At 34.0% G+C, this 144,179-nt stretch overlaps 2 protein-coding genes across 2 annotated transcripts; both read left to right on the top strand.

Annotated features, from left to right (window-relative positions):
- Positions 1 to 7,804: 7,804 nt before the first annotated feature.
- LOC133329491 (protein Wnt-4) lies at positions 7,805 to 72,135 on the top strand. Its single transcript, XM_061537964.1, has 4 exons — positions 7,805 to 8,478; positions 69,825 to 70,329; positions 70,394 to 70,624; positions 71,872 to 72,135. Exons 1-4 carry the CDS (start codon positions 7,805 to 7,807, stop codon positions 72,109 to 72,111), a joined length of 1,650 nt encoding a protein of 549 aa, XP_061393948.1. The 3' UTR covers positions 72,112 to 72,135.
- Positions 72,136 to 82,373: 10,238 nt separating this feature from the next.
- LOC133329492 (uncharacterized protein PF3D7_1120600-like) lies at positions 82,374 to 90,147 on the top strand. Its single transcript, XM_061537965.1, has 7 exons — positions 82,374 to 82,465; positions 82,545 to 84,028; positions 84,101 to 86,736; positions 86,848 to 87,751; positions 87,810 to 87,890; positions 88,015 to 88,248; positions 90,143 to 90,147. Exons 1-7 carry the CDS (start codon positions 82,374 to 82,376, stop codon positions 90,145 to 90,147), a joined length of 5,436 nt encoding a protein of 1,811 aa, XP_061393949.1.
- The last annotated feature ends 54,032 nt before the right edge of the window (positions 90,148 to 144,179 follow it).

The raw sequence follows: 144,179 nt of genomic DNA on the forward strand, positions 1-144,179 counted from the left end.
AATATCTCTTACATATTCTAATTGAGAAGCTGTAGAAGTTCCTCTGTCCCGTATAAATTGTGAGTAAATTGAACACTTAAAACACATTTTCTGCAAAATCGTTTAGTTATGCCTGGCTTGCAGAAAATGAGCTCAATGCGCATGACGTCTAGTAGACTCGGACCAACTGTGCAACTTGAAAACTACTGTTTCGAGGTAGTGAATGATTGTGTATACCTCGGTACCGTCATAAGTAAAACTTATAACATCAGCTTTGAAACCCGGAGATATATAGTGTTGGCCAACAGTTGCTACTATAGTCTGAGTAAATAATTTGTAAACAAGGTCCACTCTCGACAGACCAGAGATGCTGATACTACCCATGCTGTTGTATGGATCTATATGCGTTGACTGTGAATATCGCTATCGAAGGGACCATGAGCGGTACCATCTATTTTCGGACATCGACATAGTTAGACGTATCGAGCTGCAGAGACTATGTTGGCTTGGCATGTTTTGAGAATGGATGAGGATGCCCCAGCTCAAAGCCATATAAAAGCCTTTGAGAAGTTCACGGATTAGATGGAAAAATCAAGTGGAAGGCAACATCTCAGAAGACCGACGCCCCTGGAAATCGTTTTTAAGCTCTTTTGGAACAAACGTTCTGTCACAAGCCAGTTAAGTAAGTAAATTTAATTTGAATCTACTGAATCGACTGAATAACTGATTTGATCGACATTAAATCCGGAATCCCTTTGATAAAACCACACCTTAAATAAAGCGAATAATAAAGCCTGTGTGTATTTGAAGATCTCCGCAAATCTAGACTGATGCTATATACCTGTCGGCAACACCGACTGAAACTTTTTTTAATTGTTTTCTAGTAAAAACTTAAACAAGGATAAAAATTGGTATATTTGTCGAAGCCATTCTTTGGGCAGTAAATATTTTTTGATTCAAATATTTAAAATGTTGATATATATTTTGCATCCTATATCTCTATTTTGGTGGATCGGCATTTTGTTACACTTCTATAACAAATGCTGCATTTAAAATATTAAACATATAATTCCTAAGACCACATCGAATTTTTATAGCCCTTCTGCTCTACTGTGAAATGGTGTAAATTGTGCAATGAGAACGCTTTCCGCTTCGTAGAGGTAATGCATTTATTTGGGATAATTTCAAATAGTGTGTCAATATAAGCAAAGACAACAATAACTGTGACGACAAATGTCGTTTTAGGTTTATGGCCCGGGTATAAAACGATATAAAATCAACAATAAACAACTACAGCAAAGAGTTAAGAAAAAAGACTAAGAAAACTCATAAAAGAACACACAGACATACTCCATAGGGTCGGTGAAGAATTTTATCCAAATAGATAGGTGTTTGCGCTTTCATACATTCGTTGAGCTATAGTAATATACGCGCACACACTCTCATTCACATTTCATTCATACATCTAGTCCAACAGTCAACTAAGCAGTCAGTCAACCAGCCATCCAACCATCCATCTAGTCATTCCCTCAGCCAGTCACTCAGTCATCTATCTATGATTATAACTTTATGTAAACAAATCAAAAAAGACCAACAACAATCAAAGGTTTTAGTGTGGAAATTTCCTTAAGATTTTCGTCTTTTTTCTATTTTTCCAAAAACATAAAAATCCAGTAAACGAAGGAAAATCTTTGGCTATGGGATTTGTAAAGAACACACAAAAATACACACACACGGTCGCTCACTCACTCAGACATACCGTATTACGCATGCGCAACTCTTTTGTTTATAACAGTGAGAAAAACAAAAATCGAAGATTTAACTTTGTTGGTTATTTGAGTACCCGTCTAATGATCATCAACGTCATTAAAAGCGGATTATGGGCAATGAGACACAATCATCAATGGTATCGAGGGAATGCCGCCTTCGTCGATCGGCTTTCATATTTCGTTGTGACAACATTAGAACCTTTTCGTTTTATGGTCTCCAAAAAACGATGCAACATCCAATACCACTACCATCCGCAACTACGAGGAGTACTACTGACGGATGACGATGTCGGCTGCTGCTGATGCTGCCTGCATCCAATTTCCAATTATCACTCATCAAAAGTATCACAAATGCTCACGCACACACACAGCACTGTCACTCAACCCGGTCCGCGTCAGGCGTTGTGTAACATGATGCTCAGTGTAATGATTGAACGATTTAGCCGCCGTGAGTGGTGCAGCCGGGAATCGTTTACATGGTCGTTATCCGCATTGACGTGACGTCATGTTACACAAAAACAATCAATGCCTTTTCGTCACATTGTCAATCAGAGCATCGTCATTAAAATTTGTTTTATCGCTTATTTTAGTGCGATTGAGGCCAAACTTTCTCTTTTCATTGGCCTAACAATAACAATGGAACGTCAAACAAGAATCCTGTCACTCTCTCAGTTATCTCCTGCAGCCATAACATTTCAATAGTAGTATTTGGAGTTTGCGTGTTTTGAATGTCTATTCAATTTCGGAGAATTCATTGAATGCTCTACTGAATAATTGTTGCAATCGATTTGAATCCTCTAGCGAAAACACAATTTAGAAGAATCCATAAATAATAGATATGAGAAATTATTTAGATTCAAAAATACAATGGGAAAATAAAATGAGCTTAAAAATATAATGCTTTATACAAAAGGAATTTACAAAATTTTCAAATATTGAATCTTCATGTGGGATGTACCAGTAGGAGAGGACCGATGGGTCGCTTCTTCGAAAGTAATCAATTTTTGGTTAAAATATTACTATTTGCAATTAACTATTTAAAATTTTAACTCTTTGGGGAGAGGTGCCAAAGAGTTAAAATTTACAAATTTTCAAAATTTGTAAATTTTAACTCTTTGAGAGAGATTTACAAATTTTCAAAATTTTGTGCCCTTGAAGAGAATTACTAGATGCAGTAGATGGAAAAGTCCCATCTTCCACCAGCGTACAGTTATATTTAAAATATTATGTTATGCAAAGTTTTGTTCAAATCGTATAGTTGGTTCGCTTGATATCGTAGAATAAATGTTAAAAAAATATTGAATTTTGTGTGGGAGGTACCAAAAACACGGGGTCTAAAATTAATATTTCTATGAGGGACACTAGCCAAAAGTCTGAGGGTATAAATATCAAGAAATTAAAAATTGCTGCTATTAATTTAAGTCCTCTGTAAATCGGTAGATTTTGTTGAGTGAAAAATACTTTTGGTTAGTATATAGGAACCCACAAGTGCAAATTTTTTTATATTGAGTTCATTAACATAATATATTTATGTTATTGTTTGCATCTATTGCAGGGTAGTTTTAAGTTGATTTCATGCCTTCAATCAAATCATACTGGGTTAATTTTGGTATAACATATCCACCTTCAATAACTAGTCCTTGTGCTCATTTTTGTCCTTACTTTTTTGAACCATAAACTAAATACAACAGCACATTTTTTTCTGACTTATATATATTCCACAAAAATTCCCTCATATTCGCCCTGCTCCATACCTTATTTAATCCATCCGACCCATAACAATTGAATTTGCTTTCATCAGCAAAAATAATATCTTTCCAAAATGCAAAGTCCGGACTATATGGCGGATGCATTTAAACTTCCCAACCCAGCTCCGAAGTTTCTGGCGGTTCACTGTAGATGCGTGTGGCCTTACATTGTCCTGGTGGAAAACGACACCTCTCCTGTTGGCCAATTCTGACCGTTTATGGGCAATTGTAAATGGTTTAAAACAGTTTTATGGTCGATTTTTAGCTCCAATGCTATGTTACCACTGCTAACATGCTGGTCAACTTCGATCATTTCCCCGATTTTATCGACATTTTCGACGACAGTCATGCCTGTGCGAGGTGCATCTTTAACATCAACAAGTGAAAAAAGCGTTAAGTTCGGCCGGGCCGAACTTTGGATACCTTCCACCATAGGTATACTGACAGATACTTGAAATTTAAATATAGGGAAAATACCATAAAGTGAACCTATACCGATAATTCTACTAACGGATTTATGTACACCAAATAAAAAAAAATGTATGTACACCAAATAAAAATTCCTGCAATCTTTAATCGGGATTTTTCCTAAAATCTTAAAACCCCAAAGCGTAGACAGATACTAATAACGCACGGAAGAGTTTAAAATTCTCAAACTCCTGCAATTTAGATTGCAAACACAATCTAAATTGCATACACACCAAAAAGTGCACCGATATTGACGACGCATGGTAGGATGGAACATCCCCAAAATATTGCGATGTAGAGGTTACAGTTATATAAGGCCATCACCACAGGTTTTATATAGTTCATTCTCGATCATCACGTTCTAATTTTTTATCTCGATATCCTCCGCAGGTTTTAATATAAAAAATGTGGTTATATGGGGACTAACCCTAAAAGGGGGGCGAATATTAATAATTTTTGGGAGGGGGGCTTGTTACCGTATACGACTACAAAAAACCAAATTACAAAGAATTTGATTGAAACCCCCGTTTAAGAACCACAAAATACAGAAAATTGGGGGTACCCTTATATGGAGGCTACCCAATAAGAACTCGAAGTTCTGAATTACAACCAATTCGATCGAAAAATACGATCAGAATCCAAAAATTTGGGAATACCGTTATATGGGGACTACCAGATAAATGGACCTATATTTATAATTTTTAGTGGAGTAATTTAGTACCCAAAAAGAACCCAATGTACAAATTTTCAGCGAATTCAGTTATAAAACGCGCCCAAGAACCCCAAAATACCGAAAATTGTGGTTCCCCTATATGGGGCCTATCCGACAAAATGTATCTATATTTATAATTTTTACTAGGGAGATTTGCTACCCAATAAGAACTCAAAGTACCAAATTTCATCGAATACGGTCGAAAAATCCGATCAAAACCCAAAAAATACCGCAAAATTGGGGGTACCCTTATATGGGGGCTATCCGAAAAAATGAACCCATATTTATAAGACGACTATATGCAAAATTTTGGCGGTCTATCTCAATTCATTTAGACGCTAGAGTGAGTACAACAGACATACGGACATGCTTAAATCGTCATAGAATTTTACGCTAATCAAGAGCATATGTATATACGGACGGAAATGATTATTTCGATGCGTTACAAATGGAAAAACAAAACGAATATACCCTCCATACTATGGTGGAGGGTATACAAATTCCTGAATGGAATCTACGAAACCAAAACTGCACATAATTGGCTGTTAGAATTATTATTACATAACCTTCTAAAGCATTTACTATATTTGAATAACAAACTTTATTAAATTAAGTAGAGGCTAAATTAAGTAGAGGCTTGAAATGGTAATATACGATTTTTTTTAATTTTATCGCATTTATTATCGCCTTTACTTAATTTGTATTTATGAATATTATTCTTCCACCTTTTCAGAAACATTCGCCCAATGTGTCAAAGTAAACTCACGCAATTGTTGCACCTTAGCAAAACAGGGTTAAACGTCAACAAGCAGTAATAGAGAGAAACAACAAAAACACACACACACGCACGAACATACACCAAAGAAGGCGAAGAGCAAACAACAAACAGTATTTTCCCCATGCAACAAATACGGTGGCACCACACAGCCAGTCAGTCAGTCATTTCCGCAACCATCATCCATTGGCTTACTATGCCAATATCGTCGGGGGTTGTGTTTTGTGTGACTGTGTGTATGGCAGACATGTTGCAAGTATGAAAACAACAAACACGATAATGATGTTCCGGCCATGGCAAAGTAACAACGACGACGTCGGCTACAACGACAATGGTGATGATGATGGGAAACGCCGAAGTTGCTGCTGGTGTATTACTAAAACGATGGTTAGGCCAATACGAAAAATTCAGTCGAGTACGAACGAGCAAACGCGATGAACGTCTTTTCAGTGCAGTGAGAGAGAACGGTTTTGAATTTTGAATTTACCAAAAAAACAACACAAAATAGCAGAAAAAATACAACAATAAACTGTGCGTAACATAAAAAAGTTTTGAATTTGAAAATTGTGAAAACTTGAATTAAATTTTGAAAAGAAAATCTAAAGTGCCAAGAATTTTCCAAAAAAAAAAAAACGAAAACATAAAATTCCCACAGAAAATACAGTTTTTATCGAATTTCGTGTTTGTTGTTCTAAATTTTATCAAACTATTATCAATTACAACAAAATTACGCTAAATGCATTTCGTGTGTGGTGCGGGTCCCCCTTTATAAAAGGGTTTAGAATTTGAAGTTATCCAACTGTCTATTTGATTGATTGCGGAGGTGAAGTGGTGGTCGGTTGATTTTTTAAAACGGAAAAAACAAAGACAATTTGCCGGCCCAAAAATGCATGGTGGTGGTCTGGTTCCAAGTGACTTCCGATAAGCGGGAATAACAATAATAGTATTTGACAAAAAATCACCTGGCGGTATATGGCGACCATCATTGAAATATAAACAGAAAATAGTTCTGTGAGTGTATATTTTTTGCTGGAACCGATCCGTTTTTTGTGTCTGTGTGTGTTTTTTCGCCAAAGATCCAAACTATATAAACAATCCGTCGTGGTTATCATCTTGTGGTGCTGGACTACACCGTTTATAGACAAGAAACGTGTTTTAGGGCAAGCCTTTTGAGGCTGTCTGTTTGTGGTCTATCGTATTCACTCGTGTGTCGTTGTGTGCGTGCATGTTTGGGTTATTTTAATCGCTGTGCGGTGTATGGTGTTTAAACGTTTTCGTGAAGTTAATGCGCGCATTTTGTCGGCCTTTTGATCTTTCAAAGGCTTTTTTCCACCGATCAAAAGTAACATACAGCAACAACAACAAGAGAAACACCACCAACAACAACAGCCATCAAGAGAAGACAACAATCGTTCGAAGTGAACACAGAGCCAGGGAAGACAAGTTTTCTTCCATATGAACGAACGTATTGAAGAGGAAGAAACAGCAGTGAATGACTATGATGCCAATGAAGAGGGAATGATGGTGATGCTGATGATCTTACCTGTATGTGTGTGAATGTATGAAAGTGATCATATTTGTCCGCATGCCGTCGCTGGCCAACAACATTGTGTGAACAAGTGCTCACTCACACACATAGACACGGACACTCACACATGTGCATATACAAATGTTTTCATGGATGTCGGTAAAAATCTAAAAAAACGGATCCTCTAGATCTCTTTCATTCTTTTTACATAGCCGGCATTGAGCCAAAGTGATGTCCAGTTGTCCAGAAACAACAACAGCAACAACAAAACAGTTGTATACAAGAACAATAACCACCAACCACTGAACTTTTTTTTGTGAAAGAAACAAGAAAAATCTGTAGTAAAAATAAGAACAGGCTTCCGAGGAATAAGGCCATTAAAGCAATTAAAACAAACAGCAACAACAACAAAAATAACAATAAACCCAGATATGTGTCCAACTATTTAACAACAATAAAAAAACGGTAGCAAACCACAAAGTATTAAAGAAAGAAACCCACCAAAATTCTCTCAACAAAAAAACACCAAAAGAAATCTCAATACAAATCCGTTCGTTCGTTTTCAATAAATAAAAAAAAATATAAATTAATAAAATAACATACACAACTTAGTAATTTTTAATAATAAACAAATAACTAGTGCTAATAATTTATTTAAAAAAAGAAACAACAAAAACAAAACATATTTGCTTCCCAGTACTTAGAAAAACAAAAACCACAAATAAACACACCTAAAATTAGACTTTAGCAATTAATCAAAGCCAAAAAGTAGTCTACAATTTTCATTTAATTTATACTAAATATAAAATCGCAAAAAACCCCAAAATGCATCTTTTGTGCTTCATAACCATGGCCATGCTGGCCCTATGGCATTTACAACTCTCAACATGTGATGACATTACGCTAACCCAACAATCGACACAAACACAATCTGGAGGCTTACAACAATCGCAACAGAATCCAAATGGACCCGGTGTGATGAGTTCAAATACCCTAACGTCCGGACAAAATATAGGCTTAGTTAATAGTAATCATCAGCAACAACAGCAGCAGCAACAACACCATCAGCAACAGCAAACGCATACAAATCTTAATCAGCTGGCCGGTAACAGCTCTCTTCTCAATTCCCTTATGAATGCCAATGGAAACGTAAATGGTCTACAAGGCCTATCACCATCGTTAAGTGGCGTTCTAAGTTCCATGGGTAGTGGCGGTATTATTGGCCACTCCGGTGGTAGCTCTATGAGTTCTCATGGTCTTGGTGGTGGCATGGGTATGGGTGGTGGTGGCGGCGGAGGAGGTAGCAGCGGTGGTCATCATGGCCATGCCCTAGCCGGTTTGGCAAATTTAGGTATTATTGTGCCAGGGCATCGTCCGGGAATTACTACCAGCGATTCAGGAGGACGTTATGGTCCGCCCTATATGGGTGCAGGCAACATGGATGGAAATAGTATGCAACAAGGCGGAAGCAGCAGTAGTCTTGGCGGTTCACAATACTAGTAAGTACAATAAACAAATACGTTTTTTTATTTATTTTGAATGCGAACTGTTAGAAATAAGGAAAGTAATATGAAATAGGTATAAGTAAATCGATTTTCGACTAATCGACTTTTTGAATGGAAAAGTCTAAAATTCGAAGTTGACAAAAATCGAAAAGGCTAAAAGTCGACTTCTGCGCTCGACTACATATCCCTAATATGAAAATGTGAGATAATATGGAAATGTTACATAATAGGTTGGGGAAAAGAAATCCATTATTTTTTTCGGCTCATGTCTGTAGTGATAGATTTCTTGTAAAGTATCGATCAAAAAATTTCAGATTTATGTTCGTTGTAAGGGTGACATTTCGCAGTAAAAGAATTTTTTGCTTTTTTTTTTGTTTGGTGTATTCAGTTGTGATTTACAGGGTGTTAAAAATGGAAGTGAGCAAAGAGAAAATTCGGTACATTTTAAAGATTTTCTTTGACAAAGGCGAAAATGCAAGCCAAGTGGCTAAAATTGTGAATTTTGTTTATGGTTCCGATACTGTAACAGTTTAGATTTCGTAGATTCCTTTTAGGAATTTATGATGTTAAAGTTGCACCTTGCACCTTGCACAGGTAGGCCGGTCGTCGAAAATGTCGATAAAATCAGAGAAATCATCGATGTTGACCGGCATGTTAGCAGTCGTAACATCGCCCAGGAGCTAAAAATCGACCATAAAACTGTTTTAAACCATTTACAATTGACCAAAATTGGCCAATAGAAGAGTTGTCGTGTTCCACCGGGACAACGATTGGCCACACACATATTTAGTGACTCGCCAGAAACTTCAGGGCTTGGTCGGGAACCGATTATCATCTTTTTCTTCCATTGCAAAATTTCTTCAATGATAAATAATTGGTATCTACGGAGGATTGTGAAAATCGACGAATAGAGTTTTTGCAAGTTTTGAAGTTACCTTTAAAATGGCAACAAATCATACAATAAAACGGTGTATATTTGGCCCAAATCGGGCATTCCGAAGTATGTTAAATAAAGTCCTATATTTTGTATATATAATGGATTTTTTTCCCCCCAACCTATTATAACAACAGGGAGCTATTTGCATCGAAGAGTTTCATTCATAAATGAATTTCTTTGGATTTGATTAGTTTTCGAAATTGTTTTGTTTCAGGCTCATTGACGTGACAATTTTATAAACGTCTTTGAAGGCACTCGTGGCAACCGCTATCTTTGTTCCAAATTTCCATTTTTGACCACGACTGAATTCACGGGTTAATTCTATTTTATTTTTGTTATGTGGAAATTGGTTTTCAAATTCAAATAAATCTGCATAAAATCCACTCTCATGGCGTTGTGTTTTTTTCTAAAAACAATTCCCACAATTTTTAAATTTGAATCAATATTTATTTGTCGATCAGTTACATATTAAAAAAAATAAAACTTCATTATTTCCAGATTTTTTCCTTCCATTCACATTCAATATTTTAGTATACCCAGCGCATTTTAATATCAAATATTATTCACCCAAATTGAATAATGTCACTACTGCAAAATATATCCCCCGAGAATTCCATTTCCATTTTCTAATTATAATCTATTTGAATAGACACCATAGAATGTCAAGATATTTATGACTTGCAGGTCATAATAATAAAAAACATAAACAAACCCAAGTCAAAACAAAAAAAAATGTCATTCGATTTTTTTATGTTTATCCTGAAAATATTTGTAATTTGTTGGACAAAAAAACATTAATTTTTCTATTATGCATTGTAATGAATATTATATTTTCGTTACACCATAAAAATTATCCTTCCAACGCCCCCACAAACAGCTCAAAATGCGTTCTTGTTGATGGTGGCAGATGATGATGATGACGATAGCATGGCACAAGCCCCGGAACAAAAGCCTTACCAGAAATAATTTATATCCATTGGGGAATTTGGTTTTATGCGTTTTGAGTTCCAATTTTATTTATTTTGCTTTTTTTTTCTTTTTTGTTCTGCTCTTCGTCTATGTTACTGTTGAAGTTGCATTTTTATTACGGCGATTACTCACAAAAAAATGTTTAAACCGCAGCATTTCTTTCCACTTGTAAAGTCAACACCAAACAATACCCCCAAAAATACAACAACAATGGACATTAAACATCTCAAACTCTTGTGTTCTCTTTCTGTTACACTGGGCGAACAAATCATCAGCATCATCTTGCATCTATCGTTAATCACTCTCATCCCCGCACACACGCCTATTCAGGAAGGAAATAAGGGCAGGCAGGCAGCCCGGTTGGAAAACTCTTCAAATAATCAGAGATGGATGATTTGAATCTTTAAAAAATTTAGATGTTTTAGTTTTTAGACTTCATATTCTTGATAGAGGACCAGCTGGAAAATATAGATTAGCGGTGGTCATCATGGTCATGCCCTAGCCGGTTTGGCAAAATTAGGCATTATGATTTGCATTTTTAAAAAAATTAGATTTTTTAGTTTTTAGACTTCATATTCTTGATAGAAGATCAGCTGGAAAATATAAAATTAGTGGATTTTTCTAAATATACCATAGTTATTGCAGATCTTCTTGTATAGAGAACCTCGTGCGAGTCTTCTATGAATATAAGAACTTCTGAAGATTTTATATTTATAGTACCCTTCCTGTCGGTCTTCTATGGATTGATTAAATCCTGCAGTACTCTTATATGATTTCTATAGATATAAGATCTTCAGCGGCCCCTCTATTACTAGAAGACCTTCTGTAGGTCCGCTCTTGACAGAAGTTCTCTATGATAATTTTATAATTTGGGTATAAAAGAACTGCTGAGCCTGCTGTGGACAGAAAATCGCTAGAAGAATTTTATGATTTAAGGGCTTTTACACGGTCTGCAAGAACTACTGAAAGTATTCTATGGAGACAAAACCGACTTCAGGTCTTCTATAGACAGACAACCTCATTTCTATATGTCTTACATGGATAGAAGACACACTGTATGTCTTCTACAGATAGAAGAAGATCTCCTGTAGGTTTTTTATATATAGAAGACCTCCTGTAGGACATCTATAGATAGATGACCTTCTGTAAGTCTTCTAAACATAGAAGGCCTTTTGCAGATTTCCTATAGATAAAACACCTTCTGCAGGTCTTCTATTGATGTAAGCCCTTCAGCAGGTTTCCTATTGATTGAAGACGTTCTGGAGGTCTCCTATAGATTTAATAAGTATACCTTCTATAAATAGAAGACCTTCTGCAGGTTTTCTATAGATAGAAGACTTTCTGCAGTTATTCTATAGATAGAAGGCCTATCGGTATTCTCTGCGAGGAAAACCACCAGTACCCCTTCTATAAATTGATTTTGGTAGTTCTTCTGCGGGCATAAAACCTCCTGTAGAATTTCTATTCTACATCGCTTCTCTTGGGTCTTCACTGTACAAAATAGCACTTGTACGAATTTTATGCGTAGAAGGTGTGACGACCTATAGTTAAGACAATCTAGGCGAAATTTAGTAGCTTATCTACAGATCTTCTATAGATAGAAACTAGGTCTTTTATAAAAAGTTCGTTTGTGGGTATTCTTTTTAGAAGAACTTCTGCAGATCTCCTATTGATAGGAGACCTTCTGCAAGTCTTCTGGTGGCAGAAGACCTTCTGCAGGTTTCATATTGATAAAAGACTTTCTGCAGGTCTTCTATTAATTGAAGGACTTCTGCAAGTCCTCTATAGATAGAAGACGTTCTGCAGGTATCCTATTGATAGAAGACCTTCTACAGGTTTATGTATAGACGGAAGAAATAGAAGACTTTTAAACATTCTGTGGGTCTTATATATATAGGTGGGTCTTCTTAGGCCTTAATATCTTGTCCTGGTCATCTTACTGCAGATAGAAATATTAATTTATCTCTTTTTTTAAAAATACTAAATTCCCATCCCTGAGTAGCACGCCATAAGATGTAATCAAACATCAGCAGCAGCAACAACAACAAGTGCGATTTTGTTGTATTATTATCATGCGGTTGCGAGCCATATTGAGGGCGGAGTAGTTGTTGCTTGTGGTAATTTGCTTGTCATTGGTTGTGGTTGTTGCTGTTATTATTCATATTTTTGTTGTTGTCGAGTTTTTTTATTTAATATGAAAAGTGCACATAATTTACATATTACAATGGTAACAAACAAACAGCAACAACAACCACCAAAACTCCAAAGATGAGAGATGATGGTAAAGTCCAACATAGCGGCGCATAGTTATTTTTTCCGCATTCATTGTCCTCTTTACGACTTACGCACAGGTATCCCATTAGCCATTCATCCATCCATTGTGGTTGGATGCATAACTAAATGAATGAAAAAGCTAGTAGAGCAGCATTTTGTTTAAGGGTGGCGGCTGCTGGACGAAGTTAACGAGAATTCCAGTCATCCAGGCCTCTAAGGACATATGAATGAAATAAGGCACAGTGTTGTTGATGATTACAATCAAACACCATAACGCAGATTTTTTGTGTACACTTTACAACATTGTGTACTCCTTACAACATTCATTATACTGGGCCAAAGAATGAAATCAGTTTTTGATTTTTTATTACCGGCAGTTTGTCAATTGAGCGTATCCCTCGCCCCTTCTTCAATTACTGCAATATGCCATAATTATTAACAAATGCTTTGGGTTTAATAATTCATACACATTTTTTTGTTTGTTACTGATTTTTGTTATTTTTTATTGTTTTCTGAATCGTGTGTCATCGCTCTAGTATCTCAAATCTGTCGACAACGACGACAACGAGTCTCAGGGAAAAAATAGGATTAAATTTAACCAATGCCAAAAAGGTCTTGTCGTAAAATTTTTTTCTGCAAACTAAATTATTCCATCACATTGGAGTTGCCTTTGTTTGCTTCCAAAGCTCTGTGATATACTGTTATCTGAGTTGTGAATCAGCATCATTGTCATCGTTCAGGTCATGTGTGCAATAATGCTTCGTTCCAGCCAACATCAGCAGCTCCGCATCAATTGAATCATATGCACAAAATCATCTTAATTTTATAAAGTGAATTTTTGTTGATTTTTCAAAGGAAAGCATTTAATGCTTTACAGACTGGCATGATATTACAGTATCGTTTGAAATTATTAGGGAAGTGAGAGGTAAGGGGAAAGAAGTTATAAACTATACGGATGAATTCTAGTTAGGTCATACATTTAATTTTTAGATTGGCGAAGGAAATGAACAAAGTTGTTTGTGACAGAGAATGGAGGTCTATGAAATACTCTATAAACCGAACATATTAAAAATTGATATTAATTAAGGTTGGGGAAAAAGAAATACATTATTTTTTCGGTAGATGGCTGTACTGATAGATTTCTCGTAAAGTATCGATCAAACAATTTCAGATTCAAATTTATGCTCGTTGAAAGGGTGACATTTCGCAGTAAAAAATATTTTTTTGTTTTATGCATTCAGCTGTGAGTTACAGGGTGTTAAAAATGGAAGTGAACAAAGAGAAAATTCGGTACATTTTACAGATTTTCTTTGACAAAAGCGAAAATGCAAGCCAAGCGGCTAAAATTGTGAATGGTGTTTATGGTTCCGAAACTGTAACAGCCAATTTTGTGCAATTTTGTTTTCGTAGATTCCGTTCAGGAATTGAACAGGTAGGCCGGTCGTCGAAAAGTCGATAAAACCACAGAAATTATCGAAGTTGACAAGCATGTTAGCAGCAGAAGCTAAAAATCGACCATAAAACTGTTTCAAGTCATTTACACAAAGTTGGATTCGAAAAGAACTTCGGTGTTTGGGTGCCACACTAATTAACAGAAAAAAATAGGATGGGTCGAATTTCCATCTGCGAAGCCTTGGCCAAACGGAATGAGATAGACACATTTCTTAAACGGATGGTGACTGGAGATGAGAAATGGATCACATACGATAACCCTGTGCAAAAACGATCAGGGCTAACAGCCAGGAAGGTTCTGCTATGCATTTGGTGGGTTTGGAAGGGGATTATTTGTTATGAGTTTCTTCCATGTGACCAAACGGTAAATTCTGATCACTACTGTCAAAAACTTGACCGTTTGAATATAGCACTTGACAAGAAACGGATAGGTGACAAAGTGTAAACCACACACAAAGCTAGGCCACATACATGTACAGTTTTAATGCATCCGCCGAACTTGGCGCCAATCGATTATCATCTTTTTTCTTGCATTGTAAAATTTTTTTAATGATAAAAAGTTGTTACCTAGGGAGGATTGTGAAAATCGACTACTAGAGTTTTTTTTTTTTTTTTTTTGAAAATAGAGAGCAGGACTTCTATAGTTACCATTAAAATGGCAACAAATCATACAGCAAAACGGTCATATTTGGCCCAAATTGGAAATTCTGAAGCATGTTAAATAAAGTCCTATATTTCTTATAAAAATATTGAATTTCTTTTTCCCCAACCTAATATAATATGTCTTAACGACAGCTATATAGTAAATATGTGGATTGAAAATATTCTCCCGATCTTTGCTAAATATATAGAGCTGGTCTATTTTAGGCTTCTATATGATTAACATCTGTGATTCCTACACAAAATTAAGGCCTTCTTTAAATTTTATGTAAAACACAATTTTTCTTATTTTTTGATTTTATGATTCCATTTTGACATTTTTATACACCTTTGTAATATCCTGAACACAAACTGTTAAATCTCTTCAAGTATCAGGTCAAAATGCATTAACGAAAATTAGTAACATTCTTTTGTATATAGAAGTGTGTGTGAGTGTATGTTTGAGTATGGACAAAGATTAAAGAATTTTTGGCCAGATTCTTTTCATGTTTTGGCTTACAACTTTCCAAAGTATTTATAAATGCTATAGAAATGCAAACTGATAACAAAAAAGAAAAAACACACGGCAGCAATACAAGAAGCCCCGTTTTACTGAAAACTCAAATTTGAAGCAGAAGTTGCAAAAGAATGCCATAACCATAACATTCAATGGTTATTATTTGCAAAACACTTTCGCACACACACACACGCTGTCATACAAACGCACAGTTGCAATGGCTAAATGGACGGACAGCCAAACATCCATTGACTTCACCGAAACCAACAAAACGAAGGAAAAATCGCACACAAAAGACATTGACTTGATTTAAATTGACACGCCTCAGACACATAAACTACAGGCAGTGACTGTTCCGTTGCCTTAGCTGTAGCTGCTGCACCATGATGACGACGACAACAACAACGACCACGAGGACACACAATACAATGATACTGAACGACATTCAATACCAAAAATTCATATTCTTCTAAACATAAGACAGCAGCTACAAAAGAAAGAAACAATGAATAGCTAAACTGAACGGAACCTAACCGAACGGATCAGAACAGCAGAGTTCCTTTCAAATGAAATGCTTTGGCAACAATATTTGCCATTTGAAGAGGTAAACGAAGATGAAAAGATTCCATTGCACTGATAAGCCATCAGACTGGCTGACTGATAATTTTACAATTTACGGAAATTGGCTAAGAACAAACGGCCGGCTCTATATCTAATGCACAGTTTTGTTGTGTAAAAGGAAGAGGTGGTAGAGACAGGGAGCGGGGAGTGCATAGCATTTTGTTAATTAGTGTAAATTTCACGCTACACACCCTAGGTGATGGCTGATGTAGGGTTTCGAATGCAATGGGTGGGCGTAGACATTGATGAGTAGTTGTATTGTTTGGCAAATAACTTAACGGTAATTTATAATTGATTTTTAATTTGATACAGTCTGCAAAAGAGAGAATAACATGTATTTTTTTGTTTCTCAGGTGTCCACAATATAACTAATGAAGTTGTCCATAGCAATCATAGTAGTTATGCTTCTTTTTTCATCAGCCATTTTCTGCCAAATCCCATTTCCATTTTTCAAGCACAATTGTTTTTTCCTCAATGTATTTTAATTTGAAAATTGCCTATAGATCAATATCTATAATTGGAAAACTGAAAAAGCCTAGGCTTCTCTGGGAGCGAACACACACACACACATGTATATAAATTTTATGTGGAATTCACAAAATATTGCCAATAGCCTCAGCCACAAGGCAGTCCATTGTGATCTCCAAGCGTCAAAGACAATATCAATTATTATTGATGCAGTTTATGCTGATTTGAACAGTCTCATGTTTTCGTTTTGTTGTTGTTTGATATAATATCGGTTTAAATTTCCTAAGAAACTTCCTCTCGCAATGAAATACCCCACACACGCCGTGGCTGGCTGGCCATTCATTGCCACCACAATGTAAATGATTTGGAATGAAAGGAACTGGATTTTTGAGTTTTTGGTTTTGAATTTTGTTTATTGTCTTTGCCTTCTCAACAGTTTTGTTTTGCCATGGTGGTTTTTTGATTATTATTTTTTTTCATTTTGGAATATCTAATTTTTGTTGCTGGTGGTGCTGCTGATTTTGTAGACATATTTTTTGATTACAACAGATAACAGTGTTTGGAAATTGGAAAATCGAGGAAGTAATTTTAATAAGTTAGAAAAAACAGACAAATTACAAATTTTGTACCCTTCATAAAATTGTCTTTAAGTTTGCAACACCTCGAAATATTCATCAAAGACTCCATGAATTATAATAATTGGCATTCTCGTTTTTTGGAAAATAAACACAAATTTTCACAGAAATTGTTCAATACAGCCTCATGTTTTTTCATAAGGGCCTGTTCTACATTTTCCAACCAAAGCGAAAAATAATTTTCTATTTCGGGTATACAAAGGGAAAATCGATACCAAATATATTTTAAAACAAATAAAAAGTTCGGCCCATGCGGATGCATTATAACTTCTCGACCAAGATCCCAAAGTTTCTGGCGAGTCCCTGTAGATGTGTGTAGTCTAGCGTTGACCTGGTGGAACTCGACACCTCTTCTGTTGGCCAATTCCTTCCATTTCTGTTCAATTACTATCTTCAAACGGTCCAGTTGTTGACAGAAGAAATCAGAATTTAAATAATCTCCTTCCAGTTCCACCAAATGCATAGCATAACCTTAGTGCAAGTTCGGCCACCTGTTGAGTTGCTTCACCGCTCTTTGATAACAATCGTTTTCGCACAGGGTTTCTCATCTCCTGTCACCATCCGTTTAAGAAATGGGACTATCTCATTCCGTTTGGCCAAGGCTTCGCAGATGGAAATTAGATCCATCCTATTTTTCTGTTAATTGGTGTGGCTTCCAAGCTTCTATTTGAATTTTTAGCTCCTGGGCGATGTTACGACTGCTAACATGCCGGTGTACTTCGATCATTTCTCCGATTATATCGACAGTCCGCATTTATTTTCCCCAACCTAATATATATACTTTGTGGGGTCTACGTTGAATATTTCAAGGTGTTGCAAACGGAATGATTTAATATACACTCCACCTTATGGTGGAGGGTGTAAAAATCGATATAAAAAATACTCGTTCTCTTGTGAACGACATTCGCAAATGCCTTGCTTCCAAAGCACTGTTCTCCACCACTAAACATCAAAATAAACAGACAGTCGGTGTATAGTTTTCTTCGTAAGAAAATCCGAAAGAAAGATCAATCGATTTTGTGCCAGTCCATGGAATATATATGAAATAATAAACGGGGCAGTTTCATTTTCAGAATGATGAAGAAATTCTCATTGTTTTTTTTTTTTTTTTTTTTTTGGTAATAGAAGAAGTAAATAACAGAGCGCTATTACACGGAAAGAAAAACATATGCGATTTTGAACTACTTTTCCGGAAATAGTTCGTATTTTGGTATACAAAAAAAAAACATTTTTGTGATAGAAAGTTCAAAATTCTAACGGGACCGACTATATCATACCTTTTGGGTACATACAAAACATGCTCATATGCTTTGGAGGACCATAGAAATGGAATCGGACGAAATTAAATGTGTGAACTACATACATAGATATTTGGACTAATTTAAAACAACCCATCAATCGAGCAGACTTGGATTCTATGTTGTACCATTTGTATGAAATCAAGCAAAATTATGTATGGAGCTGATGTAGAACAGTGCGCTGTCCAAAATGTATCTCGATCGGAGAAACGCTTATTATTTGGTACATCATTCACATAAAATCGGACAGGGGCCATATATTGCATAATCAAATTGAAAAGTAGCTGCAAATTGTCCTTGAAAGCCTTTCGAGTCCGCTGGACTGTTTGTGTAGACATTATGTTCCACCTGGACCCAAAAAAGAAGTAGCAGGATTTTAAATCGATTACAAAAGATGTGACATTTCCTGCAAACACAAACAATCGCACTGTGATTCTTTCCCAAAATTACTAATCGGAAAAGTCACGACGTTGTTGCCTACCGACCGGGTTGGCCCAAGTATTTATACTTAATACGGAGTAATGATTCAGAGTAATGCTTTCCTGAAGATTCGTGAGATCAAATTTTAATAATATTTGTAAAATAAAAATTTTGATTTTTTCACAATTTCTGATTACCATATTTTGTTGCCTAGCGCAGAATAAATTCATTCCCAAATGCCCAATTTAGACCCGAATAATGAAATACCAAAATATTTCCAACAATTTTAAAGAGAAAATAAAATTTCTCATCTATGAATATTGAAAGAAAAACTTATTAGACAACATTATAATATTTGCAAAATAAAAAAATGCTTCCTTTGCCACTATTTGTTTTTAATATTTGCCAAGAATTTCCCTGCAGTGCTATTTTCCCTATTAAATTCTTAGAAAATTTGAAAAAAAAAAATAAAACTTCCTTCTGTGTACTGAAGCGACGCCGTATGTCCAGCAGGCAATTTGCTAACTGAAGGCAAATAAAAGCAACTCTCCGGTTAGGTTTTTCTATTTGTTTGCTTTCATATCTCTGCATTTAATGGTTATAGCTTAACAATTTAGCTTTTTTCGGCAAAGTACCATTGAACAACCAGAGTCATCGGAGAAAAACTTTGCTTTATCGTTAAATTTTATAATTTTCAACTTTTTATGTTTGTCTATTGTCTTAATATTTATAGCTAAAGTTTTTGTATTGAAGTTGTTTAATAAAAAAAAAATACTCTCCGAGGAGGTCTTGCCTGGTAACCACCAGTAACCAGTAAGAAAAAGAAAAAAATCCGATGGCAAAATTAATGTCAGTATTGCTATTCCTGAAGATGACTACGATGATGCCCAATGATGATGATGCTGCTGCTGATGATGAATCCCGTTGATGAGTGTTTATACTTCTTTGCTACTTTGAGTAGATTTGTTTCTACACTTCATCCTCTTTGGCTGCACGTTAATAGAAATAGTCATTATGTTTCTTCTGAGGAAATCTTTTTTCTTCTTCTTGCTATTTTTTTTAAATAAATAATTTTCGAATTATGAAATTCAAGTTTACTTTGTTTTGATGAAACAAAAACAAAAGTTCGGGGGAAAAATATTGCGGCTATGTCGGCTTTTTGCTTTTTATTTTTTCGGGCCCCGAGTAATGTTTATTTGTTTTTCTATTTTTTCCATAACTTCAAAGTTTTGTTGTTTTTCTTCAAATAGTGAGGAGAATGTAAATGATCCGGATAATTACAAAATTATAAATGAAAAGATGCAAATAATATTTTGTAGTCACGTTTCTTTCAATATTTAGTGAAGATTTGTTGGGACCATATATATGTTGAAGTAGGTCGTGGATATACATTGCAGAGTTATGAAAGTATTTCAAAGTATTTCCCAAAAAATAATCTAATTAGGGTATAGTATTTCAAATTTTTCTGTTATATTTTCACTTATATCAATAATTGCAAAGGAATTGACAAATCTTTTGTCTGCAATTTTGAAATATTTATTCTACAAAAGAGATTTTGAATCTTTTTTTTTTTTTGCTAAATTTGCTAAGGAAATTAGAAATCATTTGTCAGAACTTAAAACATAATACAGTCCATTATAACAAGCTCTCGAAAATGATATTTTACTCAGATCTATTTTTTCTATAATTTTTTTCTGAAACATTTTTTGTTTTTAAATCGCACACATTTCCTTTGGATCTATTATCGCAAACATCTTCTCAATTTCCCCCGCGAAAAATATTTAGGCTTAAATGAAGAAAATTGAATTTAAATAAGGCTAATATGCTTAGTGACGACCTGGACGGCGGGGATATGCTGACGCTGATGGCTCGGCGATTAGTTGTAACATAATAATTTGACTTGTGTGTCTGTCAAACGGTTTGATGATTATATTGTTTGGTTGGTATGTTCGGTATGTTTCAATTGTTGTTGTTGCTATTCTTGTTGTTGTTGTGGTAGTTGCTAACCCTTCCTTTTCTTTTATTTTCTAATTAAAACTAATATTGTTAGCTTTGGGTATTTAAAATTGAAATCGAAACCAACCCCTTTGAACAGTGTTGCCATTTTTAGATATTTGTGAGCAGATGTGGTATTTCGAAATTAGATAGGGAATTTGTAAAAAAACAAATGTTGTCTCCTTCTGTAGAATATATTTTGAGGAGGGTTAATTTTAAATTCTAATATTTAGCTATAATAAAACGGAGATCAATATTAATATTTTTGGTAGTGAGATTTGACAGTCAATGAGAATACAAAAATACCAATTTACAGACAAGTTCTGTTGAAAAAACGAGGCTATAATAGGCGTGGATTCTTTAACGAATATTTTTTCAAAGGCTATAATAGGCGTGGATTTGTAAAGCATATTCTTCAAAGGATATATTAGGCGTGGATCTTTTTTTAAGAAGAGTGGATTTTTTAAATAAGATTGGATTATTTTAAGAATATTGTTTTCAAGGGATACCATAGGCGCCGGTCTTTTAAAGAAGAATGGATTTTTTAAGAACATTTTTTCAAGGATTACCATAGGCTCGACCTTTTTAAGAATAGTGGATTTTTTTATGAAAATTATTTTCAAGGGCTGCCATAGGCGTCAATCTTTTGAAGAAGAGTGAATATTTTAATAATATTTTTTCAAGGTCCATTGAAGCGTGGGTTTTTTAAAAAATATTCTTTCAAATCTTATCAGAAGCTTGATTTTTTAAACAATAATTTTTAAGGCATATCAGAAGCATGGATTTTGCTAAGAATATTATTTCCGAGGCCTATCAGAAGTGTGGATTTTTTAAAGAATATTTCATTCAAGGTATATTAAAGCGAGCAAAATCCTCGAAATACCGAAAAAAGTGTAACAAATCCCCAAAATACCGAATACTGGGAGGTACCATTATATTATGGATGCACTGAAAGTTTTGGTATGGAGTTGTGTGCTTTACCATGAGAACCAAAATACCAGATTACAGCTAATTTGGTTAAAAAACGTGTTCAAAATCCTCAAAGTACCGAATACTGCGAGGTACCGTTATATGGTGGCTACCATGAACCTTGGGTCATTATTAATAATGTTTGGTACGGAGATGTGCTATATCATGAGAACCCAAAATGCCAAACAACAGCGAATTCGGTTGGAAAACCCTGAAATTTGAGAAATAGAAAAATAGACAATTTTGCAATGCAAGAAAAATATGATAATCGCTTGGTGCCAAGTCCGGACTGTATGGCGGATGTATTAAAACTTCCCAACCAAGCACCCGAAGTTTCTGGCGAGTCACTGTTGATGGGCGCTAGGCGTTGTCCTGGTGGAACACGACACCTCTCCTGTTGGCCAATTCTGGTCAATTGTAAATGGTTTAAAACAGTTTTATGGTCGATTTTTAGCTCCTGGGCGATGTTACGACGACTGGTCAACTTCGACGATTTCTTCGATTTTACGACATTTTCGACAACGTGGTGCGTCTTCGACATAATTGGCTGTTATAGTATTGGAACCACAAACACCATTCGCAATTTCAGCCGCTTGACTTGCATTTTCAGATTTGTCAAAGAAAAACTAAAATGTTCCGAATTTTCTCTTTGTTCACTTCAATTTTTAACACCCTGTAACTTACAACTGAATGCAACAAACAAAAAAAAAACAGCAAAAATTATTTTTACTGCGAAATGTCACCCTTCCAAAGAGCATAAATCTGAAATTGTTTGATCGATACTTTACAGGAAGAAGACCACTTATAAGAATACCAACCTGCCTTCTGATCTTCTACATAAGGATCAGATGTATCCAGGCCTTCTATAATAAGACTTCTAAACTTCTAGACGAACACAAAGATAAGAAGACCAGTTTTCTCTATACGCAGACCTAATTTTGTTTCTACATTTTCCTTTTTAAAGGAAATTTTCTAAGAATTTCTTTGTGAATTCTGCAGGTTTCTAACAAAAATAGATATCTTTAAAAAGTAGGTATTTTTAAACAATACAGTGTATAGTCATAGTCATTGAAGGGTATGACAGTATATAGCTCGTAACTGCTGCCATAGATATTTACCACATCGGATGTGTAGGATGATACTTAAAATTCTGTACTTCTCAAGAGAGAATCTAGATGGGTCGATTGGATTGTAATGAATTACTTCCCACAGAAGACATATTTGACTATCTCCTCAAAACTACTTTCTTCTTTTAAATTACCTTTCAGAACGTTTTTATGTTAATTTACTACCTTCTAAATATTTTCTGCCCATAGAAAATAAAATGCATTAACTATTATTATTCTGGCAACACTATTCTGTACAAGAAAAGTTCACTCACATTGTAGACAAACATGTATATCTATGTTTGTGTGCGTATGACAAAACATTTGTTTGCGTATAACTCCCCTTAAGGAACATTTGCAAGGGCCACACCATGCTACGTGTATGCTACCAGTACAGGCCAGGCAATTATTAAATTTTCATTACATCCCTTAATCAGCTTTTGAATGAAATCAGTTCCTGTATTGTCCTTTGTCTTTTGCTATTGCTGTGTTTTGTTTATTTGTTGTTGTTGTTGCTGCTGTTGTTTCTTATACAAATACAATGTGTTCAGGACTTGAGGGTACTTGGCAATGTCGATGGCGATGTTGGCGATGATGATGTTGAAAAGGAGAACGTTAATGATATTGGTTGTTAAATTGTAATCGAACCCAACGATTTTCGTTTTTAAGGAAAAAGAGACAGAAGGCAACAAATAAAAATATTGATTTACAACAGCAGACGGATACAGGGGATGTCTGTCCGTCCATTTGTTCGTCCCTAGGACAAAGTTACGGATTTGAAAAAAGGGATTTCTTATAATAAAAACGGAAAGAATGCAAAATAGCTGTAAGAAATTTGGTAGGTAAATACTTGTACATAAAAAGAGGAAAATAACAAATAACAATACAAAGTATAACAGAAGATCATTATACAAAAAATTGATAAGACAGTCGAGAGAAAAATATAAACCACATAAATTATGTGACACATCAATATTACATTTGAAATACATTTTTTTTCAATTGATAGGAAAATAGAAATATCTTGCTACAAGAATTTTTTATTGATTTCACAACTATATGAGAATTTTCCCACCAATCGATATGCACGTGAATCAATATCATTCATCCATCCCTACCTACCTACTACGGTTATGGTCATTTGAAAAAAAGGTAAAAAAATATAGTTTTTAACACCTTTTCTTACGGAACCCCAAAAATACATAGCAACATGCACTCACACACATACGTACGAATGAAGGGCATATAAATGCATTAAGAACATTATCAAAAAGTAATTTTCCAAAAGCCTATCACAATCACAAACAAATGCATCGTTGTAATCTCTTCGAAACATCTCTTCTCTGGACTCTGGGCTGAGAGACAGAAAACCAAAAAAACTGAATCATAAAATCAAATCACCAAAAAAAAGAACGTTGAACGTTAAAAATAAACAAAATACCAACAACAAGGAAAAATAATGTTGTCCAAAACAAATATCTGAAGTCACAGCAATTAAAGGTGTAAACTGCTATATAAACGTAACGTACCTCTAAATATTCCCAAAAAAAGTCCAGTTGCAGTAATGCGGTGCATTGTTATTTTTCTATTTTCGGCTAGGTTGGGGAACCTGAAAATAACAAACAGAAAAAAGAGAATATTAAACATCAATGGTTAAAGCAGTAGAACAGTGGGAGAAATTTGTATAGGAACGGGAATTTTATTAACAATATCATACAGAACTTTGGACTTCTATAAGTAGTCATTCTGGCCTCGAGTAAATAGCCCCTATTCTTTATAAAAACATATTCTTGTTAGTTATAAGAGACCGTCTAGTCTTCTATTGAGATCCTTCATCATCTATAAGGCAGGGTATTCAGGTCATCTATAAGAGGATCTTCTGGTCTTTTTTAAGGGGGCCTTCTGCTAATCTTCGAGAAGATCTTATATAAATCGAGAAGATATATATAAATAAGATTATCTTCTGGCCTTCCATAAAAACATCTCGTCTTCCATAAAAACATTTTATTTTTCTAGAAGTAGATTCTGGTTAAATATTAGGTTGGGGAAAAAGATCGATCATTTCTGTTTCCCCAACCTAATATTTCATATTTGGTATTGTATTCGAATATATTAAGTTTTCTTTAAATAACGTTTAGTTTTTCTATAATATGATGTTCGAATTCCCCTACATTCCCCTATTCGAAAAGTGCATTAGTGTTCTTCTTTGTGGACTCTACCTGTTTCAAAGCAATTAAAAATCGAAAAAAATAACATGCATCTCTTGGAGAAAAATCTATTCAAGCATGACAGCGGATATCCATAAGCAATGAAGGGAATAGCAGTAGATAGCTCATTATTGCTTGCATAGACAATTACCGCATCGAATGGTGATCGGATAAAGAAACAAAAAAACACACAAAAAATGCAACGAACGGTGGAACACACACCCACCCATTAAGACAATGGTGTGAGGAGCAGTAAGCGGGTATTAAATTGTTTATACAAATCTTCTCAGCACTTCTAATATTTGTTGTTGTTGTTGCTGCATCGATGTCTTTGATCTTGACGAAAGTACATATAAAAAAACAAAAACAACAACACTGCCGGTATTTAAATCCGATAATGATGCATCAGCAGCAACAACCTCACAGTTCACAACATCATCATGGAGAGACCAACAACAACACCAAATTATCGTCGTCATCATCATCATGATCAATGAATGTCCGACCGACAGACAATCATTTTTTTCCGCATGATTTAAAGACTGTTAGATTGAAGTTCTTCTTCTTTTCACCTCCCTTAAGCACCTTGTCTCACATGGTGTTAATGTATATGTTTTCCCAATACACTTGCCCTTTTTGCCTCCGATGTCTCTGTTCGAGTATTAGAAAAGCATAAAATCGTCTAAAAAATGCTTTCAATCATAAACACCCATCATAAAATAGTAAAATAAATAGGATTTTCTTTTTTTTCTTCACTTTTGGGGCGGGAGGTTTTCATTTCATATCTTGAACATCTATTTTCTTCTAAAAAAAGGAAGAAAGAACGAAAAGGCAGAACAAAGAGAAAAAAAGTGCTGTCATGATGCAAACACAATTTCCTTCGTTTAAATATTGAATGTCTGGATGTTGACTGTCGGCTATGCATGTTGCTGCTGCATCTCTGATGCAGGTGCATTCCGACAAACCAGCACAGAAATATGGCTCTTTCGCCAGAAGTAAAAAAGCAAAGCAAAAAAAATTGTTCTTAGCATTAGACCGAACATCATCAATGAAATGAAAATTCGAACAGGAAACAGCGGAACAATTTGCGGCTCTTTTTATTTGAGCTGCAATGGATATATGTGTGAGTGTTTGCAAATGAATAACGCCAACAACCAAACATTTGTGGAGGAGAAGCTAAACCAAAAAGGAATTTTTGTTCTTGAAATCGTAGAATAGATCAGAAAGTCCTCCTATAGGAGACTGAAAGGTCTTCTTATAGAAGTCTGGAAGGTAGTTTTGTAGAAGACTGGAGTATCATAAAAATTCTGGTATATAGAAGACCGGAATTTTTTTTTATTGAAGTCTGAAAGGTATACTTATAGAAGGGTAGACGTTTTTCTATAGAAGGCTGAAGGACTTTTTACTAGCCTCCTAAATGGAGACTAAAAGGTCATTCTTAAAAGGAGACCAAACAGGCCTCAAAAGACTAGTTGGACTTGTTATAAGAGACTGGGAGGTCTTCATATAAGGGACCTGAAGTGCTTCATATAGAAGACCAGTACCTGAAGTGCCACGAGTTCTTCTTAAATGTAAGACCATGAAATCATCATAGATATAAGGTCATGAGATCTTGAAGTTTAGGAGACCATGAGATATATATATGGTTGGGGAAGAAGAAATTCATTACGCTGGTCGTCGAAAATGTCGATGAAATCGGAGAAATGATTGAAGTTGACCGGTATGTTAGCAGTCGCAAGCTCGATGTTTAGGTGCCGCACCAATTAACAGAAAAAATAGGATGGATCGAATTTCCATCTGTGAAGCCTTGGCCAAACGGAATGAAATAGACCCATTTCATAAACGGATGATGACTGGAGATTTGTAATGGATCACATACGATAACCCTGTGCGAAAACGATCGTGGTCAAAGAGCGGTGAAGCACCTCAAAGGGTGGCGAAACCAGGACCAACGGCCAGGAAGGTTCTGATATGCATTTGGTGGGACTGGAAGGGGATTATTTATTATGACCAAATGCTAAAATCTGATCTCTACACTCAACAACTGCACCGTTTGAAGATAGCAATTGACCAGAAATGGCCAGAATTGGCCAACAGGAGAGGTGTCGTGTTCCACCAGGACAACGTTAAGCCACACACATCTACAGTAACTCGCCAGAAACTTCAGGAGCTTGGTTGGGAAGTTTTAATGCATCCGCCAAACAGTCTGGACGATTATCATATTTTTCTTTCATAGTAATATTTTCTTTAATGATAAAAAAACATACAACAAAACGGTGCTTATTTGGCTCAAATCGGACATTCCGAAGCATGTTATATAAAGTCCTACAGTTCATATAAAATAATGTATTTCTTTTTTCCCCAACCTAATATTAATGAACAGAAGATTTTATTATATGAATATATTACATGAAATACACGTGATGTGTTCGTTACACTCTAGTGTGTCTCAAATATCTCAAATTTTAACAGTATTTTTAGATGTGCTTTTCGGTTGGGCCTTCTAAGAAATGATCGATTTCAATTGACTGCTCCGTAATGATTTTTTAAGGAAACCTAATATCTACTCATGACAGAACAAAGTACCGCCACATTTAATTGCCGACATCAATAGTATGACAATGCTAAATTTGGAAATTTTGGAAGACATCGACGACCTTTAACAATTTGTTCCCCCAGTTGAATATCAATGATTTTCTCAAACATCTAACAACTTCCTCCTTTGATATTCCCTATTATGAAAATATGAAGAACATTATATTCTAGCATTCTATGTATAAAAACAACAACAAAAGCAAAATGCATCAAATCCGCATCAATACATTTTCAATTGAACGTAACCATTGTCGTTATACTCCGTTCATTTCCCCAAATAAATGGGAAGAATACATATGGCGCTATCTTAAGTCTATCGTCATTGTCAACAACAAAGCGTGAAATATATCAAGCGCATATGTACATACACCATGTCATTTATACATAAACAGTATATGTGATTGTGAAGAAACTGTGAAGATCAATGTTGCCAATTTACAGAAAAAAATAATTCATTTAAAAACCGACCAAAAAATTGAGGACCGAAAAGATCAATTTTACAGAGCAGTTTGAAACCAGTAAGCGGAGTTGTATAGTCGGACGGGTCCGACCATACGATACCCTACACAACTACCACGGAATTCTAACTGTCTGCGGATTTTTTTTCCGAGACTGAGCAATATTTCGTGATAGTTGCACTCTCTTGCCCGATTAGTCAAAAATTAAGTATTTGATTTATTTCATTCCCTAAATATTAACCGATATTTCATTGGGCAGAACCCATCCTGCATGCAAAATTTCGTGAAGATTGGTCCATAAATGTGGCCTGTATCGTGTTTAGAAATTGTAATGGACAGACGGACGGACACACAAGTCTAGATCGACTCAGCTAGTCGAGATATGATTCCTAAATATTAACCGATATTTCATTGACCAGAACCCATCCTGCATTCAAAATTTCGTGAAGATTGGTCCATGACTGTGACCTGTATCATGTTTACAAATTGTAATGGACAGACGGACGGACTCACATGTCTAGATATACTTAGTTAATCGAGATATGACGATGGGTATACTTAAAGGGTCTAGGGAATAGTTTTAGTGGGTGTAAACCTAATTAGCTTGGGCTGGGCTTTGTCAACCGACCAAATTTAAAATATATGCCGTTTACATTTCTGGTCAAAATCGACCAAAATATTGCTGCACACACAACCACAATCTCTCTATGGATATCGTTGGTTGTCGGTCCGCCTCATTTACATATTTATCGTGTAAATCGTTTGTCGTACATTTTCATTTGCAAATTAAATCTTGTGTGTAGAACATTTAACAAACATTTACCGAGCAATGCCATGTCTGTCCACAACCATATGAACAGCGTCTATATATACATATGTCCGTCTCGATGTTCATATATCTGTCAATATGTAGATATGTACGTGCAACATTTATACGCGAAGACAGTTTTATACGTGAAGGCAGCTTTCATTCGCACATGACTGACTCCACTCAACAAATGGCACCAAACAATGCCGCCACAAATTCCTCACTGTCGTGTGTTCTTGTAGTAGAAACTAACTGACTGGCTGACGGACTTTGGGGTGACTGAGAAGAAATCTTTTGAGAAAGAAATCACAAATTCAATCGAAATGGAAATGAAATTGTTGTTTGTCGTTGTTGTTGTGTTTTTGCTAACATTGTTGTTGTGGCTGTTGGTGTTATTGTGATGTCACTTGACATTTATTTTGGGCGACATTCAGGGTCATTTTAACAATTTGTATTGATCTGTCCGCACACCACCATCACCGCCGTCATCATCATCATCTTCCAAACCTGTAGCACATACTGTTTTGTTGTTGTTATTGTCAACAACAACAACATGTCGTTCGTTGTTCTTTTGCAAAGAACATACACCAGCTATCCATACTACAGCCCACATTGACTCTGGAAATTCTGCCTGGACGTCATACATGTGACCGACCGCTCATAACAGCAGAAACAACAACAACAAGAACTGAAATAAAAGTCAGTCATTCAGTCTGTGAATAAATTGACATGTTTATGTTATAAAATGATTAAAAGTAAAAATTACTCTTAATACAGTGTCGCACTACAAGTTTTGAAGGAGGGGGCAATATGATAATTGATGAACATATATTTTTTATTTGTGTTGTTCAGATTGAAAGGAGGGCATATTAATTTCATGATACTTGTAAGAAAAATAAATTGTGAGTAATGAAGATCGCTTCATGAGAATATAGATATCAAAAAGAATACATCTTCCATTGTCCTGAAAAACTTAGTATGGATAAAATTGTCTAAAGGTTTGCTAGATTAATGGGAGATAATCTTAGGTGAGGATAAAGATAATGATACTGATTGCATTTTTACAGATACGAGGGGCTATACCTATATATAGGATGAATAAAAATAGTCAATATTTACACCATTTTTTTAATTTTTGTACTTTAAATATGCAAGATCACACCTCTCTCTGTCTAGGATAGGATATTATACTCCCAATACCGTGAAATGCCACATTACTCTTATCCACTGTGTTGTGACAAATCATAAAACCAATTTTTTTCTTAAATTTTAATTTTTAATCAAGTAAGAAAACTGTTGTTTGCCTTTAACAGTTCCCGATCTTATAAATATTACATCAAAACACACATGTAGATCTCCAGATGTGTGTGTATGGTGCTCCTCTCCGACTAAATATATTCACATGTAAATTCATTATTAAGATTTATTACCGTTTAACACATTTTTAAGGGCGACATTTCTCTTTGCGTTTTGTTGTCGACAATTACGTTAAGTGTCATTTTAGACTTTTTAGTCACACCTTGTGCGCGAGAGTGTGTGTGTTATGTTTTCTTTGATTGTTTTGTTGTTGTTCTTGTCGTTACTTAGTAGGTATTACTTTTTCTTGTATTTTTGCGTCCATTACAATCGCACTTTGCAATGCTGCACCGCCAGTGAAGAGTTCTAGATTTGTATGCACGTGTTAGCCTGAGTTTGTTTTGAGACCGATTGGAAATATAGAGTTGCCATATTTGAATACTTTTTCGTCCAAAGATAATGTGGATTTCTTTCAATATGCATCGTTTTGTTGCCATTTTAAAGGTTACTTCATAATGCCTCTCTTATAGAAGTCCTGCTCTCTATTTGCAAAAAAACTATAGTTGTCGAATTTCTCAATCCACCCAAGATACAAATTTTTTATCATTAAAAAAAATTTGCAATGCAAGAAACAAATTATAATTGCTTGGTGCCAAGTCCGGACTGTATGGCGGATGCATTAAAAATTCCCAACTAAGCTCCCGAAGTTTCTGGTGAGTCACTGTATATGTATGTGGCCTAGCGTTGTCCTGGTGGAACACGACACCTCTCCAGTTGGCCAATTTTCGCCGTTTCTGATCAATTGCTGTCTTCAAACGGTGCAATTGCTGACATTAGAGACCAGAATTTAGCGTTTGGCCATATGGAAGTAAATCATAATAAATTATCCCCTTTCAGTCCCAACAAATGCATAGCAGAACCTTCCTGGCCGTTAGACCTGGTTTGGCCACTATTTGAGGTGCTTCACCGCTCGTGGTCAAAATCGTTTTCTCACGGATTATCGCATGTGATCCATTTCTCATCTCCAGCCATCATCTGGTTATGAAATGGGTCTATCTCATTCCGTTTGGCCAAGGCTTCGCAGATGGAAATTCGACCCATCCTATTTTTTCTGTTTAACCCAAACGTCGAGCTTCTTTTTGAATCCAGCTTTGTGTAAATGGTTTTAAACAGTTTTATGGTCGATTTTTAGCTCCAGGGCGATGTTACGACTCTTAACATGCCGATCAACTTCGATCTTTTCTCCGATTTTATCCACATTTTCGACGCCCGGCCTAATGAGTTTATTTTTCCCCAAACTAATATCACCTATGGATTTGGTGTCCTTGGTTACCGTATTTAAATTTTTTTCTCTGAATGGGACAATTCATTTGCTGTAAATTCTATGAATTTCTCTCAGTTGGATTTTCTAGGGTTTTATTATCCCTATTTTTAAAATTTTGGAAGAATATTACCCAGCGATCTAAATAGAACACGTTTCATGTACACCATCTCAATGACATACTCCTAAATTAAAGTATCGTGTTATTCCGATTTTTTTTTTCACGTAGGTGAAGATTTTTGCCACAAAAGACAGTTTTTAAAAATTCGAACAATTTTAATATTTCGTAATATGTCACATTGATCTTTTGGTCCAAATCTCTTCCAAAAAAAATGGTATAAAACCCTTGCATTCCAAACACCAAAACCCAAACAAATATTTACCGTTTATGCTGCTCATACTAAAAGCCAAGTGCAAGGAGAAAAAAACACCAACAGTCACAATAACAAAAGTCAAAACAGCGGCATTTTACTGAGTACACCTTTCATCTTAACTCAAGATCAATTAAACCTAAACACACACTCACATTACTGCTGAATGTGTGTGTTTGTATGTGTGTGTGTGAATTTAAATTTTAAAGGGACATTCTCTATTACCTAGCTTGCTATCTAGCTGTTGCTTGACAATTGTTCAACTTATCTTGGCAATTTGTAAGCGTTGGAAAAAAGTAAACAAAAAACAACAAAGCGTTTACGGGCACGCATTAGGCAGCAGTTTGAACGCACACTTTCTCGAAGTCACTTCATTTTCATCATCATTGACTGTGCGTCATCATCTTGACTGACTGGCTGACTAACTAACTGTCCCATTATGCACACAGCATACATAAGACACAGTCAGTCATCGAGCCAGCCAGCCAACCAGGCATTCAGTCGCTTGTCCCACTTGGATCCTTTGGTATTTGGCATACTACGATGGGACCCTTGCCTTGCCGGCATTTAGCCATGTTTCTACTCTCTCCCTCGTCTTCCTATTTGTAGTAACATCAACAAATCTCCAGTAAATGAGTTACAATGCAAAAAAAGTGTGCTGCAAGTAAGATGATTTTTTGTTTTTGTTGTTTGCCGTTTGCTGAAGAAGAAGTACACGCGTCTTTTTGTTGTTGCTGGTGTTGCGCCTGTTGCCTTTTTACTTCATTATCATGCCCCTTGTGATACTTCAAAGACCGCCTTGTAGGCTTACACATCCGTCCATCCATGCAAGCATTTGTCTGTCTGTCAACATCAAAGTTGTTGGAGCTGTTGCTGGTTGTTCACTTCGTGTTATGTTTTTGTGTTTTTTTTTCTGCCGTCGTCTTCTTCTTACTTTGGCTCACTTCTTTTTTGCAAAGCCGCCTTCTTCAGCCACGGTTCGTCTGTTCATTAATAATTGCCGCCTTTTTTCTTGGTCTCGTTGGTCTTGTTGTTTTTGTATTTCATGTTTAGCGTGTGTCCATATGTGGGTAAAAATTTTCTCATAATCGTCATCATCATCTTTGGTTTGCCATTAAGAAAAATATGTTTGTGCCGCATATGTGTGTGAGGATGTAAGCAACAGTTCTTTTTTTCTTTACTGTGGCGTGTGGCCAAAGTTTGTTTCCTTATAATTGTTTTCATTTTGTCTCGCGATAGGCAGGTTGGTTGATTCTAAAAACAAAAACAAATCCATTGGATACAACCTGAAGAAAGCAAACAAGCAAGTATGTGCTGTTGTTGTATTTTGTTGTGATGCAAATTCTGCTGTTGATGCAACACACACATGGTCGTTCAAACCAGCCAGTCTGCTAGCCAACCAACCAACCGTATGCAAAACAGATGTTTGATGTTGTCTCTCCGAAAAGGCCAATTCAAGCGTAACCATGATGCAATTTTCGCTATTAACTTGTCAAAAAATTTCTGAAAATGTAAAAAGGGTTTCTCGATACTTAAAAAAAATAAATTGAACACAAATATTTAATAGGTAAGACTTTACAAATAATCATGCATGGGATTTTATAAAAATACAGGCTCATATCTCTATACATTATAACCGTTTATGAACCATGAATTTATAAAAAAAAATATGGCGAAATATGGCGCTCTAAAGGCCGGGAAGAGAACCTGCCAAAAAAATAAGCATGACAGTTTAGATGAAGATCGATCAATATTTAGTTGGACTCAGAGTCTTTTGTGTGAAAAATTACAATTATATTAACTCCTGAAGTACTTAGGCGCGAGAAATGGATAGAATATCCAAGACGGGTGGTTAACCTTTAAATTGATACGAATTATATGATTGTATGTACTAGGATGTAGGGGTTACACTACGACAATTACTAGTGTCTATGTATTTTGATTTGGTTAGTATTACCACTAGAAAATGTCGCTTGGATCGCATGAGGTTCGGGTGGTGATCAGATGATATTTAGGAGATAGAATATTGTGAGCCGAACACCACAAATTTTACAGGGCGAAAGAATCTGGTCAACTATTTATTTAGGGTTAAGTGAACCAAGACTTTTGTGTGTAAAATATCCAAATTGAATCGTACTCTTCTAAACGACTAATCGCGAAGTATCGTCCAGGTACGGAATATAGATCTGCAGAAAATTACAGTTTGGTGGTAGTTGTGTAGGGTATCATACGGTCGGTTCCTTCAACTATACTGCTCCCCTCACATGATTTTTATACGAATACTACCGAGTTTTAGAGTTTCTATGAAAAACAAAGCCATCTAGGTATCACAGAAATGCTCCTGAGATTCCATAACAAAATATCTTTAGGTCTTCTATATCGAGAAAATATACCAATGCTGTATTTTATAAAAATTAACTTCTGATATTCAGAACCTCTGTGAAAGAAGTCAATATTGTAAAAATATCTTCGTCTGGTCTACTGTGGAAATATCATTTTGAAGCCTAATTTTGATAGGTTCTCTAAAATTCTGCAGAAGAAACAAATGTGGTATCTAAGATTACAGAATTACCTTCCGTTGAAAAAAATATTTCCTAATTTTGTGTATGAGAAGACTTACAGTTCTTATACAGAAGATCAAGTCGTGTTATATTATATTACGAGACATCCTGGAATAATGGTTCTTTCCTTGCATTCTACGATATTCTAAAAAATTCTTATCTTAGCTTTGGTTCCTTTTTAAAATAAGGTAATTTTCTCCTATACTAAACTACCTCTGAAATTGTCCTATGAATTATTGAATTGAATTAGTCTTCTGTAGACTATAAACGCAAAATTTTGTATCGGAAAATTCCTATGTGTTATACAAAAAATCCGGGTTTCCACATATTAAATAAATTTTAAAAACGTGATCAACTTATTTCTGTACATTAAATTTCTAACAAACAATTTCTCTCTTCTAATTTGATTGCATATACAAAAAAACATATGTTTAGCCTAAAAGTATGCAGAACACTTTGAGGCTCATCTGACCTTTAGTCATTCTTGTTTATTTGTTTTTTTTCTCAACATTTTCTAAATCTCGTTAACAGCTTTCTGTTAAAAACGATATTCAATTTACAACAACATTTTAGTGCAACACTAAAACGGAAATAGCCAATAAAGTGAAAATATGTGAAAGGTTAATTGGTTTCCAAAAATAACAACAACGAGAAAAAACCATGACCAATCAATAACACATTCACTACTACAACACCAAGAAGAAGATGACGAAAAGCAAAATTCAATATAGTGAAATTTTGTGTCCCTATTTTTCTTTTCCAATTATAAACTGATGATGATTTCCTTTGATATTACACTTGCCTAAGGCACAATCATGACACTCACACCATTCACTAACACAAAAAAACAACGACAACAACAATTAACCCTTTGCGGACGGAGACGCTCGACGGGCGAGCGTCGCTGTGGTCAGGTCTTAGCGTCATAAAGAAAATTTTCACGTCGCATATTTGCGTTTTAAAATAAGGCTTTTTCAAATAAATTATTCAAAAAATCGTAAAAATTATAAATATACAAATTTACTAACAAATAACTTTTTTTATGAAAATCTAACAAAACCATAAACAAACAAATGTAGTCGTGTTTACATATTATACGTTTTATATTGTTCCTTTGTGTGGTATTCAAAACAATCAACTGTAGGTACATTAAATTTCTAACAAACAATTTCTCTCTTCTAATTTGATTGTACATAGGAGAACATATGTTTAGCCTAAAAGTATGCAGAACACTTTGAAGCTCATCTGACCTTAAATCACTCTTGCTTAATTGTTTTTTTTTTCTCAACATTTTCTAAATCTCGTTAACAACTTTCTGTTAAAAACGATATTCAATTTACAACAACTTTTTAGTGCAACACTAAAACGGAAATAGCCAATAAAGTGAAAATATGTGAAAGGTTAATTGGTTTCCAAAAATAACAACAACGAGAAAAAACCATGACCAATCAATAACACATTCACTACTACAACACCAAGATGAAGAACATGATGAAAAGCAAAATTGATAATAGTAAATTTGTGTGTCCCTGTTTTCTTTTCCAATTATAAACTGATGATGATTTCCTTTGATATTACACTTGCCCCAGGCACTGTCATGACACTCACACCATTCACTAACAAAAAAAAAAAAAAACAACGACAACGACAACAACAATTAAGCAACACTTGCCGTTATTTTGTTGTTTGGTCCATGTGCTAATGTCAAACATTTATGATTTGTTGGCACTAATAACAGTGCCGCTCTCATAAAAAACCCCGAACGAATTAAAGGGCTAAAAACTTGTAGGGTAATAAATTTTAATCTGTAGCGCCTATACCCCTTTTCGGCATGTCATCAACGAGGGACGGAGAGGGAATGAATGTGTGTGTCTGTGCGTCCCTCTGTCGTCACCAATTTGTCGCAGTCAGTCGTCGTTTATGACAAATTCATTTCTAATTATTATATTTTCCTGAAAAGTAAATTGTTTTCCACAGGTGCCTGACATAGTGTCGTCGCCGTCGCCTCTAGGCGTAGTCGTTGTGTGTGTGTGATATGTAGCCAAAGATATTTTTTTATTATTTTGTAAAATATTTCCGTAAAACTACAATATGATTTTTTGCAGAAGTGTTCCAATTGGATTTTGTTTATATTTATACATAAAATTATGCACCATCCATAATGAAAAGTAAATCACATGATGATTATTGGAATGAGCAATGCATACTTTTAGGCAACTTATGAAAATAACGTGTGATTACATTTGTTATTTATTACATTTTAATAAAGAAAAAATAAAGAATTTAATAAAATTGTATCTTTTTAAATCAAAATGAGTGATTTAAATCCATTTTAGATTCTGATACAAACATTAACTGAAACCACTTTCAAAGTAATCGATAATGTTAGAAAATGTTCTTCTTCCATCAAGAAAAAAAATGGCATATTTCATAAATAATATATTTACTTTTCCTTTTTTATTATTATGACCAACTAACAATTCTCTTTTTGTTTTTTTTTTTTCTTTTTAGGTAAGTTTCATTAACTAAAGAATACATTGAATTATATGTATAACGTATATCGGTAAGCGTGTTATTTAAAACAATGAAAATTCAGTTTGTTTTCTTAAGATTTATTATAATCGAAGGAGAATTATCGGAACCCTGTATAAGGAGTTTTTTTTTAAATAAAGGTTAATTACTTTTAAATTCAGAAAATAATTTCGACAACTTCCTCAGCAACAAGCTGTAACAATTAACTGTCTGACATGGAAATTGCGCCCAACGTCGGGTATTCTCTAAGATAGCTATCATAATAATGTCAAAATGGTGTACCCGGCGTACAAAAAAATATATACAGCACGTATTGTTTCATAACATATAAATGTTATTGGGCGCCAAGCCAGAGATTTAAAGTTATTTTCGTGCTATGGGAAAAAGGGGTATTGTACAATTATAATAAAAAGTATTTGTAGAACAAGTTAAGTTGTGTGGAAATGGCGCCCAACGTCGGTTATTCATTAACATGGCTATCATCATCTAATCATAATGGTGTCCTACGCAGGGTATCGTTTACAAAAAATATAAATTGCACGTATTGTATCATAACATATAAATATCGTTGGTTGGCGCGCAACGATAGAGATTTAAAATTATTTTCGCGCTATGGAAAAGAGGTATTATACAATTACAAGAAGTAAAAACGAGGTTAAGTTCTGGCCGAAAGGATTGTTTATATCCTTTACCATGAGGGTGACAATCAAAATATATAAAATTATTGGGGGCTCCTAGGACAAAACGCATGCTATGATATGACCTTGAACATCCCTTAGGCCAATATTAATAATTTTTGGATATATGTTATTCAATGAGAACCTAAAATTCCAAATTACAGCCAATTCGGTTGGAAAACGTGTACAAAATCGCTAAAATACCGAATATTGGGGGCTACACCAAAACATGGACCGATATATCCCGTTTGCAATACCAAAAATCTTTGGAGTACTAGCAATGTCTTGGTAAAATTTCAGAGCTATTTCTCAAATATTGCGATTGATTTATTGATTTCAACAGACATACGGACATGTGTAAATCAACATAGAATTTTATTCCGATCAGGTATTGGGTATTGGGTCTTCGGTGAATATTTCGAGGTGTTACAAACTGATGACAAATTTAATATACACTCCACCTTTTTGTGATGGGTATAATAAAAAGTATTTATTATACAAATTAAGTTTCGTCGACTAAGTCAATATGAAATCATAATTTATGATGGAACAGAGCCACAACCCAAGTAGGTGTAATCGTTCGCCATTTCAAGTCAGGAATATGAACATGCATGTTATGGTAAAAATTGTATTTTGCAATTACTTTAAACAAATATGTTTAGGACAAATTAAATTGATTAAGACCGCCATACAGTCCGGACTTGACACCAAGCGATTATCATAGTTTTTTACATTGCAAAATTTCTTTAATGATAAAAAATTGGTATCTAGGGAGAATTGTGAAAATCGACTAATAGAGTTTTTTGCAAATAGAGAGCAGAATTTCTATTAGAGAGGCATTATATAGTCACCTTTAAAATGGCAACAATTATACAACAAATCGGTGCATATTTGGACCAAATCGGACATTCCGAAGCATGTTAAATAAAGTGATATCGTTTATATGAAAATAATTGACATAGAAAAAATCTTTTGGGCTTCTAGAAGTTAGTTCTTTAAAACAATCTAATAACCATAGTCAACCATGTATAGTCGCCAGAAAGGATATGCGTATTAATGTGTATTGTAATTTCGAAAAGCGTGTAAGATCAGACTGGCGCCCAACGTAAACAAATTACACAGATTACTCATATCATTGAACAAATATTGTGTTTTTCTTAGTTTGAATTATTATTCCAGTAAGAATCAGATTTTTAAAATAATTTCCTTTCAATTAATGCAAAAGCTGAAACAAATTTGAACGGAACACTTCAGATATTAACATGCTCTAGTGTTGTTGTCATGTCATCATATTTGTTTACACATGTAAACTGTGAAAGTGAACTAGGCTATTTTTTTTTTTATTTTATTACATACTATATACAGATATAGGAGGCACGACAGAACGTGAGGTCACCACCAGAGCCTGTATAGTTAGAGTTATTCATGCCAGAGTTTTTTTGGAGGAATGTTGTTGACTATTCTCGGCTGATTGAAAGCAACATGTGTTGCAATAGTGACGCGGAGGTCTATGTTGTCAAATAAAAATGCAAAAATTTTTGGATGAGTATGGAGTCAGACACAGGATATTTTATAAATAAATGTTATCTGGGGTAAGATTAAAGCCACTTTAAAGTATATGTTTTTCACTTGAATGGAATCTATGACAACGGATTGCTGGCTTTCTTCTAAGAGAAAATGATGCTTGCATTGGCCACGTGGCGCCCAAACAGTGACATTTGCAGAGCTAATTAAAGACAATTTATACAATATGTATCAGAACACTTTATGATTTTGCGGAAAATACATAAGCAAAATAAAAGACAATTTATAAGAAAACTTCATATATTTGGGGAAAATACCAAAACAATATCTCCATATCACGAAATTTGTCGGTATGACTTTTGCTTCTGTTGTTGACGATACTTTTAAAATGCTCAGCCATTTTCGCTAGTATATTCCAATAATTTCATTTTATTTAAATTTCTTGTTTTAATGATGATTACAATGTTGTTGTTATTATTCTTTTAACTCGCGCCACATTAATGCGCCTGGACATAAAAAATGACTTCAAATATTTCTTCTTGTTTTTGGTTTCTTTTGGTTAAATTCTTCTATTTGCTTAATCGTATAAATATCTCATTTTAACCAACAAAATACAGCAACAACACCTTAATAACACAAACAAGCAATCGAATTTTCTTCCACGACTGCAGTTCTTCTTTTCAGATGATCTTTTTTACCTTCGCTACTGAATTTTTGTTGTTTTTGTTTTGCTAACAAAAAAACCTCAACAAACATTAAAAAATCCATCCATCTGCACCTAGTTTTTTTGCTGGAGTTCGTCTTTAATGTTATTGTTTTTATTGTGATGTTACGATTGCCACCAACAATCAACAACAGCAGCATCACCATCATCAACAGCACCAACACCTAATACACAGATGCTGCTTTTTTTGGTGGTCTTTGGAAGGGAACCTTCTATAAATAGCTCAAACATAACAAGAAAAAATGTATTCCATCGTCATCGCTGAAAGGTGTGTAACAACAAATTCCTTCTAACCTTTAACAGAAGGGAAATAATCACACACAGAAACACACATCACATAAAGTAGCTGCATCATTAGTTGAAGTTCTATAGCACAGTGGGGAATAATTAATGACATTTTAAAGCATCCGATTAACAGAATATTAATTATGTTTCAAGTTGTGATGCATTTTTAATATTGTTAAATATTATGGCATGGAGTTAAATCTAAATGGCCGCAACAAATGTAGTGGACTTATTTTAGCTCTTTGAAGTGGCGCCCAACGGTGGAACAAGTAGCTAGAAATTAACTACGCTTTGAAGGAAAACAGTCACAATAAACGTATATTTTTTGTAGGCATGAGTATGATAATATTTTGTAGCTTCTGAATGGCGCCCAACGTGATTATTCCACAATGCATGCTATTTGCAAAAAATTCTAGTAATGGATTTTCACAATCCTCCATAGATATCAATTGTTTAGCATTAAAGAAATTTTGCAATACAAGAAAAAGGATATAATCACTTGGTGTCAAGTCCGAACTGTGTGGCGGATGCATTAAAACTTCCCAACCAAGCTCCCGAAGTTTCTGGCGAGTCACTGTAGATGTGTGTGGCCTAGCGTTGTCCTGGTGGCCAAATCTGGCCGTATCTGGTCAATTGTAAATGTTTTAAAACAGTTTTATAGTCGTTTTTTTAGCTCCTGGACGATGTTACGACTGCTAACATGATGGTCAACTTCGACCACATATTTGAATGTTACAGTATCGGAACCTTAAGGGAACCTCCCCCATTCTCGATTTTTTATTTTTAAGATTTTAAATGGGCTGGTAAATGAATACCAATGCTTGTTAAGGTTTGTAACTTATATATATTTGAAGATTTAAACAGGAAGAAAAATAATTTACCATAATTTGTTGTTGTTTTTTGGGTTCAAAGAAAAGTATATTTTATGGCGGGCATGATAACTCCTCACTGGAACATCGGAATCCGAAAATTCCAACTGTGTTAGAAAGAGGACATGTCTGGCTCTCGTATGAACTAGGATTATTGACTTCGCACAACAATTAACAAAATGGCGGAACTTTGAAAAATTTTTTATGGAAAATGCCTATTTTTTACCTCAAATTTATTAAGAAATAAGGAAGATCTCCACCGATTGGCTTTATCCTAGTTCATACGAGAGCTACACACTCCCAGAGAAACGTGTCAAAATTTGAAACCGATTGGATTATTAGTTTTTGAGTTATCGTGCCCGCCATTCGTTTTGAGAAAAACGCGTTTAAAGTTTGAGAAGCCCTTTAGCCGTCACTTGATGCTGACACAATAAATCGGCTATATCTTCAAGAGTTCTTGAGATTTTCACTTGAAATTTTGTAGCAACATTCTAGAATTAGAGTAGATTCGAATTAAATCAAAAAAATGTTTGACACCGAGAATGGGAGAGGGTCCCCTTAAACACCATTCACAATTTTAGTAGCTTGCCTCGCATTTTCGCCTTTATCAAAGAAAAACTATAAAATGTATAGATTTCTTTTTTCCCAACCTAATATAACCTTAAATTAAAAAGGGAAGTGAGAAAAAGTTGACTGAAATCATGTTGCAAATGTAGTATGTTTTAATATCAAAATGGCGTTGGGAGCCATATCAAAATATTGAACTATGAAAATTCGGCTAAAACGTTCAAAATGCCCAGATCGATATTTCAATATCAGACATCATCACCTTTTATGAGGTTCCGACGAATATTTCAAGGTATTGTAAATGGAATGGCAAATTCTTCAGCTTCTGCTGTTGTAAAGATTCATCAGCTCCAAAAATTCAATGATTTTACACACTGTGCTACCGCCTAAGAAAATCACATATTTCTCTGAATCGCTTACAATTGAAATACTTTATCATTTACCACAAGACGCACAATAAACACACGGTGTAATTGCATTCGGAAATGACTTGATTAGAACATCATCAGAATTCAAAAAAATAAAACCTTGTATTTCCAATTAAATTAAATGAAATTTGTTTCGATCTTATTATCGAATCAGCCATCGTTGCATCGTTGCTCATCAACATCATTAGTAAACAGCAGCAGCCTCTACTTAGCTGCTGCCAGCCATTCGATGATTGGAAAGTTGTTGATTGAATGTGTGGGCATTTTATTGATTTGTTTAGAAAACAACGATAAATTTCAATTACAATTGGATTGGATTCTTGCAAAAGACATTAGCAGCATCGTCATCAATATCAGCAGAAGGAGGTGGCCAATACACACACATACCCGTTTCTATTGCTATAGCAATGACCTCTGCCGTTAATGCCCTTTGTCCAGAAGCCTTTTTGTTATTCTCTGGGTGGAATTCAACATCTGACACTCTCTTTGTGTGCTACACATTTCTGGGAATATGGCGCCTATTTGGCCTAATTATTGGGCGGTATTATCTTAATTAACACTCAACACTTTTACACATGGAAACAACATCCAAAAACATACACGCACACACGCTCACATACCTCTCTACAGCATTCTGATTTCATTCTATAAAGTTCATATCTTTTTTTCCCTACAAAATAACACAGCAAATATTCTCAATAAAAAACAAAACAACAACCATGGCAAATGAAGTGTGGGAATTCTTTAGTGAGATTGTATTTCTTGGTGTTTTATCTGTCCGAACATCATGTTTATTGAGTAAACAGCCCCCTCTTCTTTGTGGAAACAATGAAAAAAAACGAAACGAAATGAAAACAAACGCTGCGTGATCTTCCGCGTCTCAACTCGTCTCCACATGTGGGGTGTTACTTGTAGTTATCTCCTCAGTTTCTTCTGACAATTGTTTTCTCGTCTTCCATTCAAGTGTTAACAAAGTGTTCAGATAATAAATATGATTATGACCCACCCATGTTGAAGCTGGCTGCTTGGCTGACTGTCTTCTATTGCCGCATAACATCTTATTTCCATGGAAATGTTTGGTCATTGTTGTAATTCCCATAAAATGCGGCTTATATTAAAGGCAATTCACAATTTTTGACAATTGTCAAGGAAATCCCCCTGTTTGTTGAGTGTGTTTTCATCTGGTTCTTCTTTAAAAAAAAAAAAATAATATTACAATTTTTGTGATAACCTATATTTGACGTTGATGTTGGCCTTAATTGAAATGTGAATTTCCACTTGCCCTAGCAAATAAGAAACTCCCTACCGGGCTATTCTTTGTAATATTTCTACTTCATCATGCTGCTAAATATGAACTTAAGGGAAGCAATTTTAATAAATGAGGACAAATGTAATCAAGGATTTGTTTAAAAATTGTACAACTGGTTATTAGCATTCAAAAACGTTGGCACATGTTGCGTATTATTAATATTAAAGCTGATATTAATGATACGGATGAAATCACAGGCACATTTGACCCAGTATTATTTTCTTTAACAAAAATTAACGATTATCATTTTAAGGCTTACTCAAGAAAATTGAATTTCCATGAGCCATTACTACTACAACAAATTATTTTGTATATAAAATGTGATATATCGATTTGTACAGCTACCATTACATCATTTTCTATATATTCCATGTTTTAGCTGCATTTTCCAACCGAAGTAGCTTAAATTTGAATAAAAATCCATGTTTTGAAATAACCCTCATATACAGTACCCACACAATTTAAGGTATATGAAAGGTTTTAGCCGCATTTACCATCCGAATGTTCCAATCTCACAGTATTAACGAGAAATTAATTTGAAAAAAATCAAGCCTATTTTGGTTCCATGAAAAATTAATTTGAAAAAAAATCAAGCCTATTTTGGTTCCATGAAAAATTATTTTAAAAACCACGCCTATTTTGGTTCCATGAAAAATTAATTTCAAAAAAATCAAGCCTATTTTGGTTCCATGAAAAATTAATTTCAAAAAAATCAAGCCTATTTTGGTTCCATGAAAAATTATTTTAAAAAACCACGCCTATTTTGGTTCCATGAAAAATTAATTTCAAAAAATTCAAGACTATTTTGGTTCCATGAAAAATTATTTTAAAAACCACGCCTATTTTGGTTTTATGAAAAATTATTTTGAAAAACCACGCCTATTTTGGTTCCATGAAAAATTAACTTAAAAAAACACGCCTATTTTGGTTCCATAAAAATTTATTTAAAAAACCACGCCTACTTTGGGTCCTATCATATTTTTTAAAGTCCGATCTTCCATTGAGCCCTTTAAAAATTTAAATTTAAACAAAAATATTTCAATGATTTTAATATTTGGAAATATTTCAATGAAATGCGATCTTCCGTTAAACTTGAAAGTTTTGGTTCCTTAAAAATATATTAATTTGTGGTTCTTAAAAAATATTTTTTAAAAAGTCAACGCCTTTTTTGGGTCCTTGAAAAATATTTTTTTTTAGAAATCTACGCCTCTTTTGGGCCCTTAAACACATTTGTGGGAAATGCGCGTCTCTTTTGGGTCCTTAAAAATATTTTTAAAAAATCCCGGTCTCTTTTGGGTCATTAAAAATAGTTTGGTGAGCCATTAAAATATTTTTTTTTAATCCACGTCTTTAATGGATCCTTCAGAAAATATTTTTTTAATTCATGCCTTTGATAGGTCTTTGAAAAAATATTTAAAAAAACCACCCCATTAATGGGTTCTTCAATTGCCGCTAAAACCCCTTAAAACCTCCTTAAACAAGAAATTTTCGCCAGCCTATTTCTGTTGTTCCTTCATAATATAAATCAAATTTTAGACCGAAATAATAAAAATAAAAATATTTAGTTTGGCGCCATATGTTGTAATCAAATACGTTGACGTCTGGCGTGTGCCAAAACACGTACAGTCACACACACACACACATTTAAAATCCAACATTTGAAATATTCTTGACAAAAAGTGCCTTATTTTGATTAACAACTTCATTGGGGCAGCCAGCGTTTGGAAAATAAAATATTTAGAAAAAGGTGTAACATTTCTTTGATCAATCTTAGGAAAATAGGAATGGATAGAAATAATATGCAAAGGTTGCCAAATTCAAATTAGTTTTTTTTAACGATCAAATAATATTGTGGACCATATATTTAGGCCTTTTCATGAGAAACATACCATAGTCTATTCACAAAACATTTTTTGGTCGAAATATCCCAAAAAAAATATCTTTGCTCTACACAACTCCAATAAATTAAACGAAAATACACACACACGCACCGAAGGGTAAAGGCATTTTTCCTTTGGTGGAAAAAAATAGCCGAGCAAATACATTTTTGTTCACCAAAGTCTGGGGCTAATAATAGCCAGACATGGCTGTTGTGGTGGCTGTAACTGATTAAGTTACTAGACCAAATGTTGTGAGTGAGGATACGAGATTGCTGCCAAACAAAAACACAAAATCAAAAATGAAGAAAAAAAACTTTCAATAAAAGGCCAAAATAAGCTAAAGCAATTTGTAAAATATTTTGATGTTGTGTTGTTTTGTTCGGTTTTCGTATTTTGTGTGAAATACCTTGCCCTTACAATTCCCTCTTGATTATGATGTGTGAATGACAATGTTTCCCTCATGATGATGATGATGGTGATGTGAACCAGGTAAATATTTCGATTTCTTTCCCTTGATTATTGATCCCATCATTTCAACTTCCTTTGCGATGATGTGTAAATGTGTTAAAGATGTCCAATTATGTGCCAATGATAAAAAGGCCATCCACAACATCCGTGATGGAAATTCTTTTGGAGCATTTTTACGAATTTTTCTTCTATGCTCGAATATGTTTAAATTTAACTCATGTGAGATAATAATTTATCACTTTGGTATTTTTTGAAATGAAAGGAATGCAACAATGATTTACCACGAATGGAACATTTAAATTATGTGTCTGTGTGTTTACCCTTGGATTATAGGTGATTGGGGAATAGATTTTTCGTTGTTGTTAGCGTCTGGATAGAATTTATTTAATTTTTAAACACAGCGATCCCAATGGAGATGGAGATTTTCCTTTATTCCCATTAAGAAGATTAAATGTTTTTATGGTGGCAATTTTTATGTTAAGACATTTTGAACTTAATATGAATCTATACATACGTACATATGTGTGACAAAATTGTTTGGTGAGCTAATTTTTATTAGTTTTTTCTCTATCTATGTATGTAATATTGTGTTAATTGAAATTTTATTATTATTAGTTAATAGAAGTTGACTGCGGGTTGTCTGGAATCAAAATCAATATTGTAATAGTCAATAAAGAAGGTCGGTCTTTCACCAAGTCGTAAAAAACTACTTAAATATTGTGCACCAATTTTAAGGTTATTGTTATTAAATTATTCGACTCTAATATTCTGGGAGTCCAGTAAACATTAGATAATTGGAAGAGAATGTGTATAGGGAGTAGTACAGTATATTGATAAGAAATGAGTCTTATAGGGTGGTCCTTGTATTATTTATAGGTGAATTACTTCAGGTATTCTTTCGCAATGAACGCCATAAGGATATTGATAAATATACAGAAAAATATAACCGCTTATTGTTCATATATATTTTATTCTGATTATAATTCCAAACGAATTAGATATAATATGCCATGTCATGATCCTAATGGGTAAAACATCTCCTCACAGAAGATAATCTTTATAAAATTGTTCAATTTCCTAAGGATTGAGTTTTCCCCATTATGGATGATATAAAAATCCTGCTAAATGAAGGCCTTCGATTATTATGACCCATTGAGCAATGATATATGGGGTTACTAGCTTGCGCTCGAGGTTTAACTGACAGAACTTATAAGTTATTAGGGAATGATACAGAACGTCGATCTAAAATACAGAGGTTTTGGACAATATTTGGAAAGAATTCTACGCTGATAGAAAGTAAAAAATATTTTTCGAAGTCGAAACCTAATAAATAATAATATATATTTGAAAAAATCGGTGGGGACGTTTATGTGGGGACTATGTCTATCTAAATTATCTGCCAGTGGGTTGTTAATGCTCTGAGAAGTTATTTACCATACTACAGCCACTCAGGCTGGAAAGCTGCGCTAAAAACTTCAACATGCCGAAATTAAGCGATACAAAACACGAGGTTAAAAAATACATCTATATTGAACATTTCTTGGGCATATTTTTTGTTGTAATAGGAATACGTATTGCCGAATAACAGTCACTTCGCTCAATGGGCCAGGTATGTTTAAATTGTTCAGAAAAGTCTTAAATCTCATTGGATCCTTGAAAAATCAAGTTAAACAAATCCACGTCTTTTTTGGGTCCTTGAAAAATTATGTTAAACAACTTGAAAAATTAAGTTAAACAAATCCACGACTTTTTGGATCCTTGAAAAATTAATTTAAGCAATCCACGCCTTTTTAGGCCCTTGAAAAATATATATTTTTTTTAAATCCACGCCTTTTTGGGCCCTTGAAAAATTAATTTAAGCAATCTACGCCTTTTTTGGGTTGTTGAAAAATTAAGTTAAACAATTCCACGCCTTTTTAGGGTCCCTAAAAAATGTATTTAAAAAAACCACGACTTCATCCACTTCACACCTTTGATAGGCCCTCGAAAAATATTTTTTTATTTATTTTTAAAATCTAAATTCTGATCTCTACTGTCAACAACTGGAACGTTTGAAGATAGCAATTGACCAGAAACGGTCAGAATTAGCCAAGAGGAAAGGTGTCGTGTTCCACCAGGACAATGCTAGGCCACACACATCTACAATGACTCGCCAGAAACTTCGGGAGCTTGGTTGGGAAATTTTAAAGCATCCACCACACAGTCCGCACCAAGCGATTATCATGTTTTTCTTGCATTGCAAAATTTCTTTAATGATAAAAAATTGGTACCTAGGGATGATTGTGAAATCGCCTACTAGAGTTTTTTGCAAATAGAGAGCAGGACTTCTATAGAAAGAGAGGGACTATTAAGTTACCTTTAAAATGACAACAAATCATACAACAAAACGGTGCATATTTGACCTAAATCGGACATTCCGGAGCATGTTTAATAAAGTCCTATAGTTCATATAAAAATAACAGATTTGTTTTTCCTCAACCTAATATAACCACTAGGGACAATTAACTGATTACTAAATTCCCTACATGACCCAATGTATTAAAATCACGGTATTCTTAGGTAAAGTTTTACATACACATTACATCGTAAACGTCTTTGTATTTTATTTCCTTACATGTTAATATTATAAATCTTTCGATGTTGGCGGTGCTAATCCTGATGATGAAGTTGATGCAACATGCCATAAAACAAAATTGTTTAAACTGTTGCCCTTATGATCTGAATAATGTCTTATGTTGTGAATTATGACCATTTATCAGAGCTATAGTTGTTCCTGTTGTTGTTGGCGCTGTTGTTCAACAAAACTAAGCCAAATATATTACAATGTTGTTGGTGTCTGTACAACTTTTGGCTATAAAAATGTTATAGTTGAATTCTCACATCAATCTTAAAGGCCACAGATAAGAAGCAAAAAACGGATTTCTTTGGCCAACAAAATAATCAAGCTACCAAAACTCTTGGGATGAATGCAACCCTTTGCTGTGAAACAAAAACGAAAAAAATGGAACATATGTCTATGTCATTCTATTCTGGTTGAATAGTTAAGGGAATTCTTTATTTGTTTTGTTTCATTTTTTTGGTTGTGCGTTCTTTTTTGCAGTTCTTATTCTTCCTCCCAAAAAACAAACATTTGGAGGATAATAAAAATAGCTATTTTTACGGTTAACTATGAATTTGAGTAACTTATCTTCATCAGCATTGCTGTCCCAGCATTCAATGCAAGCTTATTGTGGTTGTTGTCATCACAGGCATTTACAGCTACAGTCAGCCTGGGAGTCAGTCAGTCGTCCGTCATGCCTGATGGGTGGTGATGAAAGCATCTTATGCGTTTTACGTGACCATGTATTAATACATCATTCTTGCCGCTGTTTCACTGCTCCCCAGAGTAGTAGATGGAAGAGTAGAACAAAAACAACAACAATAATAACAGCAATAATAAAACAGAAACCTTTCTTTCATTGCTGTATCGCCCTTTACTTCTTCCCTTTCTTGGTGATGTTGTTGTTGATTTTTGTTGCGAAAATTTCGTCATGGTCATAAAAACTGCATTTAAAGTGCGTTCGTTCCACATTTTTTAGATGTGAAATTCATCAAGAAATAACAGCAGCAGCAACAACAAAAATATATCAGGGTTGCATTTATCACACATATATATTTCGTCCATATATAATGGGGGGTTGTAGGTTGTTAAGGAGGGGGATATACTGAAGTAACTCTAAACCGAAACGAGTATTTATAGGCGATAATAAAAACTCTGAATTTCATTCCCCATACTCTCTCTTATAAGAAAAATAACTGGGAAAACGTTTTGAGATGTGTACTTTGTATTTTCCAGAGAGAGCGTAAAATGGGAAAACCCCCCTTGTATGCTAGAGTCGTAAAACCGAAGAAAATTAACAATTTTAATGATGATTGCGTTTGAGCTTAATTTTATGATTACGGTTTTTGTCCTTTTGTTGGCCTTTTACAAACACTGGCGCTTTTTCCACTTTTTATTCTGTAGCTTTAACATTTATAGCTTGTAATGTGATTGGATGCTGTACGATAATAATGTTAACTGTCTTAAATGTGAGCAAAAGTTTTCGTCACATATTTCTTAAATCGTAAATAGGTTCGCTTGTTTATTAGGGAATAATAAGGAATTCACTTCTTCGACTTTCTTAACGCTTTTAAGACACTCATGATTAGAGTGTTAGGGATGCATTGATTCTTCATCAGATGCCTACTTCTCTGAACCCTGTTTTTTTTCAAATACCAATTATTAAACCGGACTTAAACAGTTATATTAGAATGCTTCCCTGCTCTCTATTTGTAAAAAACTCTAGTAGTCGATTTTCACAATGCTAGATATCAATTTTCTATCGTTAAAGAAATTTTGCAATGCAAGAAAAAGATGATAATCGCTTGGTGCCAAGTCCGGACCCAACCAAGCTTCCGAAGTTTCTGGAGAGTCACTGCAGATGTGTGTGGCCTAGCATTGTCCTGGTGGAACACGACACATCTCCTGTTGGCCAATCCTGGTCACCTGTCCAGTTGTTGACAGTAGATATTATAATTTAGCATTTGTCCATTATGCAATTCATGACAAGTAATCCCCTTCCAGTCCCACCAAATGCATAACAGAACCTTCCTGGCGTTAGTCCTGGTTTGGCCACCGTTTGAGGTGCTTCACCACTCTTTGACCATGTCACCATCCGTTTAAGTAATGGGTATATTTCATTCCGTTTGGCCAAGGCTTCGCAGATGGAAATTCGATCCGTCCTATTTTTTTCTGTTAATTGCTGCGGCAATTAAACATCGACTAATTGGTCGATTTTTAGCTCCTGGGCGGTGTTACGACGCTTTTTCCCCAACCTAATATTTTCGTCGTATTTAATATAATTGCTGCACCATAGTCTCTATACATCTTTCGATTTGCACGAAATTCAGCATAGCGTAAAGAATTGAGTCTAGGATGGTATGTTATATTTTTCGTAAAAATTGGTGCAGTGTTAGATATAGCTCTCATATGTAGTTTCGTCCGATTTTATGTAAATGGTGTACCAAAGCCCCTATATTTCTTTCGATTTGCACGAAATTTTGCGTAGCGTATTGAATTGAGTCTAGAATGATGTGTAGATTTACATATATGATGTGTTCAGATTTACATATACCTCACATATATATTTTTGTCCGATTTTAAGTAAATGGTCCACTAAAGACCCATAGCTAGGACGATTGACACAACAATTTGCAAATCGTACTGAAGTTAATTTAAATCAATCTCTGGTATATTGCGTTTTTTTTTTAATTGATGTAGATAAAGACTTAGCTTCTATATATATTTTTTGCCGACTTTATTGTGCACCAAATATTCAACGGTTCTATTTGATTGAGATTAAATTTTGAACAGTGCAGCAAACCGAATAGCTTAAATCGATTTACATAATTAAGTTCGTTCAATTTCATGTCATTCCTCCGAAAAGGCGACGTCAGTAAGAATACATATGTAGAATATACCCAAGGTGGTGAAGGGCATCATATAGTTGGTCCAGTCCGAATTTACTAACTTCCTAATGATGGGTTTATTAATGCTTTAAACACATTTGCTAGTACAATTTGTGTATCCAATGCATATCACGGGAATATAACAATGGCGCCCAATTTTGAGTATGTCTGTTAAACATGTTTACCAAATCGGCGTCAATTTGATACTTCGCATTCTGCTTGCAGAAAATTTAGATATGTAGGAGCAACTTCCGACGACTTTGATACCAATTTTCAGTATCTAAAATACTTACATGCAGAATATGTTCAATGTGTATTTTGAACTCATTTTAGATATTCGGGCTAAGAATTTTTAAAGAATTTCGAATATAGATCAATGGCTATTATATTTACTTCAGCACGTTTTAATTTCAATCGTAGCCATCGATTCTTAAGTAATATTTTGAAACTGATTTATATCTATGTTTGAATGCATTTGTAGTATTCCTTCCGATTGTAGCGCTCAACCAAAATTAAGTTGTACTTGTTACCTTATATTTCGCCGTATTGACTTTCTACTCTATATTAAATTCAGTTTTAATTTCATTCAAAATTTTTTGCAAAAAAATCAATTAGCAAACGAATACCATTTCATTACACCCCAACGTACATAATGTCCAATAAATGCTGATGTATGATTTGACACATTAAAGCATAAAATATGCTGCATGGCAAATGTGGCTTATGAATAATGAGTAACACGACATAATCACACAGATACACACGCACACACACACAATCGTACATTCAGTGACACCCAAAACAATTCACTTTATACCACCACGCACTGCGATGAGGAGCATTACTACAACGACAAATATAAACAAACAGTCACACCCCCGCACCGTATTCACTTGCTGCCCCTAAAGAGTGGTGGAACACAGACTGAGAATTGTCATAAACAACAGCACCAACAAAAAAAACAAACAAGCAAATAAGTTTGTTTATGTGCAAAAAGGGAATTTAGGAATGGGGAGAGGATGGGGGAACAGGCAAAGAAGGCCACAAAAAAAGCTGTTGAATTATAAGCTGCTGCAATATTTGTAAAGCGCATTTCGCATAACAACGTTGGCAAATGTTGTAATGAATATTGTTGTCGTTTGGGGTTATGAGCGATATGATGACGATGACGACCGGGACGACGACGACGATGATGATTCTCGCTTGAAATTATGGCTGTTGTCGTTGTAATGTGAGCATCAAAGATTATGGTCATCAATTTTGGTATCATGAGGTCGGATTTTGATAACAAAAAATCCGAAATGAGAAAAAATATATGGCATCAAAAATAAATATGAAAAGCAAGACACACAGCCACATACATACGCATAATGCTGATTGTAGGCTATAAAATGTAAGCAAAATAATATGACAAACACGAGCACCAAAAATTACATTGGGTCATAAAAGGATATCGCTCATGGAACACGAGCAGGAGGAGGACAATAATAATGTGTATGCACATAAAACGAAGGTTAAAGCCCCCCAAAAAATAGTCAAGCCTTAATGCTGGAAAATTCGAAACGTCTTCCCTCTCCAAAAAATTAAGGTATTTTTAAGCTTATTTTCATCTTCCACCATCTGATGGCAGAGAGATAGACCACACAGGACTTGTGTTATTCATCCATTTCGTTCACTTACAATCAACAGTCAGTTTGACCAGATTTGGTCGTCGGTTGTGCTTGGCCGCCAGCCTGCCACCCAAGTAAGCTATCACAACTTGTTTGTTTTTTCGCTGTTGATAGTCCAGACATTTTGGGTCTGCATGTTCCACAGAATTATCGTCATCATCTGCTGCTCATTGCCGTAATCTACACGGAGTCACCGCAACGCATCACATCTGTTGGTTTTCAGTGTGTACGATTTTCTTTAAGGCAATGATCATCTTCGCTGTCGTCTTCCACACGAATCTTAGACAAATTAAGAAACATATTTCAGCTTGAAACGATTTTCTTTTTTTTCATTTTTTTTGCAATGAACATCCATGGAAAATAGTTGCATTGGCGGTAGCACTGAACAGCAGCATCATTTAAGCCATAAAACAAATGCATTTTATTATTCAGTGTGCTGAGTAAGAATAATCATTACCATCATCATTATTACATCTGAAATTAACCTGGCGATTGTTCGTTCATCTGATATGAAGATATATAAATTGCGAAGATGATGATCGGTGAGTGATTGCTGGCACAGTGACATAATGTCGGAAAAATTAAGACAATTTGTAAATATCCCAAATTAGTTGAAATTTCAATGTTGAGAGAAAATGACGTGAACGAAAATATGTAAATTTTTTTACTTTAAAAAAAATACTATATGGACCGGTTTCTTCAGCAAAACTGGTCGACGTTTCTCTTAAAAAAGTCGGAGGACAATTGTGAGTGGTACATCACAATTCCTTTTGTCTGATGTCTTCAGATAAATTTGAACACGAAGAAAAGAAGTTTATTGATTATGGTTACCATGTCAATACGTGCTCTGCTGGAATCAGGACAAACAGGGGTTTTAATGGCAACTACACTGAGTCAAAAGTATTCACTTTATTTTTATACCCTACACAACTATGTTGTCAGGGTATTATATCTTTATATTTAGGTGATGTATAATGACGAGCTAAGTCAACACAACTGTCCATTATAATTTTTATGCGAAATTTTGCATGGCTCATGGACTAAGTAAACCCCTATAGTTTTCAGTAATGATCCGTTGATATTTAGGTAATGAAATGGGCCAAAAACTTCATTTTTGTATGTTTTCCTGGTCACAATTATGACCCAAACACCACGAAATATTACACCACGAAGATAATCTGGCTGAAGCATGACTGTTTTTATGACGATCGGCTCAAACGGATCCAGACTTCTGTATAACAATTTTATATTGTTTAGTATTACTAAAATTCTACTAGAGGAGAGAAATGCCGCGCTGATCGTTTTGATATTATACATGAAGTTCCGGTTATGGCCAAGAACGACGCCTATAATTTCCGTTGATGTTGATATGATATTTAGGGGTACAATGAACGAAAACTTAGTTTTTATCAGATTTTCTAGTCGCTCTGGAGGCCATATTTTACAAGGTGATGGGGATCTGTCCAAATATATAGAACGGCTGTTTAGAAGATGATGGGTCAATATTCCGAGTGTCAAATAAATCAAAACCTAAAGTTACCAAATTCTTATGTTATGGCGTATAATATTAGGTTGGGGAAAAATAAATCCATTATGAAAATGTCGATAAAATCGGAGTAATTATTGAAGTTGACCGGCATGTTAGCAGTCGTAACATCGCCCAGGAGCTAAAAATCTGGATTCAAAAAGAAGCTCGATATTTGTGTGCCACACCAATTAACAGGAAAAAGGGGGTAATGAAGCCTTGGCCAAACGGAATGTGATAGACCCATTTTTTAAACCCTGTGCGAAAACGATTGTGGTCAAAAATCGGTGAAGCACCTCAAACAGTGGCCAAACCAGGACTAACGGCCAGGAAGGTTCTGATATGCATTTGGTGGGACTGGAAGTGGATTATTTATTAGGAATTGCTTCCAAATGGCCAAATGCAAAATGCTTATCTCTACTGTCATCAACTAGACCGTTTGAAGATAGCAATTGACCAGAAGCGGCCAGAATTGGCCAACAGCAGAGGTTCTTCCAGGAAAACGCTAAGCCACATACATCTACAGTGACTCGTCAGAAACTTCGGGAGCTTGGTTGGGAAGTGTTAACACATCCCCTATACAGTCCGGACCTGACACCAAGCGATTATCATCTTTGTCTTGCATTGCAAAATTTCTTTAATGATATAAAATTTGTATCTAGGGAGGGTTGTGAAATTCGACTACTAGAGTTTTTTGCTAATAGAGAGCAGGGCTTCTAGGAGAGAGGCATTATGAAGTTACCTTTAAAATGGCAACAAATCATACAACAAAACGGTGCATATTCATATAAAAATAATGGATTTATTTTTCCCCAAACCTCGTGGGACCTCCGCAGTAGTTTATGATTTATTTGGGTGGCGTTTTCATCCCCCCAACTATGGCAAAAATAATAATAAAAATATATTCATACCCTCCCGACCACAGCAATGTTTATAAAACTAGCAGGAAGTAAAAAAAAACATCAACAGATCCATATACATACATATCAATAAAATAAATTACCTTCATACATCACAAGGAATCGTTGAACCTAAACTACGGCTATAAAGTCTCAAGTGGGTGTTGAATGATCTTCAAATGAAGAATCACATCATTAATTTTCAATAAAAAAAGGACGTTTGTGTACATAGAGAGACAGAGAGCGAAAGAGCAAAACAATGAACGACAGGCATAATTTGATGGAATGTCGGGCGACGCATATCATTAAAATGAAAATTAAAAAAGAAAACATCTAAATAAAAAAATCTCCTATTTTCCTCCCACCAGCGCATAACCATTCAATTATATGGGAAATGAACTTCAATTTAGAACAAAATAAAATTACCACTGTAAACTCATTGAAGATTTTGTATTTCTGTTGTAGTTTTCTTTTTTCTGCCTTTCTTTTTACAACTCAAAATCATTATACTTGAGGATGAAATGTTTATCATAAAGGTGGGCCAGCTGAATGAATGACTGACTGACGGAATGAATGTTTGAATTGATACTGGCTGGCTGGCTGGCTGAATGCTGACTAAACATTTTACGCAAACATTCCAGCATTTTAGTTTCAATTTTTATTTCCTCCACTGCATCTGGTTGGAGGAGGTTGTTTTGAGGATGTATATATGGTATAGGAGCCGGGGGTAAGGGGAGTGATTGAGAAGTAAACTGAAGTAAGCAACATTCGTGTGTCATAAAACGTAAGCAAATGCAATAAAAATACTTTTACGACATTCTTACGACCAACATGGAAATGTTGCTGTTACCGATGCTACTTTGCTTGCCACCGATAGTGAGAAGGAAGCTGCCAGGCAGCTGCTGCTGCTGTCGGCGACTCTAAAATGAATGTGTGCTATTTAATACTGCAGATTTCGTATATCGGAGCATAACCATTACACACATATAAACGGTACATGCTACCATTTAGTCTTACAAAATTACCAAAAAAAAGAATAAATAAAAAAACGGGGTAAAGGCTAAATATGAGATTAATAAAAAAATAGGAAAATGTTTTTGTTAAAAAATCAGAAAAAAATATTACTTCACAGTAAAAGTGGCATTGAATATGGATTAATTGTAAAAAAAATATTTAAACGTAGGTAGAGTGTTAGACGTGGACCCAGATCCGACAAGATTTATGTTGAAATGATTTTTATTCCGATTAAATATCCCTTTTTTTATATGCAATGCATTTTAATTTCCAATTTCAAAATCTCTCAAATCCACCAAGTTTCTCCTAAACGTCTTTGGAATTTTTCCAATTACCCACCACATCAATTCGTATTAAATTGTTCCTTGTTTTTATGTCATGCATATAAAAATGTTATAGTTCCTGTTTTAAAGTTTTCATTTTACCATTTCAAACTGATATGCAGTAGTCATAACAGTTCTGACAGAGTCTGGAAATGCAACATGTCTCTGCATCTGTCTAAGAAAAAAATTCAATATTCTTTGGCTAATCTGAATGAAATCAAGACATCATCAAAATGATTATTTGTTGATTGGTTGATGGGTGGCATCATCAATGATTGCAGCTTAAAAAACAAAAAACAGTTGTAAATATGCATTTTATGATGGTGGCGTTAACATGCCATGCCACCTGTTTCTTTTTGTTGACAGTTTGCCATTGAATACAAATCATGGGTGGCCTTCGGAATTGATATGCAATTTTCTGTTTGGAGAGGAATACACTGAGACAAAATTAAAATGTAGGAAGAAAATTGGTAGAATATAGTTGAAAGTTAGTTGCATTCAGTTTTGAGTTACAGGATGTTAAAAATGGAAGTGATCAAAGAGAAAATTCGGTACATTTTATAGCTTTTCTTTGGTAAAGGCGAAAATGAAACCCAAGCGGCTAAAATAGGCCGGTCGTCGAAAATAACGATAAAATCGGAGAAATTAAATAAGTTGCCCGGCTTGTTAGCAATCGTAACATCTCCCAGGAGCTAAAAATCGTGCATAAAACTTTTTTACTTTACAATTGACCAGAAACGGTCAGAATTGGCCAACAGGAGAGGTGTCGTGTTCCACCAGGACAACGTTAGGCCACACACATCTGCAGTGACTCGCCATAAAAAATTACTGTTTTTGTTTGATGCATTCAGTTTTGAGTTACAGGATGTTAAAAATGGAAGTGAACAAAGAGAAAATTCGGTACATTTTACAGTTTTTCTTTGGTAAAGGCGAAAATGAAACCCAAGCGGCTAAAATAGGCCGGTCGTCGAAAATAACGATAAAAGGGAAATTACCATAGTTGCCCGGCTTTTTTAACATCTGCTAAAAATTGCAAAATTTTTTTAATTGGTCAGAATTGGCCAACAGGAGAGGTGTCGTGTTCCACCAGGACAATTAGGCCACACATGTTAGTTCATATAATAATAATGGATTTCTTTTTCCTCAAATATATTTAAGTCACATAAATATTGGCATTTTATTACGTAAAAAAATATCGTTACAAAAGTATTTTCTCCTTTTAGTTCCGACCACCATGTTGTGGGCCCTCTAAATACCTTAAATCGGACTGGACCTTTATATGGAGACGATGTCATTGTAAATTGTCGACTAGTACCTAGGATATGCTCTGAAAAATATAATTACAGACACTCTATTAGAAACTTCAGCATATTAAAAATAATTAAGCGTAACTCTTATATAAAGGCTAAGAAAGAGTATGGGCCTATATTGAAAATTTTCTGCGAAGAAGTTTTTAATTCACAAAAAACACGGAATACCAAATTACAGTTACAATTAGTTGGGACACGCAGCAAACCAAATCAAAATATAGAAAAAAAGGGACAGGATTTTTATATTGAAGCTATGTCACATCGACCTTCAAGAAGCCGAAATTACAAAGTACAGCAACTTTGATTGGAACAGGAGAGTAACACATTAAAAATGTGGAAAATAGGGATGAGCTTTTATTAAAACATGGACCTAGATTGCCACAGTCGGTTGGAAAATATTGGTTAAAACTGAAACCACCGAAAATGGAGCGTACCATTTTATGAAGCCTCAGGAATGGTCCGGATTTGTTTCAATATTTTCATCATACCCCGTTATTTGATGAAGATGTAATGTTTTAACTTTTATTCGAATGTCCCTAAATAATATTGAGCAAACATTTTATGTGGTTTTCAATATCCCATATGTAGCTTCGATATTTAAGTCGTAAATGTATGTCTTTTTCGTCACTGTTCCTTTGTTGCTAAAAAATCACAAAAACGCTCTTAAAACATAAAAATTTGGATGATATCTACAATGGACAACTTTAAAACTATGTTTTTTCCATACCCCCCAAAAATATGAATTTTTGACTTCCTCAAAGTATTACCAAAAAAATCCAGAACTACACATTTTCCTTTTGATAATTATACAACTTCCTAACTTTTTTCTCAGTGTAAATTGTGAAATTTAATATCCACCGTTCTTGCCTGGTGGTATTATGAGTGTTTACTTTGGAATTAAATTGTTTGTAATGATCTTAAGATAGCCATCAATATTTGCTAATTTAGAAACCATTTCCATCCATAGACAAGAAATTTCAAGTGGCACTCAAGATATGGGAATTACTTCCTTGCAAGACAATCCTCAATTTTCATTTGGCAGACTGGCTTAGAATTGTTTATTTAATAAATGAGTTGTTAAATTGGCAATTATATGCATACATACTTACACACATATATAAATAACGGTGGTAATATGACAGATAAAGATCTTTAATACAACAAAAAAGACTTCGACTTCGAAGTCTAGACCCAGAAGAATCAAGTTAAGCACAAAACTCTTGAACTGAAACTGGAAGAAAGAGAACAAAAAAGTATGTTAATCATTGTGAATAGTAGTTCTTGCCACAAGTCATTGAAACTTTGCAACACAAACCAAAAAAAATAAATAACCTGTACATAACTTCTCACTCACACACACACACATACGCGTGCTGCATTGCATTCAATAATAAAATTTCTAATTTATGCCTTTAAAACGCCCCATAATGCAGATTTTTCCAACTCCAACCTCATCATCATCATGATTCTCTTCCTCTGCTTCTTCTTCTACAGTTTCTCCAGCATCATTATTAGCTCTGCAAAAAAAATTTAACAGCCTTCAGTCAGCCTTCCTCACATCACGACCAATGTTCGACATTTGAGGCTGGGGAAAGAGTAAAAATAGAAAATAAAATAAACCACTTGCCAGTGGAAGAGTAGCAAGAAATATGAAAAATGTTGTGAGCATCCAACAAAACAGAAAACAACAACAACACAAACTTCATCACATTAAGACTCAATACTCATAATAATGATGATGGTGCAATCAATTGAAATATTGAAATGTAATAAAAATTGAAATTAATTGAAAATAGAAGTGCGCAGCAATGTTTGTTGTGGTCATGGTATTCCCCCCCAGATCGATGAGCCTCATCGAGAAATGTGCGTACAATAATTCGGTTTTACAATGTACGCATAAAATACGCCAGATTCTTTTGCCACCCTCATACAAAACCACCAGCAACAACAAAAACAACAAGAAGGAAAAGGAACGAAACTAATGTTTTCAACTCATAACTGTAAAAAGTTTCAGTGTGAGTTTTCTAAGTACCAAAGTTCGATGTGCAAGTGCACACTTCTTGGGGAGTGATGTGAAGCAGTTGGAAATTTAAAAGGGGTCCGGTAAAAGAGGGCCTCCTTTTAAGTAGTCTCATTTAATTTTAGTCTTGGAGACTAAACTTGTGCGTAGAAAATTTGGCAAACTTCGTGGAGACTATGTTTTTTATAGAAAACACTTCGAAGATATAGTGTTTCTATAGAATACATCATGGAGACTACTTTTACTATAAACTGGAGAACAAGTTTTTCTATAGAAAACTTATTGGATACTAATTTTTTCTGGAGACTAAGTTTTTCCTATAGAAATCTTCGTGGAGTCTAAATTTTCTACACTAAATTTACTAACTAAGTTATTCAATTGAAAACTTCGTGAAGACCAAGTTTTTATATAAAAAACTTAGTGGAGATTATTTTTTATATAGAAAACTTCATGGAGTTTAATTTTTTTCTATAGAAAATTTCGTAGATACTATGTTTTCATATAAAAAATTTCATGGAGACTAACTTTTTTCATACAAAATTTCGTGGAGACTAATTTTCTATATAGAAAACTTTATGGGGACTAATTTTTTTTATAGAAAACTTCGTGGAGATTAAGTTTTCTATAGAAAACTTGATCTCCACGAAGTTTTCTATAGAAAAATTCGTGGAGACTAAGTTTTTCTATAGAAAACTTCGTGGAGACTAAATTTTTCTATAGAAAACTTCGTAGAGACTACGTTTTTCTATAAAAAAACTTCGTGGAGACTACGTTTTTCTATAGAAAACTTCGTGGAGACAAATTTTTTCTATATAGAACTTCGTGGAGACTAAGTTTTTCTATAGAAAACTTCGTGGATACCAAGTTTTTCTATAGAAAACTTCGTAGAGACTAAGTTCTTCTAAAGAAAACATCGGGGAGACTAAATTTTTTCTATGAAAAGCTTCATGGAGGCTAGGTTTTTCTATAGAAAATATCAAGTTCTTCTAAAGAAAACATTGGGAAGACTAAGTTTTTCTATAGAAAATCAAGAAAAATCAAGATTTTTTAGACAACTTGGCGAGGTAAATTTTTAAAAAATTTCGTTATAAGTTTTTCTATAGAAAAAAAAATACAAGATTTTTTGATTTTATATGAAAAAAATATTATTGAGAACATGTTATACAGAGAATTTTATGGATACCAATAATTTGTTATAGAAGCAAATGAGGAAACCAAAGTGTCCTATAAAAATAATTGTGGAGGCTTGTATTTCCTATATACAATATTGTGCCGACAAGGGTTTTCTTAAGAAAATGTTGGGAATGCCACAGAAACTGGGTGAGAATAATAAATTTGTATGTATATTTATTAAGGCCATTTAGTATAATATCCCTCTTTATTACGTCCCTGCAGAGTTGACTGGGTGTTCCAACATATTTGTGTAATAGTTAATTATGCCAAAGCGAAGTCAAAGACAATTAAAATTTTCAACATTCTGTCTAGATTTGCATTGTTGTGATTTTTTGTTCTTGAATGGTTTCAAATTCACATGGATTGGTGAACAGGCGAATCACATATAAAGGTTTTACACAATTCAGTGAGTCATACTGTCAAATATGAATTCTGATTTATTTTTGACTAATTTTGATCTCGAAGTTAAAAGATACTCAATTACTAAGCTTTGCTAGATAACTGTTTTACATTTCAATTCTATATTTATGTTTCAATTCCACAACACTGTGCTGCAATCACAACACATTCTGATTCTATCTCAAAATAAAATTGCATTTGTGTAATGCAATTTCATGCAATGCCATAAACGCTCATGGGCAAGAACAGAAATCAATCAAAATCAATTAAAATTTGTTAGGATTCCACAACTTCATTCATGTGGTGGTCAGTGTTATCGAGATATAGATTCATTAGCATTGTCAGATGCAGTTCAAAATTCTTGAAGAGAGCAACCAACACAAACTCTAGATGTCACTTTCATTCTTGCCATTATGGCACACAAGTTATTTTACAAAACAAAGGCAAACGAGAATAAAAAGAAGAAAAAAAATAGGGCCTCAAGTCTTAAATGTTGTTAAATGAACAATAGCCACAGTACTAGTTGACGATACTATTAGTAGTAGTGTGAGAGGGGTTCTGAAATGTGGAGGAGACCAATACATTCAATTAATATTACTATATTCGTTTCTTGGTGTAGTAAGTCTACTATTGTTCTTCTTTGTCAAGGAGGGTAATGTTGGATTGTTTGCTAACCATAGAGACTCATGAAGGTATATATGGGAACGGAGGAGGGCAAAGATTGGGGTGGTGGAGTTAGGTAATGATAATATTACAAATATGTTGTTCCATATGTGTGCATTGTTCTCCTCATGCTTCAAACCATTCTTCTCAGACTCGTTAGCTTTTAGTAAAATACCTTTCTCTCCCACACTGTCCCTCTCCGCAATGTATGTAAGTTGGCATTTCTTTAAGGCCTAATTGCATTTCGAACAATTTGTAAATGCATTTGTTATATATCTTCGCCCTATTTGTTGTAGTTGTTGTATTCATTTATTGTCGTATGTCGTATGTATTCATTTTATGTTAACAATTCAATTCGAGGTATATTTAGGTATGCTAACCAATGTTATTTTTGTGGATAAATCATATATAAAACTAGGACCTCAAGTCTTAAATGTTATTAAATGAACAATGTTTCGACTACTCTATATAGTGACCCAAATAGGGGGACATATATACTTAAATTAAAAAAAATGCTGGGCAAAAATAATAAAATTATGTCAAATTTTAATTAAATTACATAATATAATAATTTTAGTCATTCTTTTGTGTTCTTTTGGATTGTAGAGTGATTTATAGTCCCTGAGGTTAGTTGGAGGCCAATATTAGCAACACCATCAACCAAAACATTGGTATGAATGCAGTTTAATACATTAAGTATTTTGCCTTTAGGTAACTAATCATTGTCGTAGTAATTACCAGTTTCACCGAGTATTTGTTTGTTTATTGCGAGATGTTTATAAGGGTGGATCAATATATTTGTCATAGAAAATTAATACAAATTTCAGGGACATATAGGCTTTGTGGATACCAATTTTTTCTATAGAAACCATTGTGGAGACCAAGGTTTTCCATAGAAAACTTTGTGGAGACCAAGGTTTTCCATAGAAAACTTTGTGGAGACCAAGGTTTTCCATAGAAAACTTTGTGGAGACCAAGGTTTTCCATAGAAAACTTTGTGGAGACCAAGGTTTTCTATAGAAAACTTTGTGGAGACCAAGGTTTTCTATAGAAAACTTTGTGGAGACCAAGGTTTTCTATAGAAAACTTTGTGGAGACCAAGGTTTTCTATAGAAAACTTTGTGGAGACCAAGGTTTTCCATAGAAAACTTTGTGGAGACCAAGGTTTTTCCATAGAAAACTTTGTGGAGACCAAGGTTTTCCATAGAAAACTTTGTGGAGACCAAGGTTTTCCATAGAAAGCTTTGTGGAGAACAAGGTTTTCCATAGAAAACTTTGTGGAGACCAAGGTTTTCCATAGAAAACATTGTACAGACCAAGGTTTTCTATAGAAAACTTTGTGGACGCCAAGGTTTTCTATAGAAAACATTGTGGACGCCAAGGTTTTCCATAGAAAACTTTGTGGAGACCAAGGTTTTCTATGGAAAACGAAGTTATAGTTTAGTTTCTATGACTTCCCATGGGAAAAATCCATTCAAATACAAATAGTAAATTTTTGTTGGTGTCGAATAGAATCAGTTCGCCATTTTCGATATGAAATTCGAAAAATTATATACATATTCTTACAGGAGAGGTTCATCTTTTATTTCCCTAACCACCCCAAAATTAATTAGTTTGATATTTTGGACTTAAAAATACTTTGCTAACGATTAAAGTTACTATAGTTTATTTTTTCGTTTCGGAGGGGATAGAGGGATCTTCATCTGTCTGCACCCCTATTAGGTTGCAATTAAAGAACAAAACGACAAATAGACTAGAAGACTCAACTCACAAAATCTACTCAAACAAATGACCGGCAACCGACCGGTAGACCAACCGGCAAATACTTTCCTCCTTCCAACCATCCTGACTGCTAATCATCAAAGAGTTTGAGGCGAACCGGGGGGGACATAGGTTAGCGTGAAGTGTCATTGTTCGTTGTCAATGGTTGTTGTTTTTTGGCTTGTTGTACTCACCTCATCAAAACAATGTTTTTGTCGCCTTTTAGCGGTCAGTAGTTTTTCAATTGGGTATTAGGCAGAAATTCCATTTCATGTTATATTACATTTTGAGTTTATACAAAATACTTGTAGGGGTTTACATGAAGCTTTACTTGTTCATGCCAACAGATATCCTCTATGCTATATTGTGTTTGTTTGTATGTGTGAGTGTGTATGTAGACAGCTATTTAGAAATTTGATCTTTTGACTTTAGTCAGTTGGTCTAACTAACTTTTGCTGGCTATTTGGTTGTCTGTCTGTTTGTCTATCTGTCAATACTTATTGATTGATTTTTTTCTTCTTCCCTACCTCTGTCGCTCTCTCCTTTGGTCCGAAGTATATTTCCATTCCATAAAATGACGTTTTCCTCCATACAAATAATCGAAGCAAAAAAAAATAATGAAATTCTGTTTAATGAAAGAAAAATTTTCCTTACACCTACCTACACGGCTTGGGCTTTTCATTCTTTTAACAGCTCCTCACTTTATGATGTTATAAAAAATTAAGTGATTTTTATGAAAATAAACAAACGGTTTGCCAACAAAACCATGTACTTTAATTGAAGGTGGGAGGAGTAGTTTGAAATAAATATAGTGAAGATTGTATTATGGATCATAATAAATAAGACGCCTTCATATTATTTCTTGCCACAGGTAAATTTATTTTTGCCACAAAAATTTAATAGGAATTTTGTGAACATTCTTGTAGTTGCTGCTGCTGTTTTCATTTCATAATTTGTATATTTGGCAAAACATCATCCATCTTTGTTGATATTAATATTTATTTGCATAGACATATAGTTGAAGATTTTAAAAATAATATATATAACAATTTGTGTATTTTGGGTTCTTGTGAATCACCATAAACAGGTTTAAGGTGGGGTATTATTTGGTGAAATTTAGGCACGATTTTCGCTATAGAAAAAATCTTGGTCTCCACAAAGTTTTCTATACAAAACCAGGGTCTCCACAACGTTTTCTATAGAAAACCTGGGTTTCCACAAAGTTTTCTAGAGAAAACCTTGGTCTCCACAAAGTTTTCTATAGAAAACCTTGGTCTCCACAAAATTTTCTATGGAAAACCTTGGTCTCCACAAAGTATTCTATAGAAAACCTTGGTCTCCACAAAGTTTTCTATAGAAAACCTTGGTCTCCACAAAGTTTTCTATAGAAAACCTTGGTCTCCACAAAGTTTTCTATAGAAAACCTTGGTCTCCACAAAGTTTTCTATAGAAAACCTTGGTCTCCACAAAGTTTTCTATAGAAAACCTTGGTCCACAAAGTTTTCTATAGAAAACCCACAAAGTTTTCTATAGAAAACCTTCCACAAAGTCTCCACAAAGTTTTCTATAGAAAACCTTGGTCTCCACAAAGTTTTCTATAGAAAACCTTGGTCTCCACAAAGTTTTCTATAGAAAACCTTGGTCTCCACAAAGTTTTCTATAGAAAACCTTGGTCTCCACAAAGTTTTCTATAGAAAACCTTGGTCTCCACAAAGTTTTCTATAGAAAACCTTGGTCTCCACAAAGTTTTCTATAGAAAACCTTGGTCTCCACAAAGTTTTCTATAGAAAACCTTGGTCTCCACAAAGTTTTCTATAGAAAACCTTGGTCTCCACAAAGTTTTCTATAGAAAACCTTGGTCTCCACAAAGTTTTCTATAGAAAACCTTGGTCTCCACAAAGTTTTCTATAGAAAACCTTGGTCTCCACAAAGTTTTCTATAGAAAACCTTGGTCTCCACAAAGTTTTCTATAGTAGAAAATCTTGGTCTCCACAAAGTTTTCTATAGAAAACCTTGGTCTCCACAAAGTTTTCTATAGAAAACCTTGGTCTCCACAAAGTTTTCTATAGAAAACCTTGGTCTCCACAAAGTTTTCTATAGAAAACCTTGGTCTCCACAAAGTTTTCTATAGAAAACCTTGGTCTCCACAAAGTTTTCTATAGAAAACCTTGGTCTCCACAAAGTTTTCTATAGAAAACCTTGGTCTCCACCCGAAGAAATTCTTCATGCTTTTGATTTTTTAAAGATCCCATAAATTTATACACACACAAAAACATTATCCTAATTCATATTTTGTTCACTGGTTCCAAATAGCGGCGAAACAGCGCCACTCATTGGAATTATTATTAAAAATACCCATTTCGAACAGGAAACCATACTAACTCATCAAAATGAAATTTATGTCAATTAGAGATTTAACCTGACCTACGAAATGAAAAAAAAACTACAAGACGAACATAAAAAACTTATGAAATAATCTTCAGCCGAATTTGTGTGGTTATTTATTTAAAAAATAATTTATTTAATTTGCTAAGGCCCTTCTGCTTGTGTGTTAGGAAGAGAGAGAGTGTGTGGTATCTGCAGCAGACCTAATGGCTGGCTAATATTCTTTGTAGGTTATGGCATTATTTTTTTCTAAAATGTTAGCATATGTGTGTGGTGCTGGTGATAGAATGAGATGTGTTTTTCTTTTTTGTGCAACATGATCATATTTTCCCGTATTTTAAATCTCTTTTCGCAGAATCAGCCATATAAAGAACAACGCCATTTGCCTTGGCCCGCCAGCCATCAACAGATGTATTTTCCGATGCTTGGAATGAATGGATCGTTGGATGGATGTATTGCTTAGTAGAATCATGACCATCAACAGCATCATTTCTGCCAATAGAATTTCTTTATCTTTAGTTAATTTTATTAGACATTTGTGGTTGTTTCGTTCTTCCAGACTCAGTTTTTTTTTCATCTTTGTTTATTTACTTTGCTTACCAAATGGTTATTGAAAGCTAATTTTATAGCCATGGTTTTTGTTGTAGGGGAAATTGAAATTGCAATTTATTAATTTTAAATTACAATATTTGAAGGCATGACCTTTAATGCAGGAATTTTGAATTGAATTATTCTTCATTCAAGAATAAAAAATGATTTAAATTTTCCAAACTAATTCCGTTGTTCTTCGAAATGATAAATTTCAATATTTAGATTTTGAAATTCACTTCTGAATACCTTACAACTTTGTTTTTATTCATGATAATTTTCGATATTAAAAATTTTATAATTAACTTTTAGGTACCTTAAATTGTAGAGATAATACTCTATTCATTCATTTTAAGTAATTTCCATTCGAATTAAAACGAAATTTCTTCATTGTTTATTAGAAAGAAAAATGTTTGCAAATTTTCAATTGAAATCATTTATTTTTCCCTCACACTCTATGTGCATGTAGTATATAAAATATACATTTTTATTATTGATTTCTATCCTGCTGTTAAATGTTTTCAATTACAAGATTTTAAGTTTTGTATCTTTCGTTGATGCCATTAAATCAATTGCGAACAAGAGTGAATAATTTAATACCCATAGTGGGTGTGGGAGGGGAATTAATTCGAATGATTAACAAAAAAACCCTGTTCGCTCAATAGGTGTTCACAGGTTTATTTCGATGCTATTCTATAATAAAAAAATAATCTAAATAAATAAATTCGAAATTAAATTAATTACCCAATATGTGTTATTAAAATCAAGAAAACTTGGTCATGTTTTGTGACCACATTTTAAAATATTTAGATTGAATTATATTTGAATTGAATATGAATTATCAATGGCTTGGATAATAACTACATTATATTTAAAAAATCTTTATAATAATATTGAAAATACACAAATAAAAATCGTATTGTAAAATCCGATAAAATCGTATATTCGACCCCTGGTGGTAAATATGCAACGTCAAATATTTTGGTTAGCTAAGACACACATCGCTAGCATTCACAATAGCTAAAGCAATTCAGTATAGAATTTGAATTATGTTAACTCTTACTATGAAGCTGTAGATGGCAGTACACATTTTTTTTATTTGTACAAAAATATACACTGGGTCACAGTCTCAATATCCACAGTGAAAAGTATCGAAGATAAACGCTTTTTAACAAACGGATATTTTTGATGGTTAATACTAAGTATAATATCCCATGTTATCTTTTAACATTGCCGGCATCTATAGGATTGAAATCCGGGGACTGAGCAGGTTTTTGAACCCCTTTGGACAATTATAAAGCATACATTCTCTAACGATCTGGAGCTTGTGCTTGAGGTCATTATCTTAATAAAATTTAAATGTTGTCTGATTTTCCAGACTTGGTATGCTTGAGATTTTATGACTTCTAATATTTGTCTCCAAAATACTCCATAAGTTCTCTATAGGATTCAAATCCGAGGACTGAGGAGGTGTTTGAATCACTTTCGGGCAATTATTTCTGATAAAATTCGGTTATTATCTTGATAAAATTGAAATATTTTCTCCAATTCCAATTTTTCATCTCAACATTTTAGAATGTGTTAATTATAAATCGTATTCATAATTCCTCCAATAAAAACGAGATTTTCTACTCCAGCAGCTTTCACACACCCCCATACCATTACAAAGCTTAGGGTTCACGGTTTATTCGCCCTGCGCAATACCTTGATTGGTCCATCCGACCCAAACAAGTTAACTTTGCTTTGCTTTTATCAGCAAAATTGTGTTTATGAACGAACTCCAATCGGATTTTCTGGTTTTTGGGTTTCTGGTTTTAACCAAAATTCTTCGAATTGTTTCAGGGTAACATTTCGTTTCCAGATATTTCTCTGTGAATCCAGCAAGTTTAGGTTCACTTAGCTTTGGATTATCGACCACTTGTCGCTGGTGTTCGGCTTGTTGCAAATTCAATTCTCAGTTTTGTACCTCGATATGATTTTATGGACAGTAGATCGAGTAATATTGAATATTTCCGTGAGCCTGTATCACATGGAGAGCTGACATTCTGCACGTTGTCATCAATCCGCACCCAATACGAAGTAAGACGATAGCACCATCCTGAACGTAATTGGGCCAAAACTACTCTGGTTTGTCTAGGCAGCTGACGCTGCCCTCCGAGGGCGGCATTCAATCTGTAATCAATTTTGATCATGATCTAGAAGCTCATTTTAATAAGTTAAGACAAGCCTGGGTCGGGGAGTTTTATCCCATATTTGATGTTTAGTATAATTCTCTCAGAAGCACCCAAGCTGGTACAGCAATGATCGACTATTGTTATGAAGACTTAAGGGAAAGAAGTTCGTCTTGTCATGAAGTTGGTCCACAGGTGTTATAAGGAGACACCATGTTACAGTTCTCAGGGTGGCGTTCTGACAAGTCTGAATACTTCGATTATTCGCGGACCACACTGGTACCGCATAGTGGGCAACATACACACCTATCGATTTGAAAAAAAAGCTAATTTTATCAAAAATAATTTTTAAAAATGACGATTTAAATTTTTATAATTTAACATTTTTACAATTATTTTATATTTATCATTAGAAAATCTTCCCTAATATATTGTGAATATTCTCACCACAGGTTTAAAAATAAGGTATGTGTGGTATGTTAGCCAAAGCAAGAACATATAAAGAGATGGTTGTCTTGGCTAACACAGGGCGAATCAAAAATCGCCATACCATTAAAGGGAGATGCTGGTTTTTTTCTCCTTACAAATAAATTTTTACAATGAAAATCAGTGCTTACTTAAACAAATTGTAAATTATATGATTTTAAGCAATTCATATTTATTGTAATAATTTTGGCTACAGCCATATGTTTCTCATAATCGTGTTTATTGCATAAAAAATATGATTTTCAATTAATACAAATATTAACAACTTTTATTTTTCTCCTTACAGCGAACAGGAACATTTCATATCGGAACACACGGTTATGGCCGTCTTTACGTCACAAGGACAAGTGGGTGGTCCCTGCCGTTATATGCCAGCAACACGAAGACAAAATCATCAATGCCGTAAAGAATTCGGTTTACCCGATACCATACGTGAAGCTCGGCGACTGGCCACCACACACTGTGAAGATCAGTTTCGTTATGATCGGTGGAATTGTTCGATTGAAATACGTGGCAAACGGAACATTTTCAAAAAACTCTATAAGGAAACGGCATTTGTACATGCGTTAACAGCTGCAGCTATGACACATTCCATAGCGCGTGCCTGTTCTGAGGGACGTATGACCAAGTGTAGCTGTGGACCACGTAAACACAATCGTCCGGATCAGACATTCGAATGGGGTGGCTGTAATGACAATTTGAAACATGGCAAGCGGGTGACACGTAGCTTTTTAGATTTGCGCGGTGGAGAAAGTGATGAGGTGACAGAGATATTACGACATGATTCTGAGGTGAGCAGAGGAAGGGATAATAATTTTTAAATATTAAATTAATATTTTTTTGATTTTTTTGCAGGTCGGTATTGAAGCTGTCTCCACAATGATGAAGGACAAATGCAAATGCCATGGTGTTTCGGGTTCATGCTCCATGAAAACCTGTTGGAAAAAATTGGCCGATTTTAATGCCACAGCCACTTTGCTAAGACAGAAATACAATCAGGCAATACGAAAGGCACCCAACACACGCACAATAAGAAGAGAGGCTACATCGAGTCGTGGCAAAAAGCCCAAGCAACGAAGAAAGAAAGTGAGTAGAGTGAGATTTGAAATAAATAATAAAAAACCAGGATTTTAAAGAGTTATTAGTGTGATCACCAAAGATTTTAAGGGTTATCTGATCGGATTCTCAATAAACAGAACACTTCCTATTGATTGGGTGGATGCAAAAATCATTTATAAAATTCTATGTCATTGGATATAGAATTAAGTTTTGAAAGTGGATTTCACTTTTCTATTGCATTGGCAACTCCGGTCAAATATCTTAAACCCGTTTACAAACAACATTTTGTGAGCTACAAGTGTCCGTTTGATTTGTCTATGTATCGTTAAGCGTTCCAAAGTTATTACGAATCCCAGAAAACTGTAATTTTCTTTTAACATGGCAACTCTGACAAACAATTTTTAATACTGTTGGATAGTGTATGTCCTAAATTATTAATATCCATTCGAATTATTTCTGTATCATTCAAAACTTACAAAGAATCTAAATTACCAAATTTGGCAGCACTAGCAAATATTTGTCGTCAGCGCCATCTGTGAATGGGTAGATTAAAAAAATCTATTATGCAAATGTAAGCCTCATGTTTTTTCTAAAACTTTTGACCTACTATAAAGGAAATAGCAACAATTGAATTATTTTTAATTATAAAATTTATATTAAAGTTTTATATAATTTCCCTCGGTAAAATTTGTGTTATATGAATTTTTTGCTAGTTATAGTAAAGTAGGTTATTTACTCTTTCATATGACATCAGGTTGAACTTAAAAAATTGATTGAAATCATGTCCATCAATAGATGGCGCTGACGACGGGTTTATAAAAATTGCATACCTCATTTATTTTTGCTATAACATTTCTCGTATTGCTGGTATTAAAATGAAAGTGGTGTCATATGAAAGGTATAATCGTACACTTTCTTGTGAAATAAATAAAACTTCACAATTATTTGAATATTAATATGAAATTATGCGGTGGTACAAAGTAGACACTTTGTTCGATTTACACTAAATGTTACATAGCCTATTGAATAGTGTCTAGAATGACGTATCCTGTTCTTGTACTCTCAGCCTTATTGCTATACCACATCGAAATTTTGGTTTTAGACCACATGTTTCTTTAGAAATCCAAATCCGTTTCAGACAACCCTCCTCATTCATGGTATAAAAAGTTATTTCCGATCGAATTAAACGAATTTTTCACTTGTTAATAAAATGTTGATCTCTTGTTTTCTTTCCAATTTTAATATATTTTTTTTTCTTTCCCATTTCTTTGCAGCAACAATCGCAATATACCACCTTATACTATTTGGAGACATCACCCACATATTGTTCCGTCACCAAGGATCGCCAGTGTCTGAATCAAGACAATTGTGCGAATCTTTGCTGTGGGCGTGGCTATGTAACGCGCGTCTTCAAACAGGTGGAGAAATGTCGTTGCCGCTTCAACAATGGACGCTGCTGCCAATTGATTTGTGATTATTGTCAACGCTACGAGGACCGATACTTTTGTAAATAGATTGATTTTAGGTTTTAAAATAAATATTTTTGTATTTTTAAGCTTCCATTCTACAATTACGACTTCTACCACTACTTCTATGACTTCTGCTACTTTAACTGAATCTATAATTTAAATTTATATAAAAACGAATAACTTTTTGTTTAAAACTTTTTCTCAACAAATCATCGTGCGAATCGTAGCGATTAGGCAAAACAAAGGACTTTAAAGGACTTTTTATCTATTTCTAAATATATTTTTTGTATTGTATTTTATTTCATTCCTATTTATAAATGTGCGTGTGTGTATGTTAAACGAATAGTTTATAGACAGAATATTAAATAATAATAAAAAATAACTACAAAAGAAAACTCGAAAAGAAATCGAACAAAATAAACAGCAAAAAAATCGAATAGCATTACAGAACAGAAGAATGAATCATAAATGAAAAAGAACTGGCAAAAAAAAACACATAAAAAAATTAAATAACTCATCAACATGTTTAGACACATTACACCATCTCCATCCCCCCCTATTCTCCTGCTCCTCCTACTTCTCATCTACCATCATATGACTCGTATAATGATGGCATAACTCTTGTATTAAAATTAAACAACAAATATTTTTATTATTTAATTGTATGTAAAGATTGAAAGAAAAAACGAAAGCAAAACTCAAACACAAAAGAAAAACACGAAAAAAAGCGAAAAACTCTCAAAAGCTATCACAAAAAAAATCACAAGAAAAAAAAAAAACAAAATAATCATATTGTAACTTTAAACTCTTTTTAATTTATAAAAAATATATTATAAGAAAAACAACAACACAACAAACCAAAAAAATAAAGAAACATTTTCAAATAAAAATCCAATAAAAAAATAACAAGGTGTTTCATTGGAAAAATTGGGCAAATTTTGGTGTTTTTCTCCTATAAAAACGTAATCTTTTCAAAATTTAAGATTTTTTCTTATAGGCAGTCGTTGAAAGTAATTAATATAAAAACTACACATGTTTAGCTTTTCAATGATGAAATTTTCATGAAAATCCATCCAGCCGTTGCTGAGATATAGCCATTTAAAATTTAGTTTGTATCAAAATATAGCTGCTACACAATTCTGTTCGCCTGTTACCACAATTTGCGATTTTTACATTTTCCAAATCGTGTAATTTGCTAAAAATGTTGCCAGATCACGCAAACATAGTCCCTTAGTGTAGTTTAATAAATTCCAAAGCATAACTTAGGGCGGTAAAATTAAAAGCAGAATATCAAAAGAATGTCATTACTAATTAACGCCTAGAAGTATGCTATGAGGTTATGTTATTTTATGAAACCACATAGGAACATTAATTCGATATGGCAACATTACTAACTAGCAAATTGCACAAAATGGAAAATGTAAAATATCGATGTAAACATTTTTTGTGTTAATAGGCGAACAGAATCGTGTAGCACCTATATTTTGATACAAGCTAAATTTCAAATGACTATATCTCAGCAACTGCTGGATGGATTTTCATGAAAATTTCGCCAGGGATAAGATAAAAAAATGTAGTTTTTATATGTGCAACAAGGAAGCATAATTTCTGTGCAACTATTAGGAAAATATCAAAGATTTTGGTATGATTATGTTTTTCAGAGGAATTTTGTAATTTAATTACAAATATTTTAACATCCTTTTGTACAAGGACAAAAGCTCTTCTTTCTTCGGCAACAATAAAGTACTATTAATGCATTTCTATCAGAAATATTTTATTTTTCAAAGAAAAAAAAACATTTTGCTCAACATTTTCAATTCAATTGATTGACAACCATCGAATTTGAAGGCCTTGTAACGTCAATTGAAATCCTGCAATGTGTCATTTACAATGGAGTAGTTGTATCCGAAGTGTTTCCAACGCAATTACTGGTCCTCAAAAAAATATGTTGTTTGTGATAAAAGCCATATCATAATCCACAACGGCCTCATTATCGTTCACTGAAAATGAAATAAAATATTAGGAATGCTGCTCTAACATTTTTTTTAATTTTCTATACTTACAAAACCGGCATAATCTTGAATTTCTTCATTGGATTCAACGTCCAAACCCAATTTTATACATCGATTATGCTGTTATGCAGGATACGACCCAGTAGATGCTCTGGAATATAAAGGAATAACAGAAATTAATAAGGCATATTGGGGACTTAAATGCCTCGTCGAATTGATCCCTTTCTTCCTATTCTAAACAGCATTTGATAGCGAGATCACAAATGCGCCCTCTATATATAGACTCATATATGCTCGGCAAGCATACTAATATTTTGGCCCGTATTATGGAATCTAACAAAATTTTTTAATGAGTAATCTATACTAATAAAAGAGTAAAGTGACTGACTTAACAATTCATCAACGCCCAGATGAAACGGTTTGAGCTAGAAATTTGAAATTTTGGGTGAGGGTCACTCTTGGTTCAAAGGGGTCAGAAAAGGCTGGTTTTCGTACTATAACGGCACGAAAAGTACTAAACGTGGTGCCTTTTGTATTTGTCTAGAACTCTGAAATTTGAATTGAGGGTCATTAATGGAGTGTAGGATAGATGTAGCAAAGGGTTTTTTGGACATTCAAACTATAAGTTTCCGAAAAGTACTAAATTGTACTAATTTTTGTACAGCTTCGTAGCATGAAATTTGAAATTTGGAATGCGAATTAAAGTTGAGAAGTAGGGCGATATAAGAAGGTGGTTTTGAAATCATGTACTCATCTATACGAGAAGTACTATATTTGGTACAATTTTTAATTGGAGGTCCAAATGGAGCTGGAATCCTAAAATTTGAAATTAACGGCCAGAGTGTACGGTTGGAATATTTACGTAGTTTTGGAAATTGTTTACTTATGTGTACGAAAAGTACTAAATCGTACTATAATTGGTACTATAATTTGGATTTGGTTGAACCAATAGAACTGGGATCCTGAAATTTGTAATTATTATCATTGTTGGGGTGTACGATTTTGGTATGTAGGGAATTTGGAAAATTCGTACTAATTTTTTGATTGAGCTGGAATCATGACATTTGGAGTTAGGATCACTGTGGGTAGTATTGGACTATTTAGGATTTTTTGGAAATGGGAAGTAAATTTTGTACAATTTAAATATTGGGAGACCCGATGTAGGAAGTTTTGGAAATTTGTACTAAATGGTACCAAATGTGGATTTGGCTGGAATCTTGAAATTTGATGTTAAGATCACTGTAGTGTTGTGTAGGATTGGGCTTGGTAGAAAATTGTGTGTACTAAATTTGGTACAATTTAAATTCTGTACTGATGTGTATAAAATGAGGATTTGGGTGAACCCAGCTCTATCGGTTCACCCACTGAACACTGAAATTTGAAAAAAAGTTTAGGATTGGGGTGTCCAAGTAGTTTTGGAAATTCATACCTGTGGTTACTAAATTGTACTATATTTGAACTGATGTGAACTGGGTGAACTGATAGAGTTGGGACCCTGAAATTTGGAGCTAGGATTATTGTTGGGATGTAGGTTTGGGTTATGTAGAAAGTTTTGGAAATTCATACTAAATTGTAGAAAATTGAGATTTTGGTGAACTGATAGAGCTGGAATCTTAAAATTTGATGTTAGGATCACTGTTGGGGTGTAGTATTGGGCTTTGTAGAACGTTTTGGGTGAACCGAGAGAGCTAGAACACTGAAACTTGCTAATGAGGTTACTGTTGGAATGTAATATTGGGGTATGGATGTGGTTTTGGAAATTCATTCTTATAGGTACTAAATTTGGTACAATTTGAATTTTTGGTGAACTGATTAAATTTGGAGTTAAGATCATTGTTGTTTTGTAGGATTGGGATATGTAGGAAGTTTTGGACATTCGTACTAACGTGTACTAAATGTGACCAAATTTGGATTTGATTGAACCGATAGAGCTAGAATCTTTAAATTTGAATTTATAACCACTGTTGGAGTGTAGGCTTGTATCATGTAGAAAGTTGTGGAAATTCGTAGTAATGTGTACTAAATGGCGGTTTTGATCAATGTTGGTGTGTTGGATTAGTGTGTGTAGGAAGTTTTTGGAAATGTCTACTAATGACTAAATGATACAAAATTTGGTACATTTGGGATTAAGAGTGAACCGATGGAGCTGGAATCCTGAAATTGAGTAATAAGATTTCCGTTGGATTGCATCATGGAAATTTGTACGTATGTGTTCCAAATTGAACTAAATGTGATACAAATTGGATTTAGGTGAATCATCCTGAAATTTTGAATTAAAATTGAATGAAGTGTTGAAAATTCGTACTTATGATTGTTAATGTAGGTAGTTGTAGAAATTTATTTTAATGTGTACTAATTTGAATTGGGTGAAGCTATTTTTTTTTTCAAAATAAGTATTACAAGAGTACGAAGGATACAAAATTACACTAAATGTAGTATAGAAATTGCGGTCAGAATTGGTGTGTAGGGTTGAGATATAGAGGTAGTTTTGAAAAACGTACTATAGAGAACATATTTGTTTTTGCTAGTAAATGTAATGTAATGGTAATCTTAATTTGATGGTCACATCTCAAGAAATGTGGGTCTGTGACCAACATTTCATTTGTCCAACTTTTTTTTGCAAAGAAATTGATAAAAATAACTATTTAATGTATAATTAAAACATGATAATACTTTGTTATTTATATTTTATATTTATTGTAGATAATATAACTTGGCCAGCTCTCTTGACACACTGCATTATTATCAACTTATCTTCATTTGGCATTGCTTTTGAAATTATCTACAAATTCCTTGCTACCGAATGGTTGTTCATCCTAAAAAACAGTTCAATTTTTTTATTGCTATTTTTTTAAAATACATTTTCGCATATTCAATAAAGCAATAGACTATCTATATAAAAACAAAAACAATAAAACCACTTAACACACAAACGAACGAACGAACAAAAAAACAATAACTGATTGAGGTCGGAAACACCTGGCGCAAACTGGAAAATTGTAGAGATCATTAAAACAAAACCATAGATCCGACAGCAAAATTAAAAAAAATCTACGAGTCGTTCATTCACATCACCGACAAATTAAAATGATTTAATATAAACATGTCAACATGAAGAATAGAGCAAATCAAATTTATTAGAAATCCAATTTATTTGTTGCTAATCGGTTTTTATCTGTAAATCATATTAAGTGGGAAAAATTTCCATGGAATCAATTTTGAAGAAAAAAAATTTGAATTTTTTAATGTGTATTAAATCTTTCAATATGGGTTGTTAATGTTTCACTTGGATACTTAAAAAACTGAAATTAATATAGATTTGGAAATAGTTCCCAAGTACGTATATATCTTCTGTAACAAATGTATAATAACACATCAATTGAGAACCGCTGGAACCATTTGACTCAAATTTGTCCGGTTTTTTAAAATAGCAGTGGGAAAATTTTCAAGAGAAATTTTTGAGAAAACCCCCTTATAAAAGTCTGCAGGTTGGAAAATCGAATGTTATTTGTTGATATGAAATTTTGTGTGGAAACATGGAAAAAATTATAAATAAAAGTCTTAATGGGATGACAAGACATTCCCCGGGGTCGCTGTTTGGATTTATAGGCGACTCCAGACCACAAACGAATGTAACATGACACTCATCAAGTATAGACTACCGACAAGTTGGCACGAATCAATTTCGTAAATTATGTAAAAATATATTGATCCACTCTCTACACCACAAGTGATCCCCATCCCAAATTCAATACTTCATTCCATCTCGTAATTTCAACACTACACATCACCTAACTAAATTTAAAAATTAACTTAACTATTCCCAACCCCATTTCGATATTGTTTGCACCTTTCCTAAGCACTACAAATTGCACTAATTTCAGTACCACTTTATATACATTTAGTGCGAAACTTCAAAATCAAAATCCTTATATCAGTTTTGAATATTAATAGTAATGCCCACACCAAAGTTCAAGGTTTTAATTTCATTCGTATCATTTAGAAAATGTAGTACATTTTTAGTACAAATTTCCAGAGCATCGATTTCCACAGAAAATGTTCTATAAAAATCTATACTAATAAAAGAATATAGTAATTGACTGTCTTGACTCTTTTACTGATTGACAGACTTAACGTTTCATCAACGCCCAGACAAAACGGCTGAAGCTACAATCTTGAAATTTTGGGTGAGGGTCACTCTGGGTCCAAAGGTGACAGAAAGGTTGGGTTTTTGGAAATTCGTAACGAAAAGTACTAAATATGGTATCATTTGTATTTGGCGAACCGGTTTTGAAATTTGGATTGATAAAGTGTAGAATATAGATGTACCAAAGAGTTTTTGGAAATTCGAACTGTAAGTATCCGAAAAGTACTAAAATGTACTGAATTGGTACAATTTCGTACCATGTGAACGATAGATAGATATAAATAAGGTCGTTAAAAAGAGGTGGTTTTGGAAGTGTGTACTCATGTATACGAAAAGTAACATTATCGTCGGAGTGTAGGATTAGAATATGTAGGCAGTTTTGAAATATTTTTACGAATGTCTACAAAAAGTTTTGGAAATTCATACTTGTGGGTACTAAATGGTACTAAATTTATTAGAATTCGAATATTTGGTGGACCTATAGAGTTGGGATCCTGAAATTTGGAGTTAGGATTATTGTTGGGGATAGCATTGGGATTATGTAGGAATGTTTGGAAATTCATATTATCGTATACTAAATGGGTACAGGGTAAATGGTACTAAATTTGGTAAAATTTGAATTTTAGATAAGCCGATAGAGCTGGAATATTGAAATTTGGAGTTAGAATCACTGTTGAGGTGTAGAATTGGGCTATGTAGGAAGTTTTGGAAATTCACACTAATGTCTACTAAATTTGGTACAATTTAAATTTTGAGTGAACCGATAGAGCTAGAATCCTGAATTTTGGAGTTAGGATCACTGTTGGTGTGTAGGATTGGGATATGTAGGAAGTTTTGGAAATTTTTACTAATGTGCACTAAATGGTACCAATGTGGATTTGGGTGAACCGATAGAGCTGAAATTTTGAAGTTTTAATTTAGCATCACTGTTGGCTTGCAGGATTGGGCTGTGTATGAAGTCTTGGAAATGTATACTAATGTGTACTAAATTTGGTACAATTTAAATTTTGGGTGAACCGGATTGTGCTGTGTAGGAAGTTTTGAAAATTCACACTAATGATTTTGAATGATATTAAATTTGGTACAATTATATTTGGGTGAAGAGATTGGGCTAGAATCCTGAAATTGGGAAATATGGTTTCTATTGGGCCGACCATATGATAATATGGTCATATATATATATATATATATACAACATTTACGGAAATCTAACTGTGTGGTTCTTTATTCTAAGCTTGGACAATATTTCGCGATATTTGCAACCTCATGACCAGCTAATATTACTAATATTCAGTACAACTCTTCTAATTACTTGTCCAGATTCCCTTCACCGTGGGTTGTGTTGTGATGATCGGCTTTCAATTGTAGCCTATTGATGCACTCGGAAAAAGCACAACAAATTAAGTTTTCGGTTCACTTCATCCCAATATTATTATCTGATCATCAACGAAAATTAGAGGCCTAATCCTTGATCATACCTGGATCCTCATTGAAAATTTCAAAGCTATTAGCGCTATATTTCCGCCTCTAGTGTGGTAATGTGTAACTAAATAATATCTAAGTAAATATTTAAGTGTAACTTCCATATTCGGGTACATACGACGATATAATTGGTATCAATTTACATGTCTACCACTCCTCTTGGATATACGATCAACTTCTCGGGTCCATGTCCTTCAGGAGTAAATATATACGACATAGAATACAAATTTTGTCATTTTTCATACAAAAGTCAGGGTCCATTTGACCCGCTAAATATTGACCGATCATTATCAAAATAGGCATGTTTACTTTTTGACCCAATCCCCTTCGGGATGTTTGGGCCATAATTGCGGCCTCTAGAGCGACTAGAAAATCAGAAAAAATTTAGTTTTTTGGTCCATTTCATCCCATTAATTTTAACCGATCTTTACCAAAAACAATAGGGGTCTTCATTGACCAGAACCCATCCTAAATGCAAAATTTCGTGAAGATGGGTCCATAACTGTGGCCTGTATCGTGTTTACAAATTATAATGGACAGACGGACGGACGGACACACATGTCTAGATCGACTCAGCTAGTCGAGATATGACGATCGGTATACTTAAAGGTTGGTCTAGGACCAATATTTCGCAGCGTTGGTGATAATTTTGGCAATACGTACATATAGGAACTAAGTGGTACTAAAATTTAAATTATGGTCAATATTAGTGTATAGAGTGATTAGCTCTTCTGATTATGTAGTTCTCTGTATAATGTATTTAGACAATTTTAAATAATTCTCACGTTCGCTAACGAAGTAGCGGACATATGCTAGTTATCAATATATATCCACTTTTACAGTATTCACATATTTTTGGTCAGATTTTTAACCGAAGTGGCTATAATTTGGTTTTTATTGGATGCCAAATCTTACTATCAAAAATTATCCTGGTATTTTAAATATACGAAATTGATTTCGGATTCGTGGGTGTTCGCTTAGCCACAGATTTTGGGCCTAAGAGTTGGACCACAAGAAAATATAGAATTTATATATAGTCAAATCAAATTTTCAATATCCGAAATTGATTTCGGATATAAACTATATACATTCTAAAAGTCTACGAACCGACTTTTCAGTCGGGGTTATCGCTTAATCTCAGGGTTTGGAATTTCGGAGCTCTGTCATCATCGTGTATATCATTTAGGAGTGATAAGCAAAATTAATGTTGAATTTCAGTAAAACATTTTAGATATCACAAATTTAGTGTTAATACAACACACAAAGGGACTGGCCGTAGGAATTTTACCTAGAGACAAACAATAATTTGTACTTTATAGGATCCAAAATGGCGCTAACACTGTTAATATACCCCCGATATAAAAAATAATCGGTGCAACTTATTTCAATTATGTCCTTATATAATTTTTATATATAATATAAAATGGCGATGTAAATTTAAAAATAAATATTAATATATACGTATTTCTCTTATATTCACATATTGTCCTGACGTTATCACTTTGAATGCCACACACACACGACAATAAGTATATGTCTCACTTTCCTGATAGTTTGTTTGCTTTCCTTTAAAAGTGCTTCCTTGTTTACACTAAGTGACGCCATATAAGTATATTAAATCATTTGTACACACACTTTGTTCTAAAGATAGACCTCGACCTGAACACAGCCCCCCTTGAAGGACAATCTCGAGTGTTTTAAATATTTACATGACCTTTGATTGAGGCATCATTTAATCCTTTCTCAAAGACCCCACCTTAATGGAACGAGACAACGACATCATCAGCTGCAGCTGCTGCAGCCGCAGAATATGCAACAAATAAGTGGCGTCTTACCTGTGTAGTTTTGTAATCGGTTAGTCGATGCCTGCCATAGGCAGACAACTACTGTCGTCGTCGTTATTGTTGTTGTTGATGTCTGTCGTTATTGCATTTAGCTTCTTGACACACATTTTGAATGTGCATTTTTATCGTCTTGCCTATCTTTTGGTTATTGGATGTGCTTACTAGAGGTCTGGTAGCTTGGTTGACTGCCTGCCTGCTAGTAGGTTGGGAATATAATGCAATCCATTTTAAGTGCATCCAGACTTTAAGTGTCTCGTTCGCTCTATATATAGTGGCAAAAGGCAAACACAGTCACTGATTTTGTTTCGTTCAAGTAGTTAAGTTCTGGATGAGATCATATTGGGAGGATGGGGGAGACAATTTCTAGTGGGAACTTAAAAGATTGTATTTCGGTGTGTATGTGTGTTTGTATGTGGTGTGAAATGTAAATAAACACCTTCAAGAAGACACAAGAACATGACTTTTAATTTGTGGTCTGATCAGTTTTCAGTTTTCCAAATCACGTTCATTATCAATGGCATAACCCTGACTGATGAATTCATTCACTCGACTTCGACAATTTCGAAATGCATTGGAACGGAAAAAATGTTCTGAAAATAAATACTCTGTAATTAGAAGACTTGGTGGCCGTTATGTCTTCAACTTGGCAAACAAACGGTGTTATATGAACCCGAGTTATGCCATGAAACGAATTTTGAATAAAACTGAACTGCATTTTTGGGTATTTAAAGAAATGACATTGTCAGGTTATTGTTTAGAATCTTACGAATTTTTATTTAAAATTTTTTGGTTTGAAAGAAAAAATAGAAAGACGAGGAAGTGATGCTGGTTTTTGAATGGTTAATTGTGTTAAGTGTTCTCAAGCAGTCAAGGGCTTCGCCGGTGGCTGATGAACCAAAAACTACACATCAAGGGTAAAATGTGTAATGATTTTAACACCTTTCGAAAATGTCAATGACATTTTGTTTTATTTTTCTTCAATTTGATTTACAGTGATTTACACGAAGAAAAATCAGAAGCGGATAGCATGAGACCTAAGCGTGAACCGTATCATGACTATTTACATTATCTAATCGATCAACGGGCAAAATATGCTGATCAAATTCTAAGGCCTGAAACTCTACCAAGACCCTTCGATATGTTTGTTCTGCCACATGATGTGAGGTCGCCACAAATGGATTTTGTAAATCCTGCCACAATGCCAAGTGGTGGCTTTGCAAATTTCGCCTTGTTTCCCTCAATGTATCCGCCAAGGAAGCACTACTCTCCCGGAATGCAAAATGTGGGTTACAATTTGAATGGAAGAATTCCGTATAAGCCGGGATGTATTGAACGGTCAATGAATGTGAAATACAAGCCACGCCCCAAGGTTCAAGGGAGAAGATTGGGCTATAAGAAATTAAAAACCAAGTCCAAAGGAATGTCCATAACGGAAGGGCGTAAGGCTAATGTGGAAACCAAAAATCTAAATAATTTATGTGTGAATCATGGCATGAAGAAGGATTCTCAGAAAACAAATTCAACGCAGCTGGTTGTGGTCAATTTTAATGTAAATCACTGCCAGTCGGAAAAGGATGTCAAATCGTCAGCTAAAAATCAAACTACCCATGTCTCGAGTTCTCAATGTTTACCATGTTTAGGAAGCGGAAGAACACCTATTTTAAATGGGTATGAAAAGAGCAAAGGAGAAAAAGTACCAGTACATGAGGAGATCAATGGACGAAAGGAAGTAAATCCTAAAGTGGAAGATCATATGACGGGATACGAAAGGCTTGATAATGATAAAGGAGAATATGGAAATATCAATTATGCCAAAGATGGATATGATGGCAAATATGAAAAAGAAAATAAGTATAATGAAAGAAACAGAGATGCTGATAAGGAAAAAAGTGAAAATAATGATAAGAAGAACGGATATGATAAATCTGCAATAAATGATAATCAGAAAAACAAGGAAAATAATAAAGAAAAGAAAGAAGATGAAAATGAAAAGGGAGGTAGTGGAGCATCAATAGAACAAAATCATGATAAAAAGGAGCGAAATAAAATATACATTAAGGAAAAGAATGATCACGAAGAAAGTAATGAAAAAAGAAAAGAAGAAATTGAAACATATGGGACGGGAAAACAACCAACTGCTAAAAAAGGAGCACAAGAAGCACCCGCTGCAAATAACAACGTTACAACTTCAAAGGATAATGAACAAAGCAAAGGGGAGATGGGAGAACACTCCAAAAGCAAAGGTCAACAAGATGGAAGAAAAATAGGTGAACAAGTCAAACCGCAGAAAGGATATACCAATGGAAATGAAGAAGTGTGGGAAACACATGAAGGAAAAGAAACAGAAAATGAAAAGAATTTAGAAAATAAAAGTGGGACTCGAAAGGAATCTCAAATATACAATGCAATGAATGAGACAATAAATGAAAAACACATAGCTGGAAAATCAAACGAAAATGATACTACCGAAGACCAAAGTAAAGGTCATGCTACAACTGAAAAATTAGAAATTGAAAATTTGGACCCAAAGGAATATGAAAATAATAAAGAAATCAAAAAGGATGATAAAGGGAGTAATGGAGAAAATTCTGAAGGAGTAACACTGCATAAAGGAGAAAAGGAAATTGCAGAAATTGAAAAGAAAACTGATGAACGGATTCACATACAAAATGAAAATGGAGAAGAAAGTGATACCATCAAAGAACAACATGGAAGAAATCAGGAAGCCAAAAAAGAAAAACCAGATAATGAAACATTAATTGAAAAAGCCAAGGAGGAGGAGCAAAATGTAGGGCATACTACTATCAAAGAAATAGGAGTGGGAGATGAAAAATTAATTGATAGTGCTTCTGTAGGCTCTTCCACAAAAGTCACTTCGGGAAAATCGGAAACAACATCAAAAGGGATATTATCCACCCAAGAGAAGTCTGAAAATAAAATAACTATAAATTCCAAGAAAAGCGAAGAACCCAAGGATATGGAAGCGAACAAGCTTATGGGAAATATGCAATCGGAATCGTTGGTACTGACAAATGAAGAGAAAATAAAAATAAAAAATAAGGGAAAGGAAGTGGAGGACATCGATAAAGAATTTGAGACTATGGGCTTAGGCAAATTAATTGGAAATATTGACAAATCTGATTCAATAGTTTTGTCAGAGGATAAAGAGCTAAAAACCAAAGAACTATCAAATTCCGGTAATATTTCCTCAGTGAAATCTGGAAATAAAACTACTACTACATCCAAAGTAATGGGTACAGGTGAGGCAGATGGAGTGAATAAATTTATTGGAAATATTCAAGAGTCGGATTCAATGGTTTTATCAGAAGATAAAGAAACCAATCCAAATAAAGCGGACATTTCTGGAAATATGTCCACAAATACATCCCTGGCTGTGATGGGTGCAGGAGGAGATTTTGGAAATATTGAAAAATCAAAGACTGGTAATATAACCATTATTACCTCTAAGGTAATGATAGATAATGATGGAAAAACTGATGATACACGTCTGAATAAATTTGTAGGAAATATTGAACTAAAAGTTTCAGAGGATAACGAAACAATGCCCAAAACAGTATCATCTGATAAATCAATAGAAAAACAAAAAACCAAGTTTGGAACCGACAACAAAGAGTCCTCTTTAATCAAAGAAACTTTATCAGCGGAAGGTTCTCAAGGAGAAATTCGGCATTTCCAAAAATCTGACATTGAACCGGATAAATTTCATGGTAGTATTTCCTTTTCAAGTTCTGTGAAATCTGAAGACGGTAATATTAATGTTGAAAATTCCACTTCTAAGTTGACCGGGGATGTCTTAATAACTTCGAAGGATGTTACTCAAGGGCAAGTGAATTTAAATCATGAAAATTCTACCTCAAAGATCCCGAATGACACTTTATTAACACAAAAAGAAGTTAAACAGGGGCCAGAGATTCTTGAAGAAAATTTAACCTTAAATAAAAGTTCAATTTCCAGTTCACTAGATCCAGACATACTTTTGAAAGAGCCGCCTGGAGAGGCTCCAAAATCTGAAGCTAATTTCACAATCTCATGGTTAACACAGAAATCATCGACAGCTAAAGGTAGCAAGGAATCTCCATCCCATTCGTCCGCTACACTATCGATTCATGAAGATTTCCCCAAGGACACAGTTGATATTATCCAGGTTCCCGTTCAAAATAATGGTAAATTCGAAATAATAAAACTTCAAGAAGATCCCAAGGCAACAAAGCGTGGATCTGTGAGACAAGAAATTGAAAAGTTTTTCGTACAGAAACGAAGAGAAAATATGGAAGAAAATATTCCAGAAATAAATCAAGAAATTCTGTTCACATTTTCTGACTCAAATCCAAGAAATGATGAGAAGAAAATAATCGACACAGAAAAAGAACAAAATAGTGCCAAGGGAAAGGACATAAAAATAACATCTAGATTTTTGGAGGATCCCGAAGAAAATCGTATTGGTTCACAAACCGCGTCTGGAAAATCTGATCCGCAGACCTCACAAAAAGAAAATCAGGATATGTTTATTTTCAGCAAAACCAGTAATGGACAATCATCAGACATTATAGAAGATAATTCTCAGGAAGTGGATGCCCAGAAATCAGCAATGTCTGGTGTTCTTAATTTTCCAACAGCAGGACATATGAACGTCGAGGACTCCGCACTGGATGTTCAAAAAACGGAAACATCCTCAAATGGAAGAAAGGGACTTTTCATTACACAATTTTCCGGTACTGGAAATAATTTCGCTACAATAAAGGATGATAATGATCAGAGCAGTAAAGATTTAAAAATCAGTAAGGGATCAGATTCTACAGACCATAAGAAATTGTCAGAATCAAATGTTTTTATATTTTCCAACGATAAATGGGAAAACAAACCAAATAAAAATGAACAATTCTCAAATTCTGATGGAAATTTACGGAAATCCTTTGCCCATAACTTTGACGGTAGTACAGGATTCTCCAACACTCCGGTAGCACAGGATTCTCCTATACTCCAGACTGTTGTAAATAATGAGTCTAGCGGATCAAAGGACTTCACATTTGCCACCGAGAAATGGGATGACAGTCCAAATAAAGATGGCAATTTTCATCCTGCTAATGGAAATTTACAGAAATTATTTGCTCATAATTTTGATAATACTGATCCGGATAATCAGGATGATTTTCAGGAAACTGAAGTGAAATTCTTTTCATTTTCCAGTAAAAATAAAAAATTACCTCTTGAAGTAAACTCTTCCGATAACAGCCATCTAACATCGAGGAAATTTTCCTCTGATTTTAATGAAAAGGATGCTGAGGAGAGTTTACAACCTCTCCAAAAATTGGCTCCATTCTCCATGAGAAGTGAAAAGAAATCTGACATCATATCACCTGGATCTCAGACTGCATCTTCAATAAATAGAGAAAATACCGTTTGGGCGCCAAATACCCAACAATTCAAGGAATTAGAGCATAACGATGGATTGAAGCAGAAAGGTTCCCTATTACATGGAACTAGAGATGAAAATACCAAGGTATTAAATTTCGAATTTGATATTGGCAATGACAAGGAGTTTAGGAAAAATGTTAATTCCGAAAAATTAAATGAAGGAAGTTCCATAAGCTCATCTAGTTCTTCATCTAAAGTAATTGTTGATCATAATCAACCCTTAAACGGATTTAATCATCCTTCTTCCCACAGTTCCGCATCCACTTTCCATCACTCTAATATAGATAAAGACAACAACGATTCAAGCTCCCAAGAAGAAGTCAAATTTCTGTCCTTTTCCATAAAGAAATCAACACAAGAACCCAGAGAATTTTCGACAGATTGGAAGGATATTATTTCCGAAAATAAACACTTTATATCCTTTCCCACCGAAGCAAATATGTTACTACCCTCCGGAGATGATGACACAAATCAAAAACAATTCAAAGCGGCAAACTCAAAATCTTCACTTCACTTTGTTTCCATTTCCACTGAAGCAAATTGGTTACATCCCTCAGAAAAAGACAATAAACTTCCAAAACGATTTGATGTTTCGAAATCAACTTCTACTTCAGATTCTGCGAAGAAATTAAGTTGGATTCTCAATCCAACAGACAACAAAAACGATGAGAATGATGATCCTTATTTTTTCTCAATCAATGAGGGTAGACCCACTGCCAGCATTATTATAAAATCGGATTCAGATGACAAGGACACAACAATAGGTAAGCTATCTAAGCTTTTATTGATGGTCTTTAGTCAATTTTTAAGTCTAATCTGCAGAAAGTGAAGATACGAAGCCCAATGATATGGCCGGCACTGGAACAAGTTTTATCAACTATTTGCGAAAGCCAAAACGAAAGGGTGAGTAAATAAGACTAAATATTGAAATTAATTTATTTTTGAAAAAATTGGGGGAACAGTGATACCTATCGTCTCCCTCAAATATGCAAAAGGTTATTGAAACCAAATTGTTTGTTATTTCCAGGACCATTTTCTGAACCCATTCTCTCTGAAATCTATCCCCGCAATAAACGTCGATATGAATCACCACCCAGCATTTATTGGCATACCGTTGAGCCAAAATCGGAGGCAATAGAACAGCGCATACACAATCTCCGACCTTTTGATTCCGCGGATTTTGAACAATTACCAGAAGATTTTGTCAGCGTTTCCAAAGAATGTGAAGATGAAGATGCCATATATGAAGAAAATTCGAATGGTGGAAAATTAAAAGAGAATTTCCCGGAATTAATTAATCTTCGTAGTAGTAAAAAATATAAGAAAAAATATTATTAAATTCAGAGAAATTTCGAATTTTAAAATAAAATATAATATTAGAACTTCAGCCACGAGTATTATTCATGGGACCGTGGAGAATAAATAAATATTTTGAGTCACAAACTTGTGACTGGTCATCAATCATAATTTAAGTAGGCACGTCTACACACCTTCAAAATGTAAAATATACGCAGTTTTTATACGCTAGACCATAAGGTGGTGTGTATGTTAAAATTGTCATTCGGTTTGTAACACCTTAGGAATGTCCATTTCTCTGGTGAGCTCTAGAGCTCGCAATATCTTATATATTATTATTTTGAAGTTTGGGTATAACCACCGAAGCCACAATGCTAATTCGATATTTTAGATTACCAATAAATTTTTTACTATCCTACCAAAAACTATATTAATACTGGTTGGTCCTCTTTTTAGTACAGCCACAGATAACGGTAACTTTCAAATATATTTTCATGACACATAAAAGGTTTCATCAATTTTAGGTATTTAAAATATCCTCACCAAAAATTATCAATATTGATCCAAGTTTGGGTACGTTGCTCAACCGAATTGCCTGTAAATTATTGGGTAAAAATCAATACCGATACCTCTAATGTAAAATATTAGTACCTATGTTCTCTTATAATACGTATTTGATATTTCAATTTCTCCTGGCGAAAATATACCATGACACATAAAAGCCTTCATCAATTTTAGGTATTTAAAATACCTACTAGAATGTGGGAATTATTCAAAAATCAATACCGACCCTAATTAAAATATTAGTACTTATGTTCTCTTATAGTACGTATTTTCATAAAATTCAAATTTCAACATTTAGTACTTCAATTCTACACTCCAAATTTTACTATTCCAGCTCTAAATCCAAGTTGTATCGAGTTTAGTACCATTTAGTACACACATTCAAGTTTATTGTTCCAGCTTTAGTACCATTTAGTACACACATCCATACCACCGATCCTTCACTTCAACAAAAATCTTATTTCCAAATTTCAGTACGCATTAGTAGAAGTTTCCAAAACTTCTATCTCCAATTTCAGAATTCCAGATCTATCGGTTCAGCCAAATTTTGAGCCAAATATTGATTCACCCAAAATTCAAATTGTTCCAAATTTAGTACAAATAAGTACGAATTTTCCAAATTACCAACATACCATTCCCAAATGTCAGCGTTTCAGCTCTAAAAGTTCACCCAAATCCAAATAGTACCAAATATAGTACCATTTAGTACCTTTCGTACACATAACTACAAATTTCAAAAACGACCTACATATCGCTATCCAACACTCCGATGGTAATGTTAACTTCATATTTCAGGATTCCAGCTCATCCGTTTCTCCAAATTCAGATTGTACCAAATTTAGTACAGTTTAGTATTCTTCGTATACATAATTACACATTCTATAAACCGCGTTCTTATATAGACCCTACATCTCAAGCCTGATTCGCATTCCATATTTCAAGTTTTTTGCTCTTTCCATTCACATGCTACGAAATTGTACCAAATTTAGTATATTTTAATTCTTTGAAATGTAATTCCAAAATGAAGAGTTCAAGTTCCACTGGTTACCCAAATTTTTTTTAGCACTTTTCCTGCCGTTATAGTACGAATTTCGCAAAAACCAAGCTGCCATCTTCGGCAAAAGAGTGACACTCTCCCAAAATTTCCAAATTCTAGCCTCAACCGTTTCGTCTGAGCATTGTTGAATACTTAACCCGAATAGTGCTGTAATGTATTTTTCGAATTTTGGGACGAAATTTTTAGCGTCTCTAGATTGAATCCAAAAATTTGATTTGTATCTTTTTTTTCTTATCAGGATAATCGACAGGATAAATTTTTGGGCTGTGACCATATGTTCATGCAAGCACTGCTCGGGTACAGGCTTTTTAAATGATTTATTGATTGTGTTATGGGTGTTACCATATGGTCACGCTTGTACAGCTCGGTTTAAGTCAGTCAGCAAGCCAATAACTTTACTTCTTTATTAAAATAGAGGCTCATTCAAATCCTAAGTTTTATATCCTATAGATCTGCAGGTACAATGGGAGTAATCGGCTAAAACGTACCCATTCCTGATGGTCTTGATTCTCCGACAATCATTAAGCGGAACTAAAAAAAGCCCTAGCTTCGTGAATAATTGCAGTCTGTTGCCAACCCAACCTCGGAAAAGGTTGTTACACTCTATCGAACATTTCTTTAATTTTTTATCGATCGGTGTGCTAACCATGTTGTGGACAATTTCTCATTCATTTCCCCTTCATTATATTTTTTGCGTTGAATTTTTATCGTTGTCCGAATTAATTGATGATATCAACGAATATACAAATTCAATTATAATTACCCAAACACACATACATAGATAAAATTAAAATCAAACATAAATACGACATTCGACATTTATCAGTCAACGAATTTTACAAGAGGAACCTTAAAAAAACAAAATTCGACCAACAATACCGCTGACTAATTATGACAAACCAAGTAGCCATCGAGACGATCAATGATTCTTTGGCGCTTAAAATCGAACCAAACAAAAATATAGAAAAAAATAGAGAAAAGACACCAAAACAAAAACCTCGACGGAGGAGGAGGCACGCGTCAAAATTATGAATTTGCAAAAAGCAGAATTGAAATAAAAAGCCTAACAACAAAACATATGACAGCTCGATAAAACAACAAAATGGACAGAAAATAAATCGAAAACCAATTGGAATTTAAGAATGGGACCAAAGTGTAATTGTTCTTGCCGACAAAAAAGTAATGTGGATAAATTACGAGAATATGGTCTGGCCGGTGGTGTTACAGTAAATGGCGATAATGTTAGGTTAGACATTTGTAATGTCATGAAATAGATGGGCTCCTATTATTATTCATCACATTAAAACCGTTATCTAAAATTGTATTGAAAACAATGCTATTAATCATTTATTTCAAGAAAGTATTTTGCAGTATTTACAACATTTTGGAAAAGTACTAGCTGAGGAATACTTTAAAATAAGTTAAAGTTTCATAGGCTCAATGGGCAAGCAAAACTTCCAAACATTATTTGAAAACAGATCGGATTATGTTCAACTTATGCACCTAAAAGGGCGTTACACCGATTATAAACAGGTATCGGAGTATTTATTGATATTTATACTAATAAAAGAGTAAAGTGAATGACTGACTGATTCACTGACTGACTTGGCGATTCATCAACGGCCAGACGAAACGGCAGATGGTAGCATATTAAAATTTTGGTGAGAGGTCCATGGCTGGGTTTTTGGAAATTCGTACAAGAGCGGCACGAAAAGTACAAAAAACTAAAACTTGAAATTTGGAATGCGAATTAAGGATGAGAAGTAGGGTCGATATAAGGAGGTGGTTTTGAAAGAATGTACTCATGTATACGATAAGTACTAAACTATACTAAATTAGGTACAATTTGAATTTGGAGAAACGGATGGAGCTGGAAAATGTAAATTAATATTAACGTCGGATTGAAGGATTGGTATGTGCACGTAGTTTTTAAAAATGTTTACTTATGTAAATACTAAATCGTACTAAATTTTGTACAATTTGAATTTAAGGTGAATTGACAGTTTTGAAATTCTGAAATTTGAGGAAGGATTATTGGGGTATGTAGGTAGTTTTGGAAATGCGTACTAATTTGTACTAAATTTTGTTCAAATTGGTTTTGGGTGGATCGATAAAGCTTAAATCTTGAAATTGAGAGTTAGGATCATTGTTGGGGGTTAGATTTGGTATGTTGGAAGTTTTGGAAAATTACTAATGTGTAGTAAATAGTACCAACTGTTGATTTTACTAAACCGCTGGAATACTGAAATTTGGAGTTAGGGTGTAGGATTGGGAGATGTAGGAAACTTTGGAAATGTGTTCTAAATGGTACCAAATTTGAATTTCGGTGAACCGATAGAAATGACATCTTGAGATTTAAGGTTAGGATCACTGTTGGTGTGTTAGATTAGGGTATGTAGGAATTTTGGGAAATTCGTACTAATGTGTACTAAATTTGGCACAAATTGGATTTGGGTGAATCGATAGAGCTGAAATCTTGAAATTGGGAGTTTGGATCATTGTTGGGGTGTAGATTGTGGTATGTTGGAAGTTTTGGAATATAGTACTAATGTGTACTAAATGGTACCTGGTGGCTGGAATCCTGAAATTTGGAGTTGGGTCACTTTTGGGGTTTATGCTTGTGTACTAAAGTGTACCAAATTTGAAGTTAGGGTCACTGTTGGGATGTAGGATTGGGATATGTAGGAAGCTTTGGAAATGTGTACCAATATGTACTAAATGGTAACAAATTTGGATTTGGGTGAACCGATAGTGTTGAAATCTTGAAATTTGAAGTAAGGATCACTGTTAGGGTGTTGGATTGGGTTATGCAGGAAGTTTTGGAAATTCGTACTAATGTGTACTGAATTTGGTATAATTTGGATTTATGTGAACCGATAGGGATGGAATCCTGTAATCGGAAAATAAGATTTGCATTGGTTGTATGATATAGGTAGTTTTGAAAATTCGTACTTATGCGTACTAAAGTTGGTACAATTTGAAATTTTGGTGAACCGATAGACCTGGAATCCTGAAATTTGGAGTTAGGATCATTGTTGGAGTGTATTATTGGGGTATGTGAGAAGTTTTGGAAGTTCGTAATAATATGTACTAAATTGTATCACATTTGCAATCTTGAAATTTGGAATTAATATTACTGTTGAAGTATTTAGAAGGTTTTTGAAATTCGTATTTATGTATTCTAAATGGAACTACGTTTGGTGCAATTATATTCGGTTGAAGCGATCGGGCTGGAATCCTAAGATTGGGAAATATTTGGGAAAATTCTATTGGATTTATATTAATGTGTACTTAATGGTACAAAATTTGGTAAAATTAAGATTTGGGGTAACCTATTGAGCTAGACATAGAGATATCATAGATACATAAAGTTAACAAATGACACCAAAATTGGCATATAGCCAGATATGGTCGTAGTTTTGGAAATACGTACCTTTTAAAAAATATTGACCCTTTGTGGGTGAGGTACTTAACAGTGTGGGTCGAGAAGTTCCACCTTTCCATTACACAGTCTAATGTAAGAGTTCGTAGGTTAGTACTTCGTTTTCGCAGAAGATAAAAAACCTTCTGAAAATCAATGTCAATGGGTCTTGACATAACCCCATATAAAGTTCCCGACCAATTTTGTTTATTATAATGGCGTGCTAATGGTTAAGAATTTGAAAGGTTCGACCCAGTCGAACTTGACGACATCAATCATACACATGCTACTATTCATTGTTATCTTGCGATTTATGCAAGATCTGAATTATTAGAAGGCAATTATAATCTGTGCGTCTAACAAGAACTATTGTAAATACATTTCAAAGAATGATTCTTTCATCCCCTAATCATTCATCATATTGAACCCTGACGAACCCTATTGCTCCCTTTGGGAACACAAATTACACAAATCGAAAATGTTAAGCATTGAACATTTGACTTCACACTTTATAGGGGGTTGTAATTCCTTGACTGACTACTGTCTACCGCATTAAAAACCTTGTCCCAATCTCATGGTCATTAAAATAACATTCCGCATATTTCTACCGGACTATTGACTCTCACGGCTACTGTTCGACCAAAAACAACAACAGAAGCAAAACTTGTATCCATTTGAGCGTAAAGTAAAGATAATAGCGAAGAAGACTTTGACAGCTATCGGTCAAATGACAATACAATTAGAAATACCGTTAGATATCAAAATCAAAACAAAGAGAGTTCTGGCAAAGAGTAGACCTGCGCATTTCTACCCCTAAGAGAATTGGCAGTGAAAGAAATCACAACACACTGGACTGCAACCAACCAACCGATGGCTGTGAGAGAAGCACTGAAAAAGGGTACCACAGAATAAAAAAAATCACTTTTCTAGGGGAACCAAAGAAAATTCTGTATTTTGTAAAATTTAGGTGCTTCTGTAATTTTCTGATAAACGGACGTGTTGTGCTATCGCTCCGCTACGCTACCGTGCTGTTAAGTGTTAAAGAAAAAAAATAAATCTGGAAATTAGTTTGAAAAAATATGAAGACGTTTTTTTCTTCAAGCTACAAAAAAAAATTAGTAATAATAACAAAATATCCGATAAAATAGAGGAAGATAAACAGAGTGTAAAGATTTCGAATTAAGTGTTGCATTTAAACAAAAATGTCAAATAGTCAAAAGGGAAATTCGATGGAAATTATGCGATTTTCTGGTTTTGTAAAAGCGTAACCATAACCCATTCGTTTTATAGCAAAAAATAAAATAAAGAAACCTTTTAAGTGTTAAGTGTTTTTATGTCAATAAAAAATAATAATTAAATATTACAAATAAAATATTGAAAAAAATAAATCTATTAAAAATTATGAGCATTTATTTTGAATGAAATTAAACTCCAGTATTTTTTGTGCTCCAATCACAATCACAACAACCCACCCACCTACTCTACGAACAATTTCCATGGTAATCAAAAAATCCAATTGGAAATCTGTGCAATTGCCATCGTTGTATAGTTCCAATTAAGCTGAAGAAGCCTAATGTGGTCTCTAGGTAACCAAGGCAAGGTCCACCTTTGGAAGATTAACTAGATTGGAAATTGTCACCAATAAGTCTTCTCTGAACTTAACTGCTGCTGTTGGCTGTGGGTCATTCCTAGAAATCTATGAATAATTGTCATCTTAATTGACACAGTTATGAACAAAGAACAAAATTTTGTTACAACAACAAAACGAAAAACAAGAACAATAACACTGCCACAACAAGCTAGTCAAAGCAGTTCAGCAGTTCATTGCAGCAGAAGAATACCCAGTTAACTTGGCTACCAGCTACCAAAATAGAGAGAGAGGTAGACAGAGAGGAGAGCGGGGCAAGCAGCAGGTGCCCGGAGGCAAGAAACGACAAGAGGCTACAACTAGTAAATATAGCTTTTTGCCAACAAAAATAAAACCTAAATATAGGCCTTCGTCTAAAGGGGTCATGCTTAGAGGGTGGCTTGCCATCATAACACACATACAGCCTAACATCGAAATAGTAACTAATATTGTGAGCAGCAACAACACAAAGTAGAGGAATAACAAAAAACAAAAACCATTAAAGCTGAAACAACGGCGACAACAACAACATAAGCATCCAGTAGGCCAAACACCTCGTCCTATTCCACTTTTTTTCTGCTCTCAACCAACCGTCCACCAAGGTGGTGCTGGTGGTGGTGGTACTCAAAGGAAAAATCCTTGCTGCTGCCAATGCCCGTCTGTTTGTAGCGTGTGTGTGTGTGTCTTTGTAGATATCTTCTTTACGAATTTTCCAACTAGAACAAGTTAACTCGTGGAATTACCATTAAAATAAAAAAAAATCTTAGAGAAGAGTGTACAACATCGGAGCAGACAACATCAACACCGGTCTTAGACTTTATAGAAAGTTGTCAGCATCAACAAAAACAAAAAACCAGCAAAGTAAACAACTTGGTAAGTAAGAGATTTTCTATAGGCCATGGATTATGTCAGTCATCTTATTGACTGAAAGATATCTGCTGCCATTCATGTTGACAGCATCCAACACAATTTTTGTGTGAAGTAAATCTGATACTTTATGAAATGACGAGAGAGGATTGCGTTATGATAGTAATGTGATACCAAAATTGAGAGTTCGGCAGGGTAGAATATTTTAAGATAATAAAAAAATCTTCACTCAAAATAGATAATGGACATCTATATATTTTATAATCCATCTATATATTTTGTAATCTAAATTGAACAAAGTGGTCCAAAGATTACGAAATTTCTTACTAAAGTCTTTTATGTTTTTTTTTTAAGATTTTTAACATGTTTTCCAATCGAATTAATCAAAATAATGACATTTTGGGTCCATATTATGTGTCAAATTACCATTCTTATGTATAGCCCTCATACAACGTTATCCCCTGGTGGTCAGTGGACTTCAAAATCTCGTTGGAACACATTGTCGATATATGTTCACTTTTTTTGTTATAGACTTAAATATCAGTAGTAGAAGTTCGGCCAGACCTATTTTACCATTTTTTTTTTCAAAATTCTCAATGTATTTATACCCTCAGCCTTATGGCTAATGAGCCTCAAAAAAAATATATTGTTTCTTTGGACTAAATCCGTTTCAGACAATTTGGAGTCGATTTACAAATAAAGTCCGATTTCGTCCAAACTTTGCACATCGTAATATTTCTTCCAAAATATAGTTTAAGTTCGAAGATGGGGAATATCGGTCCACTCCTTCTGGTACCTCCCCCAAAAATTGTAAAAATGTTCAGTATTTATAAATCCAATATCAGACTTTGTACAGCCTATATTTGGCTAGCCTAGATCAAGGCCAAACATGGAATCCGTTGGTACACTCGTTCTGGTACCTCACCCATATATGGTAAAAATTTCAATTTGTCCGAAGATGGGACCCATTGGTCACTCCTCTTGGTAACTGCCCGACAAATGGTCAACATTTTCAATATTTATAAATGCAATATTAGACGAAATGAAAGTTATATTTGAAACAAACCTTGCACAACCAACCTTAGATCAAATCTGAAAATGGGACCCATTGGTTCACTCCTTTTAGTACCATACCCACAAATGGTAAAATTTTTCAATATTTATAAATTCAATATCAGGGGAAGGGAATGTTCGATTTAAGGCAAACTTTGAATAACCTATTATTAAGTCCGAATAAGTCCATGCGTCGAACATGGGACGCAGTAGTCCACTCCTTCCGGTACCTTCCTCACAAATAGTCAATATTTTATAAATGTAGACCACATACATGGAATGTCCAACACTTTCACCAAACCTAAATCAACTCCAAAGCTGGAATCTATAAGGCAACTGCTTCCGATACCTCCCCACAGATGGTCAACTTTTTGTCAAAGCCAAATACTTTATATAATGAGAATAGTAAATCCTATGTGGTCTAAACATGGCAAAACCTTAATATTTAGACTAAATTATGAAATTATCTGATATATAGGTCTATTATCCCCAGTACCTCCCCCATAAGCTGTCACATTTTTGGAAATATATATGTGAAATAAAAATACGAAAGGCGACAACAATACCATAGGGTGAGGGTATATATTTCTTTTTACTTGGTATTGTTTCTAAGCCTCATCTTTGATTTTATGATTATTGTTAAAACAAAAAAATATTTAGACAGCATCATTTAAACTATATAAAATTTCGATAGGCCTCACAATTCTATCTCGATTTTTTTTATTAAAATGTTGAAAAAATTAAATAATAATTTATTTACTTGTTGGGAAAATAAGATTTTGTTCCACTTTTGTTAAAAAGGAAAATAAGTCAAAATATTCTTAAAGACAAAAGATCCTTGCTTATTTTCATTCTCAAAATATTTATTTGTAATTCCTTATAACATTTGTCCTTCATAAACTCACCAAAGGTAACAATTACCTTATTTTCATTTTCCTGAATATTATTTATTAAATACAATAACAAACTGCTGAGATTCCTTTTGCTAACGAACAAATATAAAAAGGTGTGTTTATATATAGTATTGTAAATACCACAATATTGACCCCCAACAGACCATACCATACCTCCGCTAACCGGGTTCCTTACATCTTAGTGTAAATGGAATTTTCCACCTTCCTCGAATGGTGTGTGTGTGTGCGTAAAAAACTAAACTTTATTAACCGCTATCCACCCACAAAAATCACTTTAATGAAGACCGTAACGCTTTTCATGTTTCATTAGACAATCTAAAGACAGTCATTCAATCGATACGCTACTGAATTTGGATACAAATAAAGGTTATTTAAATGTCAACAGTAGTAGCTGGCAGCAGTATAAGAAGTAGCGGTGATGGGAATATTATTTACAAGAGGACCAAAGTTTGTTATTCCTTCTTCTTTTTTGACAAATGAAAGATTAAATATTTAAAAGAAGATTTCAACGAAATCTACGTTACGGCTATGGCATCAAATGAACCTTTAAAATAAGTGTGTTTTTATTTAAAACTCAATTCAAGTTCAAAGGATGGTACAAGGACACACTTTAATGTGTTTTGAAATTCCCATGTGAGGAAGAAAATAAATTTTATTGTATAATAGTATATCAGCAGTATTTATTTTTCCCTGTTTTATGGGTCATATGGGATGGTTCCCACCATATTTCATAAAAAAGTAATATTGTAAAAAATAATTAAATTTGTTCTAAAAATTGTTCTATGATTCATATTTTTTTTACAATGACAATGATTGCTAACATTCTGTTGAAAAGCTTGTCCAAAGTACAGAATAATAGAGCGTACCGTTAGATAGGAAACATTTGACAGAGAACATACCACGGCATAACAGTCTACTCCTCACAAAATGTTGCTGAAAAACTAATGTGATCGGATTATCTAATTAGAACCAAACTTTGCACATGGTGATATTTTACCCGGCCTACATAAAGCTTTGTAAATTTCATATGAAGGAAATGAAGTAATAGATTTCCAATTAGGCGTTTTCCCGGCCATATATAGAGATCCTAAGTTTAAATATATGTCTTCTTTTGCGAGGAAAATATAAAAAAAATATTATAGTTCAGTAAAAATTTTAATTTTACCCATCATCACATATTTTTAAAAAATTTATTAGGCAAATAGAAATGCAGAACATTACCTGCTGCAATAAAATCTCCCCTGGCCAATCAATATTTCGAATTGTGGAATCTTTAAAATTTTTCCCGGCTCTAAAAAGGTTTGCTGTATTTACAAACACATTCCCACCCATCCACACACATAAATATATATCTAAACGGAAAAACAACAGTAGCAACAACGCTGCTCTGCAAATTGTATTCGAAGAGGAAAAATGCGTGTAGATTGGTTTTTGCAAAGCCTCCATCCTGGCTGCATTGAAATTGTAACATTTGCACATTCAAGTTGTCGATGGCACGTACAAGGATACATGGAAGACAGCAGGAAACGACGAATCATTTAGATGACAATTGTCAACATTCAGAAGAACACAATCACACACACACATTCCTTCATTCATATACACATACATAAATGTTAAAACTTCTAGTCTGTGTTGAGTGTGTGTATCCTTCGGTCTATTTGTGAATAGCACACACATACACAATGATGATACTTACTAGGATACATACAAACAATTATGGTTGTATTTATATAATAATGTGTACACACACATATACATATATGTATGTGGTATACATGCATGCATATATCGGTTACAGTGTTAATGGGTAAATTTAGATGTGGGTGTGTGTATGCTAAGGATTTATGTGTTTCCAATAGGTCTTTCATGGCACATGAAAACCCACACTCATGCACACGTACCATCGTTCGTTTGTCCTTAATCAAGAAAAAAGAAACCTAAAACGTGTAGCGAGTTTTTTTTTATCGGAGTGTGTTTTTGTATTTGGGTGTATTTGACTCTGGCGTTGTTGTTGCTCTTGTTGTCACTCCTAGCTACCTATCAATCATAATTGAACAGAAATTGTTATTTTTAAATTGAAATTTTTTTTATTCAATTCATAGAGCGAAATGGATCAAATTTTGCCATGGTTATAATAGGGACCACTTTAGTTAGGAGGCGAAATATTTAGATGGGAGAGTAGCTTTTTTTGAGTACGTTGTAATTTTAAATATTAAGTGGTTTCTGTATACTCGTATTGGGCCTGTAATGGATACTAACAACGACCGAAAACTGCGGTCCAGCGAAATGTAAACATTAGTATGTTTGCTATATATAATCGTTGGGAATGAAGCTAAAAGTTACTGGGGAAACAATTAATTTTCATTGTGCCCTATATTATAGAATTCTAACTGAAAAAATTATATTTTACTATATATAGATTTATATTTTACTATATTTAGTTTAAGTTCAGTAAGACCCTTGAAACTTTGCATAAGATTTAGTATGGCCACGTAGTCATGAGAGAAATCTGAATTCCTGGAGATTTGTACTATTAGTGTAAAAGTTGTTAGATTTGTTATCGGCGAGGTTCTTGGTTCTAGAGATGTGGAAATTAATACTCAAACCAGTGCACAAATATAAATAAGTGGTATTTAATTAGTACATTTGTTATAGAGTATACAATTTGGTATTAAGTAGGTACTGCTACGACGAAATGCAGAATCGTAATAAACCCACTGCTCTGATTATGACCAAAAAATGTGATCTTTGTCCCATAATGGGCTCTTTCATAAAATATTCCTTAAACACGCTTATACCACTGGGATTTTCTTCAAAACATTAATGTTCTAGTTCTAGTATCCTTTACAGAATATAAAAAAAACAGTGAGCGAGGTCGACCATATGATACCCTACACAACTACCATTGAGATCCCCATGTAAAATGTGTTATGTTCGGCGTTATTTGGATCCTATAGCGACTAAAAAGTCAGCTAGAAATAAAGTTTTCGGTACATTTTATTATTGAGTCGCCTTGACCGGAACCTTATGCGAAATTTCCACCAACGCCACATTTCCATTGACTAGACAATATCAAAAAAGTAGATACATGTAAGTATTTTATCAAAACTCACACATCCGAGTACGTACATCAATATAATTGGTTACGACAAATATAAACAACTCCTCTCGGATATACTATTCACTTCTCGGGTCTATGTCTTTCAGAAGCACATATCTACGCCACAAAATACAAATTTTGTAATTTTTCACACAAAAGAGTGGGTCCATTTGAACGGCTAAATATTGAACACTCTTGAGCAATCATTGGTTCGTGACAAAACTAAAGTTTTTTTTTATTAATTTCATCCCCTAAACATTAACCGATCATTACCAAAAACAATAAGAGTCTTCTTTGACCAGAACCTACATGCTACTCCTACATGCAAAATGTCGTGACAACTGGTCCATAACAGCGGCCCGTATGCCTAGATCGACTCAGCTAGTGCATCATCACTATACTAAAATGTGAGTATACACCAACATTTTGTGGTGTTACAAACTCTTGGGGCTAAACAAAGCTATAATACCCTGACAAAATAGTTATGTAGGGTATACCGATGTTACCGACATATGTACCTGGGATACCAGGAACAGTGGCCCAATAAACACCATCAAATCCAATACTGGAATAATTTCAAACGAAGTTTAAAAAAAATTATTTAGGATTGATAAAAATGTAGTTTTCGGCAAAAGTTTGATCATTATAGGAGTAGTGAGCCGATATTTCTTATCTTCTAAAATGATTTAATTTTGGAGAAAATAGTACAATGTCGGTCATATCGGCGTTTATCTTCGATTTCTAAATCGACATTCAACAGTCGGAAACGGATTTGGTCTAAATAAACCAACATTTCGATGAAGCATATATCCTCATTAACCATAAGACTGATGTTAATCCTTAAGTACCACCAGGATCTTCCAAATTACGAATACATCGATTCATCCTTAAAAATACCAAACATTGAGGCGATATTGGCTTATATTGACAATTTGACTGCGATGAACCAAGAACCCGGAATCCCACATTATAATCACTTCGGCTAAACCCCAAAAAAGGAGTGGCGGGTCTTTTTTATGGAACCAATATTGTTCGGCCCTCCAAAAACTCAGAGTAGTATCAACGTGTAGTCATAAATATGATTAATCAAATAACGTTTTGATAACTTTAAAATATATTAAAAAATTCAGGATAATTTAAAAGAATATTCTTTAGAACTACACTTCCAGCTCCCTAACAAAACGTTCCACAACGTTCTAGGATGCCTCAAAATATATACCTTTAAAATCCACGGTTATATATCTAGGAATGGAACTAATTGGATAACTCAAATGTAGGTCCAAATTTATCGTCGATTTTGTAAACCCTTTCTCTTCAGAAATCTGAAACTGATTATCAGCTTAGGTTTTGTTTAAAAGGACATGTATCCTTTTCATTCTGTACTCATAACAATGACACTCATCATTGTATAAATCATTGTATGCTTTTAATTTTAATATTAATACATCGACAATGGTAATCACGCAATCACACACACATCAATATAAACAAACAAATACCACCATAGCAAATGAATGGGTTATATATGAATGTATGGTAATAATACGATTGATGTTCATCGTAATAATATGCGATTATTTCATGGATACCAAACAAAAGGATATTCATGTCAAGACAAAGATTTCAATAACATGGGCCCACTATCACACTCGCAGTCTAAAAGAGAGAAGGCGCCAAAATTGAAATAACACACAATAATAAATAATTTATTTAGTTTTCCCTACAAATTTCCCAACCTTGGCTTCTTTGGAATAACATGTAATTTTTCGTACATTTCACATGCAAATCTGACACTAAAACCATTTGCTGACCTACAAAAAAGGAGGTGTTGCTGAAAAGGGGTTCCTCATGAAAAGAGCTGTCATTACGAATTTTCTTTTTCACACTTTAATTTAGCTGGACGAGTGTTTCATGTCAAGGATAATCAAACAAGTCAAGTTTACTTCAAGGTTAGCATTATGCAAAAAACAACCCAACCAACTAACTAACCCACCAAATTGAAAAGGAGAAAGCTAATTTAACAAGTTTTTCGCCGTCATCATCATCATCATCGTCGTCGTTGTCCATGTCATACTTATAGTCAACAATGGACTGAGGACGGGACAGATGTCAGTGGCAATGTGTTCGACATTAACACTCATTTTTGCGTTGAGGTTTGTTTTTATTTTTGAAAATTGTACACTTTTTCGCATTGCTGTTGCCAACCGACGAAAACCCGCCACCAAGCAGCCAGCCAGCCATGTGATTTATATTGGCCCCTTTTTCTTTGGCTCGGTATGATATCATTCTGCTCCATCTTGTGTACACATATCGTTGTTGGTGTTCCTTTCCTTTAATTTTTGTTTAGACCGCATAACAAAAGGGCGTTACGACAATGATTTTCTTTTTTCAAATCGCGTTTAAGCTATTGTAGACAGGAGCAACAATAGTTGCTGTCTAAAGCATTCGCTCTCCACTTTTTTCTGTTGAACACACAAATAAAAATGTTGAAACGTTTTATTGTTATTGTCTTGAGCACGAGCATCCTATTAACAATTGCAATGTGAACAACTCAATGTCTAAAATATGTTTCTTGAAATGTAATAAATGGAAGCGATTTTAGAAAACAAAAAAATTATAATTTGCAATGACACAGTGATTGGTAAAGTAGGTCAATAGAGACTTCTTAAACAATGGGAAAATATATTAAAGGGACATGCAGCATCGAGGACATCAGGTGTGTTATTTATATTGCGGATCCAAGAATTGTTGTCAGATACAAATCTAAGGTGCTCTTGGAAAGCACAATTTTTTAATATCTGGCTATTTTTAAATAAAATGTTTAGATTTTTTATAATTTTATACAATTAATAATCGCTAAATAATAATTTGCTAAAATTAGGTATTCGTCGAAAATACCTCCTCCTCCTACACTATTGTTTATATATATATATATATATATATATTCGAATTTATTTTATTTGAAATATTCCAAAATATTTTGAATGCAATTAACCTTAAAAATACTGACAAAAAACGCCACTAAGTTCATTTAATTTTTTACTCTCTACCATGTGGTGGACATTCAAAATACCTATATCAGAACTTCGTCGATAAATAAACACTCTGGTTGGGCAAGGACATATTCAAGGAGCTACTCCAACAAGTAAAGAGGTGTCATTCGGTGTTTCCGGCAGATACATAAGGTATATGTTTTTATCAAAGAGGTTTCGGATTTAATCAAACCGATCCATAAATCAAATCCGTTATTCAATTCACTTCAAATTAAATTTACAAGTTTATAATAATTGACCCTTTTGTGGGGGAGGTATTAGAAGGAGAGGACCAATTGGTCCCACCTTCGAACTTGATCTAGGCTTGGTAAAGATAATAGACTGTGCAAAGTTTGGTTCAAATCGGACATTGCATTCGCCTGATATTGGATTTATAAATATTGGACCAGTGGATCACATTTTCAGAATTGATCTAGGCTTGGTAATGATAATGGGTTGTTCAAAGGTTGGTTCATATCGTTTGTTTCGCATGATATTATTAAATTAATTTTTAACAAAATTTTTAAATTTGGTAAATCCTCCACATCTTCGAACTTCAAATAAGTTTGGACAAAATAATAAGATGTGCTAAGTTTGGGTGAAATCGATTATTCCCTACGAAAGTTATCGTGCGCACCAGCTGATGAGACAGACAACGGACGGACGGACATTTGTAAATGGACGCCAAATTTTCTGAAACGGATTTGGTCCAAAAAACATGGGGTGTAAATCCAATATTTCGATGAGGCACATTTTCACAGTGTCAAAGTGTATATACCTTCATTAGCCATAAGGCTAAGGCCTTTTATATGACCTCTCAAAACTAATTTAAAGCAAAACCCGTGAGCGGAGCAGTATAGTCGGACGGGGCCTACCATATGATACCCTACCCTATTACAACACCTCTTCCTTACACTGATATATTTTCCGAATACTACTAATATTCAGCACAGCCCTTTTAATTACTTGTCCTGATTCCCTTCACCGTGGCTTCTTTGTGTGATGTTCGGCTTATAATCGTCTTCATCACAAAATTATTATTTGATCATCACCGAAAATTATAGGCGTTCCGCCCTCTAGTATGGTAATGGGGTTCAAAATAACATTTGAATACGTTAGCACCTGCAAATATTTATGTGTAACTCTCACATCCGAGTACATACGAGAATATAATTGGTATCAATTTAAAGGTCAACGACCCCTCTTGGATATACTATTAACTTCTCGGGTCTATGCCCTTCAGCAGTAAATATATACGTCATAGAATACAAATTTGTTACCGATCTTTTTCAAAACAGGCATTCTTATTCTTTAGCCCGATCCCATTTTCCATGTAAAATTTCGTGATGTTTGGGCCTTAATTGCGGCCTCTGGAGCGACCAAAAAAACAAAAAATTAAGTATTAACCGATCTTTACCAAAAATAATTGGGATCTTCATTGGCCACAACCCATCCTACTGTACAAAGCTATAATACCCTGACAACATAGTTGTGTAGGGTATAATTAACGCCCGATATATGGCCTCTCAAAATTTATTAATAAAAATTTCAGCAGACAAGTCGACAAATGTCTAATATTGATCGAAGTTTTTCAGGAGGTAATCTTAAGATAGCCTCAAAGTTGTGTTTTATAGAAAGAAGACTTTATACAAGTTTTGAAAATATAAAAACTTCAGGAGGGAAAAGGTGGACTTTTATAAATTGGAATAAATAAAATGATACAAATATTATGAATTATTCTAAAACTACCACCATTGCCAAAAACCACTGAATCCAATAATAATTTGAAACATGTCACGTGTATTCTATTTTCTATATTTTCTCAACACTAATTGTTTATGAAACCACACGTTCTTAGATTTTACTCAAATATAGGCCAAAGTTTGCAAAAACTTTTAACACAGTTTCCACAATGTCTAAAGTAGTCATCCTTTCACTTAGTCTTCCTTTCACTTATATTGGTCTACATGTAGTCACGTTTGTACAAATGAAAATATATACACAATATGTATGTATGTAATACATATATGTCTATTTTGTACAAATATATTTCCGGCGATTTCCATGACCATATACACATTTATTTTTCGATTTCTGTTCAATTAAAAACATATGAATCAATAAATTTTTAGATCCATTATTTTTGTATTGTTTTCAATATTAAACAAAAATATGATTTCCTACATTTTAAAATTGTCCATGGAATGAATATACATATGCCCTGGCTCGTCATCGCTTCGGTCTCTTCTTCAAACATTTATTGATTTCCTAATAAAATATCTCTTCATTTCTCTTTGAAATCAAATTTCCGTTATAAAATACAATTTTACCACAAATTTCAAAGATTTGATTTATTCTTCTTTTTCTTCTTCTTCTTCGTGTTTACTTACCATTTGTATGTTTCTATGTATTGTAACACATGATGTAATAACGGCCTGTAACGAAAACAAGAGAGAAACAAAATATTTACATTAAAGAGAAATCTAACAAAGAGAACAGAATTTTCACACCTGCAAAAGAAGAGAGATAACACACATTTTCTTTTCTTTTTCAAATAAAATTGAACCGGCTAAGAAAAACCTGAAAGCAAATAAATTATTTTCCAAACATTTATTTCGAAAATTATTGTTTACATTACCATCAATTGTTTTGTTATGCACACCAATACACACACATGTGTAATTTATGTCAAATAGAAAATTCTACTTTATGAATATGTAAGTAAGTGTGTGTGACCAACTGGCGGTCATGAATACAACATTGGGGTTTTTCCTCATTGACCACCACAACGGCCTAATGATTTTCAATTCTTTTTCTATTTTTGCTTTCAATGTCTTTTCTGAATATTGAATTCGATAGTAATCAATATTTTCGAAATTCCATTGCCATAATTAATGTGTGGCATACATTTTGTGACGATTGTTGAATGGGAGATCATGTACAGAGAATAACACTTCTAGTTATCTTCCAAAGTGGATGCGAGAAAGACGTATACATGCCTTCACGAGGGATCCTATCGATAAAAGATCATTTGTCTAAAAAAGACCTCCTGAAGTTCTTCTGTTTACTGAAAACCTTCAGAAGGTATTCTGTCTATTGAAGACCTTCTGAATGTCTTATGTACAAAAAGGGCCTTCTGAAGGTCTCCAATACACAGAAGTTATTCTAGGAAACCTTCTGATTGACTTTCGTCCTTAGAAGACTTGCAGAAAATATCCTGGCTGTAGAAGGCTTTTAATCTTAAGTCTTCTATCTATAGGACTCCTCCATCTGTAGGTGACCTTTAGAAGGCCTACAAAAGGTCTTCTGTATATAGAATATTTTCAGAAGGTATTCCGTCTGTGAAAGGCTTTCAGTAGGCCTTATGTCTATAGAAAGCCTTCTAAAAGTGATCTGATCTGATAGAACACCTTCAGAATGTCTTCTGTCTTTAGCAGACATTCCGTCTATAGAACTCGGTCAGAAAGTTGTTTATTTATAGACATTTTTCCTCGGCAGAAGGCCTTTAGAAAGTCTCCTGTCTGCAATAAACTTTCAGTAGGTCTTTGCACATGGGAGACCTTCTGAAAACCCTATGTCTATAGAAGGCCTTCATTTTTATAATCTCACCCTTGTGGCTAATGAGGGTATATACACTTTGATACGGCAGAAATGAGCCTCATGAGTATTTGAACTAAACTTTGCACATCCTATTATCCTAACCAAGCCTAGATCAAGACCGAAGATGGGACCCAGTGGTCCACTCCTTCTGGTACCTCCTCCACAAATTGTCAATATTTATAAACGGAATGTCCGATTTGAACCAAACTTTGCATAATCCATTATCTTTACCAAACCTAGATCAAGTCCGAAGGTGGGACCCATTCGTCTACTCCTTCTGGTACCTTCCACAAATGGTCAGTATTTATAAATCGAATATCAGGCGAATAGAATGTCCGATTTGAATTAAACTTTGCACTAATAGATACGTTTTACCAAGCCTAGATCAAGTCCGAAAATGGGATCCATCTGCCATATCCTCTGTTTTGTCTCCCAAAAAGGTTCAAAATTATATAAACTTGTATATAAAACGAATAATAAGACCTGTGTGTAACTCCGAAGACCTCCTCAAACCATAGTCTAGGGAATATATCTGTGGGCAACACCGACTGACACTTTTTTATTTGTTCTACAAAAAGTATACCTTCCGAATGTATTCTCTATATATAATAGACCATCAAAAGGAAATGTCTTCAGAAGAACTTTTATCATTTAAAAGGACTTCGATATAACGATTATTTTATAAGGCCAGCTATCTAGAGGAGAACCTCAGAGAATTTATATAAGTACGTTTCCCATGAGACTCATCTGTAATTTTACAAATTTATCTAATGCATAAAATTACTCCTCACTATCTTCTTCCTGGTTACACGCTCTCTCTTTCTTCACAAAGCAATACTTTTAAAAATCAAAACACTTCTCCCAAATAAACAACAGCAACTCTCTTTTTTGTTGTAAACAGCTGTGTAGGTCGTTAGTCGGTCATATGCCGCACATATCTATCTTCCCCAGTGAATTGTGTGGTTACAGATGCGGCAGATAAATTTACAAATGTAATGTCTGAGAGCGGTGGCAGTCAGACAACAAAGACGAAATTTATCTAAACCCAAAAAACAGAACAGAGTTTATCTGACACCCCCTCTAAAAAGGTGAGATGATATGCATTATGTTTGCTGTCTATTGTTTGTGATGAATGATTGACGACTCTATGTGGACGGACAGCTAGATAAAATTGAGCAGAGCAACAGTTCATGAATTGAACGTCAGAAAGAAAGAACACGGGACAAAGAACTCTAGGAATTTTTTTTCTGTGTAACAACAACAACTTTCATTGTGAGTGGGAAATGCAATTGGTGTGTGGTGGAGAGCGGTAGTGGTGTACACCGGGATTTGTGGCCGGAGACCACTGTTTGTAGAGGAGAGTGAGCAAGTTGCATTGTATCTTCTGTGTTCTTTCTCCCGCCAATTAATAAAGTCACATTCACCGCTGCACTCATCATAGGAATTGCAACTTCAGTATAGCACACGACCTAACAAAGAAAGGACCGGGAACGTTTTACAGATCATTTCTTTCGTACGTTTTATATTCGGGTACAAAAAAAGAACGAAATATTTTTTTTCTTCATTGTAGAAAAAACAAAATTAATGGAACAATACGTGATTTGAAATTAAAAAGGAAAAGCATTAACATTGTTTTTAAATATTTGAATTTTTCAAATAATTTAAATTTATTTTAAAACCTCAAAGTATTTTTCCCTTTGGAAAATAAATCTGATAAACAACAAAGAACCACATATAACAAAGAAATTTCCATTCCAGATTTTGTATTTGTGAGTGCGTGTGTTTTTTTATTTTATTTTTAAAAAAAGTTTATAAATACAGTGGTCCAAAGTCAATATTTGGAAGAAGCTTATTATTACAAATTATAATTTGTTTATTTTGTGATGATTCAAAAATTGTGGAATTTTGTACACAATTTAAAATAAAAGTGTGGAATTTTTGTTACCTCAGAATATTCCCGAACGAGCTGTAAACAAACTGACTATTTCTAAGATTCAATTTCAGAACATTACTATTTTTAGTTCTTTAGTTTCTTTCAATAGTTAGGATAGGTATAATGTTGACCCTTTTTGTAGGGTCTTGATCTAGGCTTGGTAAAGAGAATAGGTTGTGCAAAATTTAATTCAAATCGGACATTACATTCGCCTAATATTGGATTTATAAATATTGAAAAATGTTGACCATTGGGTCCCATCTTCGGACTTGATCTAGGCTTGGTAAAGGTAATAGGTTGTGCAAAATTTTATTCAAATCGGGCATTACATTCGCCTAATATTGGATTTATAAATATTGAAAATGTTGACCCTTTGTGGGGGAGGTATCAGAAGGAGTGGACCAATGGGTCCCATCTTCAAACGTGATCTGGGTATGGTAAAGGTAATAGGTTTTTCAAAAATTGTTTCAAATCGGAGATTCCATTCGCCTGATATCGGATTTATAAATATTGAAGATTTTAACCCTTTGTGGGGGAGGTACCAGAAGAAGGGGACCGCTGAGTCCAATTTTCAACCTTAATCTAGGCTTGTTTAATAGAATAGGTTGTGCACAGTTTGGTCCAAATCAGGCATGCCATTCAGCTAATATTGGATATATAAATATTGAAATTTTTGAAAATGTTGACCCTCTGTGGTGAAGGTACCAGAAGGAGTGGACAAATGGGTCCCATCTTCAACTTTAACCTAAGCTTGGTAAAGATAATACGTTGTACAAAGTTTCGTTAAAATTGGATTTTATTATAAAATTAATTTTTAGCACAATTTTGACCAATTTGTGAGGTAGGTACAAGAAGGAGTGGACCAATGGGTCCCATCTTCGAAATTAAACTAAGTTCGAAAGAAATATTAAGTTGTGCAAAGTTTGGATGAAATCGATTATTCCCTTCGAAAGTTATCGTGCGCACCAGCCAGACAGACAGACGGACGCGTGTAAATCGACTTCTGAAACGGTTGCTCTTGTGGGAAATTGTATAAAATGGCACTACCCGGTATATACTATTCATCGTCTTCAAGAAAGCTTTCGACATCATCAGCCGAACTGCAATATGGGGGAAGTATTGGGCAAAGAGGATGTACCACATAAACCAAACTAGAGGAATAAAAGAAAAAAAATACTTTCCATATAAGGAACACATATAAGGCCATTAAAATATATTCTCCAATTAGAAGACACTTTAGAGGTCGTAGACGCTTTAGAGTTATTCTATAGGTACATGACTATTTAGAGGTATTTTAAAAGTAGAATACCCTTTCCGCTATAGAATTCTTCTATAGATACAATTATATTTAGATGTCCACTACAGATAGCAAACCCTTTAGGGACCTTCTACAGATAGCAGACGCTTTAGAGACCTTCTATAAAGAGCGATCCTTTAAAGAGCTTCCCAAAATTTTATTATCGATTTTGCAGACTTATACCCTTCCAGGCATCGTTTTGTGGCACTTGCATTCAGGAAATCATTCTCCCATCCAACTTCATTCATAATGGACCGACGTATCGATTCCCCAAATAATTGGGATTGTTATATTATTTCCATGCAAGAGAAAGGTTTTGCGATATTTAAAAATTTGCTATATCTACAGCTGATCATTGCAATAGCTTTTAATTATAGTCTTATTTTCTTACGTCCCAAATAATAGTTTTCTAAAAAAATATCATAACACAATTAAGACTTTGAGCCACTGTATTGCATTGTATAGCTGCACAGTTAGTTGAACTGTAAAGTGTTATTGAACTCATTTTCCGTAAACAAACCCAAAATCTAAAAAAAACCCCACACATTTTAACATAGATAACAAACTTCCTGTAAAACCTATCCGATAAGAGATGAAGAACATCCTTCGTATCGACAGGATACGAGCATTTTACTAAAATAACCCCCAAAACACCAACAACAACTATAACAACAAAAAGAACAGCTGTTTTGGAAGCGTGTGTGTTACAAAAATAATTGCACCCACGTTCGTCTAAAGATAAAAAACAACAACAACAACCAAACAGATTTTTTCAATCGTTTAAACATTGAAGCAACAACAAAACCAAAAAAATATTTAAACATAAAACTATTTCAACAGGCTAAAATCAATAAAAAGGGAGAGTGGGAGAGAGAGGTATAACTGCGAGAGAGAGAGAGACAAAGTGGAAGAGGGGAGAACATAAATTTCAAATATCAAATTCTCTTGTCCTACCGAATTCAAATTTCCACACACCATGAAAACACAACAAAATCCCCATGGCCCTGCCGAAGATGACAATACATCCGAAACGGATTGTATACACCTAACAACAACAACACAAGCAACAGCGAATGTTGCTGCAGATGCAACATCGAAAAAAGATGGTGACGCTGATGATACCGATTTTATTAGTTCCAGTATTGGTAGCATGGATAATACCTCAACAGCATCGGCCAATTCGCAGCGTCGAGACTCTGAAAACTATACAAAATCAATAGTCCTTAGTATTATCAAGAAACCAGATGTTGACAATCGAAATCGGTATGTACACCATGCAACAAAATTTTTGTAATATGTAAAACTACTGACATGGGTTAGGTGGTCGTCGAAGTAGCGGAATTAGAATTTTCAAAATCTTTGCTGAAAAAAGAGTATTTACGAAAAGTAATTTAGATAAATACTAACTTTTGAATAAACACAAAAAGAATGTAACACAAAAATAGAATATTTCTAATCAGTAGAATACTTGTATTTTAAAAATAAGTACAGAAGATGATCAGAAATGTTATGCACATTTTCAATACTATAGGATGTCATTACAAAAAATGGAAAAAATTATTATTTTTAATCTTTCAGTATTTTTAAACAAAATTATAGCTTAAAATCTTTAAAAACTTTTGAAAATTATTCATACAAATTTCTAGCACCATAAAAAAATATTAATTAAAAACACAAGCCCTATAAGGTCCTTCAAAAATATTCTTTAACATTTCTGGAATTGTACCACCTTGAAAATATGCATATGCCTTAAAAGAATATTCGAAAAAATTCATTGAAATCCGGAGGTATATCTATAAAATTACTTTAAAAATATTCATTAATAATGTATTATCTCAGAATCTCAGAACGGCCTTGAAATATATTCTTTAAAAATCTAAATTTAAGGTGCAGATGGTCCATGAATGAAAAGGTCCTTGAAAATTATTTCTTAAAATCAATTTATAGCTCAGAGGGACCTCGATAATATTTTTTAAGAATGCAGGCTTATAGTTCAGATATTCCTTGAAAAATAGTTTTAACCAGTGAGCGGATCACTATAGTCGGACGGGGTGGACCATACGATACCTTATACAACTACCACGGAACTCTAACTTTCTGCGGATGTTTATTCCGAGCCTGGGCAATATTTTGGGGCAATATTTCGAATAGACATGCTGTTCCTTACACTGGCATATTTTCCGAATATTACTACTATTGTATTTACTTGATGTTCGGCTTATAAGTGTGCCCTATAGATCGACTCGAAAGAACAAAAAAAATATGTTTTCGGTCCACTTCATCCCAAAATTATTATCTGATTATCACCGAAAATTACTGACGTTGTCCTTTATGTCATATCTCGACTAGCTGAGTCGATCAAGACATGTTAGGCCGTCCGTCTGTCCATTATAATTTGTAAACAGTTGAGGTCAAGGACAACGTCTGCAATTTTCGTTGATAATCAGATAATAATTTTGGGACTAATATTTCGCGGTGTTACAAAATATTGGGGCTGCACAAAGCTATAATACCCTGACAACATAGTTGAGTAGGGTATGGCTCCTTAAAAAAATTTGTTTAAAAAATCCAAGCTTATGACTAATACGATTGTAAAAACATATTTTTTAAAAAGTCACGTTCATATTCTTTAAAAAAGTCAACTTATAACTTAGATAGTCCTTGAAAGCTGTTCTTTACAAAAAATCCACGCCTATGGCTCAGATGGTCCTGGAAAATTGTTGTTTAAAAAATCCACGCCCATGGCTCAGATGGTCCTGGAAAACTGTTGTTTAAAAATCCACGCCCATGGTTCAGATGGTCCTTGAAAACTATTGTTTAAAAAAATGTACGCTTAAGACGTAGATTTTTTTAATCTACGCTCCAAAAATATTGTTTAAAAACCACGATTATGACACAGATGGCCTTTGAAAAATAATAATTAAAAATCCATGTTCCCGTTTAAGGTTCAGAGGGTCCTTGAAATTTGTATTTAAAATTCCACGCTTAAGGATCAGATGGTCCTTGGAGTCTATAACTTTAAATATCCTTTAAAAATCAGTGCTTATATCTCAAAAAGTAAAATAAAAACATCATATAGCTCGCATTATCCCTGAAACACAGTTTTTTCAAATCCTCCCTAATTTTCATGAATGTCCAGAAAAGAAAACTCAAGGATAAAATATATCCTCAATGGAGCATATTTGAAATGCCATTGTGAATTAGGCCACAAATTCATTTGGTGAACATCAAATTAATATTTATTTGTTGTAGATCCAAGATATTATCGTAAAATTACTTCAATGAGGTCATGCTGGCTGGTATGATGAGTATATGTATGAATGTGTGTATGTGCGAGCAGTCTCCCAAAAATTTCGGCTATGCTATAGCCGTCTTAGTCAAAACAGACACCAATACATTTGAACAATTTTATTACATTAATCTTTGCTTGCTTTATGGCCCACAATATTCCACTGATTGGAATGAATGGCAATGATGGAACGCTGACTGCCAGAGCAATAACATTTTTACATCCGGTTCGCAGGAGGGGGATGAGCTTACAGCCTATGTGTAGTTGTTGTAGGATAATACGGAAATCTAATCATCGTAAATCGTTTCAATTGTCCTTGTCAAACAAAACAGAAAAATGATAATTCAAAGGCGTTACATAAACAAATTGATGTCAGTCATGTTGTAGTTGCAATGATGTGTATGAAGTAGTTCAAATGAAAATTTAGGATTAAAACGTGTAATTATTAGGATGTGAAATTTTTTAAATAAACATTTTTTAAAGTAAAACTTAAAGTACGACGCTATGTAAAGGAACATGAGGCAAATTGTGGGTGCAACTCAATTACTGTTTCACATACCCATGTCTGTTTCATTTAGACGAAAAAAGACAGATAAATATCAGACAATCATTAGACCTTACTCACCCCCAACTGTTATATCAAAATTCCTTTTCTTGTAATATTAAAAAATAGAAAATGAAATGGAAAAAGTATTTCAAATGGTTAACAATTCCACTTCATTACTTTGTTCAATATTCATAATTATGCCCTTAATGGAATTTCAATTTCGCGAGAAATTCAATGAATGATACACACATACAACCAAATTATTGTGTTTCTACTTATTCTTTACAACAACAAAAAATCTTTTAATTTTTCCAACTCAAATGTAATTATGCAAAATCTTCAAATATTCCATTAAAAATAAGTTTTCTTCGACATGAATGGAAAAGACCTTTATTTTCATGACAGAGACAAAGTTTTTGGAAACTTACCAATAAATTGTGAAGAGACCTTCAATAAATAATTAACTTTAACTTGTTGTTGTTTTTGTTGCCGTTGCAAGTGATAAACAACATTTTATTTTGAACAAAAGTTTTGAGACAATTACTGAAATTATTACTTTGGAAAAAATAACAAGTCATTGTTGACCAAAAAAAAAAATAAAATATTTTAAAAATGCAAAAGAATAAATTAAAAGGTACGAAGTGAGGAGGGATAGAGGATACCAAGCAATTTTGACAATAAATGTTCCGAAAAATTTCAAACATATTTGAAAGAAATCCACGCCTTGGTTAGGAGCTTAAAAAATAATTCTTTAAAGAAATCCGCGCCTTGGTTAGAAGCTTAAAAAATAATTTTTTAAAGAAATCCATTCCTTGGTTAGAAACTTAAAAAATAATTCTTTAAAAAATCCACGCATTGGTTAGAAACTTAAAAAATAATTCTTTAAAAAACTCACCCATGGTTAGAAGCTTAAAAAATAATTGTTAAAAAAATACGCCTTGGTTAAAAGCCTTAAATATTTCCGTAATCCGGGGTCAATGACCCTTAATTCGAATTGAACCTTAATCCGGGATCAATGATCCTTAATCCGGATTAAGCCTTAATCCGGAGTCAATGACCATTAATCCGGATTAATCCTTAATCCCGTCCTATGACTCTTAATCCAGATTAACCCTTAATCCGGATTAAGCCTTAATCCGGGGTCAATGACCCTTAATCCGGATTAAGCCCTAATTTAGGGTCAATGACCATTAATCCGGATTAAACCCTAATCCGGGGTCAATGACTTTTAATCCGAATTAATCCTTAATCCGGGGTCAATTACCCTTAATCCGGGGTCAATGACCCTTAATCCGGAGTCAATGACACTTAATCCGGTGTCAATGACCCTTAATCACAGATTAACCCTTAATCCGGGGTCAATGAACCTTAATCCGGGGTCGAAATCCACTCCTTGGTTAGAAATTTAAAAAATTATTTTTTAAAAAATCCACGCCTTGGTTAGAAGCTTAAAAATTATTTTTTTAAAGAAATCCACGCCTTGGTTAGAAGCTTAAAAATAATTCTTTAAAAATCCACGACATAGTTAGCAGCTTAAAAAATAATTCTTTAAGAAATCCACGCCATGGTTAGAAGCTTAAAAAATAATTCTTAAAAAAATACGCTTTGGTTAAAAGCCTTAAAATATTTCCCAAGTCAATGAATTGAACCTTAATCCGGGATAAATGATCCTTAATCCGGATTAAGCCTTAATCCGGAGTCAATGACCATTAATCCGGATTAATCCTTAATCCGGTCCAATAACTCTTAATCCAGATTAACCCTTAATCCGGATTAAGCCTTAATCCGGGGTCAATGACCCTTAATCCGGATTAAGCCCTAATCCGGGGTAAATGACCCTTAATCCGGATTAAGCCCTAATCCGGGGTCAATGGCCCTTAATCCGGATTAAGCCCTAATCCGGGGTCAATGACCTTTAATCCGAATTAATCCTTAATTCGGTGTCAATGACCCTTAATCCGGAGTCAATGACCCTTAATCCGGTGTCAATGACCCTTAATCCCAGATTATCCCTTAATTCGGGGTCAATGGCCCTTAATCCGGATTAACCCTTAATCCCTTAATCCGAATTAAGGTTTAATCCGGATTAAGGGTTAATCCGGATTAAGAGTCATTCACCCCGGATTAGGGAGTAATCCGGATTAAGGAGTAATCCGGATTAAGAGACATTGACCCCGGATTAAGGATTAATCCGGATTAAGGGATTAAACCTTAATCCTGATTAAGGGATTAATTGTCATTGACCCCGGATTAAGGAGTAATCCGGATTAAGGGTCATTGACCACGGATTAAAGGTCATAGACCCCGGATTAATGGTCCGGAGTAATCCGGATTAAGGGGCATTGACCCCGGATTAAGGATTAATCCGGATTAAGGGATTAAACCTTAATCCGGATTAAGGGTCATTGACCTCGGATTATGGGTCATTGACCTCGGATTATGGGTCATTGACCCCGGATTAAGGATTAATCCGTATTAAGGGTCATTGACCCCGTATTAAGGATTATCCGGATTAAGGGTCATTGACCCCGGATTAAGGATTAATCCGGATTAAGGGTCATTGACCCTTAATCCATTGCCCCTAATTCATACCAAGGCGTGGTTTTTTTAAAGAATTATTTTTTAAGCTTCTTACCAAGGCGTGGATTTTTTAAAGAATTAGTTTTTAAGCTTCTTACCAAGGCGTGGATTTTTTAAAGAATTATTTTTTAAGCTTCTTACCAAGGCGTGGATTTTTTAAAGAATTATTTTTTAAGCTTCTTACCAAGGCGTGGATTTTTTAAAGAATTATTTTTTAAGCTTCTTACCAAGGCGTGGATTTTTTAAAGAATTATTTTTTAAGCTTCTTACCAAGGCGTGGATTTTTTAAAGAATTATTTTTTAAGCTTCTTACCAAGGCGTGGATTTTTTAAAGAATTATTTTTTAAGCTTCTTACCAAGGCGTGGATTTTTTAAAGAATTATTTTTTAAGCTTCGTGGATTTTTTAAAGAATTATTTTTTACCAAGGCGTGGATTTTTTAAAGAATTATTTTTTAAGCTTCTTACCAAGGCGTGGATTTTTTAAAGAATTATTTTTTAAGCTTCTTACCAAGGCGTGGATTTTTTAAAGAATTATTTTTTAAGCTTCTTACCAAGGCGTGGATTTTTTAAAGAATTATTTTTTAAGCTTCTTACCAAGGCGTGGATTTTTTAAAGAATTATTTTTTAAGCTTCTTACCAAGGCGTGGATTTTTTAAAGAATTATTTTTTAAGCTTCTTACCAAGGCGTGGATTTTTTAAAGAATTATTTTTTAAGCTTCTTACCAAGGCGTGGATTTTTTAAAGAATTATTTTTTAAGCTTCTTACCAAGGCGTGGATTTTTTAAAGAATTATTTTTTAAGCTTCTTACCAAGGCGTGGATTTTTTAAAGAATTATTACAAAGCTCAGACCTAGGAGTGGATTTTTTTTAAAGAATTATTTTTTAAGCTTCTTACCAAGGCGTGGATTTTTTAAAGAATTATTTTTTAAGCTTCTTACCAAGGCGTGGATTTTTTAAAGAATTATTTTTTAAGCTTCTTACCAAGGCGTGGATTTTTTAAAGAATTATTTTTTAAGCTTCTTACCAAGGCGTGGATTTTTTAAAGAATTATTTTTTAAGCTTCTTACCAAGGCGTGGATTTTTTAAAGAATTATTTTTTAAGCTTCTTACCAAGGCGTGGATTTTTTAAAGAATTATTTTTTAAGCTTCTTACCAAGGCGTGGATTTTTTAAAGAATTATTTTTTAAGCTTCTTACCAAGGCGTGGATTTTTTAAAGAATTATTTTTTAAGCTTCTTACCAAGGCGTGGATTTTTTAAAGAATTATTTTTTAAGCTTCTTACCAAGGCGTGGATTTTTTAAAGAATTATTTTTTAAGCTTCTTACCAAGGCGTGGATTTTTTAAAGAATTATTTTTTAAGCTTCTTACCAAGCCGTGGATTTTTTAAAGAATTATTTTTTAAGCTTCTTACCAAGGCGTGGATTTTTTAAAGAATTATTTTTTAAGCTTCTTACCAAGGCGTGGATTTTTTAAAGAATTATTTATTTTTAAATAAAGTTTAGTCATTTTAAATAAAGATGTTTCTACATATTTTCCAAAAATATAACAACACTCAGATCAAAAGCAAGCGTGTGGCTGAGTGCATCATGGTAATGATGCAATGCAATGCTTAATTAAAAAAATCTGCCCCTTAAACCAGATAAAACAGATGATGCAAATGAAGGTTGTTTTGTTGACGGACTTTATGACTGGCTGACTGACTGTTTGTTCATTTCATTTTCGATAGCACAAAACAAAAAAAAAACGAATTTCAAAACAATTGTCGGCATAACATATTTACATGTGTTATTTTTTCCGTTCAATGTTTGTTCTCTTACGGCAATGGGTGGGTGGTCTTGGCGAAGGAGGTACGTCGCTTATGCTGGTTGGAATGTTATCTACTTCAAAAAGCGGCTGAAAAAACAAAACAACAACAAAAACTGGGACAAACAAATGTGTGGTCACAATGACCTTAAGGGGTCAATAACCAACAGCAACACCAAAAGCACGAAATGATGATAACACCGAGTGACAGTTGCGGTGTACCTTGATGCTCTTTTTCCAGCTAACACTGGAGGTTAAAAAGGTTATGATGAGTAAAAAGAGAATAAATGGCGGATATAAGGATGCTGCTCTTTTTTAAATAGTTTTTGAGGGTTTTTAAATTCCTTGAAGAGAAATTTTGAAAGAGATAGAGATTTTATATATGGAGATATAAAACTATGTTTAAATTTTGGTGTGAGAAAGAAAGTGTTATGTCCCATAGGAGTTGAACATGATAGTAGTAGTGAAAATTATTTAGAGACAAGCTGAAGTAGGAATTGTGCTGAAACCAAAGATTTTAAAGACAACTGTAAGTGGAGATTTTCAAATATATTTTAACAGCATAAGTCGTCCTTTTATACATGTATGAAGTCCTCAGCAATGAAATAAAATTACATCATTATGTGACAATAAAAATTATTTCATACCCTATTTGACTTCATTCTTCTACTTCTCTATAATGTTCCCCAAGGATATCCGCAACAACACGTTTTATTGTCCACAAGAGAATATCTCATCTCATAATGTTGTGAATGAAATTAAAGTTGTGTGCGTGTTTGAATGTAAATGGCACTCACTCACTTTCACATTTCAGTTCGCAGAATTCAATTGCTGTGAATTTCAAAGGAAAAAAAATTCATTATGAAAAAATTGCAAATAAATAAGTTTCAAAATTGTCGTATGGGGTCCTTTCATTGTAGACACGTGTAAGAATATAATCACAATAATAAAGGTCAACTAGTTTGGGCGGAAATGTTGCTACACGTGTGTTCAAAAAAATATGAAGAAAAGTTATGGAAACTGCAAACCTATGTTTTCCTTAAGGAAATATGGGCTTGATAATATGTTATAATTTTATATTTAAATATCCGTACGACCAGACGGAATCAGAAAACTCAATAAGAGTTTTTATAAATAAAAAAGAGCTAAATTCATTTTTTTTATTTTATTGGATACCCAATCTTGCCGACTTACATTTATCCACCGATATATTTTTATATCTTATTCTGTCGTTCGTTTGCTATAATTATGGCATCAATTCACTTTCGCTGACGTTTTCCTAATTTCATCTCATTTTGGCAGACAAAGTGGACAGTCATTCAACCTGACAATTGTCAATAGACACTGGTCGCTAATTGAACTATTAGTCGGTATTCCATAGCGACAGCAACAACAAAAAACAACAACTACGATGATTCAACAACAATTATGATAATGATATTTTTATTATTATTACAATAGTTATTGTCGTGATAGTGTGTAGGCGATATAATCAGTGTGCCATATAATTTTATGGATGGAAGATAAATTGAGGATATTCAGCAGATTTATAAAACTGTATTAAGTTTGTAAAAATTATTTTTAGATTTTACAATTATTGTAATATTCGGTGTGAAGTCAATGTTCTGAATCGACCGATGATATATATGTATATATAGATATGTCTTAAGGTTGGTATATAGAAAAGCAAGTACTCTCTCGTTAAAAATCGTAAAACATACTGAATAACTATTATATTCCAGATATCATATCCTCCAACAAAAATTAGCGACTAGTGGCAGCATTGCCTTAGTAAGAAAATTTTTTTCTGTTACTCCTCCTGGGAGCATAGGGCTTCAACATAGCATCGCCATCTTACTCGGTTGTTTTTGCATCTTCCCATTTAAGGTTATATTGTCTTAGTTCTTGGATTATTGTTCGCCGCCAGGTGTTTCTTGGTCGATCTCAATTGACCAATTCTTGATAAGTCTTATACCTGAGACCTTCGATCTTATACGATGCCATTTGCGGTTCTAGTTGTGCAAGCTGCTGATTGGTCTGTAGCCTGTCTTATGCGATGGGGCAGCCGTCTATCGTTGCCTAAGCCCAACGACTCCTTAAATCTTGTACAGTGGTAATGTGATATTAGCAACATGTAAAATTTTACTTTGACGATTTAAATTGTGTAAAACAGCCTTTGTAGATTAGTGGTAGGGATTTTCTTGTAGACGAACTGAAAGGAGTTCTCATAGACGTACTGATGGGAATCTTAGTTGACGATCTGAAGAAGTATTTGTGGCGAGCTGTAGATAGTATTTATATATGAGCTGAAGAAGTATTTGTCTTGAAGATCAGCTAAAGGGAGTCTTTATAGACCAGCTGAAGGGAGTTTTCTTTAGGATTAGTTGAAGCGTTTTGGACTAACCGCAGGAAGTCTTTGTTGACGAGCTGACCATATATAGACAGTGTTTGTAGACGAGCTGCAGGTGGTCTTTGTAGACTAGTTAAAGATAGTCTAATGTAGTCGAATTAAAGAAAAACTTTTCTAGATCAGCTGAAGAAATTCTTTACAGACGATCTGAAGGGTGTCTTTGTAGACGAGCTGAAAAGAATCATTTCAGAGGAGGTCAATGAAACATTTTGTATACTAGTTGAAGGGAGTCTTTAAAGACGAACTGAAGGGAATCTTTATAGACCAACTGAAGGGAGTTTTTGTAGACGAGCTGCAGGTGGTGTTTATAGTGTAGTTGAATGTAGTCCATTGTAGTCGAGCTGAAGAAAATCTTTTGTAGACCACCTGAAGAGATTCTTAATAGACGATCTGAAGGGATTCATTGTAAACGAGCTGAATAGAGTTTTTTGAGCGAGCTGAAGGGAGTTTTTTTATAGACGAGGTTATTAAAATAATGCAGAGGATGTCTATGGAGCATTTGCATACTATTTAAAGGGAATCTTGGAGAACGATATGACTTATGCGTACGAAAAGTACTAAATCATACTATAATTGGTACAATTTGGATTAGGGTGAACTGATAGTGCGGGAACAATGAAATTTGGAGTCAGGATCACTGTAGGGGTGTTGGATTGGGGTCAAGATTCAGTTTAAGAAATTAATACTCATGGTTACTAAGTGGTACTACATTTGGTACAATTTGAATTTTAGGTGAACCAATAGAGTTAGAATCATGAAATTTGGAGTCACTGTTGAGGTGTAAGATTGAGGTATGTAAGAAGTTTTAGAAATTTGTACTAATATGTACTAAATTTGGTACAATTTAAATTGTGGGTGAAGCGATTGAGTTGATATCCGGAAGTTTTGATTTAGGATCACTGTGGAGGTGTAGGATTGTGGAATTTAGGAAGTTTTTGGAAATTAGTACTACTATGTACTAAATTTGGTATATTTTGAATTGTGGGTGTACCGGTAGATTTGGAATCCTGAAACTTGGATTTAGGATCACTTTGGGGTGTAGGTTTGGGTTAAGTAGGAAGTTTTGGAAATTCGTACTACTATATACTAATTTTGGTAGAATTTAAATTGTGGGCGAATCAATAGATTTGGAATCCTGGATAGGGGTATGCAGGGAGTTTTGTTGGATGGTACTTATGGAAATAATGTGTTTTAAATGGAACTAAATTTGTTAAATTTTGGATTTGGGTGAACCTTTAGAGCTCGAATCATGAAATTTGGTACTAAATAGTACTCAAATTTAGGAATAGGAGTCGTATATCCGTCCAATTTCCATATAAAGATACCGGCAAATGTTCGTGATTTAGGCAAAGTTATTGAAGCGAATCGGCAGTTATTTGGGTTATTATGGGTTCTCATTTCGCTTAAAATCTTCTCAATCAAAATTCATCAATATTAATCCACTTTTTAGGATATTATCCATATTACCGTAACAATCGGCATTTTTGGCACGTCTATAATTTCTAATTGGGTGGGAAAACGTTCTTTCAAAAATGTTTAATATTGATCCATTTTTAAGGTACCACCTAACTTTGTTAATTTAGGGACTTTGGATACGTTTAGCAATCAAATTGGCTATTCTTAAGTATTTTGTTAAGAACTGCAGTCCGGTTGAAAATATCCCTACAAAAAACTATCAATATTAAATATTTCGATTTAGGCCCCATTTAGCAGTAGCCTCCTATATTCAGTATTTTGGACAAGTGTGTATTTCATCTTGCAAAAAACTTAACATGGACCAGACTTCGTATAAAGGTACCAATCGATTTAAAATGTTTTGAATAACCACCTTATAATGGGGGTGTGGTAAAAAAAGTTCGGCACGATCGACCTTAACCACGTTTTAACCGTCGTTTATTCTCAGAGGATAAAACCGGCATTTTCTTTACTCATTTATATTTAGTTGCATACTTTGTGGCGCTGTTTGATTCAAATTTGAATCTAGGTTAATTTTTAATATTACTTCTAATTTAAATAATATTATGGAAAACACTTAGATTGTGCCAATTAATAATTCTAACTCTCTTCAAGCAAGTTCTACAATGTTAGCAAATTGCACTCAGGATATAACAAATAATTACTATTTAATTCACACCAAGGTTCGAAACAAATAATCAGGGATATTTCTGCAGAAATCAGTTACTGTGGAAAAAAAACACCTCCGGAGACTAGTAGGTGCCATGCACTGGCCAAATTTCTATTGAAAATAATGCACCTTATATTTAGATTTCACAACCAGTTCATTGATAAAAATTGTCATCCGATCATACGATTTATTGGGTATATTTTGATGAATGTATTATTAATTAATAAAAAATAAAACAGGAAAAGAAACAAAATAATTTGCAAATATTGAACAAACCAAAAATCATAGTTTTTTTGTTTTTTTTTATTTTTGGAAACATAATGTGTTAAGTATTGCGTATAACTGCTAATACCAATGTGAGGTTAAATAATTGAAATTTGATATATACTGGTTCCCATATTTTGTAAGTATGTATGTATGTGTGTATCAGTTATCTGCTTTCATTGAGCTATCATAAAACAATCAGCCGATGTTTGACCATTTATTTGATTTGTGGTTTCTAGGTTTGATTGTTTATAATATTTTGCTAATTGATTATTAGCACAATTAAGTTATTGTTATTAATAAATAATTAATAAACAAACGTAACAACAAATTAATTAATATAAACATGTAAAATAAACACATGTCACATATAAACGTTGTTGCTCTTTTGTGTGTATTTTTGTGTTGACAGAAAATGATATGGTGATTTTGATTATGGGTATTAAATTACGTATTTTACGAATATAGGGTGAAAGAAAAAAATATAAAATAATAAATGTTGACTTAATTGTTTTCCCCGAACTCTTAAAACTCTCCTCTACAAGTTGTTTTTACTTCGTCACTGTGGTGTGTTCGAAAAAAATTCCAAATTGTTGCATCTAAAAAACGGCGCCCAATTGATTTTTATACCTTCAATTCTATTGCAAAAAAAGTGTGATATTAAGACAATGAATGCACCAACAAAATATTCCACTAAAGCATTTATTGATATTATAAAAATACCGCAAAAAACGTTTACAATTTTGTTTTTCGCATTCACCAATGACGTCAATCATATGTGACAGGAATATTTCAATGGGATGGGGTGTGTTCGATTAAAAAAACAAACCAAATGATAAATGTCAATAAATATTCTTATTTTTATTCCACACTATATTTTACAAAGTGTGCTTTCATCGATAGAACGATACAAAAAAAACATCAAGATGGGAAAGGAAACGTGATTAAGAAGAACGTGAAAGTGAAAAAATAAATCGAGGAATTAAAGAAAGTATACACATAAAATGCGTCACTGCCTTGAATGGAATGGAAATGGTCAGAGAAATTTTGTGGCAGATTGCATTGTTATCGCAGCACAAACTCAGCAGGTATCGATAGAAGCCAAAAATAACAAACAAACATCTGAACCATTGGCGCTTCAAGTACTTAAAAAGCATGGAATTTGCTGAAAAATTGTCACAGCTGGCATTTGATAACACTTCAATGCTGTGACTATGACTGTGACTGTAACAGTGTGGCAGATTGCTAAAATAACACAAACAAAATTACACTATGCCTACTAAGTCAAGAGATTAAATAAAAAATTTATATATAGGAAGTCTTTAAATGTCTCCAGATTACCTTTATAGGACTTTTCTGCATAGAAAACATTAAGAGGTCCTCAGAGAAGACCCTCAGTGTTAAGTAAGCTTTAGAAGCCATTAGAGATGTTCAATGTATATTAAGCCTTTTGAGATTTTCACTACATACACGAACATATCATAGACATACTGAAGCAAGTCTTTATGTAGGAGCTAATGGGAATCTTATTTGACGACCTGATGAAAGTGTAGAGAGTCTTTATAGATAACCTGAAGGAAGGCTTTGTAGGTCAGCTAATGGGAGTTGTTTGTAGCCCAACTAAAGGGAGTTTTCTGAAGTTAAGCTGATGCGAGTGTTTTTAGACTAACTGTCTTCGTTGACGACCTGTACGTAGTTTTTGTAAACCTACTTATGGACATTTTCTAGAGCAGGTGGTTGAAGTCTTTGTAGACGAGCTGCAGGGGATCTTTATAGACTAGTTCAAGGTAATCTTTTGTAGTGTAGCTGAAAAGCTGAAGGGGTTTTTATAGACGAGCTGAATAGAATCATTACAGAGGAGATCAATGAAGCATTTGGGAGTCTTTGAGGACGATCTGAAGGGAGGTGTTGTAGGCGATCTGTAGGAGGTCTTTATAGATAAATAGATAAATTATGTAGATGAACTGCAGGTTGTGTTTTTAGACTTGTTGAAGTTAGTCTATCGTAGTCGAGCTGAATAATATATTTTGTAGACTGCCTGAATAGATTTTTTGGAGGGGTTTAGATTATTTGCAGACGAGATGAATAAAGCCTTATGTAGATCAGATGAAAAGAGTTTTTCATAGACGAGCCAAAAGGGAGTATCGTTAGACGATCTTTGTAGGCAATATAAAGCGAGTATCGGAGGTCATAGAAAAGCTTTAGTAGTTCTTCTTCGGGGGTTTTATATAACTATAAAACCCTCAGAGATTTTCAACTATTGGATGACCTTTCAGGATTTACAAGTTCTTGAAGAGGTCTATTAACTATACAAGTGGTTTGGAGATATTCATATTTTTCTGTTGATCTTTTCTGCGCATACAAAACATTTGAAGGTCTTCCAGCGACTAAAGACCCATAGATGTCTTCCAGCGATAGAAGATCTTCTTCTAATTATTGAAGACAGCTGGGGGTATTCTAGCTCTAAAATACCCTCAGAGCCCAAAAAGACCTTTACAAGACCCTTAAAGGTCTTCTATAGGTCTTTTTATTTAAACTTTTTTGTTGAGTGGTTCAATTTTGAACTGAGGGAGATTTTTATATGGTTTTTATATGGTTTCTATCCATTAAAATTATAGGCCGTCCGAATATAGAGGATCATTAAAGGTTCTATAGAAACCTTTAAAGGCATTCTATCAATAGAATGTCATTTTTCCTATTACTCCTCTTGGGATCATAGCTCTTCCACAAAGCACCGCCATGTTACTCAGTTAGTTGCCGTTGTTTTTGCATCTTTCCATATAAGGTCTAAGTTCTTGGATTATTGTTCGCCGCCAGGTGTTTCTTGGTCGACTTCGATTTCTTGCTTTTTGGGGATTCCATTGAAGCGCCATGTCCTTATGCTATGGACATTTTTCTTAATATGTGGCGAATCCATCTCTATTTCCTACGTTTAATTTGTTTTAGTATTGGTTCCTGGTTCGTTAGGTTCCATAGATCTACGTTACTTGTGATGTTGAGCCAAAATATTCTACATATGATCCTGAGGCATCTGTTTATGAATACCTGTAGATATTGCGTGATGGTATTAGACAAAGGCCAGGTTTCACATGTTTCGAATATTTTAAGCTTAGTTTTTCTGGATATATGCGAACTTCTCCGAATGCTGCTCACGGTTTTGTTAGCCTTTGCTTCCGAGATAGCGGAAGGTATCGACGTATTCAAATGCTTGGCCTTGTAACATGAGGTTTTCGTACACATTGTGTCCAGTCTCTCCAGATATTCTACTTTTGACTGTATATAGGATGTCATGTGAGAAAGAAGGCAGATAACATCAAAGGTTCTATTAAAAGTCGTTTTTATTCGTTTATTTATTCCACTGTTATAGGTGTTCTTTAGAGGTCATCCAGTTATACGAGACCCAAAGTCACAGACTATAGAGAACTTTAGAGGGCTTCTTTTTCGTTGGAAGCTTTTAGTTTAATCTTTTAGCGGTATTAGAGGCCTACATGTTTTCAACCATGGGGTTTTTTCAGATTTTTATATTGAGATGACCTTTGGAACGGTTATATGCTATTACTTCTATATGACTTTTTTTCGAGTAGTTGGAGTTTCCAAATAATTTTGTAGCACAGTGTTGCCATTGTTATTTCTCTCCTAATGGCTGGAAATCGAGACGCAGATAAAAGAAAGTTTCTTCATCGCGCATAAATTCATTTCTGCTGTTTATGTGTAAACTCCACACAATTAAATCACACGATAGAACTTTGAACTTGTGTCCAACATTATCTGCGAATTTTGCCGGAAACGAATTTCTTTTGTAAACATAATATTGTAATTAAAGAATAACCTATTTTTGGTTGCCAATGGAAAGAAATTTTTCATATTATAAAAGATATCGAAATTAAAAACTGGAAAATATGAGGGCAATTAGTTAATAACTAAACTGGTTAACAATCACGGTAATTGTATTGCCGAAAAAACAAACCGAGATATATTCAACGGCGTTTATTGATATAATAAATCGTATCTGTTTACTTAAGGAATAATTATTTGCTGTACGGGTTGATAATATTTGGGATAATAAAAATTCTTTTCCCATAATTTGTTTTTTTCCTGAACAGAAATTTAATAATGAAATTTGAATCTACTTCAAGGCCTAAAGCACCTGAAAATCTTTTGGAGTAAATATCAGTATTCCTTAGGCGGGCGCTTGAAAATATATACGAAATATTCTCAAAATTTCGTCAGATCTTAAGTAACATTTTTCTGCTTAGCTTTCAACTTAAAATTACTAGATACATAATAACAATTCTATGAAAATTCTTCAAAAATCTATGACATCATATTTTTTAAGGATCCCAGAGATTGGCCTTGGCCATAATCTCATATCAACAGACAAGCACAATAAAAAGAATCAAAATTATATTTCTTTTGATAAATCACGTGATTTGGTGTCTTAACTCTACAGAAAGTCACTTCAATTCAAGACCTGACGATTTGTGATAATTCAATTAAATATGAAAAAATAAACGTTGACAAAAAAACTCCCAATCTAAAAATGATAATTAACACTTCAAATTGCTGTTTAATCTACTATTAACAAGAAAACAGTAGTGACAATCGTCAGATAATTCAGGTTTTTAAATGTCATCGAATGTAACATTCGCCTGACAAAATCGCCTTGCGATAATTTCAAATATATGAAATAATATTAAAATGGATCGATTTTCGGAAATTTCACGTGCCCCACAGAGCCACTTGAATAATATAAACAGTTAGACGTCATACTATTGCTTAGCATTAAGTCAATATCATCAGATAAATGTGTCAAACAAAAAAAAAAGTTCTTCACCAAATGAAAAAAAAAAATGTCGCAGATTTCAATCAATTGGAATTTGATGATGAGGAGGTACTTCACTCAAAACCCAATGACGACAACAAGTATTTTGAACTTTTTTATCATTTTGCAAAACTAGAACCACAACAACAAAAATAACCATTTCTCAGTAAAAAACGTCAAAATAACACTTAAACTTGTTGCCCAGATAAGTGTTAAATGAGTACACACTTTCCTCATTTTTGTCCGTTTAATAAAAACTACAACAACAACAACAAAATAAGTAGCTATCAATGAATATTTAAAATAAACCACTTATGTGATAGCTGTACGTGAGCTTATAATTAAATTTTCAAAAACAAAATATGTTATGTGAAGTTTCGCAAAACATGGACCTGAGTCAATATTTTTTGATAACGCAAGGAAAAACTATTCAATTATAGCAGAACCTATTTCACAATAATTTCAAAAGGACATTTTCCATAGCCTTAGTAAACCCAAAGGTTTGATATATGTGGTTTTAGAAATTTCCATCTCTGTTATGAACACATTTTAAATTTTGTTTCGATCTGGCAACTCCTTCATATAGAAACAGGTGTTCAAAAAATACACATTCGCATTTTTTTACAATGGAAAAATTCGAAATGCGTGCATTCATTGTGAAAAAAACTGCGGATGCGTTTTTTTTTTGAACACCTCTTTCTATATGAATGAGTTGCCAGATCGAAACAAAATTTAACATAATAAATTGTATGCGCCGCTTGGTGCCAAGTCCGGACTGTATGGTGGATGCATTAAAACTTCCCAACTAAGCTCCCGACGTTTCTTGCGTGCCACTGTAAATGTGTGTGGCCTAGCGTTGTCCTGATGGAACACGACACCTCTCCTGTTAGCCAATTCTGGCTTTAAATCCCTAAATAATTATTTTCTTTATATTATACAAAATTAAAATAAGCCGAATTAAATATTTCAAATAGAATTTAGTATTAGTATTATTTTTTTTTAATCTAAGTTTTATTTCAAGCAAAAGTTCATTTTCAATACATAAAAAGGACCGCAAATTAAATATTTTTTATATTTTGTGTTTTTTTTTACATTTTTAAGGATTATTTTCTGTCAAGGATAATTCCAAATGAACACGCTGTTCATTTGTTTTTAAGCCGAACGTAAACGTTCATGTGGAAAATTCAACTGAGTAGGTGTAACAAAAACAACAACTATTTCAGTAAAAATGTTAGCATCATCATGTTTGTATGTATGTAGGCACGTAGTTTAGTAGTCTATGTGTAGGTGGGTGTGTTTATTTAAAGTTTATGACACTTTGGTATATTCATGTAACTTAAAGTGTATTGGGGATGTTCTATTTGTAAGAAAATATTGAAGTTAAATATAAACGAAATAAATCATAATAACTAGATATTTCGGTAGCTTCTTACACAGGTAGGCTATGTGACAGGACCAGCTATTTTTAAAATTTAAATTTGAGAAGATATGCCATAATACACATTTTCTGATTTTAAATTTTTACATTGAAAGTTGTTCCACCCTATTATATTTGCCTACGCTTTGCTATATTTGCGCCAAGCTATTCTGACACAAAGGATTATAAAGTTTAACGCTAATTGGACATGAACATCATGTCTGACAGCATTGCACACAACTACATAATTTTCCATAGACACCTTTTAGAGGACTTTAACTTTGACATTGAACGTTGAAAATAATTAGGCATGTCTGTGACGTGGTACATGGTCCAACAATACGAAAATCTTATTAATTAATCCAATTTGACCTCATTAATACAAATTAGGACAACGGACATTAGTTCATTATAATAATTGTTAAGTTTTGTTATTTCTTAAATATTTTCTTTGTTGATATTCAAATCAGTAGGATTGGCATTTTCGTTTATTCTATATGTAACCAAATTTTACACCCCAACAGTGATCCAAACTTCAAAACTTCCAAAACTTCCTACATACCCCAATCCTACACAATGATCCTAACTCCAAATTTCCGGATTCCAGCTTTATCGGTTCATATTAAGTTATTTTTAGCGCTTTTCGTGCCGTTCTAATAAGAATTTCCAAAAACCCAGCATAATCTGACACCTTCGGACAAAGAGTATCCCTCACCCTCAAATTTCTAGATTCTAGCTTCAGCCGTTTCGCCTGTCCTTATATTTAGTCAGTTAGTCTAACATTTTTTTTCAGACTATATTGGGATGATTATGCCTTATTTGTCACTTCAAAACCAGCAATACACTATGCCACTGGAACTGATATCTGAAGTATTATGGCTCAAGAATATACCAATAAAATGGGATTTCGGGTTCTTAGGTGGTATGTGGCACCTCAGTCTATCGAATTCTATATCTTTGCATGGCCATAAAATAAATTCTAAATTATGAAAAAAAAAATTCTTTAAAGGACGGCTGCGAAAAACGAGCGGACCATGACCCATTAAACTTCAAGTATAATTTTCAAAAAGTTTCGCAGCCTTGCCCATGTAAAAAACCTCTTCAAAAATTGGTTTTCAATTTTTTGTACGACTCAATAACTTATCAATTCTCAAATGTGTATATTCATTCTCAAATATAATTGCATTACATGACTAAATACTACCAAACAAATTGAAAACAACCGGCCTGATCGTCTCACTTCTCTGTGCTTCAGTAGAGACAAAATTTCAAATGCAAAAAATGAAATAAAATACAAAACGTATTACGTTTTCCACTTAAAGCGTAGCTCACTTCCAGTGTTATACATTGTATTTTTTTATTTGATTAAGTCACTGGTAAGTAGCGGACAAGTGCCCACAACTACTACGGCGATTGGGAGCAGATTGTCGGCTTGTGTCTGTGTCTGTGTCTGCCTGTGGTCGATGGTGAAGTGTCAAATGGAACTTGGACAATAAGGAAAATTTATTGTAGAATATTTTGTATTTTGTTGTTATACACATATTCAAAATATCAGTCAACGGGGGCCACGGAAGGGTGTAATGTCCGACCTTAACACATTTCGTTTATATTGAATTTTAAATAGGTAGAAACGTTAAAAATATGTTCCTGAATTATGCCATCATCTTTAGGCAAATTTATTATGAAATAAATATTGTTGTTGTTGAATTTAATAATGAAAACTGAAACGACAATGTGTCTGCCAATTTTTTTCTTTACTTCTGTAACAACAACAAATAAGAAGATAAGAAGAAAATCATCCGAAGTAATAAATTGAGTCAGCGTTATATTTTTAAATTAATATGTACATTCCTTACAGAAGATGAAAGGAATTAAATCTGAAGACATTTCACATTGAAATAAATTTGTAATATTTACATACTTTGAAATTTATATAATGAAACATTTTTTACCATCGCCAAATTAGAGTAATTTTAAAATTTACAATTGAAACCATTTTGGGAATTGATTTTCCAAAAAGTCAATCATTTTCTCTCTATTATGATTTTGGAGTCAATAATGCACTTACATACACACTTCATATGGTGTGTATTTACGATGTCCTGAAAATAAATTATGTTTATTAACACCGGTCTTAAGATCATTTTAAATGGCAGTCAGCTTATACGGGGTTTGGAAATAAATGGCGCCCAAATCTACAAATTAAATTTGATGTAAAATCGCTTCAAATGTACATGCGTGATTTTTTCATTGACAATTTTAAAATCAATTTTATTATTCAAATTGTTTTATTATTTATAAATTTTTATTATTTATAAAAACCTATCTACTAATTTCAATATCCTACCCCTGAAATCAAGTACAATCACAAAAACCTTTAAATATTTTCTATTAACATTCTATCTTGAAAAGACCTAACTTCTAGAAAACAAATTTGCTATCATAAATTCAAAAGTAATCAATCTATCTTCCATTCTTTTGGAAAATATCAACAAAAACCTATCAAAATTCCTTTCCTCGAAATTAAGTACAACAAAAACAAAATGTACACACGCATTTGAAATTATTTAAATCTCAAAAAATATTATATTCGTCATACGATAATTGTGTTACGTGCCGAAATACAATCGAACTTTATCATCATTTAAGCAAATAATCCAATACCAACTGTTAAATTTTTGACTAACTATTGTCAGTCGTTGAGGCGTTAAGTTAATCAGCTGATATTTAAGTATATGATAAGTTATCAGGAAAAAAGCAACAAAAGTAAAAACCATTACGACAGCAAATTGAAAATCTATTACTTGATACACACCTTTCTTTATTAGGATGATGGTAAACTTTATATTTTTTGTGTTGGCAAATTTGTCAAAATAAAACAATCGTTGTCGAAGTAATAATTTTAACCCATTATGGGTCAATGTGAATTACTAAAACAGTAATGCAATAGAGATTTTGAATGCGAAACTGGTCTTTGAAGAGTTTTCTCGTCCAAGTCGTTCTTCATTTTTAGACTTCTGTTTATAAAGTGCCTACTTGAAAGTTATATTTTAATGTATTTGTGTCTGACTAAAATTCATTGAACATGAAGGAGGTCAAAATAGAGCAGCATCCCAACAAATTATATTGTAGCATTTTCAACAACACTTATAGTTATATTGTGTTTGACTCTTATATCGAAATAGTTTGGAAAATACATATGCGAATTGTATAACACTAATGTAGAGTGCCTAAAATAATCAAACAGTGGAATGTAAAACTTGCAATTTGAGTGAGTGAAGAGGCCGCGGTTGCAAACAAGAGAAACTGTAGACAAAGGGTGAGAGGAGAGACAGAGGAAAGCAAAGCAAAAAAAGTCGATCCATGAATGGTAGCGGCTTTTTTATTGGGAAGAATACATATATATATTTACTTCCATTAAATAAAACATAACAAAAAATCATTTATAAGTATTGTAAACTGAAAAAAAATTAAATCTCATATAGTTTTTCAATATATTAGGTTGGGGAAAAAGAAATCCAATATTTTTTTTTTCTTTTTTTGTTTGATCAAACATTTACGAGAAATCTATCAGTACAGCCATCTGCCGAAAAAAATATTTCTTTTTCCCCAACCTAATAACTATATTGTTATTGAATAATTTTTTTTAATTGCGTATTTCATCGATCGACTCTATTAATTGCTGCTAGGAAATTAAAAACTGACATGTTTCAACTTTCAACCTTATTTTTCATATTAGTCAATTTTGAAAAAAGACACGTCCAGCACAAGCACTGCCATGGGACAAGGTAAACAAACTCATAAACATTTCGGTATATATATATATATATTCATTAATAAAAGCTTCTGGATCGTTTATAACGTCACTATATGCAGTCACTATTTCAATATAAGCAGTACGGGAACACCCCAATAATCAGATCAAATTAAATTTAACATTAAACGGATCTAAATCGCTCCGTCTGTTACAAAATTAAGCCTAATTAAAAATCGCTCCGTCTAATACAATATCACAAATCAAATCATTATGTTTTATGAAAGATCGCTTTAATTTATGATATTTTTTTTAAGTGGCACCAAGTATCAAAAATTTGCACAAAAATTCAAAAAGTGACACATTTGATATCAAAATTAAAAAGTAGCAGAACTGAAAAAAGTGCATTTCTTTTAATCAAATAAGAGAGAGAGAGAGAAAGGAAAAAATTAGCGCAAATGTTAACTAATATTTAGCAAAATAAGAAAATAGTTTTGATATTAAGGTAATGTTTTAATTTTTTGAAAAAAAAATATTGGCTTTCTCATGATGATAAGAATTTTTACAAGTACAATATGGAAAAAACAATGAATGAAATTTTGAAAATATTCATTATCATTATTTTCTGTGCAGTGGGCAGCTTGCAAGGTAGGTTCATGTTTTTACATACATCTACGGTCAAAATAATAGCAGCATAATGTATTGAAATATTCTTACTGAAGAAAACCATCTTCTTCCTTTTTTCGCGTAATGTGTTCTGGCTAAATTATAGTTAAAATAGAATAGAAGATAGAATAAAAAATATATATTTTTTGAAAATATTGTATTAAAAGAGGTGTATATTCTTAAAATGAGGTCGGTAAAAAAATAGCAGCTTCAATAAAACATAACATAAATACATGTAAGGCCCGTATATAAAACTTTTGTAACGAGATAAAATACATTATTTCAGGGATATTAATACTTTGTTGCATAACTTTTGACACGTAACACTGCTTCACATCGACGTTACATTAAATCAACTATGTTATTGCATCTTTCGCATGGAATTTTTAGTCCAGCTTTCTAAATTACCCTCCATAGCTGATTATTTTCCATGGGTTAAGGTACGACGGCCTCCTTTTTGAAATTGGACCACAAATTTTTAATTGGATTTACATCCGGTGACTGTACAGGCTCTACTTTAATATCAATATTTGAAATGTTGTGTTAACCGACTGGTTTGTTGTGGATCATTGTTGAAATTTCCATTTTATATTTATTTCATATTCTGCATATAGAACCATAATATTTTCCAGCACTGAGCGGCATAAATTAAATGTTGAATCCCATATCTTGGTTCAAATCCGCAGTACGAGAAAAACGCTCAATGCTCTACCATCTTTAATTGTTTTACATGCTGTCAGGATCCAGTATGACCATCACAGCATTTTTCTTCGTTTTCCAACTATTGATTGTAGGCTACGCTGCTATTATTTTGACCGCAACTGTAAGCCCCACGTATTGAAAGATTTTTTTTTTTTTTTTTTGAACGCGGTATAAAGCTTTCGGCCACAACAAACGACCAAAGTTTTTATTATTTATTCGCAACGAAATTCTAGCCGTTTATATATGCATTAATGACTTACTGGTTGATGTACCTTAATTTATATATTAGTATGACAATCTTTAATGGGTTAACAATTATTTACTCTTATAAAATACATGTCGACAACGGCTAAAAGAACATACCACAAAAAATTGTTTCCAATCTTATAAATATTTAAAGTATGATATTGCAAATTTCATATCACGGCGCCATATTTTAATTGCATTGAAAACAATTTTGTGTGATATTAATAATTCGGAGAGATATAAAATCATAGTTTTCATTTAATCCAATAAATGAAGAATTCCCACGATGTGGGTCATATGAGATAATCAGATTTGATTTTAATACGTAATACATTATTTTACCATATATCAACATATACGATTTTAAGAAATTTAATACTGTATATTATAAAACTCATTTTTTTTTAAATCACTACAGAATCTTTTTAGTAGTAAGGGTGGACAAAGTCTTTCGAATCTATAAAAATATGTTTTAATCTGTATTTAAATTTAATACAACAGTTATGTAATAAGTGTATATTTTACAATGGAATTCCGATACTGAAAATCACAGTTATTAAAGGGTTAACATTGCATAATCTCAATCCCTAGAACTATCGTAAATACTACACCTTTTAATATAACCAATATTGTACAAAGCCAATGAACTTTACATAAAATAATATATTTCTCCTTCAAATTTCCAATACATAATAAATATACGCCCAATTTTTGTTAATCATAAAATCAATTTTTCCATTGATAAGTTATATCAATAACTTCTAAACTATTAACAATTTTTGCTCTACAACTATCTAAGGCACCACCAACAACCAACTTGGGCCATATAAATGTAATAATAATTGGCCATAATTGACATTTAATCGCCGTGACATTGCCAACGACATGCCAAATCTAGTGGCGATAACAGTGTAAGCGAACAACGACACCAACGATCACAACACCTTAACAAAATAAATTTTTTTTATATGACAAGTTGATATTTATTTTTTGTTGAAAAAATTTCGATTGACATACTACGAGATACTTTAATTATTAAACGCTATCGGTTTGTGTGAGTCGGTTGGTCGATCGGTATGAGTGTAATGTAAGCGATATGGCACGAGTCCACTGTTATATTGATCTTTGCAGTTGATCTCTTCGATTTTAATCAAAGCAGTCGTTACCAGTTACTCACACTTTGTAATTTTTTGTTGTTGTTTCTTTACACCAAATGAAAGGAAGCAGAACCCAAAAACAAAAAACAGACACTCACGTTTACAAACAGTGATCCCCCAGACAATACTCAACAGTTCCGCAGAGCGAGAGATTGTGATAGCAAGAGAGAAAGTAGAAAAGAATAAACATCCTATTTGATAACGCTATATGGGAGGAATACCTTTTATTTAATAATGAGCAGAATATGACAGTTAGAACAACAACAATAATAACAAATCAAACATTCCTGATCGTATACCTAGATAAGGTCTCGATTGAGAAGAGTATCTCAAACATTTTAATATTTACTATGAAAACCCATCATCATAATACGTCTCGCCTGCTTTTGGAGCGCTAAGCGATAAGACGAAAATTCTTATACGATCTATCGAACGAACAAGTTCTATTGTCAACGATGATGTTGAACAAAAAACAACAACATGAAGAGAAATGGTAATAAACAGAATGAGACGCATACTCGCACAGTGGCATGAAATCAGAATTTCAATTAAATTCTATAGTTTTATAAAAAACCCATGAATTCATATATGGATAGAAGATCCGCTTGGGATTTTCTATAAATATGAGGTATTCTATACATAGAAGGGCCACGAAGAATTCTCGATGCCTTCGATAGATAGAGTGAAGTCCTCGAAGTTCTACTTAGAAAAATCAGATCACTTAGATCCTTCATTGCGGTGAGATCAAAGAAGTCAGAAGACCAATTGTACACCTCCTAGCATCGGGAACTTCCTGGCCGCTGAAGTCGATGGAATCGTACACAATTCTTATAGCAGACAATCGCTCCTTGACCCCTTGTTAAGCCGAAACAGTACCTAAGAATCCGCCTCTCCCAAATGCGCAGCCTCTCCATTTGGTGGGAAGAGATCCCAAACCAAACAGGTATTCATACCCTTTGCTTGCAGATAAGCTGACTAACTTTAACAGATATTCCACCAGGTGCTTTAATGGCACGCTGGTAGTACCTTACAAACTCAGAATTACTATTTAAGGTAACTCCAGAGATTGCATCTGGTCGGAGTTTCTTATTGGTTGCCCTCCAATAATAAGAGTAGGTACTGCCTGGCGCTGCGGTAAAAATATTTCTTCTTGCCTTAAAGTTTATCGCAACACATTTATCGACATTTCCAAGTTAAGAAGTATTCAAGGAGTTACTCCAAATATGTATTTAGTCTGTCATTAGTATTCCCTGCATGAGCTCCCGCTGCAGCGACAAATATATCGTCTGCGTATGCTAGGTGTAATTGTCCTATTGTATATCACCAATACAAATGTTGAAGATAACGGGCCACGAAGGAGAGAGTCCTCTTTCAGCTAGAAAACTAGACACACGCCAACATATATTAAAATCGAAGCCTAGCCTTCTCATTTGATATAAGATTGCGCTTTGCAAAACATTATCAAATGCCTTAGAAAAATCCAAACTAACAGCGATTGTTATCTGCCTGTTATTTAGAGTGCGAGTCACATATTCCCCTAAGACCATGAGGATATGTGATATCTAATGACCTTGTCTGAAGCCGAATTGTCTATCATATAGGATTTCTCTCTCTTCCAGTATATCTCTAATTTGGGAGAGCACAAAATATTAAAAAAGCATACCGAACGCTGAAACTAAGCTAATTGTCGTGTAGGTATTGCATTTTGTAGGGTCCTTACCAGGTTTCATGTGGGGGTGTTATTTGTCCTTTTCCATAAAACCGGAAAATAGCCCAAAATTATGCAATGTATGAAGGTAATTGCAATGTGCTCCAATGCAATACCAGTTTTCTTCCTTAACACAAAGTCGGGGATTCCCACAAATCCTGTGGATTTTCGATAAGATCTTCTCTTTAACCCTGCCCCAATATTGGGAGCTCATCACGAGCACGGTATATAACATAGCATGTGTCTCAAAGCCCCTCTTTGTATATATAAAAAGGACTTATGATGAACTGAAAATCAAATTTCAAAATTATTGTAATCCAAAATTGGGTTGCCGAACACTGTGCCAGACGATATAAAACAGAAAATATTGAATATATCAACAACCATAAAAATTTAATTTTTTGTTTTTGAGAATTATTATTTTTTTCGAAAACAGTGACTCTCATATCAGCTGTAATCGGACGGCGATAATGTCACACAGTGTCGTGATCGACCACTCAACAGCAAACAAATGTGAACGGAATGATTGAAGGGGTGTTGGCGGCGGCAATAACTGTCTGACAGCCTTCATCACACGAGAGAGAGCAAGAATAACGTCGTCAACAGCAAAAACAACAACAATAAATTACTGGTCGATCGCTAAAAAAATAAACATTGACGCTATCGTTGTAGTTGTTGTTGTTGGTGGTGTGTGGTGTTGTTCTTCGCTGTAATCATTTATCAGCCAATATTTGGATGGTGTTCCTTCGGAACCAGAACGATTTGTTTGTTAACCAGTCATTAAAAGAAAAACAAAAGCCAGCCAGCAAGAACCCGATCGACCTCTGAGTCTAAAACGACGAACTAGCAGTAAGTAGCAGCAGATAGTACCGCTCGCTCGATCGCTCGCTGCAGCTGCCGATACCAAACAGCCTTAACCTGGCCACTAGAAAGTGTTGAGACAAATAGTTTATGACACCGTGAAATTAGTTCGCCTTCGTACGGGCTCTGGTAAAGTCGCGAAAAATCGCAAAAAAGAAGAGTTTTAACAAAAAAAAAAAATAATAAAGTGGCCTAGTGCAAAAAATAAACACATTGTGAATAAATTTAATTGAAATTCAATTTCAAAAAAAAAGATTTAAAAATCAAAATTTAATAAGGGTTATTTCATGAATCCAGACAAAAGAAATAGAAGCGGTTCCAATTGTGATGAAGAAATAGAATTGTAAGTGCTTATCAACAATAAGAAAAAGGATAAATATTTCAAATAAGAAAACGAATGATAATAAATTTTAAAAATATATGTTATACATTTAATCAGTAGCAATTCAAGTGTTTGATTAATAAATTCAAAAAAATAACAAAGGAGTTTATAAATTTATATAATTTTCAAATTATTGACACATTCAAGAAGAATTTAATGCCTCACTAAGACCTGGAAAAATTATAACTGGCATTGAAAGAACGAAATAAATGAAATAAATCTTATCAAAGGAGTAGAGAGAAAAAATACATTGACTATAGTCGTCTAGTATGCCAATCTATGAGGGCACGTGCTGTATTAAATTTATATACCCATATCGTAAATATTTCCAATCAAAGAACAAAATATTTTTCGTTTTCAATTTCGAATGCTTAAAACAATATTTCTATTAACTTATCATAAATTTATAAAACAATTAATTATTGTTTTAGAAAATAAAAAAACAACACAATTGAATAGAAATAAAATTTAGTTTAGCTGTTATTTCGACGTTTCATTATCACATGTTTTTAGAAAAATAATTCGGAACATAGTCTCACTTGATATTATCGCCACAATTAGCAGAGCCATAATGTGGCAAATACGACTTCTAATAATTGTGAAGTGAAATATAAAAAAATGAATGAGTTTATGATTCAATGAACGAATTTACTTTCTGCTAGTAAGTGTAATCTCGTCATCCGCGGCTAATGGCTGAACACAAGTCTGCAAGGATTTTGTGTGGAGAAGGTGTAATTCTTCACTTCATATATGACACCATTTCTATCCTGATGAAATAGATTCCATTCCAAATGAAACCAAATAATATGATTAAGTTTTCTGTGAAATGTGTTCAAAAAATGTGTATGCTAGTGTAAAGTAATTTGAACTACTAAGAAGGTTAACTGAAAACGTTTATCGTCTATAATTCATTAGTGCCAAAGCTGCAATGACTTATATAAGATAATTTGTATGAAATTAACTTTTTGCCAAGACGATTACAGAACCATTACGAAAAGTATGAATTGGAAATGAAAATCCAAAAAAGATTTCAACTAATGCCACATGTTCTATATAATGAGATTGAGAAAAATATTACGAAAAGATTTTTGCCAAGATGCAGTTTACTCGCTACAATGTTTAATTCTGAGGGATTCTACCTGCCTTATATATATTTATACCCTCAGCCACATGACTAATGAGGGAAACATTGACTACACCATCCAGAACGTAATTGGATCAAAACTCAGAGGGCGGTATTCACTCTGTATTCGATTAGCGCCGCGACAACTACATCAGTATCAATGATATTCAGACCTGCTCGATAGTCAACTTGATCTAGAGGCTCCCACTTTAAATCGAGCAGGTCCCTTTTTTATCTACCGTAATGGAATGATTTTCGTCTCACCATGAAGATGGTCCACTGGTCTCATGAGGAGGTACCCTGGTCGCAGATTTCAGTGTGGCGTTCTGACAGATCACAATACTTCTCCATTGCGTAACACTAGCATTCACAGACCACACCGGTTCGCATAACTAGCCATAGACCGACCTATCGCCTTGTAAGAGGTCAAGGTTTCCAAGTGCTGCCGGCAAGCAACTTGATATTCAAACAATTTGAATGTGCTGTCGAATGTGACCCCGATTATTTTGGGGTAGTTGGCTATCGGAATTGTGTGCCCCTCGACCGGCTCATTCAACGGCATTTTCATCATCCGCAGTCCATGTGGTGAATAATATGGCCGGCGACTTCGTGGCGGATATTTTCATATTCCTCGAGTGAAAGAAGGATGTTAACTCGGCGAGATATGCTTTCAACCTCCTATAGGTCCTATAGTTGAGGACATGTGCACATATCGTACAATCATCTGCATATGTAACGATCTCGATACCGGAAAGGTACAGGTTAAATAGTTCCGGATATATCACTCCACCCTGGAAAACACCCTGCTCCACTCTATGGGTTTTGGACTTCTTATTCCGGAACTCCACGTACGACTGGCGTCCACACATATAGTTGATTATCCAACGTTTCAAACTTGACCGTAGGGAAGTGCTCTCGATGTTCTCAAACAGTGTAGCATGATTGATTTTTGCTGTCGATAGGTTAAGCGCCATCAACACTGTTATATGGTACTGCCGGTTCTGGTTAAGTCCTCGACTTAGATATGTGGAGATGGCGTGCAACGCTGTTGTTGTGCTGTGTAGCTTACGGAACCCATGTTGATGATTAGTAACTGAATAGTATTCCCCAATTTTGGGGTGGAGTAATGCCTCAAGAGTCTACTGCTGGCAAAAGTGGTGACAAAAGTGAAATCGGCTGGCATCCTTGCCTGGATTCAGTAGCGGGACCGCACTGCTCATTTTCCAGGTTTGGGGAACGACGTGGGTGGTTATCAACAAATTGAGGACTTGGTCAGGTATTCAACTCCTGGCTCGTCCAGCTGTTTCAGAATATTCTTATATATTCCGATAGGGCCTTCGCTTCACCCTGTCGCTCTCGGGATTCTCGACAAACTGTCGGTTAAAATAACTGGCGCAACTCTTCGGATCAGTCAATGTTTCGTCGTCCGTGCGTCCGTCCGCCTGGTGCAGATGATAACTTTCATCCAAACATTGAACATCGTAATATTTCTATCAAACTTCATGTTCGAAGATGGGAAATATCGGTCCACTCTTTCTGATACCTCCCCCATAAATCGTAAAAATTTTCAATATTTATAAATCCAATATTTGGCGAATCGGAATGTTCGATTTAAATCAAACTTTGCACAACCTATTATCTTTACCAAGACTAGATCAAGACCGAAAATATGACTAATTGGTCCACTTCTTTAGGTACCTTCCCCACAAAAGGTAAATATTTTATAAACTTGTAAATTTAATTTGAAGTGAATTAAATAACCGGTTTGATCAACATTAAATCCGAAACCTCTTAGATAAAACATATCCCATATAAATCGAATTATAAAAACTGTGTGTAATTTCGAAGACTTTCGCAAACCATTGGCTGTGGGTATATATCTACCGGCATCACCGACTGACACTTTTTTTTATTATTTTATTGTTCTCATAAGTCCCAATTAAAAATAAAATAAACAAATAACCCACTTTTCTGATTTTTATTCCTTCTCCATATAGATAATTCCCTATGTAAATTTCATGTTATAGTAGCAAATTACCATTTAAAATCCAATTTATTTATTCGCAGTCAATTTTCCTTGCACTTTCATGGACATGTAAAATAAAACTTCTGTTCATTTTCAAAATAATGGCAGCAACAGGCTTTTTGGGTTATTTTCCTTAATGAACTTGTGTGTGCGAGTATATTACTTAATTTTAAACTTCACCCGTTCTTTTCCACTAATGAACGGCGTAAATGCAAATGTACACCCGGATAGCGGGTTTCTATAATTAATATTTCATTCAATTAACAAGCAACTGATACCTGTGTTCTGTTCATACCATTTAACAGACAAAGCCACTCATGCCACCAACTCACCCGCCACCAATTCAAACTATTGTGTAAAAATATTACCTTGATATTGCTTCTTCTTGTTCTTCTTTGGTGCTTGCTTGGTAATTTATTGGCCATTTGTTGGCAATAACATTGAACGAATGAAGGAAAGAAAGAAATGCATCTTCATTTGTTGCACGGGCGGATGGTGAACGAGAAGGAAAGAATGAAAAATAAAATAAAAACAACGCGCAATTAATTTTCTATTGAAACTACCGCAAATTTGTTTGCGAGTAATAGTTAACACATTGTGGCCATAGATTTTCCTGATAATCTGCAGCGGTGATGGGTTTTAGAGGGCAGGATGAATGTGCTAACATAAATAGAAAGTGAACTTAATTTTATAATGAAAGAATAAAATGTAAAAGTTGAAAGAATAAAATTTCATACGGAATCTTTATTGATATTCCACCCGTATATTTGTAGAATCAAATTCAACATGCTGCCCTCTAAATTCTTTTCTATTTCCTATAGATGATATACAAAAACATTCAGTCATCTCCTTTTCCATTCACTCGTAGTTTTGTTTTTATTATTTATTAACTTATTTTTACTTTGTTTAATAATAAATTAATAATTTGTAAAACCTTTGTTATTACATCGATTATTCAATGTTGTTTATTGCCTTATTGAAATGCAAATATTTTTGATGTGTTGTTGTTTTTGTTGCATATTGATTACGCCCCTACGTTCTCATACATGGAGTCGTATGCGATATTAATCAGCACGTGCTGTGTTTAGCACAGCTAGATTGGAATCAAAGTGAATCGCATTAGTAAAAAAATCTAAATAAATAAGTAATGAGTAAATAGGGTAGTGACGAACAATGTCATACCCTATACGATGGGAAAACACACAATTTGAACCTATAGTAAACCTAAATATGCTCATAAATAGGCCCTATGGAACATCGCCCTTATCGATAAACATGTATAGCATGAATACTTATTAGATTACACAGTCGATGATGCCGACAGATAAATACCACCAGTCTGTGGTTTGCAAAGGTCTTCGGAATTACAAACAGGTTTTATTGGTCGCTTTTTATAAGGCATATGTTTTTATCTAAGAGGTTTCGGACTTAATGTTGATCAATAATGTTATTTAATTAAATTTTAAATTTTATGAAATATTGACTCTTTGTGTGGGATGTACCAGAAGGACAGAACCGACAGGTCCCATCTTCGGACTTGATCAA

The sequence above is a fragment of the Musca vetustissima genome, unplaced genomic scaffold (genome assembly GCF_032173495.1).
Source record: "Musca vetustissima isolate MV318-11 ecotype Yass unplaced genomic scaffold, APGP_CSIRO_Mvet_v1 utg6009, whole genome shotgun sequence".
NCBI classification, from domain to species: domain Eukaryota; kingdom Metazoa; phylum Arthropoda; class Insecta; order Diptera; family Muscidae; genus Musca; species Musca vetustissima.

Excerpts from the sequence above, each read along its gene's own strand:
- LOC133329492 (XM_061537965.1), top strand. The coding sequence starts at position 82,374 with ATGCTGGTTTTTGAATGGTTAATTGTGTTAAGTGTTCTCAAGCAGTCA. Across the intron at positions 86,737-86,847 it reads ATGATTTTCAGGAAACTGAA|GATGCTGAGGAGAGTTTACA; the intron begins GTGAAATTCTTT and ends TTTAATGAAAAG. Across the intron at positions 87,891-88,014 it reads GCGAAAGCCAAAACGAAAGG|GACCATTTTCTGAACCCATT; the intron begins GTGAGTAAATAA and ends TGTTATTTCCAG.
- LOC133329491 (XM_061537964.1), top strand. The coding sequence starts at position 7,805 with ATGCATCTTTTGTGCTTCATAACCATGGCCATGCTGGCCCTATGGCAT. Across the intron at positions 8,479-69,824 it reads CTTGGCGGTTCACAATACTA|CGAACAGGAACATTTCATAT; the intron begins GTAAGTACAATA and ends TTCTCCTTACAG. Across the intron at positions 70,625-71,871 it reads CCAAGCAACGAAGAAAGAAA|CAACAATCGCAATATACCAC; the intron begins GTGAGTAGAGTG and ends ATTTCTTTGCAG.